The sequence below is a fragment of the Balaenoptera ricei genome, chromosome X, assembly GCF_028023285.1.
Source record: "Balaenoptera ricei isolate mBalRic1 chromosome X, mBalRic1.hap2, whole genome shotgun sequence".
Classification (NCBI taxonomy): domain Eukaryota; kingdom Metazoa; phylum Chordata; class Mammalia; order Artiodactyla; family Balaenopteridae; genus Balaenoptera; species Balaenoptera ricei.
In genome coordinates this window covers 20,497,733-20,635,337 of record NC_082660.1, presented here as the reverse complement: position 1 = coordinate 20,635,337, position 137,605 = coordinate 20,497,733, and the positions used below count along the sequence as shown (strand labels likewise).

At 40.1% G+C, this 137,605-nt stretch overlaps 3 protein-coding genes across 5 annotated transcripts; 2 read left to right on the top strand and 1 right to left on the bottom strand.

The window, feature by feature from the left end:
* Positions 1-38,928: 38,928 nt before the first annotated feature.
* Positions 38,929-66,300, bottom strand: CXHXorf58 (chromosome X CXorf58 homolog). Its single transcript, XM_059911724.1, has 9 exons — positions 66,214-66,300; positions 62,509-62,644; positions 61,401-61,500; positions 57,741-57,835; positions 57,216-57,327; positions 46,500-46,631; positions 41,957-42,186; positions 39,660-39,822; positions 38,929-39,105 (listed from the first exon to the last, which is right to left on the bottom strand). The coding sequence occupies exons 2-9, from the start codon at positions 62,622-62,624 to the stop codon at positions 38,929-38,931; spliced, it is 1,125 nt and encodes a 374-aa protein (XP_059767707.1). The 5' UTR covers positions 62,625-62,644; positions 66,214-66,300.
* Positions 66,301-66,483: 183 nt separating this feature from the next.
* Positions 66,484-125,261, top strand: APOO (apolipoprotein O). 3 transcript variants are annotated; one of them, XM_059909924.1, is made up of 9 exons: positions 66,484-66,738; positions 89,673-89,780; positions 91,207-91,326; positions 95,164-95,218; positions 98,240-98,335; positions 105,857-105,948; positions 109,373-109,453; positions 121,526-121,591; positions 125,012-125,260. In XM_059909924.1, exons 1-8 carry the CDS (start codon positions 66,730-66,732, stop codon positions 121,559-121,561), a joined length of 597 nt encoding a protein of 198 aa, XP_059765907.1. In that variant the 5' UTR covers positions 66,484-66,729; the 3' UTR covers positions 121,562-121,591; positions 125,012-125,260. The 3 variants fall into 3 exon arrangements, with proteins under 3 accessions (XP_059765907.1, XP_059765908.1, XP_059765906.1); XM_059909923.1 differs by lacking the exon at positions 66,484-66,738 and adding an exon at positions 74,111-74,194 and having other exon boundaries at positions 125,012-125,261; XM_059909925.1 differs by lacking the exons at positions 66,484-66,738; positions 121,526-121,591 and adding an exon at positions 74,109-74,194 and having other exon boundaries at positions 125,012-125,261.
* Positions 83,162-83,814, top strand: LOC132356832 (peptidyl-prolyl cis-trans isomerase A-like). Its single transcript, XM_059909926.1, has 2 exons — positions 83,162-83,284; positions 83,352-83,814. Exons 1-2 carry the CDS (start codon positions 83,162-83,164, stop codon positions 83,775-83,777), a joined length of 549 nt encoding a protein of 182 aa, XP_059765909.1. The 3' UTR covers positions 83,778-83,814.
* Positions 125,262-137,605: the final 12,344 nt, after the last annotated feature.

Sequence of the window (137,605 nt, the reverse complement as noted above, 5' to 3'; positions counted from 1 at the left end):
AGCTAGGTGTAAATCAAACATTTGACCACGGAGCTCTTTTTTTCATGGCATATATATGATCCATGAATGCTCTTGAAAAAGCCTGGCTAAGGAGTAACTGAAAGAAAACAAGCACAGAGGACCACTGATTCAGGCACTCTGGTTTACAAAGTAGGACTTAACTCCTGCAGCTCCAGTTAGCTTCCAGGCTTGAAGTGAAAATCTTGCCAAGGCAACATTACCCTGGGGATTTCACATCCCAAGGAAGGTCCCACCTCCCCCCAGGAGTAAGATAAGTTTGTGTAATTAATTTGTACAACTTGTATGATTTAAGGAGCAGGACTTCCAGAATGGCCAACTAAGGAGCTCAGCAAATCCTCTCCCTAAAAAACAATGTTAAAAGTGAACAAACTTGTCAAAAAAAGTGTAAAGACTCTGGAAATTGACCAAAGGCATCCAACAACTTGAGAAGCACGTATTCAAGAAAATGTACTGAACCTCAGAACAGTGGGAGTCTGATGTTTTAGCCTGGGGCTGTTCTCATCCTAACTCCTTGTCCCCCAGCTCTGTGGCATGGAAGTTGTACCAGGGCCATTGGAGGGGTCTGCCTTTCTTTGGAATGGAGTGTGGAGAATCCCATGTGTCAGTGTGGCCGACACTGCAGCTAGCCTGAGGTCTCAATAGTGATTGGGTTTAGCAATAGACTAGTGGACAGACCAGGAGATCTTGTGAATGAGATATTTACTTTAACCCTGGTGGTCTAGGAAGCTGTGCTCATGGACAAGGCTGTGTGTAACTAAGGGGAGACCTAAGAGGGCCCTAGCAAGCTACTTGTCCCTGGCTGGATGTGAGGCCTTGCAAACACAGAAAATAAAAGCTGTAATAGACTTGGAAACTGCACAGACTTTGAATGCATTCCCCAGGCCACACACAGATTGCTCAGCAAAGGGCAGAAGCTTTACTGGCTCAAGGTGTTTAAGTGTAACTTCTGACCAATCATTGGCTGACCACAAAGCTGTGATGACTCCGGTGATCCCTGGGCATCCTAGTTTAAAAATAAAAACAAGAGTTAAAAAAAAAAAAAAGTGAGCTGAGACATCAGTGGTTGTACATGGGTGGGGGAGGGGGGCGGGGAATAGGCACCACAATTCCTCCAGGCAAGTCACTAAACAAACACACAGCAAACCAAAAAAACAGCAAAACAACCCCACAGGATCCAGAGTTGCTACAATATATTATCTAAAATGTTTCTAATGAAAAATTGTGAGACATGCTAAGAAACAGGAAATTGACTCATACCCAGGAAAATAAGGAGTCAACAGAAAGCTGTCTCAGGGATCAGAGTGTTATGGAGATGAGTGAGATTAGTTTTGTATCCTGTATTCCACATAAAATTTTATTAGAAACAATTTCACAAGTCATTAAAATTTCTTTGAAAATATTTGTAGTGATTGCTTAGTATTCCATAATATGGCTATACCATAATTTATCTAACCATGCCCCTCTTGTTCCTATACTACATTTAAAAAATTTCTTCATTTGATATGTTCCAGACTTAAAATTGTTTTCTAAATGTAGTTTTGTAAGATGGAATAAAAAAATGAACTGATGTCCCTGACAAATATTGCTAGGTTAAGCTCCAGGAAAGTTGTACAATATTAAACTCACATCAGCAGTGAATATGAGTTCCTCTATTACCATACCCTGTACTTAGAAATAAATAAATTAGCAATTTAATAGATGAAAATTGTATTTTAATTACTATTTCTTTGATGATAGTGAGTGTTGAGTAATTTTCACGTCTGTCATATATGTTCTATGAATTCCTGTTCATGTCATTTATGCATTTTTCAATGATATTTTGGTGTTTTATTATGGATTTTGAAGGATTCTTCATCAATTATGCTTTGTCACTCTTCAGTATAGTATTTCAAATGATGACTAGGTACCTTTAATTATTGGCAATTATTAAAAATCATATCATCACATTTCATTAAATATGGAAAGCAAATAAAACAATTTAGAGAAAACAAAGGGATGGAAAATATACTGATGGAACAAAATGATTAAGAATCAAATATATTTGAGAGATAAAATATTGAGAAAAGCGTGGTATACGTTACAGATTCAAAAGAAACCCTAAACAGCATTCTCCTTAGATCTGGATTATGAGAATTTTCTTTGTAGGGTTCCATCTTCTGTAATGAAAACATACATTCAAACTTTTATTGAATACCTGCTATGTGGGTGCTAGTGGGAGTGAAAGAAAAGATCTACTTTGCTCTCAATCTAATGAGGAAACATAAACACCTAAAAATCACTTAAGGTGCCAAGTAGAAGGAAAAACAGGAATGCTGTGGGAGCTCAGAGTTATAGTTACTATTGATGAGAATCGGTAAAAGGTTCATGGAGGAATTGGCATTTCTACTTGGTCATGGAGATTAAGTTGGATTTCTCTAGGTGGAGAATATGAAAAAGGCTTTTTAAGAAAGGATGTGCAAAAAAGCACAGGATGTCACATGAGGCAGGAGGTCCTGACCCAGGCATGCACCCAGATCCAATCTATCAGTTTTCTATTCAAGTGGATTCTAGTTCTGGTAGAAATAATCAACATAGAATAGCACCTAGTAAAATTTGTTAAGATGAAGAAGTGGCTCATTTTTATTTAGGGGCTCATTTATTTTAACTCATTAAAAATTTTTTTATCTCTGGGAATTAAAAAAAACACCAACCATGAAAAATTTAGACTCCATAAAAATAATCAACACAATATAACTGACAATGGCAGAAACTTTATACAATTATATTTGTAATCTTAGGTTGGACTCCCTGGAAGCTGACTCCATCTGAGACTAGGATGAGAGTATTAGAATGATCTAAGAGGTCATTCCAGAAAGCATCAGTAGGGAGGTGGGAAATAAGACAGGGCTGGGGATGAGCCAGTAAAGGGTATATCAGCAAGCAGTTTTTCACTGGGGGTGACTGGGGGTCAATCCCACCCCCTTCCCCGGGGTACTGGGAAAAACTGTAGAACTCACCTGAGTCATCTCACCAGAGGACAAGGAAGCTCGGGTATTTATCCTCCAACTGCTGTCCGTCATTGGCTCAGGGTTACTCCCAGGCACATTAACTCCCCAGCACTTCTGGCCTGGGGTGTCTGGCTGAGAGAAAGCCCTCAGGTGGGGAGTTGCAGGTGTACTGAAGGGTGAGTGCCAAGGGAGTATGGGGAGGGTCACCACTACTATCTTCTACATTTGTTATTGGCTCAAAACTATCAGAAGATTCACGTCTTGGCAAAATTTACGGCCACAAAATTTGCATCTCAGGAAATTGGTAGACAAAATTGCCATAAAAGTAAACTCACTTGTAAGAGGTTAAATTTTTTTATTGGGACAAATTTTAAAAGAGGTCTCCATGGTGACATTTTTATGAACAAGAATTTTCCAGATGAAAATAATTTCAGTAAAATAAAAGCAAATAAATTTAAATATATACTAGAAACATTTTACCTGCATTATACAGAAAAAATGATATCAAGGAATTAAATTGATTTGAGTTTGCTCAGGAAAGTATGTTCTTCATTAAATTTCATCAATGTTGGCATGATTCTGATTAGAATGTTTGTACTCACAAACATGGAGTCACAGTGTCCTCGGCTCAAAAGAAGAGGAGGATCGAAACATCCTGTTCTTGAATTGCTAGAGGCCAAAAAATGAAGAGGATTTGTGCCAGGGGAAATTGCATGGGTAAATGCAGAGTGGAAAAGCATATGGAATGCTTTGGGAATGATGAATTCCTCACTGACAGAGCTATGGGAGCAGATGTTAAGAAAAAAAAATCATATTCATGAATATTCTGTGGATCTGCAGAGTTCTTTGTTGAAAGCGGATAAGAGAAAAATTGGATATTACAGTCCTCCAGTGAAACTCCTCACAACTTTTCACTAATATCCCATGACCTTACAGAAAAGAATAAAAACCCATTAAAATAATGAAAGATTGACAGGCAACATAATATAAAATTGTGAGCAGCCCTGAAAATAATTTTAAGGCAGATGGAGTTAGACTGAGAAAAATAGATCCATACTTCACATTATGGAATACTCAGGCTTCCCTTCATGAAAGAGAGCAAGTGGAGAAATATATATATTTTTAAGGTATATTGTTATTGCTCCACCAACTGTGTCCTGACTCAGAGATTCGGGCCTTTACTAGCCAGAGAACTGGGCATTCAATTCTCTTGATTCCAAGAAGCTACACTGTAAGTGAGGCAGTTTTGTTCCTGAGTTTTGCCCCTTGCCTTGAAACCCCTCACCCCCACCAGCTCCCTCTGACCCCTCCGTCCCCCATCCCCACCCCTCAGTCTACCCAACTGTCTTTTTACATTTTCACGTTGAGACAGAACAAGCCCAGCAATCAACTAGGCAGGAAGTAAGGACCAAGTGGCCGTGGTATAAAGCATATCCTCCCCCATTACTCACTCAGTGTAGGCGACCACAGACATAGGAAGAACAGTTTCACTTACTGCCATTGGCTTCCAGTACCAGAGAAGGAGACAATGAGAGGAGGGCAATAACCACCAGAATTCAACAGGTGCAATGAGAGAAAGCCTATTAGAAGCTGAAATGTGGACCGGAAGCTGTGCTCATCAACTCACCCACTTTCCAACGACAGATGTATCAAAGGGATGGAACCGCTACCCAAACGGATAGGAGTTGAGACTAAAGGCAACCCATGCATTCTGTTGACACACTGAGTCTGGAAGGGTCTTCCCCTTATCTGTGTATGACTTAAGTGAAAAAACAAGTTGGGGTTTACAAACAAAGACTATGGGATAAAAGAAGTAGTTGGAAGACTCAGAGAAAGGAAATATTTGTGGAACGTTATTTGCTTTCAGGTCCAGAAGAAAAAAGTCACACTACTTGGCATCTTCCAAAGATTGCAAGTAATCATAACCTCTGTGCGTGAGGAGCAAAAGATCACAGGAAGATGAAGAGCAAAAGACGAAAAGGTAGTTGACTCAAAGACTAAGAAAATTCCAAAGGCAACAAGAGAATTAAAATCCATATGAAGTCAGTAAAGAATAGAAAGGATGTGGTAGAAAATTCACCTGCTCATGTGAAAGACATCTTTGAGATGCTTTCCCAGAGTGCAGAAGAAAATGACAAGGAGATTCAGTTCTTCACCACATGCTTCATGAACACCTATTATGTGCCAGTCACTGTGCTAGGTGCTAGGATCTAAAGGCTTTCATATTCTCTATCTTCAGAGTACGAGAGGCAGCCATTAAACCCTTAAACACAAATTAACATGTAATTGCAAATTGTGATGGCTACCACAATTGGCACTATAAAGATTACTCAGGAGAAGCCAGTTCTGATTGGGTAGTTAGGAAAGGTCTCTCTAAAGAAGGAATATATAGCTGGAGATATAAAGGATGAGTAAGAGAAGATCGAAAAATAGAGAGTGGGCAGGGGTGTGTAGCTCTGCAGCAAAAAAGCAGGTGGGGCAGCAGAGAGACTAAAAGAGGACTGAGGAGAGGAAGGTGGGAAATGTGGTGCAAGATGTGATGGGAGAGGTACTAGGGCCAGATCACACAAGGCCACCTAAGGCTGGGTGAGGAGTTTGTATTTTATTCTAAGGGAAATGGGAAGTCATTGAAGGGTTCTAAATAAGTGGCCGATGTGATTTATATTTTAAAGGGTCATCTGGTCCCCAGATGGCAATAAGGATGGAGTTGGGAATCTCACTGAGTGGGTCAGGGAAGTGTGAAGGGTGATGATGACTTGGAAAACAGTGGTGACTGACACTGCAGACAGAGAAGCGAATGGTTAGGACATGCTCTGGAGGTTACAACCGGCAGAACTTGGTGATGGGTTGGGTAAAAGAGGTGCTGGAGAGGGGACCATCTTGAGTACAGGACATATGATGATGCCATAAATTACAATGGGAAGGATGGGTAGAAGAGCGATTTGGGGAGGAAGTAGGGGGAGTGCAGGTTCAGTCCCATCAGGTCTCAAATGCTTGTGAGGTGTTCACAAGTGTAAAGGTCAAAAAAGTCCCTAGATATAAATCTAGATGAAGTTTAGAAGAGAGGTCGGAGCTGGAGAGATACATTGGACAGTCATCCACTATTACAGACAGTACTTACTTATTTTGCTTTTACGTACCTTTTCCTGATGGAAATATGCAAAGGTACACAAAAGTAGACAAAATTGTATATTGAATTTCTATATACCCATTATAGTACACATAATATTTTGTCATGAGAATGGAAGTATCCTAAAGAGAGAAAGATCCCAATTCCAACTCATCCAAAAAATGGGAATATTTGAACCTACCTGATGGAGTTACAATGAGATTAACCATGTCAACGGTGTGTGGTAACCAATGTTAGCCATTAATATTTTGTTATTGTTGGGTGGGCAATATTGATCCAGTACTGGAGAAAGAAAATATATCAGGGTTAGTGAGTGGAAACAAATTAGTTAAGTTTCTAAACTCCAGGAGAAAGTATTCAAATCATTGAGCTCTTATGGAGAGAAGAACAAAACAGAAGCTGCTGACACAACTATGGCAAGGTGAGGCGAGCCAAGGACACAGCAGGAATCTGACCTAGTAAAGTTAAAGTTTCAGTGAAGTGTGGACTGTGCATGTAAGACTCCTAGTCTCTGGCAATGGAGCCCCCACTTTATGATAATAACGTTACATTAAGGGAAAATTCACATGAAGCTGAACTAAGCAATAAAGAGGACATGACATGATCTGGTCTGGTGATAAAGTCTGGGAAGGTTTTTGCTGTAAAGAATGACTTTGTGAGTAGACCAAAAAAAAAAAAAAAAAAAGGATTATGAACAAAAGGGTTAAAGTGGCCTGTGCTCTGGAGCAGAGCTTCTCAAAGGTTAACGGGCACACAAATCGCCTGGGGATGGTTGTGAGAAACGCTCCTTGTGATGCAGTGGGTCCTGAATGGGGCCTGAGATTCTGCATTTCCTCTGAGCGCCCAGGCTAGGCCTGTGCAACAGTGGTCTGTGGGATCCTGCAGAGCTGCCGCTCTTCCCCCGACTCTGCCTGAAGTCTGTCACTGAGAAGTCGTGTATGGCAGGTACCTGCCAGCACTGCTGCTAGAAAGACAGAGGCCCTGGCCCGGGAAATGGCCGAAGCCCATCCCCCCGGGACCCCTCCGGATAAAGGGGCTGCCTCATGGCAGCCAGGGGCTTCGTCCTCCCAGGCCTTCTGTGGCCCAGGAGGGTTGGGGGTAGAACAAGGAAGGAGTCAAGCGCTATTGGGATTCACACTGTCACCCACGTGCACGCCCCCAGGAACTCATCAGGCACAGGTGGAGGAGAGAACGACGAGAGAGACGGTCGATGGATACGGAGAACAGAGAGGGAGCACCAGCACCCAGGTACTCGCTGTTCCCAGACAAGACATGCAATGAAAGATCTTTGAGAAAAAGGGCTTCCTAAGCTTGAGGAAGATCTGTATCTGCAGACTGCAGGAACTTGCCACACTTCAGGGAAAATGAACTACCTACACACAGACACATTTGGCGACAACTTTTAACAAGGGGGAAAAAACCCTGCGATCATTACGGCAGGAGAAAACAAGTCATCATTAATTGAGGGCTTACCTTGAGTTCCACACGCCACTTGGTGCTTTCCGTGAACGCTCTCGTTTAACCCTCATAGCGTTCCAGTAAAGTGGCGGTGCTGGCCTTTAAGGGGACTGGGTTCAGAAACTCGGACGATCTTGTCAGGACCCCTGTGCTCTCCAGCTGCCTCAGCTCTCTCATTCCGCGTGGGGGCAGGCAGGCTTCCCCCAGAGCGGCACACGCAGCTCCGGGCTCACGTTGTCCCAGCTCAGTTACCCCAGAAGAAAGGCAGGGTCCCTCTTCTGGTTTCACCACAGAAGGACACCGGTTGTCTTTATGTTCTGTGCTTGCCCTTGGATCCACCACGGTGGCCAAGAGGAGGGAGGAAGATACTTGGCCAGGGGCTGAGGGCACTCTGATTAGAAGTCCCAGAACTAACAGGTTAGGGTGAGAAAAAATAGACAAATAAAAGAGAGGAAGGATGGTTTGGCTAACAAATCCAACGGGTCCACGACAGGGAGGTCTAGGAGCTGCCCCACTTTACAGATGACGACAGTAAGGATGAGAGAGGTCGAGTAACTTGCCCAAGGTCGCACATCCAGGGTAAGTTGAAGAGCCAGGACACAAACCGAGGCAGTCTGACCAGAGCTCTTAACCACTCTGCTATAAGGCAACAACACCAGTTTGGTTTCAGGCTTCTCTGCAACATCAGCTTTCAGAAGAAAATGGAGCAACAGCTAGACTTTGTGGAGAAAAAGATTGTAACCAAAGATTTGCGTGCTCTGCCAAATTGTCTTTCACAATAATACGGAACAGATATTAAACACACCCTGTGTGGACTTCCCCGGTGGTCCAGTGGTTAAGAGTCCATGCTTCCACTGCAGGGGGCACGGGTTTGATCCCTGGTCCGCATGCCACGCGGGGCGGCCCCCCCAAAAAAAGAAAACCACACCCTGTGTGACAAGCACTGTTCTAAGTGCTTTATATATATTGACTCATCCACTCCATGGACAACCCTGTAAGACAGAAATTCTTATTATCCTCATTTTACAGATGAGGAAACTGAAGCCCAGAGAGATTGAGTACCTTATCTAAGAGCCAGGATGGTGCCTAGGCAATCTGATCTTCCACACTGTCAGGGTTCAAAAGCATATCATCAACACACACTTTTTATTTTATTATATTTGTTTTGGCCATGCTGTGTGGCATGTGGGATCTTAGTTCCCCAACCAGGGATTGAACCTACGCCCTCTGCAGTGGAAGTGCGGAGTCTTAACCACTGGACCACCAGGGAAGTCCCAACACATACTTCTTGAAAAAAAATTTAATAAAAATATATGCCACAATAACGAGAGTAAAGAAACAGAGTTCAAAAAAATTACAAAATCGTGTAAAAACGACAAAATTTTTAAAAGTCTAAATGATTAATCTGCATCTAAATGTAAGATTTTATTAACAAAGAGAAGAGGGAGGAAAGTAAAAGTGAGCTCAACTTGGCTGAATCAGGAGAAACTAAAAGATTACTATTTCATTTTAAAAATTCTGATAATTTAAGAAATACAGGCCACAGAATGCTTTTTTTAAAAATTGTTGTTCTGCTTGAATATTTTATTTAGCAGTTTTCCAAATACAGCTGGGGCCAGAAACATCTCTTAAAAAAAAAAACAGTAAGTTTTTTTAAAAAGGTAAACAGTAAAGGTTTTTTGGTAATATGAACTCATGGATTCAAACATATTTGATGTGTTTCACACCACTGCAATTATCTTTATTGATGCTAAAATTATCCCCACTTTAGCTAAAATTATCCCCACTTTGGCTCCTGAATCCTTTTGACATGATCTAGTAGTCTCTGATAGTTTTATTGCTATCAAAACACCTTGTATGTGTCCTTCCCCAGATCCACAGAATGCTTAAAGGTCATACTTACTAGTCCTAAAAGGAGTATATATGCCTTCCAAAGCATGAAGAAGTTAAAGCAAAGGAAATACTCATAAAAGAAAAATCATAAACCAAAGGAAATGGCAAAAGAGCCCACTAAAAATAGCATAGAAAAAGATGAAACATAATAAACTAAATGTATTAGCGATAATGATAAATATAAATGGAATCTGCTCCCATATTTAAAAATAAAATTTCCCAGACTGGATTTTAAAAAATCATTTCTATGTTATTTAAAAGAATCACACAATGGCACGAAAGGAGAATTGGAAAAATATGCAAAACAGATACAAATGAAGGGAAACCAAGATCAAGATACTTGAATTAGTAGAATTTGAGACCAAAAACTGAATGAAATTGCTTGGAAATGTATAAAACTAAAATATGAAGGATAGAGCCTCAATAATAACAGTAAGTCTTATTTAATAGCTTCCTGGAAAGAAACATGTATACCAAACAATTCATCTTTTTTCCTAGTTCCCATGGAACACTTACAAAAATTGAATATATGCTGCACTAACAGTGACACTTAAACAGGGTTCAATTGCTGAAGAAGACTCACAGGACCCAAAACGGCAAAGATTACAAATGTACAGTTTATTACAGGGAAAGGACACAGTATAGCAAGAGCGTGAAAGTCAGAACATACATCAGAGCATATGACTCACAGCAGGGGTCTGGAGAGGCCAGGTGCAGGCTCCTATTGTCCTCTTGCTGGAAAGGCCAGGCCAGATGTCTTGTGGATCGGGAACCACTGATGTATGCACAGAACACTTCAGAACCAGGGAGACTAAAATGAAGTCTTTGCTGAGGTTGTTTACATTTTGCTCACCACCTAGGCATAGCCCTGCTGCAGAACAAGCAGAACCCTGGGGCGGGGGCTGGGGAGAATCACACCAAACCAGGTGCAACTCTTCAATCTCACTGTTAATAAACAAGGCAGACAAGCTGGGCCAAACTACCCTGAAACTCTTTGGATTCATGGTTACATAGAGACACTACACATCAATGTTTCGTGCTTTGACCAGGAGTCAGTGTCAATCAGGAGGTTTAATTTTACCAAACAGCTCAGGTTAATTGCAGATCTGCTGTGATTAACCTTTATAGTGCAATAGCAAAACACAAAGTATAAGTCAATAATTTCCAAAATGCTGAAACCATACAAACCCTATTTTTGGACCATAATTCAAAAAATGAATAAATACGATGAGTACAAAGTTATCAAAAATGCAAATTATAATAAGGTACATTTTTGAGAATATAAGTCTGATGAAAATTCACAAGAATGTTAACATCTAGCGTTAGTAAGGATCCAGGGGAACTAGGCTTCTACATTAACTGCTCCTGGAAACATAAATCTGTAGACCCTTTCTCAGGTACATCTTGGTATCTATACCAAAATCCTTAAAAAGGATTCTCTTGGCCCAGAAGTTACATATTTGGCATTTCGAGTAAATAACTGAGGATATGGGCAGCCAAGGATGTTTACTGCAGTGCAGTGTATAATAGCAAAATATTGGAAATAATCAAAATGTCCAGCAATATGGGGACTGCTTCACTAAGTTATATACATGTCTAATAATTCAAAATAATTTTGTCGAGGTCTATTGTGGCAGGCTTTGTTAATTGCATGTCTAAAATCCTTTCCCGTCTTCCTCTATAGTGACAGAACCCAGATATTTTTCAGGGCAGCAATGCTCACTTCGAAGGCAGAAAATCATGACAATCCTGTTCCCACTTTCCCAGCTTCCCTTGCACCTAGGAGTGGACATGTGATCCGGTTCTGGTCAATGAAATCTAAGGAGAAGTCTACTGGGGGCTTTGAGGAAGTTTTTTGCTTTCCTAATCAAAGGGAAAGATTCTGTTGATGCCAATAGTCATCTACTGCAGACCTTATATTAAGGGAGAAAATTTTAACTATTTGTTAAGCAAGAGTTGCTTGGGTTTTCTGTTTTTTTGGAGCCCAAAGTGTCTCTAACTTTATGGATGTTGTGATGTGCTTCCTCAGATCTCCCTTCAGGGCTCCCAGATACTAGGAGTGCTCCAGGCTGCCAGTCTTCACCTGCCAGCTATCTCCAGGAATTGCACTCAGTTGAAGTTGGCTGCCTTGCTCAATGTCACATTCCCCCTCCTGGGAGGCAGCCCACATCAACCTATCCACAGAAGTGTAAAGACCCAGTCTTCTTTCTTCCATTTGCAGGGCCCTCCCAGCTCCAGAGCTGGAGCCCTTGCGACTACTGCACCATTGGTTAACTTCTCCTTCTGCCTAGTCCTACTTTATTCCCTTTCCCCATGGTGTTGATCTTAAGAGTTGTCCCAGATAAACTTCCTGCGCTCAAATCTCTTCAGAGTCTGTTTCCTGGGGAACCCCGCCCACAGCACAGCTGACACATTTATTCACGTGAAAAAGATGTTCAAAATATATTGCTAAATGACACAACAACAAGTTATAAAGCAGTATGCATGGTGTTTTCTTATTATACAGATGACATATCTGCATGGAAAAAATTTCCATAAAGGAAAACACTAATAATTTAACAGCAGAACTTGTGTTTTCCAGCAATATGCTGAACTAGATATTTAGAGAAACTCCTAGTTCAGAAGACATTAAATGCCAAAAAAAGAACTTTTAACATTTTATTTTTCAGCTGTGTAGCGTGTGGGATCTCAGTTCCCTGACCAGGGATCGAACCCGCACCCCCTGCATTGGAAGCGTGGAGTCTTAACCACTGGACCACCAGGGAAGTCCCCTAGTTTTAATATTTTAATACATAGGGTTGTGGTGGGAAAGTAAGGGAATTCCTGGGGTGGGGGCAGGAATGATAAGAAAGCACAAATCCACAAGAGTTAGAGATCATATTACTCTGGAGGTATCTGCTGATTCCTGATGGCCTAGAGCCAGCTTTTAATGAGCCATTGCTGTGGGGGACAGGAGACAAATCCTAGAGCCCAAGCAGTGTGAGAGGTCAGCATGGAGACGCTTGCATAAAGGCCGGAGAGCCAAAGAGCAACAGCCTCAAGAAGTTCAGCTGGAAAAAGCCCACCCTGCAGATGGAACTGGGGGAAGTAAACTTCATGGGGACAGCCACGCACAAGCGAACTCACATGAGTGTGGGCCAGATCTAAACCTGAATCGCTGTGACCAAAATAAACCCCATGCCCAAAACAGAGTTCAAACTAGTCCTTGGTAGTGTCCTCAGAAAACTGCCAGAAGAAAACAAAAATTTTTCTTTGAAGGAACACGTTTACCAGCTTTAAAGAATTACCATAAAGTTACTAATTCAGAATAATAAGTAAATCAATAAATCCATGAGAGTCAGTATGAACATCAAAATTCAGACTCAGCTACATACACACACAAAACAATAGATATGGGATATTCATGTACCAATTATAAAATAGCAATGTTTGTTGTATATAAAGAATTAGGGACTTCCCTGGTGGCGCAGTGGTTAAGAATCCGCCTGCCAATGCGGCGGACACGGGTTCGAGCCCTGGTCTGGGAAGATCCCACATGCCGTGGAGCAACTAAGCCCGTGCGCCAAAACTACTGAGCCTGCGCTCTAGAGCCCGCGAGCCACAACTACTGAACCCCAAGCACCTAGAGCCCGTGCTCCGCAACAAGAGAAGCCACCACAATGAGAAGCCCGCGTACCACAACGAAGAGCAGCCCCTGCTCGCCGCCAACTAGAGAAAGCCTGCGTGCAGCAACGAAGACCCAACACAGCCAAAAATAAATACATAAATATATTTTTTAAAAAATTAAAAATAGGCTTGACAATTAAGGGCAAAGAGACTATCAAAACTGACTAGGGTAAGTTTGAAAGAAAATCAAATAGGAGTTTATACAATAAAAAAGTAATAAGTTAAATTAGAAACTCAAAGGATGTTATAAACAGCAGATAGAACTAAAGATAAAATCAGAGAATTAGAAGATAGATCTAAATAAATTACCAATATAGGAAAAAAGACAATGATAGAAAATATTAATTAGAGGTTAAGAGAAATAGAGCGTGGAAAAGGTCCAATATATGTTCCAAGTGGAATTCCAGAAGGAGAGAAGAATGATAATAGAGGAAAACGCAATATATAAAGAGATAAGTTTTCAGTTATTATGAAGGACACCAATCTTCAGATGCAGAAACCTAAGAATTCTAAGCAGGATCATTAAAATAAATTCACACTTAAACACGTAGTAATAAAACTTCAGTATACCAAAGACAAGCAGAAGACTTTCCAGTAATGGTAGCCAGAAGACAATAAAATAGTATATTTGAAGCGGCAAGAGAAATAACTGTGAACCTAGAATTTTATACCAGCAAATAAACTTTTTTAAAAATTAATTAATTTATTTTTGGCTGCGTTGGGTCTTCGTTGCTGTGCGCGGGCTTTCTCTAGTTGCAGCGAGCAGGGGGCCACTTCTCATTGAGGTGCGTGGGCTTCTCCTGTTGCGTAGCACAGGTTCCAGGTGCACGTGAGCTTCAGTAGTTGTGACACACGGGCTTAGTTGCTCCGCGGCATGTGGGATCTTCCCTGACCGGGGGTGGAACCCATGTCCCCTGCATTGGCAGGCGGATTCTTAACCACTGCGCCACCAGGGAAGTCCCACCAGCAAATAAACTTTTATGAATTATGGTGAAATAGAGATATTTTCAGACATAAACAGACATCATTAAAAGAACTTTTAAAGAATATATCCCAGAAGGATAAAAATGATTCTAAGAGGAACATCTGGGACATTGCCAGTGAAAAAAGGCAAGAAAAAGAAATAAACAGCATACATATCAGAAAAGAAATAAAATCATTTATATTGACAAACAACCCTTCCATGTATAAAAACCCAAAGAGTCTACGAAAAAACTACTAGAAACAATAAGTGAGTTTATCAAGGTCATAGCACAGGAGGTCAATGTGTGAAAATCAACTATATTTCTATATACTAGTAATAAACATTTGGAAATTGAGAATTGAAAATAGTCCTATTTACAAGAGCACCAGAAACATGAAATCCTTAGGTATGATTCTTATAAAATATGTGCAAGATCAGTATGCTGAAAATTACAAAATATCAGTGAAAGAAATCAAAGAAGACCTCAATACATAATGATATATTATCTTCATAAACTGGAAGACTCATTGTTAAGATGTCTGTGGTAGGCAGCCTTTAAGATGGCCCTTAAGAAACAGCTGCATAGCACAGGGAGATCAGTTCGGTGCTTTGTGACCACCTAGAGGGGTGGGATAGGGAGGGTGGGAGGGAGACGCAAGAGGGAGGAGATATGGGGATATATGTGTATGTATAGCTGATTCACTTTGTTATAAAGCAGAAACTAACACACCGTTGTAAAGCAATTATTCTCCAATAAAGATGTTAAAAAAAAAAAAAAGATGGCCCTTAATGATCCCTGCCTTCTGGTACTCATGCCCTTGCACTAACTCCTCCCCTTGAAGGTGGACTACATAGGGTCATGCACATCTAATGAACAGAATAGGGCAAAAATGATGTTGCTTCCTAGATTAGGTTGCAAAGATTCTGTGGTTTTGTCTTGAGCACTCTCTCACCCTGTTGCTCAGAGGAAAACGAGCTACCATGTTGTGAGCTGCTCTTCAGAAAGGCCCATGGGTAAAGGAACTGAGGGAGGCTTCCAGCCAACACCCCAAAAGGAGCTGAATCTTGCCAACAACCACATGAGTGAGTTTGGAAGGAGAACCTCCACAAGTTGAGCCTTCAACCAAGCCCTGGCTGACAACTTATTGCAGGATGGTGAAAAGACATGAGGCAGAGGCACGCTGCTAAGCTGAGACACCTAATCCACAGAATCTGTGAGGTAATAAATATTTGATGGTGTAGACCAGTTAATTTTAGGCTAGTCTGTTATATAGTAATAGATAATACTATGTCAATTTTCCCCAAATTATGGATAGATTCCATGCAATCCCAACCAAAAATCTCAGAAAGACTTTTTGTAGAAATTGTCAGTCTGCCTCTAAAATTGATATGGTAAAGCAAAGGAACTAGAATAGTCAAAATAATTTTGAAAAACAAGAGCAGAGCTGGAGGGCTCACAGTGCCTGATTTCAAGATGTGATATAAAGCTAGAGTAATTAAGTGTGGTATTGGCAAAAAGACCCATAGACGCATGAGAATCCAGAAATAAACCCACACATATATGGTCAATTGATTTTTAACATAGGCACAAAGGCAATTTTTAAATAGATAATTTCTTCAACAAATGTTGCTGGAACCACTGAACAGTCACAGGGAAAACAAACAAGAGAACTTCATTGTATACCTCACGTCATATACACAAATGAATTAAGCATAGATCACAGACCTAGATGTAAAATCTAAAGCAGAAAACTTTTAGAATGAAATCTTTGTGACTTTTGTTAGACAAGGCATCCTTATCTCTGACACTAAAAGGACAGTCTATAAAAAATTGATGTTGGACTTCACTAAAATTCTGCTCTTTGAAAAACATTTTTAAGAAAAGGAAACAGGGCTTCCCTGGTGGCGCAGTGGTTGAGAATCTGCCTGCCAAGGCAGGGGACGCGGGTTCGATCCCTGGGCTGGGAGGATCCCAGATGCCGCGGAGTAACTAGGCCCGTGAGCCACAACTGCTGAGCCTGCGCGTCCGGAGCTTGTGCTCCGCAACAGGAGAGGCCGCGACAGTGAGAGGCCCGCGCACCGCGATGAAGAGTGGCCCCCTCTCGCCGCAACTAGAGAAAGCCCTCGCACAGAAAAGAAGACCCAACACAGCCAAAACTAAATAAATAAATAAAGAAGCTTTCATTTAAAAAAAGAAAAGAAAAGGAAACAGACAAACCACAGTCTGAGAAAAATATTTGCAAAATACATATCTGATAAAGGAATTGTAGGCAGAATACATAATGAACTCTGAAAACTCACTAAGAACACAAACAACCTAACTAAAAAATGGTCAAAATATTTAAACAGATACCTCACTAAAGAAGACGTATGCATGACGAAAAGCTGCTTGACATCATTAGTTATTAGGGAAACACAAATTAAAACCATAATGAAATACCACTCCACTCCCTCTACAATGGCTAAGATTAAGACAACTAATAATATCAAGCGCAAAGCAAGGCTGTGGCGCCATTAGAACTCTTATACATTGCCGGTGAGAATGCAAAATATCATGGCCACTTTGGAAAAGAGTTTGGCAGTTTCTTATAAAGTTAAACATACACTTACAAAGTTAAACACACATAGGCTGAATAATGACCTTCCAAATGTGTCCACATCCTAATCCTTGGAATTTGTGAAAGTTACTTTACATGGTAAAAGGAACAAGTTGCGGATGTGATTAAGTTAAGGCTATTGGGATGAGGGAATAATCCTGGATTATCTGGGTGGGCCTCACGTAATCACAGAGGTACTTGTAAGAGGGACGCAAGAGAAGTCAGTAAGAGGAGAAGGTAACGTGATGATGGAAGCAGAGAATTGGAGTGATGAGCTTTGAAGATGGAAGAAGAGACCTTCATCCATCCTTCTGTATTCTACCTGAAGAAAGAATACAAGTGGCCACTAGAAACTGAAAAAGGCAAGGAAAAGGATCTCTCCTCATAGCCTCCAGAAGGAATCAGCCCTACTGACATCTTGATTTTAGCCACTTAAGACTCATTTTGGGGACTTCCCTGGTGGTCCAGTGGCTAAAACTCCACGCTCCCAATGCAGGGTCCCGGGTTCAATCCCTGGTCAGGGAACTAGATCCCACATGCCGCAACTAAAGATCCTGCATGCCGCAACTAAGACCCGGCACAGCCAAATAAATAAATACTAAAAAAAAAAAAAAGACTCATTTTGGACTTCTGACCTCCAGAACTGTAGGAGAATAAATATGTGTTGTTTTAAGCCAGTGAGTTTTTGGTAATTTGTTACAACAGCAATAGGAAACTAATACAACTTGCCATACCCCTCAGCAATCCCACTCCTAGATATTTACTTAAGAGAAATGAAAACATATGTTTAGACAAAACCCTGCACGCAAATGTGTATGGTAGCATTATTCACAGTTGTCAAAAACTGGATGCAACCCAGATATCATTCTACTGCTGAGTGGATAAACAAAGTATGGTACATCAATAAAATGGAATAATATTCAGCATTAAAAAGGAACTACTGATGCATGCAACATTATGGAAGAATCTCAAATGCATTATGGTAAGTGAAAGAATCTAGGTTCAAAAAGCTACACGCTGTGTAATTCCATCTATATGGCATTCTGGAAAAAGGCAAAACCATGAAGACAGAATAGAGATCAGTGGTTTCCAGTGGTAAGGGGTAAAAGTTGTACACAAATATTCATAGCAGCATTATTCTTAATATCGAAAAGTGAAAAGTATCCAAAAGTCCATCAACTGATGAATGGATAAAAAAATGTGGTACATATATCCATGCACTGTAATATTATTCAGCAATAAAAGGAATGAAATACTATACTGACGTATGCTACATGGATGAATCTTGAGGATAGACACTTTGTGTAATAGGTAAGAACCTTTGTATTCTATTACAAGTTAATCACTAAAGGGATGCTGCCTATAAACTTAAATTATACATAATGGCCCATTATCTGGGAACCCTGCCGCCCAGGTAATGAGCCTTAAGCTAAAATACCTTTGTTTAGCTCACAGGAAACATCGTGGCCAGGCCCACCTGTGAATGGCTGCAGGAAGGACGAAATTAACACAACCCCTCTGGAGTCTGGCTGGAACCAAGACTTTACCCTTCTCCCTTGACTATAAAAGAAGGCTGAGGGGCTTCCCTGGTGGCGCAGTGGTTGCGAGTCTGCCTGCCAGTGCAGGGGACACGGGTTCGAGCCCTGGTCTGGGAAGATCCCACATGCCGCGGAGCAACTAGGCCCGTGAGCCACAACTACTGAGCCTGCGCGTCTGGAGCCTGTGCTCCGCAACGGGAGAGGCCGCGACAGTGAGAGGCCCGCGCACCGCGATGAAGAGTGGCCCCCCCTTGCGGCAACTAGAGAAAGCCCTCACGGAGAAACGAAGACCCAACACAGCCAAAAAATAAATTAAATAAATAAGTTAATAAAAGAAGGCTGAATTCTAACTTGGGGAAGATGGCTCTTTGGAACACTAGTCCACTGTCTTCTTGGTCTGCTGGCTTTCAGAATAAAGTCGCTATTCCTTGCCCTGACAACTCCTCTCTCGATTTATCGGCCTGTCACGCAGCAAGCTGTATGAGCTCGGACTCGGTAATGTATGTTTAGTGAAATAAGCCAGTCACAGAAAGAAAAATACTGTATGATACCACTTATATGAAATACTTGGAGTTGTCAAAATCATAGAGACAGAAAATAGAATGGTGGTTGCCAGGGACTTGGCAGGGGGTGGGGCGGGAGGGGGAATTGAGGAATGAGGAGATATTGCTTAATGGGTATAGAGCTTCAGTTCTACAAGAAGAGAAGCGTTCTGGAGATGGATGGTGGTGATGGTAGCATAATATGAATGTATTTAATACCACTGAACTGTACTTTACCATCAAAGTAGCTAAGATGGCAAATTTATCTTATGTGTATTTTACCACAATAAAAAAAATGGGGAAAAAAAGGAATGAAGTACTGATACATGCTACAACATGATTAACCTTGAAAACATGATGCTAAGTAAAAGAAGTCAGACATAAAAGGTCACATATTGTATGATTCCATTTATATGAAATGCCCAGAATAGGCAAATCTATAGAGACATAAAGTAGACTGGTGGTTGCCTAGGGCTGGGGGTGGGGGCAGTGGTAGGGGGTAAATGCAGAGTGACTGATAACGGGTATGAGGTTTCCTTTTGCTGTATGAAAATGTTCTAGAATTGACTGCAGTGATGGTTTCACAACTCTGTGAATATACTAATAACCATAAAATTGTACACTTTAAATAGGTGAATTGTATGGTATGTGAATTGTATTTCAATTAAGCTGTTTTAAAAAGGCATCCAGATTGGAAAAAGGAAGTAAAATTGTCTTGTACAAGGTTATCTATGTAGAAAATCTGATGGAATCTACAAAAAAGCTACTAGAACTAATGAGTTTAGCTAGGTAGTAGGCTACAAGAACACAAACATCAATTTTACTTCTATATATTCACAATAAACAGTTGAAAATTGAAATTTTGAAAAAATTTTATTTATAATAGCATAAAACATTAAATACTTGGGGATTAACTTGCCAAAAGATGTGAAACACCTATACTCTGAAAACTACAAAATATTGCTGAGAGAGATTTAAAAAGACTAAATTAATGACAAGATATACTTAGTTTAAATGGGTGAATTGGGGCTTCCCTGGTTGGCGCAGTGGTTAAGAATCCGCCTGCCAATGCAAGGGACACGGGTTCGAGCCCTGGTCCCGGAAGATCCCACATGCCGCGGAGCAACTAAGCCCGTGCGCCACAACTACTGAAGCCCTTGTGCCTAGCGCCCGTGCTCCACAACAAGAGAAGCCACCGCAATGAGAAGCCCGCGCACTGCAACGAAGAGTAGCCCCCGCTCGCTGCAACTAGAGAAAGCCCATGCACAGCGAAGACACAGTGCAGCCAAAAACAAATAAATTAATTAATTTAAAAAAAATAAATGGGTGAATTGTATGGTATGTGTCTTCTTAATATTGAAGACTCAATATTAAGATGTTAATTCTCTCCCACATTGATCAAAAATTGAATGCAATCCCAAAGTCCTAGCAGGATTTTTTTTAGGTAAAATATTGACAAATAGATTAATGGAATAAAATAGAGAGTTCAGGAATAAATTCACACATATATGAACAACTTATTTTTTACAATGGTGCAAAGGCAATGCAGTGGAGAAAGAATAGCCTTTTCAACAAATGGTACCATAACAGTTGGTTATCCACATGCAAAAAACCCCAAAAAACAAAAGGAACTTGGATACGTGCCTCACACTATATACTCACCATATACCAAAATTAATTCAAAATGCATCATATACCTAAATGTAAAACCTGTAACTATAAAACTATAAGGAAACATACCAGAAAATCTTTGTGACCTTGAGTTAGGTGAAGATTTCTTAGATAGGACAACAAAAGCATAATCCGTTAAAAACCAAACTGATAAATTAGACTTCATCAAAATTAAGAACTGGTCTTCAGGAGACTTCCCTGGTGGCCCAGTGGTTAAGAATCTGCCTTCCAATGCAGGGGACGTAGGTTCAATTCCTGGTCATGGAACTAAGATCCCACACCTGCGGGGCAACTAAGCCTGAGCGCCACAACTAGAGAGAAGCCCATGCGCCGCAATGAAAGATCCCGCGTGCCACAACTAAGACCCCATGCAGCCAAATAAATAAATATTAAAAAAAAAAGAACTGGTCTTCAAAAGACACTTATGATGAAAAGACAAGCCACAGACTGGGAGAAAATCTCTTCAGAGAATATATCTGATAAAGGATTAGTATCCAGAGTATATAAAAACTCTCAATATCCAATAATAAGAAAACAACCCAATAAAAATATGGGCAAAAGATTTGGCAAGATACTTCACCAAAGAAGATATATGAATGGCAAATAAGCACATGAAAAGATGTTCAACATCATTAGTCCTTGAGGAAATACATATTAAACTACAGTAAGATATCACTTCACACTTATCAGAATGGCTAAAATTAAAAAGACTGATGATGTCAAGAGAAATGAAAGTCTATGTCCACACAAAGACTGTACATAAATGTTCAAAGCAGTAGTTTTATTTGTAATAGCCCAAAACTGGATACAACTCAAATGTCCATTTACAGGTGAACTACCCAACATGGATAAACAAATTGTGGTCTATCTAAACAATGAAATACTACTCAGATGAGTACGTGCAACAACACAGATGAATCTCAAGATAATTATGTTGAGTGAAAGAAGCTGGGCAAAAAAAAGCACATGTCATTTGATTCCGCTTATATAGAACGCTAGAAAATGCAAACGAATTTATACTGACAGAAAGCACATCAGTGGTTGCTTGGAGATGGGGGCTGGGAAAGGCATAAGGGAGGGACTAAAGTGGCGTGAAGAAACTTACGGGGATGGAGGACATGTTCACTACTTTGACTGTGGTGATGGTTTTATGGGTATATACATAGGTCAAAACTTCTCAAATTGTCCTTTCAATATGTATGATTTATTGTATGTCTAGTACACCTCAACAAAGCAGTTGCAATTTTTTTTTTTTTTTTTTTTTAGTTTTCCCATTTTATAGGCCCATGAGTGGAAGTGCCCTATGCTCTCCAGCTGTGTTTTTAAAGCTATTTTTTTAAAATTTATTTATTTATGGCTGTGTTGGGTCTTCGTTTCTGTGCGAGGGCTTTCTCTAGTTGTGGCAAGCGGGGGCCACTCTTCATCGCGGTGCGCGGGCCTCTCACTATCACGGCCTCTCTTCTTGCGGAGCACAGGCTCCAGACGCGCAGGCTCAGTAATTGTGGCTCACGGGCCCGGTTGCTCCGTGGCATGTGGGATCTTCCCAGACCAGGGCTCGAACCCGTGTCCCCTGCATTAGCAGGCAGACCCTCAACCACTGCGCCACCAGGGAAGCCCAGTTGCAATTTTTAAAAATTAAGATTTGTGTATTGTGTCGTTTTTTAAAATTAATTAATTAATTAATTAATATTTTTGGCTGCGTTGGGTCTTCGTTGCTGCTCGCGGGCTTTCTCTAGTTGCGGCGAGCGGGGACTACTCATCCTTGCGGTGCGCAGGCTTCTCATTGCGGTGGCTTCTCTTGTTGCAGAGCACGGGCTCTAGGCGCGTGGGCTTCAGTAGTTGTGGCGCGTGGGCTCAGTAGCTGTGGCTCGCGGGCTCTAGAGCGCAGGCTCAGTAGTTGTGGTGCACAGGCTTAGTTGCTCCATGGCATGTGGGATCTTCCTGGACCAGGGCTCGAACCTGTGTCCCCTGCACTGGCAGGCGGATTCTTAACCACTGCGCCACCAGGGAAGTCCCTGTACTGTGTATTGAGAATATTTTTCCCTGGCCCAATTTTCTATGTGAGGATTATAACCATAGTCATGCTTGACCAGGCACTCGCCATTTATTAGTTATCAGAGGCAGAAAAACAGGGATTCAAAGGCTAAGATATTTTTCTCCTCTTTGAAAATTATTCATCTTTTATTTGCAGAATTAAACTTCTTCAATCAATGCACTTCAACATTTGGCTAAAATGTGAAACATTTTAGTAAAGTCAGGAAGGAAATAAATGAAAGATAAAACTTAAATTTGAAATATTTTACCATACTGCTTTGTCCATTATCATTGTTGATCGCTCATCTCAATCTGACCAAAATACTATTAAAGTATTATTAATTTCACTAGCATGGAGCTTCAAGTCTAGAATCAAATGATAGAAAAAAATGGAGTTCTGTCAGAAAAGGAATGTGACTCTGTAATTCAGCCCCTGTTCCAGCTATTCTTCATGGTGCAAAGGCAAACATTTCAGACATTTAAGGAGTCATGTCCCTTTCTGAAAAGACAACTGGAAGCAATAATAATGGCATATGAAAAATTAATCAGAGTGAAGCAAGCTCGAAATATGGGAAACATTGATGTGAGGTTCAAGTTAACGTTCTTCTATTTTTGCTTATGGATGTCCAATTGTTCAAGCACCATTTGTTGAGATGACTATTCTTCCTCTATTGAATTGCTTTTGCATGTTTGTAAAAAATCAATTTGGTGTATTTATTTTGGTTTATTTCTGGGTTCTATTTTGTTCTATTGATCTATATGTCTTTTCCTTCACCAATATCACACTGCCTTGATTACTGTAGCTAGATAGTATGTTAACATCAGGTAGAGTGATTATTGCCACTTTATACCTGTTTTTCAAAATGTTGTAGCTATTTCAGTTCCTTTGCCTTTCCATATAACTTTTATTTATTTATTTTTAAAATAAATTTATTTATTTATTTTTGGCTGCATTGGGTCTTCGTTGCTGCGCGCAGGCTTTCTCTAGTTGTGGCGAGCGGGGGCTACTCTTCGTTGGGGTGCGCGGGCTTCTCGGGCTTAGTTGCTCCGAGGCATGTGGGATCTTCCCGGACCAGGGCTCGAACCTACATCCCCTGCGTTGGCAGGCGGATTCTTAACCACTGCGCCACCAGGGAAGTCCCATATAACTTTTAGGATAAGCTTTTCCATATCTACAAAAAAGTCTTACTGGGAGTTTGACAGGAATTGTGTTAAATCTGTATATCAATTTAGAGATAATTAACACCTTTACTATATTGTCTGCCCATTCATGAACACAGTATGTCTCCCCATTTATTTAAATCTTTGGTTTCTTTCATCCATATTTTAAAATTTTCAGCATACATATGTTTTACATGATTGTTTAGATTTGCACATAGGTGGGGGTGTTTTCAGTAATGATGTGAGACGGTATTCTTTTTCAGTTTCCACATGTTTCTTGCTAGTATATAGGAATAGATTGATTTCGGGGTATTTATCTTGTACTCTGCAACCTTGTTGAACTCATTAGTTCTATAAGTTTTTGTGGTAGATTCCTTGGGATTTTTTATGCAGACAATCAAGCCATCTGCAAATAGGAATAGTTTTCAGTCTTTCTTTCTGATATGTATGCATCTTATTTCCTTTTATCGTTTTATTGCACTGGCTGGGAGTCACAGTGCTGCATTGAGTAAGAGTGGTGAGAGTGGACATCCTTGCCTTGTTCCTGATCCTAGGGAGCAAGCATTCAGCTTTTTACCGTTATGTATGATGTTAGCTATAGGGGTTTTTTTCAATGCTCTTTATCAGGTGAGGAAGTTCCCCTATATTCCTAATTTGCTGAGTGTTTATTATGAATGAGTGTTTAATTTTGTTAAATGCTTTTTCTGCATCAATTATATTATCATGTGATTATTCTACTTTAGCCTGTTCATATGATTTTTAAATATTTTACCTTTACATCCTGGAATAAACCCCACTTGATTATGGTGTATATACTTCTTTTTATATATTGCAGGATTTGATTTGCTAAAAAATTTTTTTGAGGATTTTTGTGTCTAAGTTCATGCGTGATATTATTCTATAGTTTTCTTTTTGCGCTGCTTTCATCTGGTTTGGGTATTATTACATTGTCCTCAAAATGAGTTAGGAAGCATTCCCTCCTCTTCAACTTTGTGGAGGAGTTTCTGTAGAATTGGTGCTAAAACTCATAGAATTTTAAAGCTGGAAGGCACCTTTGAAATCGAGTACTGACTAGGACCTTGATTTGACTATAGGGACACCAGAGACCCCATTTTTTCTCTCCAGGTAGCCAAATTTAATTGTAGATTTCTATACTTTGGAGGATTAGCAAAGGAATTAAAATGACTGTTCTTGACACAGAATAGAAAGAAGATAGTATGTTCAGAAGGAGCTGAAAAGTCATTTCCTAACAAAGGTGATATTTGTTCTCTTCATTGCACTATAAAACCAGGAAATGACAAATAAATTCAAATGTTGAGGAAAGAATGAACCAAAGCAGTAAGGGCTGGTCTTTGGTTGGTTTTCCCCAGAAGCTGACTCTGAGGCAAGGATTCCAGCGCAGGTAGCTTATTTAGAAGGAAGAAAAACAAACAAACAAACACCTCAGTAGGAGAATGAGGAAGTTATTGGGAAAGTAAGACAAGGAAGGCAGGGCAGCCAATAGAGTGAATTATTAAGTCCATTGTCACTATGGGTGACTGGAACTTAATCGTGCTGGTGAAATTCTGAGAACCAGTGTAAGGCACACACACACCTCAGTTACTCCACCAACGACAGAAGGAGCTGGGATATTTATATACCAAGTTCTTTCAGGCATTGCATTAGAGTCACTCTTGAGAGGCATTAATTCCCTGGCACTTCTGGCCTGCTATGTAAAAACCAGCAGCAGAAAGCCCTAAACAAAGATCAGTCTGCTTACCAAACAAAAAGCCAAGCACACACAAAACAAAAACAGAAGCAACGGTTTTACCTGTTGGTCCCAATATTTTTGTTCCAGGTTTTGCATTCCTTTCTTAATCCACTCTTCTCTTCTTTTTGTGGTTCTTCATCTCTCTATACTGACAATTCTCAAATACATTCTCCCAGGTTTAAATTTAAAAAGTTGTTTACCATTAGTACATTGCAGTGGTCTTCCTAATGATGATATAAATATGAATACAGAATTTTATGAATAAGAGGAAAAAAGGTGGTCAGGGGTTGGTTAAGTTGGAAGTTAGGCTGTGTGCACGGAAGTGGTAAAGGGGAAGGGATACACACAGCACATCTACAGCATCTGCCATAGCTGGGAAGGGGAATCGCATTTTGGAGACAGTGAAATTACCTTGCAGAGAAAGATTTGTGTGATTTTAGAAGGAAAATATGAATATCATGATTTAATTTATTCCAAAATTACTCAAACTATAGGAACATATTCCTGGGAGTGACACTATAAAATTTTTGTCAAAAATAATAGCCCTTTGATGCTATGCCTTCAGAAATAATCTGTGAAGGCAATAAGGGACTGGCAATGCATAGTCTTTGCATAGAGCATTTTTATTCACTTAAAATTAATGCAAAGCTGAATATCATCATCTGATCCTATTTAGCATGTTTAAAGAATTACATCAACTTATGTGCACTAAATGAGAAAGTACTCTGAATGAGGAAAAAACGTAATGGATTCCATGCTGAGAATAACCTATGGATTAATATTTAAAGTTTCTCAAGAGATGATGTCATAATAAAACTCCCTGGGACAGATAGTATAATGGCATTAGTCATAGATTTCCGGAAATGCTGATCCAACGTCTTTTAACACTGGAGGATTTTTATTTATAGAAACTCGCAATAATTATTGATCCAAAATAAGCTCAGGTTGTGTTTGATTCTTTCTTAATATTTCATGACGGAATGGTATAATTTTTGGTATTTATTTTTTTAGTCTGGTCTATAACCATCATTGATATTTTCACTTTTAAAAGTTTCTCATATCTCTGCAAATGTTGGAGAGTATAATTTGACAGGTTAATTTTAATGCCAAAGATTGTCAAAATTTAATATTACCAGGGAGAAATGAATATTCACTTTTCCAAAAATACAGAAGGAAATGACTTACTCTTGAAGAACTTTAAAAAATGATACACATGAATATTTTAAACTTAATGTCATTCCTATGAATCATAGCTGAATATAATACTGTAAATTTAGAGAATAGGGTTGAAATTTTTAGGTATTTGGGCAATCTTCATTCTTTCTTATCTTTCTGGTCCACAAATCTGAGCATCTCACCTTACTTCCAAGCAAAGATTGAATAGTAGAGGTGAAGTAAATTCTTCTTACTAAAACTTCATTAATTTTATCAGCATAATATACATATGTAAAACATTCACTAGTACACTATGAAAATAAGCCACAAAACTATTCTAAATTAAACCACACTTTAAATAATTTAGCCTAGTACTGTTTATGAACAGGAAGCCTTGATGTTTGATTTAAAGCAAATCAACAGTTCTTCAAGTTTCAATATTATTCTAGAAATAATTAGTATTAGTTAAGGAGACTGTATTATTGGCTCATCATGGGAAAAAGTTACAGAGAGCATCAAGTTATAGAATCTTACTGTTCTGCGTCCTATTTTAAACTTAAGTTTCTGATTTTTTTTTTTTTTGGCCACGCCGCACGGCTTGCGGGGTCTTATTTCCCCGACCAGTGATCGAACCTGGGCCCTGGCAGTGAAAGCGCCGAGTCCTAACCACTGGACCGCCAGGGAATTCCCAGGTTCTGATTACTTAGAACTATGTAATCAAATTTCCTCCTTTTCTTTTAAAAAGTCCTTTACTGCTGAGTTCCTACAAACTGTTTCTATAAAATTTGCAATCATTGTCAGTGGTGTCTGGTAAATGTACTAGCCTTGAAAAAACAGACAGAGGTTTCTATACAAGTGGTTATGCAGTTAATAATTTCTTCAGGAAGGCACTGTTGCACTACTGCTATGCTATTATCAGGAGTCCCTCTGTCAGTTAATATACATTTCACATATAAAACCTCACACTTTTGGAGATGCATCCTGAGCTGGCGACCAAGCTAATGCTATATAGAGTGAAGTATAACAATTTGTCCCTCAAGAAGATTCTGTCAGTTACCTGAAAATAATGAAAGTCCTTAAAAATTACTTCGTATTTTTATAGCATCCCATTAAGGCATGTAATAAATGTTCAATATATATTTACTGAATTACTATTTTTGTTGTTGTCATTGTTGTTAATAATAAAGAGCGAGTCTCTAGATCCACCTACCAATTTATAGGAAATACACAGAACAGAAGAACATGTTAAGCTACCCCATGGGAATTCAATAAGCAAAATCCAGATCATGGGAGATGCTAGAGATAAATGATCCAGTTTTGTCAACACATTGGAAGGGGGAGAAAAAGAGGTGGATGGGGAACCTACAGATTAAAAAGAGGTAAAAGCCATATAAAAATAATAGGTGAAACTAAACCGTAGTGTTTATGGATGCATGCTTAGGTGATGAAACTATAAAGTAATGAAGTGATTACCATAAAAGTCAGAAGTATGGTTACTCTTAGAAGGGGAGCAGCTGGAGAGCTTCTGGGGTGGTTAGCCATGGTTCTTTTTCTGACATGGATCGTAGTTACAAAGGTGTTTTGGCTTCCAACAATTCATTAAACTATATATTAGTCTTATATAGTTTTCTATAGATGTGTTATATTTAACAATAAATAAGTTTAAGAAGTAAACAAGAAATACATATATTTTCAAGTTACTTTCCAACATGATACCACAACACGGAGTTCAGAAGAGATGTCCAGTAGCACAACATTATATATCATTTCTACCAGACAAATAAAATAGATATAAATAACAGCAAGGTCATAGATCATAGTAAAATGTAGTAAGATAAATAGGAAGTGATGAGTTTTGAGTAACTAACTGTGCTTTTAATATAATAGTTTATTTAATTGTAAGCATATATAATTTAATTTTTAATAATGGCTATATTTAACAACTGGCTTATGAAATTCCTGGAAATTTAACAACCAGCTTGAGCAAGCTAAGTATGAGCTGCTCTGACACACTACTGTCTGCATCCCAACAATTCTCTTGCTTTCTTGTATTTTTCAAAAAATTTAGTTTTTAAAATCAAATGCATACTTGCACAGAGTTTTAAAAGTCAAATAGTTCTACAATGATTGCTCTAAAATCCACTAGACTGCTCCTCTTTCTCCCATTTTCTGATCCTTACAGGCAATCATTTCAATTCTTTTAACTGATTCTGTCTTCACATGGCTGTCTTCCTATAAAGACACCAGTCTTATTGGATTAGGGGCCCACCCTATTCTAGGATGACCTCATCTTAAATAATTACATCTGCAACAACTCTGTTTCCAAATAAGGTCACATTCTGAGGTACTAGGGGTTAGGACTTCAACATATATTTTCTGTGGAAGAGGATGGGACACAATTCAACCCATAACAGTGGGAAAGGGATTTGGTGTTTTAATTGCTTCTTTAACAGATTTTCAGCCAGTTCTTTCTCCTTCACTTCACCTCTCACTTCCAAAAATAACCTGTTAGTTGTTGCCAATTCCTGAGTCTTCTGGGGGTCACACGGTGTAAATTGGTTTGCTTCTTAGCTTTCCTTAGCCAGTTTCAGATACAGTTTTCTCAGACATGCTACATCAACTATGTCAAAAACTTGTAAGTTTTCCAACTGACAAAATTTTGCCACTGTTTCCTCTGATCTCTCTTTATCATTGAAAGTTTATGCTTAAAAAAAATCTTTTTACTGTTATTTTAGTGGGTTTTGGCGGGGGAGAAGAGACTACGATAGATATTCAAGCCAGCAGTTTTAGTCAGAAGTTCTTCTACACGTATATTAATTCCCTCCTTTTCAAAGGGAAGAATTAATTAATTCTTTCTTAATTCTCTTGCATCTCAAACCCCAACAAAAGTTTTTAGGGAAAGAGTTTCTCTAATCTGTATATGTATGAATAGTGGCAGAATAGAGAGAGATGGGGTAGGGAGAGAGAAGCAGATTTGGGTGATTTAAACCCATACTCTATGATACTACTCTGCCTCCATGAAGTGGATAAACAAACATCAATATAGTACTCACCACTCAAAATATGAACAGCTATAAAAATGTTTAAAATCTCTGATGCAGTAAGTAGTGCCACTCTCAACATTTTATCCTAAGGATGTAATTCAACAGAATTAAATGACAATGTGAACTTTCACTTATGAGAAAATGGTAGACTAAATATTCTGAAAAACCATCCCACTGCAAAAACCACAGAAACCCTAGATAAAATAAAATTTAAAATCTTTTAAAAGGTATAGTTGAGGAACTTCCCTGGTGGTCCAGTGGTTAAGACTCTGAGCTTCCACTGCAGGGGTGGGGGGCGCAGGTTCGATCCCTGATGGAGGAACTAAGATCCCACATGCCGCGCGGTACGGCCAAAAAAAAAAAGAAAAGAAAGAAAAAAAAGGTATAGTTGAGCTTGTAGGAATGAAAATCCTCAGGAGTGAAAAATAAAGAGGGAGCTACACACTAGCACATTTGTCACTCCCTGGAACCTAAAGTCTCAGGTTTTAATTTTATTTGTTTACTTATTTGTTTTTCGCCATGTCACATGGCATGCGGGATCAAACCCCCTGCAGTGGAAGTGGGGAGTCTTAACCACTGGACCACCGGGGAAGTCCCTGAAGTCTCAGGTTTTAATGACCTCATGTATGTGGGAGACAAAATCTTGGGCTCAGGTAAGGTTGGAACTGAGACCTCCGCATAAAGCCAGACTCTCAAAGGACAGTGAGGTGAAACAAAACGGAGATGGAAGAGAGAGAATGTGGGACAATCTTCTTCAGTACAACTGAAGAGCACAAAATACAAAGAGAAAAGAGAGAGCATCTAAAAGGCACAACAACTAGACTGGCAGCAACAGGGGAACAATAACTTCAGATTGCTGAGAGAAAACCATTGTCAATGCAGAATTTGCTACCTACTGAAATTATGTATTTAAGAATAAGGGTGAAATAAAGACATTTTCAGAAAACCAAAAACAGAGTTCTCACCAAATGATGCTCATTAAAGAAGTTTTCAAGATTATTCATCAGGATAAAGAAAAATAATCTTAGAAAAAAGTCTGAGATTTATAAAACAACAATAATGTCTAATTTGGAGGTTGAAAACAAGGTGGTGCTAAAATATTGGATAACAATAACTTTTAAGACAAGGGGATGGTGATTAGCATTCTAAGACCCTTGGATAAATTTGGAGAGGGGGTGGAACTATTGATTTAGATTTCAAGTACACATGCTAAACTTTAAGAGTAATCACTAAGAAAAAAATAGAGTTATAACTTCCAAAATAATAGAGGGGAAAATGTGGAATCAAAAGAACAATCTGAAAGAAAACAGGAAATGGGAGAAAAGACAGAAAAAATCAGGACAGACAGCACAAAATAAAATGGTAAAGACAATTCCACACATCAACAATTAATTAAAATCACAATAAAGTGTAAATGGTCTAAACTCACCAGTTAAAAGGAAGATATCCTCAGCCTGGACTAAAACAAAACAAAACAAAACAATCCAGATATTTGCTGTTATCCTAGAGAAAACCTAAAACACAAAGACATGGTATATCAGAATAATTAATGTTAGCTGCTGTAACAAACCACCCCTAAGATCCCTGGGGCTTAACACAACAAAGTTTATTTCTTGCTCACATCACAATTCATCAGGTCAGGGTGCTGCTTTGACTGTTGCGCCTTCAATCAGTGACATAGGAATCTAAGATCTTTCAATCCTAGTTCTACCATTTTGGAGTTTTTTTGCCTTGAGCCATGTGAGCAGCTGAAAGAGTACATCGAAGACCATGTATAACATTTTAGGGGCCAAGCCTAGAAGGGGTATACATCACTTCTGCCCACATTCCTCTGGTGGTCCCAACATAACTGCAAAAAGAGCTGGGAAATGTAGTCTTGTGTTCCCAGGAAGAGGAAATGGAATTAGTGAACATCTAGCCAGTCTCTGGCACACAAAAATGTTGAAAATAAGAAAAGATGCAAAAGGATATGCCAGGCAGACACTAACCAGAAGAATACTAGAGTAGCTCTGTTCATAATGGACAAGTCTTCAAAGAAAAATGTATTATTAGGAATAAAGATAGTAACTATAATACATAATGATAACAGATTCAATTCACCGGGAAGAGATGCAGTTTCTGAAATTATATATGTACCTAATGATATTTTCAAATAACATAAAGCAAAAATTCACAGACTTATGAGGAGAAACCAACAAGTCCACCACCATCGTAGGATATAACATATATCTTTCTCAGTAACTGATATCATACAGACCAAAAATTAGTAGCATAGTATAGAAAATATAAATAATAAAATTAACAAGCTTGATCTAAAGGACATGTATAGAATGTTGGACCTAACTATAGAGAATGTACATTTTTCTTAAGAGTACAAGAAAGACTTATAAAAACTGACCATATACTTGGCTATAACGCCAGTCTCAACAAGTTTCCCAGGATTAGTATCATACAAATCATGTTCTCTGATTACAGTGCAATTGGGTTAAAAATAAATAACAGAAAGATAACCAAAAGGAAGAAGACTGTGTATGAAGATGTTCACTCTAGTGTTAATTACCTACAATAGTGAAAAATTAGAATCACTGAAATATCCAATGATATGGGTATGGTTAAGTAAACTATGCCTCATCAACCCAATGGGGTATCATGTGGCTATTAAAAATTATTTTATTAAAATAGACTATGTTCAAGATGTAATATTAAGTGAAAATTTAGAATCTATATGTAACTTATGATTACAACCATGTGAAAATGTGTGTATTTAGACACATTAGAACGATATGAGCAAATGAAATCAGTTGTTATATTATAGTAATGAGATTATATGTAATTCTACTTTCTAATTTTTTTTTCCATGTGGCTTGCAGAATCATAGTTCCCCGAGAAGGGATTGAACCCGTGCCCTCGGCAGTGAAAGCACGGAGTCCTAACCACTGGACCACCAGGGAATTCCCAAATTTTTTTTATTTTTTGTGTTAGTTTCAGGTGTACAGCAAAGTGATTCAGTTATCCGTTATAGGTTATTACAAGATATTGAATATAGTTTCCTGTGCTATACAGTAGGTCCTTGTTGTTTATTTTATATATAGTAGTGTGTATATGTTAATTCCAAACTCCTAATTTATTTTAAAATAGACTATGTTTAAGATAGATTCTAAATTTTCACTTAATATTATATGTGTTACTTATGATTACAACTACAGTAAGTTCCCTACATACGAACGAGTTCCGTTCCGAGAGCACGTCCATAAGTTCAATTTGTTTATAAGTCCAACAAAGTTAGCCTAGGTGCCTAACTAACACAATCGGCTATACAGTGCTGTACTGTAACAGGTTTATAATACTTTTCACACAAATAATACATAAAAAACAAACACACAGAATAAAGAAAACATTTTTAATCTTACAGCACAGTACCTTGAAAAGTACAGTAGTACAAGTACAACAACTGGTATACAGGGGCTGGCATCGAGTGAACAGGCAAGAAGAATTACTGACTGGAGGAGGGAGAGGAGGTGGGAGATGGTAGAACTGAAGGATCGTCAGTAATAGAAGATGAAGGGCAAGCTGCAATTTCACGCATGCCTGACGTTGATGGCACAGGTTCTGGTTCCTTGCTGGACTCAATTCTATCTACCCTCTTGAAAAAACGATCCAGTGATGTCTGGGTAGTAGCTCTTTTTTTCTCATCACAGATGACATGGTAGCACTGGATTGCATTCTGAATGGCTGCTGCAACCTTCATGTACTGTTCTACATTCAGGTCCTGTGCCTCAAAAACTAACAGTGCCTCCTCAGATAAAGAGAATCCCCTTGCCATTTCCTGTGTTGTGAATATCTTCGGTTCTTCAGTTACTTCTTCTTCCTCTTGTCTCTCTTCGTCCTTTCTCTGGGCCTTCAATTCCATCAGGTCTTCATTAGTAAGCTCCTCATGTTGCACAGCCAGGAGTTCAATGAAGTTGTCTTCTTGCAGATCTAGTTCCAGCTTCTTGCTGAGGGTCACTAAGTTGTTGAAGACCTCTTTGGACTTCTCATCCACCTTCTCAAATCCACGAAAATCATGAACAAACTTCGGGCAAAGGTTCCTCCAAACCCCATTCATGGTGACAGCCGTAACCTCACGCCAAGGAAAGTCAATATTTTTTATGGCCTTGTAGATGTTATAGTCCTTCCAAAATTGTCTCAAGGTTGTTCTTGATTCGTCACTTGCCTTTACTGCCTGACGAAAAGTGTGATGTAAATAATATTTCTTGACAGTCGCTATAACTCCCTGGTCCATATGTAAAGGATGCACACACGTGACAAGGTACGCCAGACACGTGAACTAACTTATGTGATTGGACATCTGAATGCACATTTGCATCTTTGAAAGTTCATAACTTGGAGGTTCATATGTAGAGGACTTACTGTATGTGAAAATATGTGTGCATTTAGACAGATCAGAAAGATATGAGGGACTTCCCTGGTGGTGCAGTGGTTAAGAATCCACCTGCCAATGCAGGGGACACGGGTTCGAGCCCTGGTCCAGGAAGATCCCACATGCCGTGGAACAACAAAGTCCGTGCACCACAACTACTGAAGCCTGCGTGCCTAGAGCCCGTGCTCCAAAACAAGAGAAGCCACTGCAATGAGAAGCCCACGCACCACAATGAAGAGTAGCCCCTGATCACTGCAACTAGAGAAAGCCCACGCGCAGCAACGAAGACCCAACGCAGCCAAAAAAAAGAAAAAAAGAAAGAAAGAAAAATATGAGCAAATGAAAACAGTTGTTACATTATAGTGATGGGATTATATGTAATTCTTTTTTTAAAATATTTATTTATTTATTTTTGGCTGCGTTGGGTCTTCCTTGCGCACATGGTTTCTCTAGTTGCGGCGAGCGGGGGCTACTCTTCGTTGCTGTGCACAGGCTTCTCATTGTGTTGGCTTTTCTTGTTGTGGAACACGGGCTCTAGTCACGTGGGCTTCAGTAGTTGTGGCTCGCGGGCTCTAGAGCGCAGGCTCAGTAGTTGTGGCACATGGGCTTAGTTGCTCCGCGGCATGTGGGATCTTCCTGGACCAGGGCTCGAACCCGTGTCCCCTGCATTGGCAGGCGGATTCTTAACCACTGAGCCACCACGAAAATCCTGTAATTCTACTTTTAAAAGGGTTTTTTGTGATGTGGCTTCATTGTTTAATGTGAGTTAAAAGAATAATAGAAGACACATCTCTGGTAGCTGATGCTAGTTATGCCTTTTTTAAAAAAAATTATTTATTTTATTTATTGATTTTTGGCTGCATCAGGTCTTCGGTGCTGTGCGCAGGCTTTCTCTAGTTGCGGTGAGCGGGGGCTACTCTTCATTGCGATGCATGTGCTTCTCATTGCGGTGGCTTCTCTTGTTGCAGAGCACGGGCTCTAGCACTCGGGCTTCAGTAGTTGTAGCATGCGGGCTCAGTAGTTGTGGCTCATGGGCTCTAGAGCACAGGCTCAGTAGTTGTGGTGCACGGGCTTAGTTGCTCTGCAGCATGTGGGATCTTCCTGGACCAGGGCTCGAACCTGCGTCCCCTGCATTGGCAGGCGGATTCTTAACCACTGCGCCACCAGGGAAGCCCCTAGTTATGCCTTAATATCCATTATCCCTTTCTTTTATAACAACAGAATTTTAGTTGGGTACATAACTGCCCAAAACAAGAGTACATTTCTCAGCCTCCCCTGTAGTCAGGCATTATGATGGGACAAAGTCATAGCTAATAAAATATGAGAAGTGTGTGCCCTTAAACGTAAAGAGTCTGTCCTTCCTTTGACCTTTTCCTTCATCTCGTTATCTGAAATCTTCCTTAGTTTTGTTATTGCACATACTATGGGTGGACTAGATCTGATATGCATTTGATTAGATGAGGGACTGCTTCCCAACTTAATGAATGAGAATATGTGTGACTCATGAGGACAAATACGTGTTTTCTATTCAACCAGTGTCCAGTACAAGCTCTGAAAACAACAGAATTATCCATCCTATTTTTGGAAATCGAATGAGGATATATTAATATTGAAGAGTACACATTTATGTAAAACATATTCTAGTGGGAATTATATACATTTACTCCAATATTCTTTATCATTTAAGAGAATGTTTTATCAGAGGATGAGATCCATTTATAGGCTGCTTTGCCTGAGTTAAATCGGGAATCAACCTCTACATTTTAAATGTTAAGCAAAATCAAAAAAAGAAAGCCCAGAGATAAATCCACGCACCTATGGTCAACTAATCTATGACAAAGGAGGCAAGGATATACAATGGAGAAAAGACTGTCTCTTCAATAAGTGGTGCTGGGAAAACTGGACAGCTACATGTAAAAGAATGAAATTAGAACACTCCCTAACACCATACACAAAAATAAACTCAAAATGGGTTAAAGACCTAAATGTAAGGCCAGACACTATAAAACTCTTAGAGGAAAACATAGGAAGAATACTCTTTGACATAAATCACAGCAAGATCTTTTTTGATCCACCTCCTAGAGTAATGGAAATAAAAACAAAAATAAACAAATGGAACCTAATGAAACTTAAAAGCTTTTGCACAGCAAAGGAAACTACAAACAAGACGAAAAGACAGGGCTTCCCTGGTGGCGCAGTGGTTGAGAATCTGCCTGCCAATGCAGGGGACACGGGTTCGAGCCCTGGTCTGGGAAGATCCCACATGCCGCGGAGCAACTGGGCCCGTGAGCCACAACTACTGAGCCTGCGCGTCTGGAGCCTGTGCGCCACAACAAGAGAGGCCGCGACAGTGAGAGGCCCGCGCACCGTGATGAAGAGTGGCCCCCGCTTGCCACAACTAGAGAAAGCCCTCGCACAGAAACGAAGACCTAACACAGCCATAAAGAAAGAAAGAAAGAAAGAAAGAAACGAAGACCTAACACAGCCATAAATAAATAAATAAATTAATAAATTAATTAAATAAATAATGGAACAACAACAACAAAAAAAGACGAAAAGACAACCCTCAGAATGGGAGAAAATATTTGCAAACGAATCAACGGACAAAGGATTAATTTCCAAAATATATAAACAGCTCATGCAGCTCAATATTAAAAAAACAAACAACCCAATCCAAAAATGGGCAGAAGACCTAAATAGACATTTCTCCAAAGAAGACATACAGATGGCCAACAGGCACATGAAAAGATGCTCAACATCTCTAATCATTAGGGAAATGCACATCAAAACTACAATGAGGTATCACTTTACACCGGTCAGAATGGCCATCATCAAAAATCTACAAACAACGAATGCTGGAGAGGGTGTGGAGAAAAGGGAACACTCTTGCACTGTTGGTGGGGTAAATTGATACAGCCACTATGGAGAACAGTATGGAGGTTCCTTAAAAAACTAAAAATAGAACTGCCATACGACCCAGCAATCCCACTACTGGGCATATACCCTGAGAAAACCATAATTCAAAAAGAGTCATGTACCAAAATGTTCATTGCAGCTCTATTTACAATAGCCAGGACATGGAAGCAACCTAAGTGTCCATCGACAGATGAATGGATAAAGAAGATGTGGCACATGTATACAATGGAATGTTACCCAGCCATAAAAAGAAACGAAATTGAGGTATTTGTAATGAGGTGGATGGAGTTAGAGTCTGTCATACAGAGTGAAGTAAGTCAGAAAGAGAAAAACAAACACCGTATGCTAACGCATACATATGGAATCTAAAAAAAAAAAAAAAAGTTCTGAAGAACCTAGGGGCAGGACAGGAATAAAGACTCAGATGTAGAGAATGGACTTGAGGACACAGAGAGGGGGAGGGGTAAGCTGGGACGAAGTGAGAGAGTGGCATGGACATATATACACGACCAAATGTAAAATAGATAGGTAGTGGGAAGCAGCCGCATAGCACAGGGAGATCAGCTCGGTGCTTTGTGACCACCTAGAGGGGTGGGATAGGGAGGGTGGGTGGGAGGGAGACGCAAGAGGGAGGAGATATGGGAACATATGTATATGTATAAGTGATTCACTTTGTTATAAAGCAGAAACTAACACACCATTGTAAAGCAATTATACTCCAATAAAGATGTTAAAAAAAAAAAAAAAGACACATGCACCCCAATGTTCACTACAGCACTGCTTACAATAGCCAGGTCATGGAAGCAACCTAAATGCCCATCGACAGACGAATGGATAAAGAAGATGCAGTACATATATACAATGGAATATTACTCAGCCATGAAATTGGGTCATTTGTAGAGACGTGGATGGATCTAGAGACTGTCATACAGAGTGAAGTAAGTCAGAAAGAGAAAAACAAATATCGTATATTAACACATATATGTGGAATCTAGAAAAATGGTACAGATGAACTGGTTTGCAAGGCAGAAATAGAGACACAGATGTAGAGGACAAACGCATGGACACCAAGGGGGGAAAGTGGCAGGGGCAGGTGGTGGTGGTGAGATGAATTGGGAGATTGGGATCGACATATATACACTAATATGCATAAAATAGACAACTAATAAGAACCTGCTGTATAAAAATTAAATAAAATTCAAAAATTCAAAAAAAATTGTATTTTTAAAGTTCAATAAATAATGCACTTTGTTTAATTATCGCAGCCTCAAGTAAGGTTTGATATAATCTAATAGCCTGGATCAAAAAAAATATCAATAATTTGTACTACATCAGGAATGAGAATTTATCAATTTAAAAGGAAATTGATAAATATTACTCAAAACAGTCTTTATACTTAAAAAAATACAAAGTACAACATTGAAGCAGATGCAGCATTCTGCCCCAGGTGCTTACAATGCTCAGTAATGACTAGGTATGCTATGTCATGCCTACTGTAGCAACAAATTCATTATTATTTTTATTATAATTCAGAATAGGTCAATCACAAGCTGTTCTGTAAAAACAACATGCTACAAAAAAAAAAAGACACTGGAGGCTGACTCAAGAGCAGCCTTTTATTCTCTGAATTCTAATATTTATGCTAAGCATGGCCTGTTCGATATTTTTTTTAAATGAAGGAAAATCACAATTGAATAAAAGTTCCAGGGACGAAATACCACTTCTTGAACAAAACCATATACAGCTAGTTTGAGGGCATCTAGTTGATTCAATTTAATTTATTTAGATTAAAATTCTGTTAGTAAAAAATACCTGTACCTACAGTAATACAAAAAGGGCTTTAAAATCTGTCACACATTTGGTTAAGAGAGCATACTGAGGGCTTGTTTATATTTTGTTTTCCTTTAACGCACATACTCATCATTTATAGATAGACAAGCAGATTGTTGAATAACTTGGTTTTCTGTCAATTAGCTGTGCTTTAACGTGATGGAGAATTATTAATATACAAGTCTTGACACCAGGCAAATAATTCCTTTTCCTCTTTTTCCAATTCGTCATCTGACATGAGTTCATTAACTTTTACAATGTCAAAGAATGGGGTGGAGAAGACCATCGTCTCTTTTTGCTTTGTACCTGGTGTGTCCATTTTCGGTTCCTAGGTAGAATTATAAATAAAAGCGGGAAGTGTTTTATATTTGGTTTTTACTATTTTATGTTTTTTATATTTGACTGTTCACACTTAGCCTCATCTCAAAAAAAATATATAGCAGATTTTTTAAAAATTACAAAGTAAAACATGAATACATGTTCATTGTAAATATTCCTGCAATGTACTATACTGAAGCCGACTTTCCACACTACAGCTCTTAATAAGTGTAAATAGAAATGACTTCCACTTTGAGAAAAGCACCATTAGTGATGTGCTGAATCAACAGTGCCAATATACAGAAACAATAGGGTTTTTGCCAACTCATGCTGATGTGGAGTCAAAATGGCTGGTATTTATCAGACTAGCTACTCATATTGTTTAAGAATTTTTAAAATATGCGTTACCAAGAGGAATGTAGCTTTATACTACCCAAGGTATATACCAAATGTATGTGTTTCATCCTTGAACTTGTAGATTAGGAAAATTCTACTTAAGGAAGTAGAATTACTTACAGTTTGAATATTGTCCAAAACAATGAATTCAGTACAAGTTAAACTTACAGTCCCTGCAGAAGCAATTTTTTCTTTAGCCATCTTATAAGCTTTTTTCATTTTTTCAACTTTCATTTGAGCTTGCTGGGATCGACGACCCAGATGTTTAATTTGACTTTGCTGTTGGTAGGGCCGATATAAAGGTTGAAGACTTGATAAGGATGAAGGGCACCTAGAAAATATTTGTAGTATAGACAGAAAAATTGTACAAAATAAGCAAGTTCCAAATTTTATTAAAGCATCCTCTGGTAAATATATCCTAAACCTGTGCTTGGAGCAATACTGCACATAAGTTTTTAGGCCAAAGTTGTCATTTCTGCTTGAGTTACATAGCATAGTTCTTTGCCACTTATGAAGGTGTATAGATGATGTTTACAACAATAATAATGAAAATTATAAAATGTTATATCAATTTAAAATCAGTCTTCCTGGAAAATACTGTGTAGTAGCCATTTGAATCTTTTGAAAAGATATACTATATACTAACACCAAAAAGTATTAAATTTCATAATGGCTGAGACAAGTTGTTTTGATCAGTGTTGGGACCAGACACAGTTGGTGCCATGCTCATAGTCCCCTTGGCCATAGTGCACACTGGCCTCACTTAGCCTGAGAGCTTTCTTATGAAAACAAGAGCCCATGTGCAGGGAAAGGGCCCCAGAATTAATACCTCCCCTCCTAAGCTACCCTTAACCAGTGACTGATGGGTGTTGGTGTATAAATATCCCAACTCCCTTCCCCTCTGTGGGGTAACTTGAGTTGTGTGTTCTACACTGGCTAGGACATTCCCAGGAGAGATTAAGCTCCAGTTACCCACAGTGACAACCTGCTTGCTAACATACACTGTTTTGGCTGCCTGCTCTTCCCTGTTTCACTTCTCTACCCCCTCTCATCAGTGGTTCCTGAGATCACCTCCCAAATAAACTACTCATACTCAATTACTTACCTCAGGGTTTGCTTCTGGGAGATCACAAACTTTGAACTGCCTTCAAAGGAGCCTTTAAGAAAGTACTTTTCCCTCTTCAGTTGATTTAGAATTTGGCTACTTATTTGGTTCTTTAAGTGACTCATTCTAGGATAATCAGTAGCATGAGTCTAAATAGCAGGGAGCCTACAGTTATATATGGTGGCAGAGAAAATTACATCATTTATTTGACCTTGGTGGTAACAGGGTTAAGTTCCATATTCAGTGCTTAGACGGATGAGTTAGAGAAAATCTATTTCATGATGACAGACTGCGCCCTACACTAGGCCATCTGTCTGGCAAATGTATAGCCTTGATCATAAAATAAATGGGCTAAATTATGTTATTGGGTCAGCACCCACTCATCTCTACTCCTGAAAAAAAAACAACCAGTGTGTTTGCCTGACAGTGGGTCACCAGTGTCTTTTCATGTACTAAAGGAGTATTTTTCATTTCAAATATGACTGTGTGAAATAGACTACGAACAGGTCCTCTTCAGTCTTATAATCTCTTTTTTTTTCTTAAGAAAAAAGCTTAATTTGTAAATAAGGTGGGCTAGGTGAGACTTGGTAATGGAAAGAAAAAAGAAAGATAATTGGTGCAGTCATGGTCTGTCCATGTTGTTTCAAATCATAACACAGTCTATTTTGCTACAACATGTTCTTTTATAATGTGAAATGGCGCACATGTTATTGGTAAAGAAGGGAATAATGTCACTGTAATTTATATGCAATTTATCCTCTGCAAAGGGAGCCAGAATATCAAGACTAGAATTATAACCTTCAGGGGAAAAGGAAAAAGTTCTCCTCTGTGCAGCATGGGCAAAGGGAGCCCTTTTGGCTGCATTCATGAAAACAAGAATGAGCACCGGCACCTAGGGCTCTCTCCCCAGAGAGGCACTCCCCCGCACACACACGCAATCCACCCTTACTGCCCTCTTCCCTACTCCCTGCCTTGAGTGGTTCATGGTTCTTGGCAGGTCACACTGCCTCTCATGTCCACTTAAAAGGCCACCACATTGGCCCAGGGCTCCACTTCCATCTGCACTGTCTTCGGTGCCCACTACCTGCTCTAATGAAAGAGTCGCCAGCATTTTCACTCTATTGTACATTTTTTATATTTGCTGTGGTGGCCTGTCTGGTGGTACAAGGTATCTTCCCAGGTACCAATTGTCCTTTTTGTTAGTGCTCTGTTTGCAAAGTTGCATAAGTCTTGAGCAATCTGCCCCAACCCCTTTTTCTCCATATGCTCTGTTATTATTTTTCGTGAGCTATTTGGCAGAATGTGAACATTTCCAGAAATGCCCCTAGTATTGTAACCCCAGTGAAGGATCACTTTTTACCTAACTTGAGAAACAATCCGTAGCTGGTGCTGACGCATCTCTTCTGTCTTTGGTCTTTGTACTAGATACTTCATTTCTTTTTTTAGACGGTTTGAGATTATTCCAGACTCTGCATAATCAACTATGTCATACATTATCATTGTCCTGGGAATGTTTTCGAGATTTAATCTTCGCCAATAGTTATTTCTGCCACCAGAAGATGCAGGGATCTCATCCAGAAGACTGGAATACTATATGGAAAAAACAACTAAGCATGATTGGCTGTGGTGCTCTCGAATGTTTTTAGACACATTTCCCAAGGATCCACTCAAATGTTACTTCATGCAAAAGCATTCCTTGATCCCGTCTCTGAACTGTATTGGTATCTCTCTTCTATGACTCTTATTACTGACTACTTGATGTTCTAGCTATCTGTGTATGTTTTAGCTCCCCTACTGTGACAAGGCAGGATCCTTGTCACACAGTATCATGCACATAGTACCACGCTCATTAAATATTTATTTAATGCATAAACACTAAATCTTTAAGGCAAATATAACTCAGATAAATTAAACTCAGGATGGGCCTGAAAGTTGAAAATAGCTATGTGATCTACACACCTGGCAATGCTTGTTCATGACATGCTTGCATTGAAAGGACATTTGTACAAACCTTTTTAGAAATAATTAGTTCACCTCTGGGGCTAAGTGGCAAATTTCACTATTTTCATTTGGAGTATCTGTAGAAATCCCACTTTTGTTTTTTAAATTTAAAATATCAAATTAGGAATTTAAAAATGTAAATATATATAATCAATTCAACCTTATAAATGTTCATTTAAGAGATAGGAATAGGGCAGGAGGAGCTACAATCCTGGCATTTAGGGTATAACACACGTACACTCTCTCTCTCCCTCTTGCGCTCTCGCACTCACACACGTACAGGCAGTGCTCCCTTTGTATCATTTAGGCACGCACGAATTTCAGTCAATCACCACCATTTCGTCAAATAAGCTCAGTCCTTCAATAACACAGTTCAAATTTCAGTTACCACAGTATAACTGAGTTAAATGCATAAAGTACAAACTCTGCTGCTAGCTCTTCAGTCCATAGATTACTACATAAATAACAGATGTGCATGGTGGTAGATGACAAATCACATCAGTTCTTTCGAAGTGTGTCAGTGATTGGTCACTGTAGATCTGCTTTTTAGTTCACTCACAGACAGCAAAGAGTGTAATTGTGTTACCTCTTTGTCTCCCAGTGATAAATCCATGTGACATTTTACAAATAAAGATAATCAAAAGAGGGAAAGGTCAAACAAAGAAACAAAAAGTGGTAAAGCTGGAAGTGAAATTCAAATCAAATGTAAACAGAGTTCTAGAAGAAATAGGTGACCATGGGGATGCTGACACTGCCATCATTCAAGACACTGCAGAGAGGCTGCTAGAGGAATTCGGTGAAGGTGAACTTACCAACATAAATGGGGAAAATGGCACTGCTGAAAAGGGTAAAGTTTTCTCAGAGGAAGTAATGTTGGCAAAAAAGAAACTTCATAATAAAGGAGCTCTGAAACATTTCATAACATTCAAAGTACAAAGGATAGGGAATTCCTTGGCGGTCCGATGGTTATGACTCGGTGCCCTTACTCCCAGGGGCCTGGGTTTGATCCCTGGTGAGGGAACTAAGATCCTGCAAGCTGCGTGGTGCGGCCAATAAAAGTACAAGGATAAAATGTTGGCGGGTGATCCAAACTTAGAAAAGAGTATGACAATTTGCCAGGGCATAGAGAAGATGCTCACTCCTTGTTGTAAATTATATGAGAACAAGAAGGTAAGCACTGTTTAAACGACTCTTGATAAAACGATTTTTTTACAGATTTATTGAGATTCACATCTCATATAATTCACCCATTTAAAGTATATAATTCAATAGTTTCTAGTATATTCACAGTTGATAAGCTTTTTACAAAGAAATAAAACATTTTAAATTCTGAATGTTTCTAATGTTTTAAATTATAGTGTACTAAATAAATGTTTTGCTTTTTCCATTTTCCTATATATTTATAACAGAGAGTAAGAGAGTTTTTAATGTTTTGATAAGATTTTTTAAAGGCACGGAACAATCACGATTTTTCCCATTGATGATTAAGTTTGCTCTGCATGGTTTCAGCTTGCACGGTCCTTTTTATGGCCCTGCACTACCATGCAAAGTGAGGACTGCCTGTATATTTTTTTTCCCGACAGTGGAATGGTAAAATGGGTAAACATCTCAGAACTGTCAATGATCTGCTCTGCACCTATTAGCTATACGACCTTGAGTAAGTTTTTAAAAATCTCATTAAGCTCCATTTTTCTCATCTCTTAAAGGGTCACATAATTTACAAACTTGGAGATAAAAGGAGATAATATGCATTTAAAGAGCTAAAAACAATGCTGTGTCCATAAAGGGCCCAATAAACGTCAGCAATCATCAGATCTCTCTCTTCCAATATGTCTATCTGGGAACTTCTTTCTATGACACCAATCCTTGGCATAGGGACAATCTGGAAGTATGCCACCCATGTCCTTAGCAAAGATAGCTGACATCCCCAAGCTCTACTTATTTCTTGGTTCAGTCCCTGAATCTTCTAGGTTAATGCTCCAAAAGAAAGATAACACAATTGGGAGTCTCTAAAGCACCATGTTAATTTCATGTTTCACATGCAAGCAACTAGGTGAACAGTTAAGGCCATATATTATTATTATTATTATGAGCTAGAATTTTGGGATACCTTGTTTCTTTAGAACTTATAAAGCAGGGGTAATAATAGTACCTACTTCTTAGGGTTGTTATGAGAATAAAAGGAGTTGTTATTACACCAGCATTTGCTATTATTACTATTCAGGTATCTAGTTTAAGTTCCCTGATTCAGCACTGCTGTCCAACCAGTTATGCAAACCAGAAACCTAGAAGCCATGTTGGACACTTTCCTTTAGCTTACCTCTCTGTCCCGAAGGCCCACTGCTTTTATTCTCTAGTTACCTCTTGCATCTCCAGCCTCACAGCCCTAAACCAAGATACCACCATCTCTCCTAAAATATTGCAGGAATCTCCAAACTAGAAGGAGGCTCTTGCTGTCTTCTAATCCCTTATCTATAATACACTGCAGCCAGACGGATCTCTTCACATATTAGATTAGGTCACCTCATTTCCCGAAACACTGCACCAGCTTCTCATTGCACACAGAATCAAGGAAAAAAATAAACACCTTACTATGGTCAAAAGCCCTGCATCATGATCTCTCACCAGCCCTCTAGCCTGACTGCATACCACACCTTCCGTGCTCTCCCTTCAGGCCCACAAACCTGCTTTCATGCCCTGCAGTTTGTCCTGCCACAGAGCCTTTGCCTGAGGTGCACCACCCGTTCAGCCGCAGACCGAGGCTGTGACACATTGTTGATTGCCTGCCTATCACCCACTTCCCTCTTCTCCCTTACTTATGGAGCCCCGATTTTTTTTTCACATATGGAACAGACATATGCTCTGGGAAGGAAGGCCCCAGCACATGAACCATGATTGTTCTAAGTCACATGGGAAACGATCCCATTTCCCTTTACAGTGATTGGTTTAGGGGGAGCATGTGATCCAGTTCTGACAAATGGGACCTGAGAGGAAGTCTGTTGGGGGCTTCTGGGAAAGATTTTTTTTCTTGAGATTTAGAGAAAATGATGCTGAGTCCTCTTCTTCCTGCCTTTGAATGTAGTTGAGAATGTGATAGTCATCTTGTTACTATGTGAAGGAAGCTGAGAGGACTGTAGAGAAGCTGACAAACAACCCTGATGTCCTTGAGCTGCGACACTAGCTATCCCAGGACGGACCTGTCCAGGGGCTCCCTAACATGGGACAATGTCCTTTATTGTTTAAGCCTCTTGTGGTTGGGGATATTCTGTTCCTTGTAGCAGAAAGCATCGAAACAATAATAGACCCCTTCATTACTAGGTCAAATCCCCGTCATGTACTCTTTTTAGCACCATGTATTTATTTTTGATTTTTTTATTGAGATAAAGTTCACATAATATAAAATTTACCATTTTAAAGTATAAAATTCAGTGTTTTGGTTTTTTTTTAGTAAATTCACAATATCTATCACTACTAATTCCAAAACGTTTCCATCACCCCCGAAAAACACCCTACATTCCTTACCTATCACTCCCCAGACACAAAAAGCCACATATTATATGATTACATTAATATGAAACATCCAGAACAGGCAAATTCAGAGAGACAGAAAGCAGATTAGTGGCTGATAGGGGCTGGAGTGACAGAGGAATGGGGAGTGACTGCTTAATGGATGTGAGGTTTCCTTCGGGGTGACAAAAATGTTCTTAAACTAGACGGTAGTGATGTTTGCACAACACTGTGAAGGTACTTAATGCCACTGAATTGTACACTTTAAAATGGTACATTTTATATTGTGTGTATTTCACCACAGTAAACTGATACATGATTCTTTCTTCCTGGAGGATAGGGTCACAAGGCTTATTTTGTTGTTTGTTTTCAATATCCAAATCTAAATTCCTTACTTGCATGTAATCTTTCAGGGTGACAATATCTATTTCATCAGTTATTCTGAACTTCTGGAAAAGACGTTCATCTTCCATAATTTGATGATAAAATTTCTTTTTCCCTATTATTTTGCAAGCATCAACCACAGCCTATAAAGAGGAAAAAAATACTTTTAAAATAGTAGTATAATAGCAATAACTATCAGCACACACTTTACATATTTTTTGAGACAAATACATCAAATATTGTTCCTTTCTTCTAGTAGCTTGCTATTCAATAAAAGACTGTATTTACAAAGAAAAGATTATATAGATTTTTAAACCACTTAAAATTTGTTTCCATAACCATATCTAAATAGTTTTAAAATGTAGCTAGAGGAGTAGCTGAGTCCACAATCCTCAGAGGACAACAGGTTTTAAAAAAAAAAAAAAAGTTTTTCCCCCTGAAAAAACATTATTTTCCTTTAAAAAACAAAACAAACCTCTAAGGTTATTCATGCTGTGAATGCAGAGAAAGCTTATCTGGTTATTAAACAGGTTGCCCTAGGAACCGCAATGAAAGGTACTAGGGCCAGCTCTCTTTTATGTGGTTGTTAATATCTCGCCCTCAAACGAAAACATGTACATTTCAGAGGGCTGAGACCTCCCTCTCCTTTAGGCTTTTCTCAGTAGCAAAAGAGTAGCAAACAAAGGTTTTTTTTTCTCTCACAAATGTCAACATTTTCTACTCAAGGAAAGCACCTGAGAGGGCAGAGACAGAAGAATCACAGAAAACATGGAGGCTCGAATCCAGTCTGGCTGTATTTGCACCATACCCTTCCACGTATACCTATCCTTGTGCTAAGAGCTATACATAGACTGTGAATAGAGAATTAAGTGCTTCCCCACCCTCCTTCCCACCCCCCGTAAATATGTGCTGACTATTCTAATACATATTTGTATTACATATCTGTGCTTCTGGCCACAAAGGTTATGCTTATGTGAAGGGAGACTGGCATAGATGAAAATTCAAGCATCATTTGATTCCAGATCAGTTTCTTTTTTCCTTTGTATCTCAGAATGTGATACTGTGAAAGTATGGGAACTCTGTGTTTTAATGCTGATATAAGACCATAGAATAGTGGTCTTAGACATAGACAGGACTAAAACTCGGATTCTCTGTTTTTACTTAACACGCAAAATAATAGCAAGCCTTAATGTACTTCTTATTCCAATTCTCACTTTTGTTATCCAGAATATTTCCTATTTATTTCTTTATTTAAATTCCAAAGCTTAGAACACAGACACATAGGGAAAGTGAAAGAAAATATTCAAATGGTTGTAGTTTGATTCCTAATGCACTAAATCGAAGGGACAGAAACAGTTTACTAAAAATGTGATGGAACCTTCCTTTAGGCAGATCATTTTGGCTTTCCGTTTCATTAGTTTCTTTAAACACTATGCATCTAAAGAAAAGGCAGTATTGGCACATATCTCCATTATGCTTTCTTGCAATTTATTTCCTGTGGGTTCTAATTAACCATCCCCACAGTGACACTAAAGGTAAAAGCAAATAGTTGTAGGCTGAACAGGTCTGAAAACCATATAATTTCTGCCTTGAGAATTTCTTTAGATATATTTTACTAGCTCAAGTTACTTAGAAAAGGTATTTCTTGTCAGTTCCTACTCTACTCCACTCAGCCACCACCACCAATCTCTCCAAGCCCCAGTTTCCTTATGCATACAGTGCCTCAGCTGTGTGGCTCAGGTGTGTCAAGCCCATCCCAGGCTCTCAGCCAAAAAAACCCCACGCCTGGCAGTACAGGGCAGGCTTGTTGCCCACTTGTGACAGGGGTTTGAAAAAAGTTTGCCCTCCAGTGGTCAAGATGTTCTTTCTCAGACATTTGCCGTGTATGGCCAGATTCAGGAAAGTCTTTCTGGATAGGAAGGGATTGGAATAAAGAGCCCAGCCCCAGGAGAAAGGGAAGGGTGAAAACTAGGCAACGATTCCAGGAGAGCAGCCAATCAGACTAGGATTCAAGAGGCAGGTTCCATTCTTGGTGGGCAACTCAAAGGGTCAGAGGGGGGCATCTCTAAACTTGACTCCTCCCCTGATAGCCAGCATCAGTCCCCCACAGCCCTGCGGCTACCTGCTGGCCAAGATCTACAGTTAGGCTTGTCAAGCGGAAATATGGAGAAGTGAAGTCTCAGTTCTGGCCCGGACGAGCCTCTCCAAGTTCCAGCTTCCACACAGGCAAAATGGGAATGACATGTACCTCATCAGAGTTATCAGGGGGCCATATAAGAGAATGTATTTAGCAGGGTTCCTGACACAGAAGTGGTTAAGAGCATGGGCTCTGGAGTCACGCTCACTGGGTCTTGATGTCAGTTCCTTCACTTTGTAGTTGTGAGACCTTAGGCAAGTTACTTAGTCTTTTTAAAATGAAGACAATAACAGAATCTACATTCTAGAGTTTATGAGAATTAAATGATAATGCACATTAAATGTTTAACATCATACTTGATAGTGCTCAATAAGGGCAGCTATTATTAATAATAATGTTTTTCCTTTTTACATAAATGCCCAATCCTCAAAAAGAACAGGGATCTTCAATTTAAAATAACAATTACTGGATGTTAATGTTTAAGAATTGTCAATTACCCAGAGGTGTCCAGGTCATGGGGGAGGGCACCTTTAGGACAGTGCTTGTCAGACTATATTGTGCCTAGGATCATCTGGGGGTCTGGTTAAAATGCATAGGCTAATTTAGTGGGTGTGAGGTGGGGCCTGAGAGCCTGCATTTCTAATAAGCTCCAGGGGATGCCATTGCTGCAGGTCTGCAGACTACACTTTATTTTATTTTTTATTTATTTAAAAAAATTTTTTGTTTTAGAAAGATTTTTTTTATTTTTATCTTTGCAGACCACACTTTCAGTAGCAAGGCTTTAGAATATTCTAAGTATAGTTGGTGGACTACGATAGTGACAACCCTCCTTAAATGAGCATAGCTCTGAAAATAGATCATCGAAGTAGGTAACTGAATTGAGATCTCTTTTTTATACACATGGCTATCCAATTGTTCTAGCACCATTTAGACTGCCTTCACACCTTTGATGAAAAGCAACTGATCATATATGTGTGGGTCTATTTCTGAACTGTCTGTTCTATTTCATTGATCTACATGTTTGCCTTTTTGCCATCACTACACCTTTGGGATTACTATAGCGTTTTTTTTTTCTTTATATTTCCACTCAACTTTTATGTATTTTTTTTCTTATTAGTCATCAATTTTATACATATTAGTGTATCTATGTCAATCCCAATCTCCCAATTCACCCCACCACCCCCACCCCCAGCCGCTTTCCCCCCTTGGTGTCCATACGTTTTTTCTCTACTTCTGTGTCTCAATTTCTGCTCTGCAAACTGGTTCATCTGTACCATTCTCTAGGTTCCACATATATGCGTTAATATACAATATTTGTTTTTCTCTTTCTGACTTATCTCACTCTGTATGACAGTCTCTAGATGCATCCTCATCTCTACAAATGACCCAATTTCATTCCTTTTTATGGCTAATATTCCACTGTATATATGTACCACATCTTTATCCATTCGTCTGTCGATGGGACGAAGCAACTTAGGTTGCTTCCATGACCTGACTATTGTAAATAGTGCTGCAGTGGACATTGGGGTGCATGTGTCTTTTTGAATTACGGTTTTCTCTGGGTATATGCCCAGTAGTGGGATTGTTGGGTCATATGGTAATTCTATTTTTAGTTTTTTAAGGAACCTCCATACTGTTTTCCATAGTGGCTGTATCAATGTACATTCCCACCAACAGTGCAAGAGGGTTCCCTTTTCTCCACACCCTCTCCAGCATTTATTGTTTGTAGATTTTCTGATGATGGCCATTCTAACTGGTGTGAGGTGATACCTCATTGTAGTTTTGATTTGCATTTCTCTAATAATTAGTGATGTTGAGCAGCTTTTCATGTGCTTCTTGGCCATCTGTATGTCTTCTTTGGAGAAATGTCTGTTTAGGTCTTCTGCCCATTTTTGGATTGGGTTGTTTATTTTTATAAGACTGAGCTGCATGAGCTGTTTATATATTTTGGAGATTAATCCTTTGTCCGTTGATTCGTTTGCAAATATTTTCTCCCATTCTGAGGGTTGTCTTTTCGTCTTGTTTATGGTTTCCTTTGCTGTGCAAAAGCTTTTAAGTTTCATTAGGTCCCATTTGTTTATTTTTGTTTTTATTTCCATTACTGTAGGAGGTGGATCAAAAAATATCTTGGGCTTCCCTGGTGGCGCAGTGGTTGAGAGTCTGCCTGCCAACGCAGGAGACACGGGTTTGAGCCCTGGTCTGGGAAGGTCCCACATGCCGCGGAGCAACTGGGCCCGTGAGCCACAACTACTGAGCCTGCGCGTCTGGAGCCTGTGCTCTGCAACAAGAGAGGCCGCGATAGTGAGAGGCCCGTGCACCGTGATGAAGAGTGGCCCCCAGTTGCCGCAACTAGAGAAAGCCCTCGCACAGAAACAAAGACCCAACACAGTCAAAAATAAATAAATAAATAAATAAAATTAAAAAAAAAAATCTTGCTGTGATTTATGTCAGAGTGTTCTTCCTGTGTTTTCCTCTAAGAGTTTTATAGTGCCCGGTCTTACATTTAGGTCTCTAATCCATTTTGAGTTTATTTTTGTGTATGGTGTTAGGGAGTGTTCTAATTTCATTCTTTTACATGTAGCTGTCCAGTTTTCCCAGCACCACTTATTGAAGAGACTGTCTTTTTTTCCATTGTATATCCTTGCCTCCTTTGTCATAGATTAGTTGACCATAGGTGCGTGGGTTTATCTCTGGGCTTTCTATCCTGTTCCATTGATCTATATTTCTGTTTTTGTGCCAGTACAATATTGTCTTGATTACTGTAGCTTTCTAGTATACTCTGAAGTCAGGCAGTCTGATTCCTCCAGCTCCGTTTTTTTTCCTTCAAGACTGCTTTGGCTATTCGGGGTCTTTTGTGTCTCCATACAAATTTTAAGATTCTTTGTTCTAGTTCTGCAATAAATGTCATTGGTAATTTGATAGGGATTGCATTGAATCTGTAGATTGCTTTGGGTAGTATAGCCATTTTCACAGTATTGATTCTTCCAATCCAAGAACGTGGTAAATATCTCTCCATCTGTTGGTATCATCTTTAATTTCTTTCATCAGTGTCTTATAGTTTTCTGCATACAGGTCTTTTGTCTCCCTAGGTAGGTTTATTCCTAGGTATTTTATTCTTTTTGTTGCAATGGTATATGGGAGTGTTTTCTTAATTTCACTTTCAGATTTTTCATCATTAGTGTATAGGAATGCAAGGGATTTCTGTGCATTAATTTTGTATCCTGCAACTTTACCAAATTCATTGATTAGCTCTAGTAGTTTTCTGGTGGCATCGTTAGGATTTTCTACATATAGTATCATGTCATCTGCAAACAGTGACAGTTTTACTTCTTCTTTTCCAATTTGGATTCCTTTTATTTCTTTTTCTTCTCTGATTGCCATGGCTAGGACTTCCAAAACTATGTTGAATAATAGTGGTGAGAGTGGACATCCTTGTCTTGTTCCTCATCTTAGAGGAAATGCTTTCAGTTTTTCACCATTGAGAATGATGTTTGCTGTGGGTTTGTCATATATGGCCTTTATTATGTTGAGGTAGGTTCCCTCTATGCCCACTCTCTGGAGAGTTTTTATCATAAATGGGTGTTGAATTTTGTCAGAAGCTTTTTCTGCATCTATTGAGTTGATCATATGGTTTTTCTTCTTCAGTTTGTTAATATGATGTATCACATTGATTGATTTGTGTATATTGAAGAATCCTTGCATCCCTGGGATAAATCCCACTTGATCATGGTGTATGATCCTTTTAATGTGTTGTTGGATTCTGTTTGCTAGTATTTTGTTGAGGATATTTGCATCTATATTCATCAGTGATATTGGTCTGTAATTTTCTTTTATTGTAGTATCTTTGTCTGGTTTTGGTATCAGGGTGATGGTGGCTTCATAGAATGAGTTTGGGAGTGTTCCTTCCTCTGCAATTTTCTGGAAGAGTTTGAGAAGGATGGGTGTTAGCTCTTCTCTAAATGTTTGATAGAATTCACCTGTGAAGCCAACTGGTCCTGGACTTTTGTTTGTTGGAAGATTTTTAACCACAGTTTCAATCTCATTATTTGTGATTGGTCTGTTCATATTTTCTATTTCTTCCTGGTTCAGTCTTGGAAGGTTATACCTGTCTAAGAATTTGTCCATTTCTTCCAGGTTGTCCATTTTATTGGCATAAAGTTGCTTGTAGTAGTCTCTTAGGATGCTTTGTATTTCTGCGGTGTCTGTTGTAACTTCTCCTTTTTCATTTCTAATTTTATTGATTTGAGTCCTCTCCCTCTTTTTCTTGATGAGTCTGGCTAAAGGTTTATCAATTTTGTTTATCTTCTCAAAGAACCAGCTCTTAGTTTTATTGATCTTTGCTATTGATTTCTTTGTTTCTGTTTCATTTATTTCTGCTCTGATCTTTATGATTTCTTTCCTTCTGCTAACTTTGGGTTTTGTTTGTTCTTCTTTCTCTAGTTCCTTTAGGTGTAAGGTTAGATTGTTTATTTGAGACTTTTCTTCTTTCTTGAGGTAGGCTTGTATAGCTATAAACTTCCCTCTTAGAACTGCTTTTGCTGCATCTCATAGGTTTTGGATCGTCGTGTTTTCATTGTCATTTGTCTCTAGGTATTTTTTGATTTCCTCTTTGATTTCTTCAGTGATCTCTTGGTTATTTAGTAACATATTATTTAGTCTCCATGTGTTTGTGTTTTCTATGGTTTTTTCCCTGTAATTGATTTCTAATCTCATAGCGTTTTGGTCAGAAAAGATGCTTGATATGATTTCAATTTTCTTAAATTTACTGAGGCTTGATTTGTGACCCAAGATGTGATCTGTCCTGGGGAATGTTCTGTGCACACTGAGAAGAAAGTGTAATCTGCTGTTTTTGGATGGAATGTCCTATAAATATCAATTAAATCTATCTGGTCTATTGTGTCATTTAAAGCTTGTGTTTCCTTATTAATTTTCTGTTTGGATGATCTGTCCATTGGTGTAAGTGAGGTGTTAAAGCCCCCTACTGTTATTGTGTTACTGTCGATTTCCTGTTTTATAGCTGTTAGCAGTTGCCTTATGTATTGAGGTGTTCCTATGTTGGGTGCATATATATTTATAATTGTTATATCTTCTTCTTGGATTGATCCCTTGATCATTATGTAGTGTCCCTCCTTATCTCTTGTAGCAGTCTTTATTTTAAAGTCTATTTTATCTGATACGAGTATTGCTACTCCAGCTTTCTTTTGATTTCCATTTGCATGGAATATCTTTTTCCATCCCCTCACTTTCAGTCTGTATGTGTCCCTAGGTCTGAAGTGGGTCTCTTGTAGACAGCATATATATGGGTCTTGTTTTCGTACCCATTCAGCAAGCCTGTGTCTTTTGGTTGGAGTATTTAATCCATTCACCTTTAAGGTAATTATCGATATGTATGTTCCTATGACCATTTTCTTAATTGTTATGGGTTTGTTTTTGTAGGTCCTTTTCTTCTCTTGTGTTTCCCACTTAGAGAAGTTCCTTTAGCATTTGTTGTAGAGCTGGTTTGGTGGTGCTGAATTCTCTTAGCTTTTGCTTGTCTGTAAAGCTTTTGATTTCTCCATCGAATCTGAATGAGATCCTTGCCGGGTAGAGTAATCTTGGTTGTAGGTTCTTCCCTTTCATCACTTGAAGTATATATCATGCCACTCCCTTCTGGCTTGTAGAGTTTCTGCTGAGAAATCAGCTGTTAACCTTATGGGAGTTCCCTTGTATGTTATTTGTCGTTTTTCCCTTGCTGCTTTCAATAATTTTTCTTTGTCTCTAATTTTTGCCAATTTGATTACTACGTGTCTCGGCGTGTTTCTCCTTGGGTTTATCCTGTATGGGACTCTCTGAGCTTCCTGGACTTGGGTGGCTATTTCTTTTCCCATGTTACGGAAGTTTTCAACTATAATCTCTTCAAATATTTTCTCGGGTCCTTTCTTTCTCTCTTCTCCTTCTGGGATCCCTATAATGCGAATGTTGTTGTGTTCAATGTTGTCCCTGATGTCTCTTAGGCTGTCTTCATTTCTTTTCATTCTTTTTTCTTTATTCTGTTCCGCAGCAGTGAATTCCACCATTCTGTCTTCCAGGTCACTTATCCGTTCTTCTGCCTCAGTTATTCTGCTATTGATTCTTTCTAGTGTAGTTTTCATTTCAGGTATTGTATTGTTCATCTCTGGTTGTTTGTTCTTTAATTCTTCTAGATCTTTGTTAAACATTTCTTGCATCTTCTCGATCTTTGCCTCCACTCTTTTTCGTAGGTCCTGGATCGTCTTCACTATCATTATTCTGAATTCTTTTTCCAGAAGATTGCCTATCTCCATTTCATTTAGTTGTTTTTCTGGGTTTTTATCTTGTTCCTTCATCTGGTACATAGCCCTCTGCCTTTTCATCTTGTCTATCTTTCTGTGAATGTGGTTTTTGTTCCACAGGCTGCAGGATTGTAGTTCTTCTTGCTTCTGCTGTCTGCCCTCTACTATAGCATTTTAAGTCTTGGAATCAGGTAGTGTAAATAGCCTAATTTCGTTCTTCTTCTCCAAAGTTGTTCAGGCTATTCTACATCCTTTCACTTGTTTTTGCTTCTGTGTGTGTGTGTGTGTGTGTGTGTTTGTAAATACACGAGAAATTCTGTTGGAAAATGATAAGGAAATGAAACTAGAATTGGATATAAGAACGAGGGAAAAGATGGAACAAAAAAGAATTGGTGAAACTCCCCTCCTTCATAAATGAACTTAGATTAAACATCTGAATGGACTACAACTGACTTATTTCTTTCACATGGAGAAATAAATAAACTTAGTAAAGTTGTATCAGTTTGCTAAAGACACAGTGTCTACATTCAAAGAGCAAAAAAGTTGAGTGAACTTAAAGTGAGAAAATTTCCATTTCTACAGGCTTTCTATAACTATGAATCCAAGTATTGCCAGAGTTTGTTTTGAACCTGAACTAAAGGAAAAAGGAATCCTAAACTGTTCTCTCCAAGTTGGGTATGTTCTGATCATTTAAAACCCCTTATAATGTTTAGTGAAAAACTCAAGCTGAATAGTATAATCACATTTTAAAAATAAGAATGAAAAATTTAAAAATATATTTAAATAAAAAAATATTTTTATGGAAAAATATGTGCAATAATATGTGTATTTTTATGGAAAAAAATGAAGGATACACAAGAAACTATTAACAGTGATCACCCAAGGTGAATGAAAGTTGCAGCACAAAGAAGAAAGGCATAAAGGCATATTTTCCTTTTAAAAAAAATCTCTGTGCTATTTCCCTTTTTTAACAGTTACTTTGTAATTAAAATAAAATTTAAGTTATTATACAGCATTTTAATGCATTGGATATATACACAGTGCTTTTCAGTCATGGCCTCTAAGGTTCTCATTTGCTCCAGCCTGGGCATAGCAGGGTCTGCCATTAGCTGTCTTGGGAAAATTTCAGTTCCTAAAAAAGCCCCATTATATAACCTCAGAAAAACAAAAGTTGATGATATTTTATAGGGACAACTATAAGCTTACTCTGTAGATAAATGTGGCATGAATTTATCTCTGGAATGGAGAATAAACATCTACTTTCCCATTTGAAGTCATTCTATATAAATGAACAAATATTAATGTTTCTGAAACACCATATTCCACATGAAACCACTAGTCCTTTTGATACATTTCTGAAACCAAGCTAAATTTTCTCTGATATTGCCTGAGAAGACATAGAAAAGCAGTCTTTTTTCCTTTTCTAATATTCTTCAGAGAATAAATGCTGCACATGCTGGATCTGGTCAGAAACTGCCAGGTTGTGTGGTCTTCTATCCTGAATACATGCCATTACTGATGATTTCAGGTGGGTCATACTTTTCATGTAAGATATTTCCAGAAGGCTACAAGAAAACAACCTTTGATATGTGGTTTATAAAAGGCTAAATATGAGAATGTACACATTTTTCTCAACTATAGTCATATATAAGGGTCAAAGGAATAAAACCTATGCTGTAGATCCTCACTATTAAAAATGTGGTACATGCATCAGCAGCAGTGGCAGCTGCTGGAAGCTGGGTAGAAATGCAGAATCTCAGGACCCGTCCCAGATTTACTGAATCAAAAACTGCATTTTAATAAGATCCTCAGGTGAGTCCTATGCTGTAGACACAATTATGATGAATATTCATGAAAGTTAAAAGTATGAGAACTCATGTAAAAAAGGATAAACATTTTAAAAGTTCCTTTTCAATACTCTAGCACACTTTTTCTAAACATGCTACCAGAATCAAAGAAACAATGATAAAATACCATTAAAACAAAATTGCATCAAATGTTCTGCATAATTAAAAAGCCCTGACCAATAGGCCACTGTAATTCATTATTAACAAACCAAAATTTTCATACAAAGAAAACTGATGGGTATTTTTTAGGGCCTTATATAAGAAATTCATTCCAAATATTTTTTTAGCTAATAAGCAGAGACACTTTGAAACATGATGCTTAAAAAAATACTACCTGCCTGCTGGGCTGTTTAATGGTGAAATAACGTAGTCTGTACACTTTGAATGCAATTCAGATACCGCATAGATGTTAAGAAGCTAAATTAACACAAACTTTACATCATGAAACATCACCTCACTTGATGGCTTTAATAAACTTTTTCCACTGAAATACTTGTAACCAAGGCCTTCAGTATGAAGAAAAATTTTAAACACGATGAAAGGTGGAAATGTTTCGCCACTAAATCTGAAATAAAGACCAAAATTAGTCATTTGGCATCAGGTTTGGGGCTGTTACTTCTCCTCCTTGTACTTAAGATCATTCACATAGTTTTTTGCATGCAGGGTAAAGGCTATACCAGAGCATAAAAAGAACTGATAATGAAACGGATCACAGAGTATGAAAGAGCCACACTTTGGCATGTGTGCTCACAGTTATTCTCATATGTGTGTCAGACTGAACACATCATGAGAGATGAGAGCTACTCTCAAGGCAACTTTTGGCCCAAGAGTCATGCCTCAGTTTCTTCACATAATAAATGTAAATAAGAACAACACATTTACTTTGTAATTACATATGAGGACTTAAGAAAATAAATTTCTAAGATTCCTTCACATTAACGAAGTACTGCTTGAAATAAATCAGCATAAAAACATTACCTGAATCTAACTTTACACTTCATGCAAGGATCTTTAACAAGCTCAGCCTCTAAAGGGCTCACTTTCTTCAAAATTTCATGTGTCACATGATGTTCCTGAAATAGATGATGGGGCTATAAATGGAATGCGGTACCCTGCCCAGGCACAATCTATTGAAAATAACAGAGGGGGCATGGCAAAGTGACAGTACACCAGAAAAACGGAGCTGGAGGAATCAGGCTCCCTGACTTCAGGCTATACTACAAAGCTACAGTAATCAAGAAAGTATGGTACTGGCACAAAAACAGAAATATAGATCAATGGAACAGGATAGAAAGCCCAGAGATAAACCCACGCACATGTGGTCACCTTATCTTTGATAAAGGAGGCAAGAATATACAATGGAGAAAAGACAGTCTCTTCAATAAGTGGTGCTGGGAAAACTGGACAGCTACATGTAAAAGAATGAAATTAGAACACTGCCTAACACCATACACAAAAATAAACTCAAAATGGATTAAAGACCTAAATGTAAGGCCAGACACTATAAAACTCTTAGAGGAAAACATAGGCAGAACACTCTATGACATACATCACAGCAAGATCCTTTTTGACCCACCTCCTAGAGAGATGGAAATAAAAACAAAAATAAACAAATGGGACCTAATGAAACTTCAAAGCTTTTGCACAGCAAAGGAAACCATAAACAAGACGAAAAGACAACCCTCAGAATGGGAGAAAATATTTGCAAATGAAGTAACTGACAAAGGATTAATCTCCAAATTTACAAGCAGCTCATGCAGCTCAATATCAAAAAAACAAACAACCCAATCCAAAAATGGGCAGAAGACCTAAATAGACATTTCTCCAAAGAAGACATACAGATTGCCAACAGACACATGAAAGAATGCTCAACATCATTAATCATTAGAGAAATGCAAATCAAAACTACAATGAGGTATCATCTCACACTGGGCAGAATGGCCATCATCAAAAAATCTGCAAACAATAAATGCTGGAGAGGGTGTGGAGAAAAGGGAACCCTCTTGCACTGTTGGTGGGGTAAATTGATACAGCCACTATGGAGAACAGTATGGAGGTTCCTTAAAAAACTAAAAATAGAACTGCCATACGACCCAGCAATCCCACTACTGGGCATATACCCTGAGAAAACCATAATTCAAAAAGAGTCATGTCCGGACACTATAAAACTCTTAGAGGAAAACATAGGAAGAACACTCTTTGACATAAATCACAGCAAGATCTTTTTTGATCCACCTCCTAGAGTAATGGAAAGAAAAACAAAAATAAACAGATGGGACCTAATGAAACTTCAAAGCTTTTGCACAGCAAACGAAACCATAAACAAGACGAAAAGACAACCCTCAGAATGGGAGAAAATATTTGCAAACGAATCAACAGACAAAGGATTAATCTCCAAAATATATAAACAGCTCATGCAGCTCAATATTAAAGAAACAAACAACCCAATCCAAAAATGGGCAGAAGACCTAAATAGACATTTCTCCAAAGAAGACATACAGATGGCCAAGAAGCACATGAAAAGATGCTCAACATCACTAATTATTAGAGAAATGCAAATCAAAACTACAATGAGGTATCACCTCACACCAGTTAGAATGGGCATCATCAGAAAATCTACAAACAACAAATGCTGGAGAGGGTGTGGAGAAAAGGGAACCCTCTCACACTGTTGGTGGGAATGTAAATTGATACAGCCACTATGGAGAACAATATGGAGGTTCCTTAAAAAATTAAAAGTAGAATTACCATATGATCCAGCAATCTCACTACTGGGCATATACCCAGAGAAAACCGTAATTCAAAAAGACACATGCACCCCAATGTTCATTGCAGCACTATTTACAATAGCCAGGTCATGGAAGCAACCTAAATGCCCATCGACAGACGAATGGATAAAGAAGGTGTGGTACATATATCCAATGGACTATTACTCAGCCATGAAAAGGAACGAAATTGAGTCATTTGTTGAGACGTGGATGGATCTAGAGACTGTCATACAGAGTGAAGTAAGTCAGAAAGAGAAAAACAAATATTGTATATTAACGCATGTATGTGGAACCTAGAAAAATGGTACAGATGAACCGGTTTGCAGGGCAGCAGTTGAGACACAGATGTAGAGAACAAACGTATGGACACCAAGGGGCGAAAACCACAGTGGGGTGGGGATGGTGGTGTGCTGAACTGGGCGATTGGTATTGACATGTATACACTGATGTGTATAAAATTGATGACTGATTAAAAAAAGAGTCATGTACCACAATGTTCATTGCAGCTCTATTTACAATAGCCAGGACATGGAAGCAACCTAAATGTCCATCAACAGATGAATGGATAAAGAAGATGTGGCACATATATACAATAGAATATTACTCAGCCATAAAAGGGAACAAAATTGAATTATTTGTAGTGAGGTGGATGGACCTAGAGTCTGTCATACAGAGTGAAGTAAGTCAGAAAGAGAAAAACAAATACCATATGCTAACACATATATATGGAATCTAAAAAAAAAAAAGAAAATGGTCATGAAGAACCTAGGGGCAAGATGGGAATAAAGACGCAGACCTACTAGAGAATGGACTTGAGGACACGGGGAGGGGGAAGGGTAAGCTGGGACAAAGTGAGAGAGTGGTAGTGTATATATAGACATATATACGCTACCTAATGTAAAATAGCTGGCTAGTGGGAAGCAGTTGCATAGCACAGGGAGATCAGCTCGGTGGTTTGTGACCAGCTAGAAGGGTGGGATAGGGAGGGTGGGAGGGAGGGAGACGCAAGAGGGAAAAAAAATTTAAAAAAATAAATAAATTTTAAAAATAAATAAAGCAATGGGTCTGTGGGTCAGACGGTGAAAAAGTGTACACATTTCTCAGAGTTTATCATTTTTTTCAGAGCTGCTAAAATTCGCTTAATGTGACTATTACTAATTATAGATTACTGTAATCACAGGTGATTTTATTAGGAGAATATTTAGTACTATATGAAAGAAGGCTTAATACCCTGCCAGCGTTGCCAGAGTTGTTTCTTTGGGGAGTGGGGGATGTGCACCTTTTTGTTCGTTTGTTTGTTTTTATTCAAATAGGACTATATTATTCATAATGTTCTGCACTTGCCTTTTCACTAATGAGATATTTTAGCTATCTTTCTATTGCAGAATCATATGCAAGGCTGCAAGCCTTAACAGTATGAAAGCACCAACATTTATTTAACCAGTATCCTATCGATGGACATTATAAGGTTTACTTTCTTTGCTGTTACAAACAATACTGCAATGAAACTGTACATAGATTGTAGAATGGATTCCTACAAGTGAAATTGCTGGGTGGAAGGCAAAGGCACTTTTAATTCAGAGATTTTTAGTGCTGGAAGATCACTGTCTCACATCTTCAAATAAGAAATAGATTTTTTAAAAAATCATATTGGTTTCAGAAAAAGACACAGTAGTTACCCGTGTTAAAAGTAAATCCAGAAATATTCATTTAGGGTCAACCAAAGAAGAAATCCCATAATTCCATGCAATATTATTATATTCAAATAGAAGAGATTTTAAAAGGTTATATATTCTTTCTTTATTTAACACACCTTTTACCTTGATAAGTAATTATATCTGTCAGAGCAAACAAAAAGCAAAATACATACCGCTGCACAAATTGTACGCTTAAGGAGTTGAAACATTGATTTGTCGAGATGAGATAACCACACTCTCTGTATCGTGTGAGCTGAAATATCTTTATTATTTCTGAGAGGAAAAAAAAGAGCTTAAGATTTGTGAAGTAGTTTTCATTTTCCTAAAGTCTTGGGGAACTCTGAATTTATGCTTCCTCCTCTTGCATCTCCCCATCCTCCACCCTAAGACTGACCTAATGAGGAACATTTGGATGTGGTAATTAGAACTGGTCATCTGCAGAATCTAGTCAGAATGAGGATATGAAATGCTTGAGAATATTTCCCTTGAGATTAAAAAAAATCCTGGCTAAAACTTTATCGTCAAAAAAATGTGCTTTCTAAAAACATCCATGACCTAAAATGATTCCATTATAGTTCTTAAAAACACTGTCCAACTAGTTCAAGTGCTAAGAAAATAGAATGTAGAATAGTTGAAGTTACAGTAGGCCCAATTTTCTTCTGGGAGCAGATGACCATGCCCTAGAAAAAGAAACTCCCTTCTCTGATCTTTGTTTGAACCAGGCTCATCCCAGTCAGGTCACAGCATTATTCTACTTTGGATCATGTCCCAGCACTGGCAGATAATAGGGATCTCACTCTCCAAGAACTGCCCCCCCCAACCCCATCATTACCCCTCATAGGGCTACAAAGAGAGGTAGGTACTCCTGTATAATGCCACTGTTGACTGGCAAAGTGCAGACTACAAGATGTAGAGTAGAAAAGGCCTGAAGTATGGAAACAAACCCTTGAATACTAGCTGATGCCATTTATTAGCTGTTTAACCTTCTGCAAATCATTTACCTTCTTCCAGTTGCTACTTCCTCACTTATAAAATGTAATAACAAGACTGCATCACAGGGTTGTGTCAGGATCAAAGAGATGTGTGTTAACATGCTTTGTCAATTATGAAATACTATAATTATAATAATTATTATTCAATTCACAAGTAATTTTAAAACACACAAAAAACCTCTAATTTACAAATTCTTCAAACAAGAAGTGTTTGATGTTAGCTGGGTAAATACCATACGGAAACTGTTCAGTTGTGGAAGATGATACAAGGCGAAAGATGGCTACTTACTGTTGTTTTCCCTTTGTCTTTACAGTATTTGACAAATGTACTTTGTGACCTTTTCCCAAGTGTGGACTATCTGATTTTGGGACACCAGTAACTGATGTCTTTGGGGAATGACTCATTTTCCTCACAATGAAGTACTCTGAAATACATAAATTAAACATTTGAGGTCACAATCTATGTTATTACACTGTTTGGATGAGACTCAAGTGCCATTATGATTGTTGTGCTAATTCCAGAACCCCTGAAAAAGGAAGGTTTCATAGATCTCTTTTTTTTTTTTTTGAGTCATGAGTAACACTTTTTTTTCTTTTTTTTTTTTAACATCTTTATTGGAGTATAATTGCTTTACAATGGTGTGTTAGTTTCTGCTTTAGAACAAAGTGAATCAGCTATACATATACGTATGTCCCCATATCTCCTCTCTCTTGCGTCTCCCTCCCACCCTCCCTATCCCACCCCTCTAGGTGGACACAAAGCACCGAGCTGATCTCCCTGTGCTATGCGGCTGCTTCCCACTAGTTATCTATTTTACATTTGGTAGTGTATATATGTCCATGCCACTCTCTCACTTCCTCCCAGCTTACCCTTCCCCCTCCCCGTGTCCTCAAGTCCATTCTCTACGTCTGCGTCTTTATTCCTAGATCTCTTAATGTTGCTTACATTCTTTGTGTACTACAAATATTATGAGGTATATGGGAAAGACAAGTGGATCTATCCATAGCCTTCTAACTGGTCTCCCTGTCTGCAGTCTCTTCCATCCTCCACACTGCAGCTGGAGTTAACTTTTCAGAGCAATAATCCAACCTTATCACTCTTCAACTTAAAATCTTTCAGGGACACCTCATTTCCTCCAAGCTAAAGTCCAGACTCCTTAGAATTGCGTTCAACTCTTTTCACAATCTAGTTCCATTCTTTCTCAAATCTCAAAATATCAACTTTCCACTAGCATTCCTCTCTATACTCTGTGAGAACAAGAACTTCTTGCCAAAATCAATGTTTTACGACTCTGTGCTGCTGATCATGCCATTTCCTCTACCTGGAATGACTTCCCTACCACCAGCAAACATCAATTCATCTTTCAAGACCCCAGCTAATTGATGCCTCTTCTCTGAAGTTTTCCACTGTCTTTTTTCCAGAACTACTGACTACTGTCTCCAAGGTCCCATAATACTGTATATGTTTTTCTTTTACAGTACTTCTCGTATTGCATCATAATTTGGTTTCTTGGCCGTCACCCCAACAAGCTTGTTGAAGGCAGGAGGCATGTTGCTAACTATGGAATCCCCAGTGCCTATCAGAGTGGAGGGTTTTTACATGCTTTCTAAAAACTTTTCATCCTGGTTTTTACCATGGAATAGCTGTGACACTTTGGGCAAGTCCCTTAACCTTTCAGTAGCTCAGTTCCCTCCCTGGTAAAGTGAGAGGACGTGTAGTAAGTGATCTGATTCCATCTCTGGTTTTCTATCCTTTGATACATTACTCCAATTTGGAAGCAGCTGCCAAATTCTTAGTCGCTGCTTAGTATCTTGTACTAAACCAGGTCCTCTTTATGTTTTCTTTTGGTGCCATGGATCCCTATGGACAAACTCCTTCTACCAACTATGTTTTTTAAGACGCATAACATAAACTATATGGGATTACAAAAGACTCCAATTCTATTGAAATCATTGTCAAAACATTTTCAAAAACAAAATTATAGAAATGTGTCTTCTTTATGCATTAAATAATACGAGAGTGCTAATAATCACTGTACTTGTGAAGTGGTAATGAGCAGAAACGATATTTCAAGAAATCTGCCGTGACTGTAACATGATATGAAAATACTGTGCTTTCTATGGATGACAAAGTCACAGGTGCTGCTGATACTACTGTGGTTTGTTACTTACACTATAATTGAAAGAAATGCTAAAGTTCAGTTAGACGTTAGTGAAAATAAAGTTGCAATTTTTCCCCAAGTTCATGTACCCCCAAATTAAGAATTCCTGCCCTAATTTATCACTTATAAGTCACACTTTTATATACATATGACATTCCATTACTGATGCAGAGCCTTCAGAGTCTCCTTAATATTTCTCCTTAGGGATGAGGATGTGGATGGCTTGGAATACACTATTCTCTCGAGAAAGAGAAAAGCATGCCTTGATATCCAGGAGCTGGGGCTTCCCTGGTGGCGCAGTGGTTAAGAATCCACCTGCCAGTGCAGGGGACACGGGTTCAAGCCCTGGTCCAGGAAGATCCCACATGCCACAGAGCAACTAAGCCCATGCACCACAACTACTGAGCCTACGCTCTAGAGCCCGCAAGCCACAACTACTGAACCTGAGAGCCACAACTACTGAAGCCCGTGTGCCTAGAGCCCGTGCTCCTCAACAAGACAAGCCACTGCAATGAGAAGCCTGCGCACCACAACGAGGAGTAGCCCCTGCTCACCGCAACTAGAGAAGAGCCCGCACGCAGCAATGAAGACCCAATGCAGCCATAAATAAAAAAATAAATAAATCTATATTAAAAAAATATATATCCAGGAGCTGGCCCGGCACTCACAGCTGGGCTTTAGTGTTAACCCTGGCTTCCTAACACCACCGAACCCAGAGCAAAGCCCTGCTTCCTTGAACCCGCCCCCAAATCACCCAACCAAAGCCCAATCCTAGAATAAATCTTTCTAACACCCTCTTACTGAGATGCCCCACTGTTTCCCAAGGTGTGCATTTTCCTAGCAGCAACAAGAAAAAAACCCAACTTGTTCAACTACAGATGTGTTCCTAGTGGTCTTTGGCTGGAGGGCAGTGACACTGCATCACAAAAATCCCCCAAATCTTCTGGATACCTGCCTGGATGGGCTTACACTTGCTATAGGTTTAGAATATAAAATACAGAATGAAATATGAAACACAACCCCATTATGAGCCACTGTAACAATTGTTTAGGTGAGATCACAGGGTTTAAAGGCTGACAACTTAGATTTGGATCCAGACTTCCCACTTTCCTTCTGTGTGGCCTTGCACATATTACTTGTCTGTGCCTCAGTTTCTTCATCTATTAGATGGGAAGTAATAATCGTGCCCACCTACTTGGGTTGTTGGAAAGAGAAGACGACTATGTATAAGGAGTTTAGGTCAGAGCCTGGCATATAGTAAACGCTATTGGTGGTTGCTATTCTTGTTAATAAGATAATTATTGTCAGGGCTTCCCTGGTGGCGCAGTGGTTGAGAATCCGCCTGCCAATGCAGGGGACACGGGTTCGAGCCCTGGTCTGGGAAGATCCCACATGCCGCGGAGCCACTGGGCCCGTGAGCCACAACTACTGAGCCTGCGCGTCTGGAGCCTGTGCTCCCAACAAGAGAGGCCGCGGTAGTGAGAGGCCCGTGCACCACGATGAAGAGTGGCCCCCTCTCGCCGCAACTAGAGAAAGCCCTCGCACAGAAACGAAGACCCAACACAGCCAAAAATTAATTAATTAATTAATTTTTTAAAAAAAGATAATTATTGTCATTATTACTTATTTCTACTAGTATTAAGGGACATTTGATTCCCAGTGAGGGACAGAAGCTTAAGTATTTTCAAGAGGAAAAATAAAATGTCAGGTCTTTCGAGATTAAAGGACGTGGCAAATTAGTTTAAATTTAAAATCTTAGAAATGTCCAGCCCAGAGTAAAACAACAACAACAACAACAACAACAACAACAAAATCCCCACAAAACTAAAAACCTTTTGTGAGGTAAATCCAGGCCCCAGAGGTCGGCAGCTGCGGCTGCTAGGCTTTCGAAGCCGCCCGAGGCCTGCCGAGCGCCCCCGCCCGGCGGCCTCCGCACACACGATTCTCAGCCCACACCACTGGGCGCCCAATCGCAACGGCGAAGGCCGATTCCCAGCGGGGCGCGGGGCCGGTACCTCCCTCCTCTCACCCCCGCGTGCCGCCCACACTGAGGTGGCGCTTTCCCGCCGCCTAGCAACCGTCGGCTCAGGGGTGGAGCCTCTGGAAGGCGGGGCTTGCGTTCGCTCGCCGCTCGAGGCGCGACGCGCTGCAGCTCAACGTCGCGGTTTCCCCCCGAGGCTTCCGAGCTAAGCCTTTGGTCGGATCGAATTGGCTGTACGGCCGTCACCCGCACCGCGGCCCATTTGCGGTCGGAGGAATCGGGCCCTAGCCGGCCGCCGTAGCCACCTCTCTGTAGTGGGCGGGGTCAAGGCCGGGTGACCCCCGCCGGAGCCGCCGCTGCCAGCGACATGTTCAAGGTGAGAGAGTGGAGCCGGGTCACAGCTGTCACCGCCCCTTCCCGGCCTCCCGGAGCCCTCCCCGCGCTCTCGTAGGCCTCTCCGGGGATCAGGCCCGGCTCGCCCCGAGGTTTTTCCCGCCTCCGGGCCGGCTGCGTCCCGGCCCCGCAGTTCATTCACCGGTCCGCGTGGAGCGAGGCGCTGCCGGGCGGAGGCGTGAGACCCAGGGGTGGGTGGGTGGGGCCCTTTGGGTTGTGCTCTCGTGAATAAAACACTTAAAAAATTAAAGTACAAAGTATCCACCCTTCGTCTGGTGCCCTCTTGGGTTCGTGAGTAGGGTTAGGCCACCTCAGGGCACTGCGGGGTTCGGTTCTGGTTGCCTGGTAAGGTCAGGTTTCAGAACCTGGTGTATGATTGGGGGAGGGTCACTTTCGGAGAAGCTGCTGCAGGAAGTCGGGGAGGCTGGCATGGGAATGGCTGGGTGAGAGGGAGAAGCTGGAACTTCTCTGCCATTTCCAGTGAACAGTATATAGTATGGATAGGTCAACTCCATTTACATTCTGTGAACTCATGTCCTTTGAAAGAAATACACTTTTACAGGGAAGACTGTTTCGAAAATCTGTACACATGAAGGTGTTATTCTCCTAGTTTAAAAAAAAGTAAATGATATTTTCTATCATGAAAAACAAATCACAGGCTACTAGAAAGGAGTCTGCAAAATCGAGTCTTGAAGAAGCAGTGCACCCATAAAATATTGCTAATGAAATATCAGAATTGCACTACTCATTTAAAAGTCTTATTGAGCTTCTGCAATGTGCTTTGGGTGCATTAGGACAGACAATAAAATCAGAACATGGATTTGGCCATCCAATCTTGGCATTGCCACTTTCTAGCTGTGTCACCTTGGACAAGTCACTTAACCTCTCTGAGCCTGTTTTCCTATTGGTGAAATTGGGGAAATAACGTCTACCTCATAGGGTTGTTATAAGGAATAAATAAGTTAGTATGTGTTAAGCACTTGGAAGAGGTCCTGGCACATAGAAGTGACATGCAAGTATTTGCTTTTATTTTGTTTTCAGGCAGCTCACAGTTTAGTTAGGACAACAGATCCCATAAGAAACTTGGTTCATTTGATAAATTTATGTTGAACATCTATTATGTGCTAGGAGCTCGGCTCAGTTTTAAGGTTGGAACAACAAAGGATATGCTGTGATCAGTTTATATGGTTATCAATGTACTGTGGTAGTAAAAAGAGCAGGATCTGTCTTACCAGGGGTTTGTGGTTATTGGCCCTTCAGAGGTTCTGCGAATAGCATTCAGGGGGTCCCTGAGCTCTGAGGGGAAAAAAATACTCTTTTTCACTAATCTTTCACTGCAGTTTAGCATTTCCTTCAGTTATGAATGTAGGTAACTGTTTGTTATCTATTTCCGGATAACGACCTTAAAACAACAATGATTTATTTCTCACCATCTATAGGTTGGCTGGGCAGTTCTGCTGGCATCTCCCAGTGGCTGAATTCAGCTGGTGGCTAGACTATGAGGTGGACTTATTCCCATATCTGTGGGCCTAGGGCCCCTCAGTGTGGCTATCTTGGGCTTCCTAACATGGTTACTGGGTTCCAAGAAGGCTAGTCCTGATGCTAAACACCTGCTTGCATCACATTTGTTGATGTCAAAATGAGTTATATGGCCAAGCCCAGAGTCAATATGGTGGGGGACTACACAGAGCATGGATATGAGGACATGTGATTGATTGGGAGCAATTCATTTAATAAGCTACTACAGCAACAAACTACAGTAGTATTGGCAGTACCTGTCACCAGTCGAAGTTAACAGGACCAGTGCATGTCACAGACATTTTCATGTCATATTACAGTTCTTGCAGATCTCCAAATATCATTGATGCTCATCACTACATCAAAGTTACAGTAGTTATGACTCAGTACTAGATCTTTTTAGTATTAATGAGCTAATAAAGAAGCACATATTACTGTATCAGATTTTGGGTCTTAAAAAACAATTATATTGCACTATAATTGGCATTTATGCAATTAGAAGCATTATTTTGAGAAGGGGTCCATAGCGCTCACCAGACTGCCAAAGAGGTCAGTGGCACAAAAAAGGCAAGGAACCCCTGGGGGCTTCAGGGGAGGCAAGTTTTGAGAGACAGGAGTTCCTCAGGTGGATGAGCTGGGAAACAGCAGCAGGGGTACTCCATTGAGGAAGTGCCAGTAGCTCAGCTGTGCTGTGTCAAGGGAAAGATAAAGGGAGCTGAAATTGTTGAAATATGTGCTTTGAGTAGAAAAACTCACGACAAACCTTGGTGGATACCAAAATGTAAGGAGGAGAAAGAGGAAGAGGGAAGGCCAGAGATTTTCGAGAAGCAACTTTTGATAAGTAGAAGTAGGAGCACAAGAGTGATGTTTAGAAAATTAAGGGAGGGAAGTTTCAAGGACAGGCTATGTTAGGGTGCTTCCAGTTGGGAAAACCCAATTGCTTAAATAGTAAGGAAAATTATTTCACAAAGTCCAGAGAAAGGGTGGACTCCAGCGGGTCAACGATGTCCTCAAGGTCCCCATCTCTTTTCTTGGCTTTCCGAAGTAAGATTGGTTCCCCTTATGGTTGCAAGATGACTGCCAGTAACACATGCTTTCCCATCCACTAGAGCAAGAGAAAGAAGAGGACAAAACTCCCAGACTTGGATTACACTCTTCAGTCTGATTGGACCAGTGCCCCTGACCCAATAGCCAGTGCCAGGGGAATGCCATGCCCTGATTGGCTTAGACTAAACAGGATCAGCTCAGGATGGGATCACTACATTAATCACCTGGGAGAGAAATGAATCCATGAACACAGTGGGGGAATGGAGACTGGATGTGCAACGGCAATGTCTGTTACAGAAAGATGAGTTAGATGGGTTTGGAGAAGTGTTCACTGTTTTGGGCAATTTGGTTGGAAGGCTTTCACAATGTTTATACATGTAGGTTTACTGATGGAAGTGAAAGCTAGATTAATATGGGTTGGTGGCTGAAAGATGAGTAAATGGGGTTTATAAGCTTGACTGTCAAGGGAAGGAGGGAGAATATAGTAACTTGAGGGACATGTTTGGTCAAGATTCTAGAGTTGTTTTGTGGTTGTTCCAGTATTCAAGATTTGGCAATGTTTATGGCCTCGGGAGGAATGTAGGGAGGGAACTTTTATAAAAGAGAATCCCTTAGCTTCGAAAAGGAGGAGAGATAGTCCCTTCCACCTGTGAGATGGAAGGGAACGAAGGATGGCAGTAATTGTAGACTAGTGGTTCTCATCTGGATGGTACCACCTGCCTCGAGCGTGTTTTAGAAACTTGGTTGGTTCTTCACATCTTTCATTTAGTTGTGTTGAACATTCGTATGCTGAAATATAATGCTTATAAGTCTTTCCTTTTCTCCATTGTGTTACCATCAAATTGATATACGGGTCTCTCTTTTTTTTTGGACTTATGTATGTAGGTGGGTGATGAATTTTACTTCAAGATAGCAAGAGTTACTTAGAAAATTATTTGTCATAAAATGGCGGTGTCAGGTCTAGTAGGTGAGGACCAGTGCTTCTCAAGCTTTCATGTGCATGCGACTCTTATTAAAATGCAGATTCTGATCCAGGAGGTCTGGGTGGGGGCCTCAGAGTCTTCATTTTTTAACAAGCTCCTGGGTGATGTAGATGCTGCTCGTCTCCTGTCATACTTTGAATAGTAAGAACTGAGGCAAACTGGTAGATGAATGGTTTCTTGTATTTTCCAGGTGAGTGATTTTATGAGTGTGGTGGGATTTGGAAGAGGCATTGACCAAAGAACAAAAAAGATAAGTGAGAGTCTTTGAGGGCGCTCCTGAGAACTGCTACTGGCCGTCTTTCATGATTGCAGCCTGGGAGTGGGGCTGAGCACATGGTAGGGCTTGATCAGGTTTGAGACTTATCAGCTTGGGTCAACTAGGACTGGAGGGCAGAAGAGTTGATAGTATAGGTGTTGGTGGAAAAAGTACAGTTTGTGTGGCTAGTTATGTGCATATACAATGAAAATATTTGTGTTTTAACCGTTGTTTTGATTTAGCTATCCATCTTCAAGTCAGTAGGGGGCACTGGTGGATCACAAAACACATTTGAAAAGCTGCCCAGTGTTTGCATTCTATTGCAGGAAGCAGCTTTTCCAGGTGCTGCTGCAAGAAGCTTGAATACTGACTACATACACCCAGTCTTCAGATTCATGTTACTAGATTTCATTTGTTGCACAAATGTTTATCACAGTTCATCTATGGGCTGGGCACTCTGCGGTACCTTGGCAGGTATAAATGAAAAGACCCATTTTTTACCTAGGAGAGAGTCCCCCAGTGTGGCCACATATCAGAATTATTTGTGAGACAGTTTCCAAGGCCTGCCCATGGGTCGGATTTAGTTTTTAAGTGAGGTCCAGGAATCTCTAGTTTTGAAAAAGCCCCCCAGGTGACTGTGAAACTTGGGTTTCAGGACCTCACAATGTAATTAGTGGCACAGACAGGAACAGTTCATTCAGATGCAGTGGGATAAGTGCTCTGATGTAAAAGGGTTGGGGAAACATAGAGCAGTAGGTCTCAACCTTGACTGCATATTAGACCCACCTGGGTTGCTTTTATAAGTCCCTATGCCCAGACTGCACCGAGACCAGTGCTATCAGAATCTCTGGGGTTGAGATTTAGGGATCTAGTTTATAGGGCATATAGGGCATGTAGCCAACCTTGAGAACTACTGACTTAGAGGAACAGGCACCAGCAGGGGGCATAAGGAGACTTGATAGAGGAGAACATGCCTTTGAAGCTGAGCAGACATGGTTGAAAGGGCCTTCCAAGCAGAGCAGAAAAGCTCATGCAAGGACACAGAACTGAGAGTTCAGTGCCAAGTTAAAACCTTGGTACCTAGGGTGAGACACTAAAGTTCTCTGTAGCTGTGTCCTCATCTATAAAACAAGGATAAGACTAGTACCAACCTTAAATTGTTGCGTGGATTAAATTAACTCAGACCCAAAGTTTAGCACAGTGTTTGGTACAAAGTAAGTTCTCTGTAAACGTGAGTTATTAATAACTTTTAGTTGGCGTCTTGTAGGAGGCTGCTATGGTAGTGTTATGGTGGTGCACAGTCTTGGGACTTTCCAGAAGTATTTTTTAGTGTCAAATCTTGGTAGTTCATTGGATGTGGCAGAGTTGGGAGAAGGAGAATTTAAGGATGCTGCCCAGGCTTTTGGCTTGGAAAATTGAGTGGCTCTTAGAACTGTTGATTGAGATGGGAGAGTGGAAGAAGGCTGAGTTCGGTTTGCGGGGAGGTGATAACTTGCTTTTGAATAGGTTGGACTTGGAGAAGTATCTGTGGACAGTAAGAGGTGGTAATCAGTTGACATGGAATCCAGGAGTGAGGAGTTTTCCTGAGAGAGATGTGGGCTGGAGATGGAGGAATCATCAGATGCTTCAAGGGCCAGAAGATGGCCTAGTGAAAGCTGGTCTGCATCACTTCCTTCCTGAAGGACGGAGATGTGAGCTCCACTCAGAGCTCACTGCTCATAGGAGCCTGAGGTGACCGTATCCTTGGCTATAAGGCATTATTACCTGTTGTGGCTGTTTGGTCTTGATGTAATGCCTTTATTGCCTATCTTTCTGAAATAAATTTCCTTTTTTTTTTTTTTTGGCTGCGTTGGGTCTTCCTTGCTGTGCACAGGCTTTCTCTAGTTGCGTCAAGCGGGGGCTGCTCTTTGTTGCGGTGCGCGGGCTTCTCATTGCAGTGGCTTGATGGCTTCTTGTGGCGGAGCACGGGCTCTAGGTGTGCAGGCTTCAGTAGTTGCAGCACACAGGCTCGGTAGTTGTGGCACGTGGGCCCTAGAGCACACGGGCTTTAGTAGTTGTGGCACACGGGCTCTAGAGCACACGGGCTTTAGTAGTTGCGGCGCACGGGCTCAGTAGTTGTGGCTTGCGGGCTTTAGAGTGCAGGCTTCAGTAGTTGTGGTGCACGGGTTTAGTTGCTCCACGACACGTGGGATCTTCCCGGACCAGGGCTCGAACCCATGTCCCCTGCATTGGCGGGCAGATTTTAACCACCGTGCCATCAGGGAAGTCCTGAAATAAATTTTCTTATCGTGAATAGTATGTTACTATTACAAACTAAGGGGAGAATTACACTGATAACTGGAAAAGGAAAATCATCTGTAAATTGGAAAAGTACTGTAAGTTTATTTTACTTGAATATTATTTTAAATGTCACATATTTTGAAAGATAATAAAGATTTTTTGCCCTTACAGTTAAAACATCTCCGAGGGAATTCTCCTTGAGGAATTATAGTTTGTATCAGTTAGTTTTCCCCAGTAATGCTTAAGCGGAAATTTATGGTTAGTGCATACAGCATGAAAGTTTATGTGGATATTTTCAGGGGAAAAAAAACTCAGTCTAGAGGTATATTGTAGAATTTGGAAGCTATTTGTTTTTCACTTTTGCTGAGTTTTTCCTGATTTTTGCATGGCCTTATGCCAGTTTTATTAGAAAACTGGAACAGTGCCAGTTTCTTAATTTAGTGGGTTTTAAAACTTGTGTTCAGGGCTTCCCTGGTGACGCAGTGGTTGAGAGTCTGCCTGCCAATGCAGGGGACACGGGTTCGAGCCCTGGTCTGGGAAGATCCCACATGCCGCGGAGCAACTGGGCCCGTGAGCCACAACTACTGAGCCTGCGCGTCTGGAGCCTGTGCTCCGCAACAAGGGAGGCCGCGATAGTGAGAGGCCCGCGCACCGCGATGAGGTGTGGCCCCCGCTCGCCGCAACTAGGGGAAGCCCTCGCACAGAAACGAGGACCCAACACAGCCAAAAAAATAAATAAATAAATAAATTTAAAAAAACAAACAAACAAAAAAAAACTTGTGTTCATTGTACACTAAAACTTGTAGAAGGAGGAATTTAGAGCAAGGGTTGTAGAGTTTTCATTATACCGAGAGCCTATAACTTTGAATATTAAGCTATATTTTCATGATAATACCATTATAGACAGTAAGTTGTATTTTGAATGAATATTGTTTTAAAGGCACTTTAAATACAGTCACCCTTTGTCTTCCTACTTCTTTCTAAGTCTTTGAAGCAATGCAGCGTGTTTTGTTCAAAGCCCACACTGGCTCCAACTTAAGGACGTCTTTGTTTGGTTGGGTGAGGATGAGGAGCCCTCTGTGGGAGCTAGAGATAGGTTCACAAGTGCATGTTCATTGCTTTAGTTGGGAGGGATACCCAGTGGTTTCTTTTTTTCAGATGTTCCTGTTCATTCCTTTGAACAGTCTTTAAATAGGATATATGAAAATAATAAACGTTCATTTTTGTTTTTTCCCCCATTCCATAGATGTCAGTCCTTGTGAAATAACAGCCTGCTTTTCTTTGTGCTTGCTGAAATGAATCTCTCCCATTAGAGGTGCTGCTTCATGTGTCGTATTATGACATGGGTTAAACTGGTGAGTAAGTAAGAACCAAGTGATACAGGGACTCCAACAAGTTTCCTAAATCGTTTGTTGATGGCTTACCTCACTTGGCAAATATTGACTGAGCCTCTTTGTGGAGTCACATCTTTCGGGAGCACTGTTAAAAATTGCTGTGTTTAGTCCAAATATTGACTTCTCTTGTTTTTGTTCCTTATTTTCACAGAGATTTTCATTATGAATCCAGATTGTCATCAGCTGAATTGAGCCTTGCCCATGATATTTTTTCCAAAAGAATGTTGTAGTTTCCTTTTCCTTAAAGAAGGAAGAGCCTGTGAATAACTGAGATGAGGTTGAAGGCAGTTGTTGTCAGTGAGTTCGGCATTCTCTGTGCACACAGCGGTCTATTAGGAAACGAAACTTGGGTCTAGATAGACTTTACTTTGACAGAATACCTCTTCCTCTTAGAAAATGGAATTTTTTTTAGTTGTTTGAAAATGTAGAAGCATTTGAAAGGCAAATTTTGAAGTAAATGTTCCTCTGTGATTTTTTTTTCCTGCCTCTATTTTCTTAACTCATTAAAGACTGAATGGATCTTGGGATGCCATTCCAAGAGAGAAAAGAAATATATTTATATTTTGGAGTTTTAGGTAAGCACTGTTAAGTTTCTGTCTGAATGAGGAAGTTCAAAATAAATTTGCAACATGGTAAATTATGTGTCATCTGTGTTCCAAGACTGTGAAACCAGTACAGCCCAACCAGATGACTCAAAACCTGCCTGAACGAACAATTATCTCACTCTTTGGCTCTGAGGTTTCCTTCCTGTTTATCAGACAAGTTTATTATTTTTTGTGTGTGAATTTAACAAAATCCAATGATTATTTTTAAAGGTGAAACAATTGCAAATGAAACATACTTGCTTTGCTTTGCTGACCTAATTTTGGGTGAATTCTGCCCTCCAAAGATAAAATAGAAGCTGGTTTTCTCTTTAAAAAAAAAAAAAAAGTTGATGTTAATCTTGAAAACAGCCTTGGTTTTTTTTCTTCACTTGGTTTTTTTTCTTCACTTATCTCTTTAGACCACAGCGTGTTTGTAGTGGATGAGGAAGAACTAGAAAATATCAGTTACCCCAGTACAGAATTACAGAATTGAAAGTTTATCATAAGATAGTTCTATGTTTGTCATAGTTGGAAGACAGTTTTTCTTTTTGTTGGTTAAAGTCTGAACTCTTTTTTTTTTTTTTTTTTTAATTAATTAATTAATTTATTTATTTATTTTTATATTTATTTTTGGCTGTGTTGGGTCTTCGTTTCTGTGCGAGGGCTTTCTCTAGTTGTGGCGAGTGGGGGCCACTCTTCATCGCGGTGCGCGGGCCTCTCACTATCGCGGCCTCTCTTGTCGCAGAGCACAGGCTCCAGACGCGCAGGCTCAGTAGTTGTGGCTCACGGGCCCAGTTGCTCCGCGGCATGTGGGATCTTCCCAGACCAGGGCTCGAACCCGTGTCCCCTGCATTGGCAGGCAGATTCTCAACCACTGCGCCACCAGGGAAGCCCATTCTGAACTCTTAAAATATTGGCTTCATAATCCATTCACTATGAAACAGATTGAAATGATTGTGGTTTGTCTTGTTGTTGTTGAAGTGTAAGTGCTCCCAGATTTATACATCCAAATGAGTGCCTGTCAAAACAGTCGTTATTGAGAGGACAGATTTAATTATCTTGTCAATACATCTCTTCCAAACACGCCGTCACTGATCAATATATTTGTTCCAGAAATATCATCCCTGATCAAAACATTTTGTCTCTTTTCATTTGGAGTTATGGTCATACTCTCTGACAGATTCTTTAGAATATCCTCAGTAGCCAGCTATTTTTGTTTCTTGCATGTTACAAAACAAATTAATATTCATTGCAAAAACTTCAGGAAATTCAGTTAATACTGAAGAATCACCCTTAATCCTACCACCTGTAGATAACCATTGTTAACATCGTTTTCAGACTCATTTCTGGGCATACTTAAATAGACCTCCTCAGTCTAACATTTTCAAAAACCTCACAAATCCTTCCCCCTCTTTTTAAAACAATCTAATTTATTTCATTTTCTAATATGCTTTTATTTCAAATATATTGAGACTGATTTTCTTATAGGCTTAAAATTTGATGTGAAGGCATTTAGAAATGGAAGCTGTATGATCACATATTAAAAGTAAATTTCCAAAAAAAAAAAAAAGTAAATTTCCTTTATTAATTTGTTATATAAATAGTTACAGTGAGTTCTGATATGATCCATCAAGGTTACTGCTTTGGAGAGAAAATACTTATTTTTGAGGAGGAGGAGGCATACTGTTTATTTTTTTTTTTTCTGGTTGCATTTTTCTTAAGTTCCATAGTTTTTAATTATGCTGATAAAACCCACATAACATAAAATTTACCATCTTAACCATTTTTAAGTGTACAGTTCAGTTCTGTTACATATATTCACATTGTTGTGGAAAAGATCTCCAGAACTTTTTCTTGTTGCCAAACTGAAACTCTGTACCCATTAAACAAAAACTCCCCATTTTCTCCTCCCCCACAGCTTCTGGTAACCACCAGTCTACTTTCTGTTTCTATGAACTTGACTACTTTAGACACTTCATATAGATGAAATCATACAGTATTTGTCTTTTGTGACTGACTTATTTCTCTTAACATAATATCCTCGAGGTTCTATATAATATTTCATTATATGTATATACATTTTATTTATCCATGCATCTGTCCACGGGCACTTGGGTGACTTTTCACCTTTTGGCTGTTGTGAATAATGCTGCTATGAACGTGGGTGTGCAGGTACATCCTTGAGACCCTGTTTTCAATTCTTCTGGATGTATACCCAAAAGGGGAGTTGCTGAATCATATGGTAATTCTATTTTTAATTTTTTGCAGAACCTACATATTGTTTTCCTTAGTGATTGCACCATTTTATAATACCACCAACAGTGCACAAGGGTTCCAGTTTCTCTATATCTTCTCCAACACTTGTTATTTTCTGTTTTTTTGATAGTGGCCATCCTGAGGGGTATGAGGTGAGAAAATACCTATTTTAAAAATTGTATAAGTAATGCTGAAATAACTTGTAAAAAGTCAAACAGTACAGTTAACGGTAATTATATGGTTCCCATCATCTGCTTCCCTCTAATTCTCTTTTCAGAGAAAGCCTCTGTTGCCAGTTTGGTATATGGCCCTCCAGATTAGAAAGGATTGCTGTATAAAATGTAGGAACTGTACTGAATGCTCACTATGGGGGGAGGCATATTCTTTTGATCTTTGGAGGTTATGGACTCATTTAGTTTCTCTTTATTAATTCAGTTTATGACACATTACTAAGGACAGCAATGCAGCCTGATGTGGGCAAAATTGTTGATTGTTTTCATCATTTTGTTTTACCCTAAATTCTTTTACATAATTTATTTTTTGTTTTATGTTCTTTTTTTAGAACAAGAATAACCTCAAAAGTATTGTCACTTTTCATAGACCTTTAAAAATCCCTATCACATTTTTACCTCTTAAACAACTGCAAAGAATCAGATTAAAAGCATTTTGTTTTTAAATGAAAAATGCTTTCAGATGGAAATTTTTGCAGAAAAGATTGATTGAAGATCAAAGAAGCAGTGTAACAGTTAGGGAAAAAACACATAACTGTGTCTCATTTCCTGTAAATAGAGGACTATCTAATTTTATTTATTTTTTCATAATTAAAAATTTTATTTTGTTTATTTATTTTTGGCTACATCAGGTCTTCGTTGCTGCACACGGGCTTTCTCTAGTTGTGGCGAGTGGGGGCCACTCTTCGTTGCGGTGCGCGGGCTTCTCATTGCGGTGGCTTCTCTTGTTGCAGAGCATGGGCTCTAGGCGCTCGGGCTTCAGTAGTTGTAGCACGTGGGCCCAGTAGTTGTGGCTCGCGGGCTCTAGAGCACAGTCTCAGTAGTTGTGGCACACGGGCTTAGTTGCTCCACAGCATGTGTGATCTTCCCAGACCAGGGCTCGAACCCGTGTCCCCTGCATTGGCAGGTGGATTCTTAACCATTGTGCCACCAGGGAAGTCCCACCTCATCTGATCTTGATATTAAAAGGGAACTTGTGGATTGAGAATGTTGATATGTAGCAGTCATGGTTTATGGTTGCCTATATTTGCTCCATCTAGAGATTGTACCTACTTATGAGTATAGCTGAAAAGATTGTAGTGTGTCAGAAATCATCCTCATGTTCCAAACCTTTGTTTCTTTTGTTACTGCTCTTTACGGAGGCTGTTCCTAGTGACGCTGAGTCTTTACATCAATCTGTTGGGTGACTTTGCTTAAAAAAGAAAGGAAGGAAGGCAGGCAGAAAGGCATAAACTTTGTTGATTCTGCCTTCTCTCTGCAGTTGTTTCCCAGAATTTCCAGTCGTGGTACATTATTCCTTTTTCTGTGTTACTCCTGTCCTTTTTCTGGTAATGTACTTACCACAAGTGGTGTAATTATTCGTTTATCTGCTTTATTAGATTGTGGAGGCAGCGACCACATTTTATTGTCTTTGAAGTCTATTTTCGTTGTTTCATTAAAGAGTTGCTTTGATGTTGTCCTTTGTGTGGCTTGTAAGGCTATTAAATGAGGTAGGGAAACCCAGAGAAAAAGAGGTTTTTGGAGAAAGAGAATTCGTTATGAGGTAGCAATTGAGAAACCTGGTGAAGATGTCCATGGGGAGTTAGACACACAAGCCTGAGCCTTAGGGAGTGGCCAGGCCTGGGAATACTGATTTGGGTATCAATAGCATAGGGCGGGAGTTGAAGAGTTAGATTTAAGTGAAATTGCTCTGGAGTGAGAAGAGGGTTGGTTAAGTACTACTCTGACTTGTCAGCCTTGAAGAGATGGGAAGACAGAGGAAGAGAAGGCCCAAAGAGAGATGGAAGGAGTGCCCTACAAAGCTTATAGAATGGAGCTAGAGTAGAAACTTGGAAACCAAAGGAAGAGAGAGTTTGAAGATGGTGGAGTGGTCACCAGTTTCAGGGTACAACTGAGGTGCCAGATGTCCATTGGAGTTTAGTTACTGGGAGGCCATTGGTGGCTTTGGGAAGGCCAGTTTTAGATATCTTGAGTAGTGAGGGGAGGAGGGAATAAAGCAGAGAAAGCAGGCAGAATCTATCTTTCTAACTTTGTGTTGACATATAACATACATACAGGAAGGTGCACAGATTACAAGGAATTTTTGCAAACTGACCATACTGGTATATCTTGCACTCGAGAAGCCTTCAGGGCCCTTCTAGTCACTCCCCAGCTTGCTAAGGATATCCATTATTCTGCCTTCTAACCAGTCTTTTTTTTTAAAATAATTTTGTCAGTGGAGGGAGATAGAAGAATAGGGTGGTAGTTAGAAAGGGGATTAGGGGTGGAGGGTATTGTTTGTGTTGTGTTTAAGATGGGAAAGATTTTCTTGAATGTAAATAAATCCCATAACTTCTCTAGACTGGTTGACCAGTCACTGTTTCTTTTTATGTTTAGGACAGTTTTCATTTCATTCTTTTTTTTTTTTTTTTAATTTTTACTTTATTATTTATTTATTTATGGCTGTGTTGGGTCTTCGTTTCTGTGCGAGGGCTCTCTCTAGTTGTGGCAAGCGGGGGCCACTCTTCATCGCGGTGCGCGGGCCTCTCACTATCACGGCCTCTCTTGTTGCGGAGCACAGGCTCCAGACGCGCAGGCTCAGCAGTTGTGGCTCACGGGCCCGGTTGCTCCACGGCATGCAGGATCTTCCCAGACCAGGGCTCGAACCCGTGTCCCCTGCATTGGCAGGCAGATTCTCAACCACTGCGCCACCAGGGAAGCCCTTCATTTCATTGTTTCAGATGTTTTTAAAAGTAAGTACGATTGAGTGTTTATACAAACTTAAGTTGAATAACTGTTCCCCAAGCATCTGCTTTTAGAATAGTGGTTTTCTAAACTTGGCTGATTGTGGGAATAGATTCTTGGGACTCTCTTAGGTTTACTGAGTCAGATACTCTGGGGGAAGGCAATGGAATCTGTGATTCTAAAAAACTCCCCAGGTGATTCTGAAACTTTTTATGTTACACAGTCCTGGAAAGTGAGGCTTACGTTTTATCGAAAAGGAAACTGGTGTATGTATGTATATATTTTAAATTTATTTTACTGAAGTATAGTTGATTTAAAATGTTGTGTTAGGAAACTGGTATATATTTTTAGTGGAAGGTCTAATAAAATAATAGATCTGTAATTGTGGGGGAATAAAAGTATACCCTTTTTTTTGTTGTTTATTTATTTTTGGCTGTGTTGGGTCTTCGTTGCTGTGCACGGGCTTTCTCTAGTTGCAGCAAGCGGGGGCTACTCTTCCTTGCGGTGTGCGGGCTTCTCACTGCAGTGGCTTCTCTTGTTGCGGAGCACGGGCTCTAGGCACGCGGGCTTCAGTAGTTGTGACTCGCGGGCTCTAGAGCGCAGGCTCAGTAGTTGTGGCGCACGGGCTTAGGTGCTCCGTGGCATGTGGGATCTTCCCGGACCAGGGCTCGAACCCGTGTCCCCTGCATTGGCAGGCGGATTCTTAACCACTGCGCCACCAGGGAAGCCCAAAAGCATACCCTTCTTAATAATGAGAGAGACTATATACTGGGTTTTCCGTAAAGTTGACAGAGAAAGCAAACTGTCAGGGTTTTGAGCCCCACCATTCCTGAGCATCCTTGAATAATTCTGAGGGTGGCTTATTCAGTTTGAGAGTTTTATTTGTCCTTGAAGCAGTTTTACTGGGACACAATCAGGAAGTGGTTCTGGAGCTAGAATTCTGGGCAGTACACTTTTATTTGCAAAACAAGGATAGTTTAGCCTTCTGGGTACCCATTATGATCTGAGTGTAACCTCACCCGATTCATATCTTAGTTAACTGTGTACAAGAATCTGCCCTTGCTGCTAGAGCTGAAGGCTAAACTCAATCTTATGCCTCAGTCTTAAAAAACATTTTTTTTTAAAGTTGTAACCTGAGTTTTTCTGAGTAAACTCATAAGCTTCCTGGAAACTCTGTAAGGGCAGGGACCATGTCTGCTTAAGTGTTGTGTCCTGTTTAGCATGGTACCTGATGTGGAATAGATATGTAATAAATATTTGTTTTTGAAATAAAATTCTAGTTGACCACTTCTAATTGTTATATCATACATAACCCTGCTTCCCTAGCCAGATTTGTTTTGTTCTCATCAGTCCTTGATGAGCTCCAGTGGAGAGAGTAAGAAGCAAAAGCCTTTTAGACAGTGGTGACCTACTCCTTTACAACACTTCTTGTTAGGGACCCATCCAACCAACTGCCAATCCTGGTGCTCAGTTTCCGTTGACAATTAAGCACTCTGAGGACTCAACAAAAGTTGAGAGCAAAGAGAGTCCAAAGGTCTAAGATGGAGAATATACCTTGATAAGCAGAGTATATAAGATATCTTGCTGGGGAATATAATCAGACAGAAAGAAAGAGTGTTTAACCACATGAGCCAGGGAACTCGGTGACACTCCCTCTGAGGTTTGCAAAGCTCAGGGTCACCAACTCACCTGTTTCCCCTATTGACTGTGGGTCTCTTACAGCTATATTTAAAACCTCAAACAAGCCAATACGTTGGGTCCTTAATTTGAGACCCTCAACTAGCTGAATTCCAGGAGGGGCATCTAGTGACTGAAGGGCACACTCCAGAGGATAGGCTGGATGTAAAGCAATGCAGCCTTTGGATCTAATTAGTCTGTAGCTGTAGCTTAGCACTCATTGAACATACAGCTCTTAACAGAGTGGGCTTGACTTTGATCTAGCAAGCCAAACTCATCTAATCCAAAGTAGAGAATGTTTAATCAGCTCTTGGAAGGTGCATGTGTACCCAGTTTCTGAGCCAAGCCATCTGCCCTGGGTGGAGAGTGAGCCTGGCAAACAAGGATTCTCAAGGACTGTCACTTGGGACAGTGAGTGCTCAGGCCATGGGTACACACAGTCTAGAGGTTCCAGCCCCTCATCAGAAGAGGTCCAGGGGAGATCTCACTTCCCAGGAGGTATTTTCATTCTGGTTGTACCATAATGGGTCAGGACCCCTCATGGAGAGAGAAAGCCTTTGTGTTCGTGTCTCACAAGGCAACCCAACAGGAGTACCCATGGGAGAAAAGGTGATAAAGCTAGAGCTTTAGTGATTATGACCCAGTTGGTTAAATCTTTCTTCAGGAGATCTAACTTCCAGATTCATATTCTTTTTCTTCCTTGGGTAGACAAAAGGTTGAAGAAGAAGATTCTTTGCCCCCTTTATTGCCCTCACACTTTCTTGGGGTGATCTCTGCCTATTTTAACAGACTTTCCTTCTTAAATTCTGATGTTGAATGGGTTAGCCTGTATAATCAATATGAGCTCTAACATTATGATAGCCACCCAGTAGGGACTCAGCATTGAGAATCCCCATTTGTGATAACATCTGGTCAAGGCAGGATGGGGTAGTCTCTCATGATGAGGAGCCCTCTTTGATGCCAAAAAAGAAAGTGAACCGCCCAAGATGCTGGGTAGTGCATCCGTGTCAGGCTTGTCTGCCTGTGGATCTTTTACCCAGGCTCTTCCTGTGAGTTTCCATTGCACAGGTCAGTACCACCTAGATCCTTACCATGGTCAGGTGTATGGCTGACTCCTTCCTAAGAATGACCCTTGACCTGCAGTTCCCACCCATATTTTGGCATAAACTTGACATGGTTTAGGTCTGTGTGGATTTTTTTTGACATGTAATTTACATACAGTGAGATGCACAGATTGTACGTTGTACAGATCGTGCAACAATTTGAGTTTTGACAAGTGTATACACCTTCTGTAACTCACACCCAATGAAGATATAGATCATTTCTGTCACTGCAGAAAGTTCCCTTGTGCCCCTTCTTAGTAAGTCTACCCCATGCAAGCTTCACCTCCCAGGCATCGACTATTCTGATTTCTATCACTGTGTATTAGGTTTAAGGCCACAGATCTTAAAATCTAGATGGTGGCTGCTTTGCAGACGCCGCCACCCCGGAACCTCCCATGCTGCCCAACCATGGTCGGCCCTTCTGTGTTCTTTGACATCGCCATCGACGGTGAGCCCTTGGGCCGTGTCTCCTTCGAGGTAAGGGACCTGGAAACCAAGAAGTGACTGCTCATCCAATCCATAAAGCTATGTTAACAGATTGGAGCTGTTTGCAGACAAAGTTCCAAAGACAGCAGAAAACTTTCATGCTCTGAGCACTGGGGAGAAAGGCTTTGGTTATAAAGATTCCTGCTGTCACAGAATAATTCCGGGATTTATGTGCCAGGGTGGTGACTTCACACGCCATAATGGCACTGGTGGCAAGTCCATCTATGGGGAGAAATTTGATGATGAGAATTTCCTCCTGAAGCATACAGGTCCTGGCATCTTGTCCATGGCAAATGCTGGCCTCAACACAAACAGTTCCCAGTTTTTCATCTGCACTGCCAAGACTGAGTGGTTGGAGGGCAAGCACGTGGTCTTTGGCAAGGTGGAAGAGGGCATGAATATTGTGGAAGCCATGGAGCGCTTTCGGTCCAGGAATGGCAAGACCAGCAAGAACATCACCACTGCTGACTGTGGACAAATCTAACAATAAATTTGACTTGTGTTTTATCTTAAAAAAAAAATCTAGATGGTGAGAGATATCAGAAAATATTTATTCATGTAGATTGGTGCTTCTCAAGGCGGGAGGATGCCCCCCAGGAGACTTTTGTCAATGTCTAGACACATTTTTGACTTATGGCTGGGAGTGGTTGGCAGTGGCATCTAGTGGGTAGAGGCCAGGGATGCTGCTAAGCCTCCTACAGTGCACAGGACAGCCTCCCAACAAAGGATGATCCAGCTCAAAATGTCAACAGTGCTGAGATTGATAAACCCTGAAGTAAACCTCTGCAGAGAGAATTGTGGCCCTGGGGAGTGTTAATCTCTGTATCTCCCAAGTCTCTGGGGATGAGGTTTGTTTTTTGTTTGTTTTGTTTTGTTTGTTGAGAGCTTGCAGGAAATGGAAAGGGCAACTGCAAGAGGGACCTTTCTTGAGTGCTACCACCCTTGTGGCCACAGTTCTTGCTGTGGAATGGGAGTGACTAACAGGAGAAGAGGGAGATGAAGAAAACAACTTGGGCAATAAAAGGGCAGGCTTAGCATAATATTAAAACTAGAAAAATGGACAAGAGGGAAAAATAAAGTAGAAATTAATGACACCTAAAGTACAAGCAGCAAAATAAAAAATAAACAGGTGAGACTACATCAAACTGAAAAACCTCTGCACAGCAAAAGAAACCATCAACAAAGCGAAAAAACCTACAGAACAGAAGAAAAAATATTTGCACACCATATATCTGATAAGGGGTTAATATCTAAAGTATAGGGCTTCCCTGGTGGTGCAGTGGTTGAGAATCTGCCTGCTAATGCAGGGGACACGGGTTCGAGCCCTGGTCTGGGAAGATCCCACATGCCGTGGAGCAACTAGGCCCGTGAGCCACAACTACTGAGCCTGCGTGTTTGGAGCTTGTGCTCCGCAACAAGAGAGGCCGCGACAGTGAGAGGCCCGCGCACCGCGATGAAGAGTGGCCCCCGCTCGCCGCAACTGGAGAAAGCCCTCGCACAGAAACGAAGACCCAACACGGCCAAAACTAACTAACTAACTAAATAAATAAATAATAAAAATAAAGGAATTCCTTAAAAATAAAATTAAAAAAAAATAAAGTATATAAAGAACACATACAACTCAATAGCAAAAAACAAACAAATAACCCAATTAAAAAATGGGCAAAGGACCTGAGTAGACATTTCTCCAAATAAGATATACAAAAGGCCAGAAGGTACATGAAAAGATGCTCAACATCACAAGTCTTTTGGAAAATGCAAATTAAAACCACCATGAGATACCACCTCACCTCTGTTACAATGGCCATCATCAAAAAGACAAGAGATGAGGGACTTCCCTGGTGGTCCAGTGGTTAAGAACCCGCCTTCCAACGCAGGGGACGCGGGTTCGATCCCTGGTCAGAGAACTAAGATCCCTCATGCTGTGGGGCAACTGAGCCCATGCGCCGCAACTACTGTGCATGCGTGCTGCAAACTACAGAGCCCACACACTCTGGAGCCTGAGCGCCACAACTAGAGAGAGAAAACCTGCACGCCACAACTAGAGAGAAGCCCACTCCCCACAACGAAGATCCTGCGCGCCGCAACGAAGATCCTGCATGCTGCAGCTGAGACCCGACACAGCCAAAAATAAATAATAAAATAAGTAAATAAATATATATGTTAAAAAAAAAAGACGAGATGAATGCTGGCATGGATGTGGAGAAAAGGGAACCCTTGTGCGCTGCTGATGGAATTGTAAATTGGTGCGGCTACCATGGAAAACAGTATGGAGGTTCTTCAAAAAAAATTAAAAATAGACCTACCATATGATCCAGCAATTCCACTTCCAGGAATATATCAAAAGGAAACAAAAACACTAACTCAAAAAGGTATCTGGGGACTTCCCTGGTGGCGCAGTGGTTAGGAATCCGCCTGCCAGTGCAGGGGACACGGATTCGAGCCCTGGTCTGGGAAGATCCCACATGCAATGGAGCAACTAAGCCCATGCATCACAACTACTGAGCCTGCACTCTGGAGCCTACGAGCCACAACTACTGAAGCTCATATGCATAGAGCCCGTGCTCCATAACAAGAGAAGCTACTGCAATGAGAAACCCGTGCACCGCAACGATGAGTAGCCCCCGCTCGTGACAACTAGAGAGCTCTCGCATGCAGCAACGAAGACCCAACGCAGCCAAAAATAAATAAGTAAATTTATTAAAAAAAAGAAAAGACTTTAAAAGGTCAACACAAGGCATTATATCAAATGAGGATGAAAAAGGGGACAACATGAACCCAAAATGCTTGGATGAGGAAGTGGGAAAAGGGGTGGGGCACCAGCCATTGATGGTAAGAAAGGGAATCTGAAACAAAGTTGGGGCGGTGCCTGCCAGCTGGCTCAGTGGAAAGTCCCCAGGTTAAGCAGTGTTGTCAGTAAGTTGTGGACAAACCCAGAAGGCAGAGAGCAGTGAGTTGGCACCTGCAGATACCAGCAGCCTAATAGGCCCTCTCCTGGGAAGTAGGGAGGGACCACACTGACTGTCAGCAGTGGCTCACTAACCTTTATCTTGGAAGCAAAAAAAATTAGTGGCAATATTGCCTGGAAATAAATATCTTTTAAGTATTCCACTTAATGCTTTAGGGTGTGTTAATTATTTTTAAACCAGTTTAAGTAATAACCACTCCTTTTAAAAATAGCTTCTAGCTCTTTATTTGCTTCTGAAATACGGGTATTTCCTTTTTTGTGTGCAACTTCAGGCATACATTTTTTAAAACATTTTTATTTTATTTATTCATTTTTTTTTGGCTGCGTTGGGTCTTCGTTGCTGCGTGCAGGCTTTCTTTAGTTGAGGCGAGCAGGGGCTACTCTTCATTGCAGTGCACGGGCTTCTCACTGCAGTGGCTTCTCTTGTCGCGGAGCACGGGCTCTAGGCGTGCAGGCTTCAGTAGTTGTGGTGCGTGGGCTTAGTAGTTGTGGCTCGTGGGCTCTAGAGCGCAGGCTCAGTAGTTGTGGCACACGGGCTTAGTTGCTCCGTGGCATGTGGGATCTTCCCGGACCAGGGCTCGAACCCGTGTGCCCTGCATTGGCAGGTGGATTCTTAACCACTGCACCACCAGGGAAGCCCAAGGCATACATTTCAACAGACCTTTTTAGGTTTTTTTTTTTTTTTTTTTTTTTTTTAAACGTTTCTTTAATTAATTTATTTTATATTTATTTTTGGCTGTGTTGGGTCTTCGTTTCTGTGCAAGGGCCTTCTCTAGTTGTGGTGAGCGGGGGCCACTCTTCATCGCGGTGCGCGGGCCTCTCACTATCGCGGCCTCTCTTGTTGCGGAGCACAGGCTCCAGACGCGCAGGCTCAGTAGTTGTGGCTCACGGGCCTAGTTGCTCCGCGGCATGTGGGATCTTCCCAGACCAGGGCTCGAACCCGTGTCCCCTGCATTGGCAGGCAGATTCTTAACCACTGCGCCACCAGGGAAGCCCCACCTTTTTAGGTTTTATCTAGCATTACATGTTTTGTGAGTATTACAGAGTAGCATAGTCTTTCACATTACGGGCACTGCAGATCTCAGGAATATGATTTCCGTGATGCCAAATCATGCCTAAGTAGTTAGAACAAGTCAACCGGTCATTTATTTTTTGCCTCTCTTCTGTCCATTCATGCAGGCATTAAACAGTTCTTGAGCATTTCTTATGTGTTAGGCACAGTTATAGACATGAGGAATACAGGGTAAGACACAGCCCCATCCTGAAAGGGCTTCCAGTTTGGGAGGGAGAACTTGATAGACATAAATAAATGGATAAATAAGAAAAGAAAAGCAATAAGTCTCCATGCTCTTAGGCAATTGTACAGAAAGGCAAAGCAAATATAGAACATTCTAGGCAGAGGAACCAGCATGTGTGAACCCATGAGGCTGGGAAGCAGCATGGGAGAAATATAGGGAGTTCAAGTTTTGTGGGAAAAGGCAGAGTGACAGATGAAGTTAAGAAGTTGGTTGGGGTCAGATCATAAATGGGCCTTGTTTGGCTCACATAAAAGTCCTAGGTAATGAATACCAAAGGATCTCAAATAAGGATAGAAGATATTCGGGTTTGCAGTTCAGAAAGATCGTTCTTTTGCAGTGTGGTGGTTTGAGTCATCAGAGGGCCAGGTGAACATTTAGAATTAAGCTGTTGAAACAATCCAGGAAAGAAACAAGGGCCCAAGGGTAGATTGTACAGGAGAAGATAAAGAGGAGAGAGTGAATTAAGTTCATTTAATAGGCAGAATTAACAGGACTTAATGACCAGTAGGATGGCGGGGTGGGGGGCAGTGGAGATGACCTCAGAGTTTCCGATTGGGTTGTCTAGTTGGATGGTGGCACCATTCCTGAGAGAAGAAGTAGAGGAAGAGGGGGCATTTCTGGGGTAAAGATGCAAGATGGTCAAGTGCTGTGTATTAATTTTTAAAATGTATCACTTTTGAAAAAGCTTTCTAGATTCCACAGCACACATTCACCTGTCAGGCCTAGTATAGACTTGGAGGCACAGACAGGATCCTGATGAGTTGGTTTTGGGTGTTCTTGGTGTAGGGAGCTTGTGTCCCATCCAAGTGGAAATGTCCAGAAGCAATAGGATAAGGGAGTTGGGAATTCAGGAGAGAGCTCTGGGCTGGAGCTGCATATCTCGGGGTCACTGGCTTCATGTTGAAGCCATGGGCATGAGTGACCCAGTCAGGGAGAGCAAGGCACAGAAAGAGACTGAGTTTGGGAACTGAGGTTGGGGGAGAGCGGTTCTGGGTGGGAATGGAAAGGGAGAGCTGCTCAAAGTTTGATTATTGGAATTATCGAAAGAATCTTCACTCTGTTCAATGAATCACTAGGTGAGATCATTAAAAACTCCTTCCCGGGCTTCCCTGGTGGCGCAGTGGTTAAAGAATCCGCCTGCTAATGCGGGGGACACAGGTTCAAGCCTTGGTCCGGGAAGACCCCACATGCCGCGGAGCACCTAAGCCCGTATGCCACAACTGCTGAGCCTGCGCTCTAGAGCCCAAGAGCCACAACTACTGAGCCCGTGTGCCACAACTACTGAAGCCTGCACGCCTAGAGCCCATGCTCCACAACAAGAGAAGCCACCGCAATGGGTAGCCCATGCACCACAACCAAGAGTAACCCCCGCTCGCTGCAACTAGTGAAAGCCCGTGCATGGCAACGAAGACCCAATGCAGCCAAAAAAAAAAAAAAAAAAAAAAAAAAACTCCTTCCCCTCTTGTTATTGGGGAGAGTAGGGGAGGTGTATCTTTTATTTTCCTTGAAAGGCTAAGTAGAAAACTCAGGAACTGCTGTTTTGGAAATGAAGATAAAGGTGACCTGGAATTTTAAGTCCACGAGAACATGTTTTTTTGTTGTTCTGTTTTTTTGTTTTTTGTTTTGTTTAAGCAGAGGTTCTTCTTTTTTTTTTTAATTAATTAATTTATTTATTTATTTTTGGCTGTGTTGGGTCTTCGTTTCTGTGCGAGGGCTTTCTCTAGTTGCGGCAAACGGGGGCCACTCTTCATCGCGGTGCGCGGGCCTCTCACTGTCGCGGCCTCTCTTGTTGCGGAGCACAGGCTCCAGACGCGCAGGCTCAGTAGTTCTGGCTCACGGGCTTAGTTGCTCCACGGCATGTGGGATCCTCCCAGACCAGGGCTCGAACCCGTGTCCCCTGCATTGGCAGGCAGACTCTCAACCACTGTGCCACCAGGGAAGCCCGAGAACATGTTTTTTAGTTTCTGACTTCCGTAAAACTTCGGGAATACATTTCTCATAATGCTCAATAAGCCTCTCAGGGCAGGAGTGGCTGAGGTTGCAAATGTGCCCACGTTATGTACCTTCAGTTTGTAGAATTGAGAGAAAGCTTAAGATTGTTTCTGTGTTTCAGGTAATTCAGAGGTCTGTGGGGCCGGCCAGCCTGAGCCTGCTCACCTTCAAAGTCTATGCATCAGCAAAAAAGGACTCATCTCACAAAGCTGCTGTGAAGGTTAATGAGGTAACATGTTGTGATATATTTTGAACATGTGATTTAGTTACTATGGGAAGCATACAAATTGAATATCAGGAAGATAGGACAATTCAGAAGATATTTAAAAGGAGGAAATAGTTTTTCCTTGTGGGAAGCTGCTAGACTATGGCTTTTTCAACTTTAATTAATGGCACTTAGCTAAGGGCATAGTTAAGGAATATCTCCTAGATTTTTAGTGGGGAATCTGCTCTGTCCCAGTAGATTGTAAGCCCAAGTCACTTCTAAGTGATCTGTCTGCTTGCAGACTGCTTATCAAGCCAGGAAAACATTCACATTTTTCCCTCTCCTAAGAAATTAAAGACCAGGGCTCATCCTGCTTCTTGGCTGGATTAGAGGCTCATAAGTAGATGCTTAATAAATACTAAATAAATAAAACAGGAAATCATCTCTCCATTGTTTACATTCCTTTTTGTCTATACTTCCCACTGATTATTTTAGATATTTGGTTTCTTTTGACTTTGAGTAAAGTGTTATAAAGATCTACCTTCGGGCTTCCCTGGTGGCGCAGTGGTTGAGAATCTGCCTGCCAATGCAGAGGACATGGGTTCGAGCCCTGGTCCGGGAAGATCCCACATGCTGTGGAGCAGCTAGGCCCGTGAGCCACAACTGCTGAGCCTGCGTGTCTGGAGCCTGTGCTCCGCAACAAGAGAGGCCGCGACAGTGAGAGGCTCGCGCACCGCGATGAAGAGTGGCCCCCGCTCGCCACAACTAGAGAAAGCCCTCGCACAGAAACGAAGACCCAACACAGCCAAAAATAATAAATAAATAAATAAATAAATAAATTAAAAAAAAAAAAAAAAGATCTACCTTCAGTTATGGTTAGGGTTACTTGAATGGTGTTTACCTAAAGCTAAATAGCTTGTTTTTTTGCCCTTTACTCTCTTCTTCTCAGGCCTTGGGACAGTGGCATTTTTGAGGGTGAAGAAGGCAGCCAGTGGTGGCTGTGAAACGTTTCCTCTCTGGTGGGGAACAAACCTGCTATTCTGCTTTGATTAGCACTAGACTGATCACTAGAACTAAGTCATATGCTATTCAGTTATTCTCAAGCTTTTTTTTCCTATCCCACCTTCAACCCACCATTTAGAGTAATAGAATCCTTTTTCCAAACTAAATCTAAGATGAAATAACGAATACTAATATATAAAATGGGTAAAAGGGGACTGCTTTGTCTGCTATGAGTAGGGTTGGGGGAGGCTAGGACACCTCATAGCCCTGCTCTCTTGGCCTTGTCCTTATTGATTAAGGTGCAAAGATCGTCTGAAGCAAGGTTCAGGGTGCACATAACCCTTATTCACTGTAGTTTGTGAGTTATTACAAATTTAATAATTGATTGTTATTTCATTACTGTATACACTTCTTAATTTCTTTTTATTTTGTTTTTCAATCTTTGCAGCTTTCACTCTACTCTGTTCCTGAGGGTCAGTCTAAATATGTGGAAGAGCCAAGGACCCAACTTGAAGAAAGCATCTCCCATCTCCGACATTATTGCGAACCATATACAAGTTGGTGTCAGGTACAGACAGCTGTTCTGAAAATGGAATGAATGCATTTCTGTTTAGAGTCAGTAGTAAAAAGTCTATACTGGCTGCATGTTTTCAGAAAAAGGCAGAATAAAGGGCCCCAACTTAAGAGTGCCTGACTTAAAAATGTTCGTCAGTGCCATCTCTGGAGGGGAGCAGAGAGCCCTACCTTCCTGGTGGCAGCTGTCGCCATAGCTGCAGAGAGAGTTTCCCTCCCACTGGGCAGCCTGTGTCATGTTGACTAGAGAGCAGAGGCCCATGGTACCTCTCTTTTTTTTTTTTGGCCAGGCCGCTCGGCTTGTGGGATCTCAGTTACCCGACCAGGACTTGAACCTGGGCCACAGCAGTGAAAGCGCCGAGTCCTAACTACTGGACTGCCAGGGAATTCCCCCATGGTGCCTATCTTGTTGGTTGCGGCTATGAAAACATTATTGTCCACCAGGGGAGGATATGGGGCTGGAACTTCAGAAGAAGGAAAAGGGTACAATGTAAACATTTATATCAAAATTAGGAAGTTTCTCTCCCCACAGAGATTCTACAAGTCAGTACCACTTTATTTTATTTTATTTTTAAATTTATTTATTTATTTTTGGCTGTGTTGGGTCTTCGTTGCTGCGTGCAGGCATTCTCTAGTTGCAGCGAGCCGGGGCTACTATTTGTTGCGGTGCGCGGGCTTCTCATTGAGGTGGCTTCTCTTGTTGCAGAGAACGGTCTCTAGGTGCGTGGGCTTCAGTAGTTGTGGCACACAGGCTCAATAGTTGTGGCTTGCGGGCTCAATAGTTGTGGCTCACGGGCTCTGGACCGCAGGCTCAGTAGTTGTGGCATACGGGCTTAGTTGCCCTGCGGCATGTGGGATCCTCCTGGACCAGGGCTCAAACCCGTGTCCCCTGCGTTGGCAGGCAGATTCTTAACAAGTGTGCCGCCAGGGGAATCCCAGTACCACTTTAAACAGGAATGGGTACAGAGGATTTTGAATGCTATAATAGGAGTGTAGATAACTAAAAGAGGGTGGAATTACATACTTGAGTACTTAACTGTTTCCCTTCGTGACCAAAGATCTGCATATACAAATTGACTTTTACTGCTCAGGTTTTAAATCAGGCATTTGTCATTATGTTCATGAAAGCATGTGTGCAATTTTTAACATTGAAAACTGAAGTTTACAGTCTACAGAATGTTTTCGTGGGCTTTGATATGTATATTTGCCACACTTGATCTTGATTTTGAAAACTGATGACAAAGTAAAAGAATGTAGATGTGTGTGACGTGGTCTAGATTTACTTTGCTTGAGATGATAAACTCAATTTTCATCCAGAACTTGTTTTAAAATTTTTAATTTCCACTGTCTGTGCCAGTGCTGAACTTTTGTTCACCAATTTAGAAAGAAAATAGCATAAATTAGGCCATTATACTAAAGTACCGTAACCATATTATTGAGTTATGAAATACCTAAAGACTTTATACATAATGTGTTGTAACACACTTAAACTTTATTCTCTTGTTCTAGAAGATTTTTTAATTTTAACATCTTTATTGGAGTATACTTGCTTTACAGTTGTGTGTTAGTTTCTGCTTTATAACAAAGCGAATCAGCTATACATATACATATATCCCCATATCTCCTCCCTCTTGTGTCTTCTTCCCACCCTCCCTATCCCACCCCTCTACGTGGTCACAAAGCACCGAGCTGATCTCCCTGTGCTATGTGGCTGCTTCCCACTAGCTATCTATTTTACATTTGGTAGTATATATATGTCCATGCCACTCTCTCACTTCGTCCCAGCTTACCCTTCCCCCTCCCCGTGTCCTCAAGCCACTATGGAGAACAGTATGGAGGTTCCTTAAAAAACTAAAAATAGAACTACCATACGACCCAGCAATCCCACTACTGGGCATATACCCTGAGAAAACCATAATTCAAAAAGAGTCATGTACCACAAGGTTCATTGCAGCTCTGTTTACAATAGCCAGGACATAGTGTCCATCAACAGATGAATGGATAAAGAAGGTGTGGCACATATATACAATGGAATATTACTCAGCCATAAAAAGAAATGAAATTGAGTTATTAGTAGTGAGGTGGATGGACCTAGAGTCTGTCATACAGAGTGAAGTAAGTCAGAAAGAGAAAAACAAATACCATATGCTAACATATATATGGAATATAAAAAAAAAAAAGGTTCTGAAGAACCTAGGGGCAGGACAGGAATAAAAACTAAGACGTAGAGAATGGACTAGAAGATTTTTAAACCATCTGCTGGTGGTTAAGATAAGGTCAGCACATTTGCAAATATTTCTGTATCATGTAGGCATGGCTACTGTTATTTCTCTCTTGCTCTTTTTTTTTTTTTTTTTAAAGATTGATTGATTGATTGATTGCTATGTTGGGTCTTCGTTTCTGTGCGAGGGCTTTCTCTTGTTGCGGCAAGCGGGGGCCACTCTTCATCGCGGTGCGCGGGCCTCTCACTATCGCGGCCTCTCTTGTTGCAGAGCACAGGCTCCAGACACGCAGGCTCAGTAGTTGTGGCTCACGGGCCTAGTTGCTCCGCGGCGTGTGGGATCTTCCCAGACCAGGGCACGAACCCGTGTCCCCTGCATTAGCAGGCAGATTCTCAGCCACTGCGCCACCAGGGAAGCCCTCTTCCTCTTTTTTTTTTTGTGGTTATAAAAGTACTTTGTCTCTACCCTTCAACTCAAGGTTGCTTTTTGTTTTTTACGTTTTCGTCTGTGCATGATGCCTAGTGCAACAAAATGCCTCAGAATAGTTATCAACATGTTTATTTGTACTAGTTATATGTAAAAAAGCTTTTTTTTGTGATTACACTGGGTTTTTTTCCTATAGATTGAAGTCTTCATGAATGAAAATTTTTCTCATTCCTGGCTCCATTTTCAGGCCTACAAGTTCTAGTCCCTTTCTTTAAGAACTGATTTAATTTTTCTTCATAGTAAACAGATTATGCTAGCAAAAGAAGTGGGCAGTCAGTCTAGACATTGATCTGTAGTTTTTCTCTTTTCATGTGCAGAAAAAAAACTAATAATGGATTTTAATGAAGCAGTACTCAGGTTTTTTTAATGTTCTTTATGTCCTCACCCAAATTCAGCACTTATTATTTAAGGCCATTTAACAGTATTAGGGTAACTTGCTCTGACTTGAACTGAATTAAAATAAACAAATCCTTTTCCAAGTGGCAACTGGTTCTGATATCTTCTGATACCCACATATCTCTTTTCCCATCTTTACTGTACACTTTTTGAAGTAGTCCCTTGCTTTCTTTAGGATCATCTGATGTTCATGTACAAAGCCTTTTTATTGTTGTCGTTAAGAGAATGTTAATACTTCATTTGCTCATTTGAGGTAAATGTTTCTCCAAACCTGGATATAGACTCCTTTGTCCCATTACAGCTGGTCATTCCTGCTTCAAATGGGCAGTTTTCAGATACAGGCTCTAAAATCATGGCAAATCAGGAAATAGACTTAATATGAATGATTTAATCTCACAGGGAAAGAATATCCACTTTAATTATCAAGGGGATTGATTTTTTTTCGTCCTCTTCAATTTCAATAGAAGAATGAAAAGGCTGGGTTGTTGAAACCACCCTACTTGAAATCTTTGCTTCCTGTGGCAATAATAAGCCATTCTGCTGAGCAATTTGTGGTGAAGGGGAAATTAGAAAAGGAAAAACAACACAAAAAACCCAGATAGACAGTGTATCCCTTTGTTCAAAAAGTGCTAATAACATGATAATTTATTCAGTAAAGACAAATATATTTATTGCTACATCCTAATCAGCAAATCCTATTGATTCTTTTTTTTTTCTCATCTTTTTAGGAAATGTACTCCCAAACTAAGCCCAAGATGCAAAGTTTGGTTCAGTGGGGGTTAGGTAAGTTGATTTTTAATTAGGCATAATCAGTTTGTTTGACATTGGATTCTTTAACTGGGAGTCCATGGAAGGGCTCCAGGAGATCTGTGAATTCCTTAAAATTGTGTGTAGAATTTTAGAGCTATTTGGATTTTTCTGGAAAGAGGATCTATGTTTTTCATCAGATTTCAGAGAACTAGTGTCCCCAAACACTCAGGTAAGTTTCTTCAAGATCATTAGGATTGTTGGCCTAGCAGGTGCAGATACACTGGATTTTCTTTCTTTAAATCTATTTCCAGGTGCAATGTCCTAACTCATCTATAGGTTTTCAGAATCAGGATAGCTCATTGGCACAGCTATTAACACATTTTATAGAAGTTTAGAGGCAGGAAGGAACTGGGCTGGTGTGCCTAGGAAAGGCTTTATTGCATAATTCGTAGTGTTCTTACATGTTTTCATTTGTTTTTTATCACCTTTGATTGTTTTTCACATTCACTTAACATATACACTCATAAACTGGTTTCACAGACTGTGTTCTAACTAATATCAGGAACTTATAAATTAATAGACATTGATCATATTTCATTCCCTTTATTGGACATCTCAGCCAGTCATCCTCTTGTTTTTACAAGTGTTTCCATGACAGAATAAAATAAGCATGAGTACAATTTGTTTCTTTGTGAAGATTATCATAGTATTGATGCACTGATACCCCTGAGACTACTATATAAGTAAATTCTTCATTTGAAGACAGACATATCAGTAGCTTACCACTTCTTTAAATTATTCATGTATGTTAATTAATATCTTAATTTTATAAACACTTATTTAGTGCTTATTATGTGTCAGGAACTAGTCTAAGTGCTTTGAAAGTATTAATTTATGTACAATCCTCATAACAACCTTGGCAGTTAGGTACTTTGTTACCTTCATTTTTTACCTGAGAAAGCTAAAGAACTCCTGATCTTTTATCTATATGGGTGACTGAGGTGTCTCTTCATTGTTGCCTATCATTTCCCATTGATTCACAGCAGTAGGCAGTATTTGCAATATGAGTCTTTTTTTTCTTCTCCTGGACTCATAGTTACTGCAAAGACTTAAGAAACGTTCCATTATGAGTTGCATTGTTGTCTGCCAAGGCAACCAGTCCATTTCCCAGGAATCGTAGCCAAGACATGTTGCTAGAAGCTGGGCTTCATATTTAGTGTAGTCTTACAGCATACCTTCTTTCCCATTTCTTTGTGATTTTCCCACTTTGGCTCAGCTCACCAAGGCATCTGGGTGTCCTTCTATCACCTGCTCTGTGTGCCTGTCTAGAATTGAAAATACCATGCTGGTAGGCAAAAATAAAGGGAAGCAGAAAATTGCCTCAAATGACCCAGACAAGAGGATGAAAAGTTAAAACCAGGTTAAAGGCAAAATAAGTAAAAGGCCAGACAGGAATTGGTGCAAAGAACACAAGCTGTATAGTAGTATTTAAAATGATCACCACATTTCCCAAAGAAACCAAGAAAAGGATAACTGGCACATGCCTAGTATTATCTAGACGAGAGAATTATTGAGTATTCCAATTAGTTCAGTTCCATGTATGTCTGTTAAGTCACCATCGTGGCAGGCATTGAAGAGAGAGGCTGATTGAGACAGTGGTCACAGCCAGTGAGGTGCATATAATAAAGTGTTCAATACTAGCACAAATACAGAGAGAGTCGTAGACCACCATTGAAGGTACAGAGGAAAGAGACTAGTTTAACAGAGATTGGGGAGATGGGAGCAGTCAGGGAAGGAGTTCTGAGATGAGTCTTGAAGGAACAGTTAGCCACACCAAAACATGGGGGTGGGAGTTGGGAGGCATTCCACACAGAGGGCACAGCATGACCAAGGCTTGGAGTGGTGACTTAGTGTTGCGTGTGCCGGGAACTGGAAGCAGGTCGGGAGTGCTGAAGATGAGATTGAGAGACCTGCAGGCTTTTCAAGTCATGACCTAGCTGAAATCCCTTTGTTAATTCATTCAGTATCCATTAACTCCTAGCAGGGCTTCAAATAAGTATCTGTTGAGTGAACATCCACTATTTACCACTGGGGGAAAATGACATAGAAGTCTAAGCAGTCCACCATTAAGGAGCAGATATTCTCTTTGAGGAGACATAAAATACACCCTGAATAATTAAAAACAAGGGCCATACAATTAGGCATCAGATGACGGTAGAGAAAATAAATATGGTGGGACTTTAGAGGAGAAAGAGAGGTGTGGGCTGATGAGTATAGGAAAGGCTTTTCTGAGGAGGTAGGACTTAAGCTGGCTTTTATTTGGTGGCATTGGCTCAGGGGAGAAGAGAGGCGGCATCATGTGAATGAGGTCATAATGCATGGTCAGGTGTGGCAAGTAGACTCACGTGTTGCATTTATTTGTATTTATTTTATCTATCAACAGTGACTATTTCCTGCATATACTTGCACTACAAGTTTCCTTCATTATCCAGATTTATTCTTATCTTGAGTTTAAATAATGAATTCAGATGGCAAAAGATACATTTTTTTTCCAGAGTCTAATGTATTTGGTTCCTGAATTTTAGAGAGCAAGCAGCAAAGCTTCTGATAGCGACAGATCTATCCAAAGATTTATCCAAATTTATTCTGTTTCTGTGTTTGGATAGCAAGGGATTCCTATATTTGTCTTTCTGCCCTTATGAATAATTGATTCAGATCTGTTGCCTTCAGGAGTATGAAGGTAATCTAACATTACTTTATTGTCAGAATGTCATCAGGCTAAAAAGTTGTTTGAAAATTGGATACTTGCGATGTAACTAGTAAATCATGTTTATCTCTTACATAAAAAGAACTTGTTGAAAAGAAGCATATTAACAGAAAGCAAAGAATACATTATTTGAAAAGCATTTGCTACTACATATGCTGCTTATATTTGACTTTTTTGTTTTGTTCTTTTTGTTTATGTTTATTTTTAATTGAAATATAGTTGATGTACATGTTTTGTTTTTTAATGAGCAATTTATAAAACTGTTTCCTGGTCTTATTCTATTGTAGACAGCTATGAATATCTCCAAAATGCACCTCCTGGATTTTTTCCAAGACTTGGTGTTATTGGTTTTGCTGGAGTTGTTGGACTCCTTTTGGCTAGAGGTAGGTACAATTTTGTAGTTTTTTTTTTTTTAAACAGTTCATAAGGGAGACATAACATATACATTTGATTCTTTCTTTTCACTTACCAGTTTTTGGAGTAATGAGTTAGTTCCTGAATATGGCCTTCTTGATGTATAATTGGTATGGTTGTTTTCTCCAGTATATTTGATTTTAAACATATATAGAAATTGTAAAAAAATAAAATGAAAGAAATTATATACTTTTGGTTACAAAAAGAAAACTAAAAATGGATTAAAGACCTAAATGTAAGGCCAGACACTATCAAACTCTTAGAGGAAAACATAGGCAGAACACTCTATGACATACATCACAGCAAGATCCTTTTTGACCCACCTCCTAGAGAAATGGAAATAAAAACAAAAATAAACAAATGGGACCTAATGAAACTTAAAAGCTTTTGCACAGCAAAGGAAACCATAAACAAGACGAAAAGACAACCCTCAGAATGGGAAAAAATATTTGCAAATGAAGCAGCTGACAAAGGATTAATCTTCAAAATTTACAAGCAGCTCATGCAGCTCAATATCAAAAAAACAAACAACCCAATCCAAAAATGGGCAGAAGACCTAAACAGACATTTCTCCAAAGAAGATATACAGATTGCCAACAAACACATGAAAGAATGCTCAACATCATTAATCATTAGAGAAATGCAAATCAAAACTACAATGAGATATCATCTCACACCGGTCAGAATGGCCATCATCAAAAAATCTAGAAACAATAAATGCTGGAGAGGGTGTGGAGAAAAGGGAACACTCTTGCACTGTTGGTGGGAATGTAAACTGATACAGCCACTATGGAGAACAGTATGGAGGTTCCTTAAAAAACTAAAAATAGAACTACCATACAACCCAGCGATCCCACTACTGGGCATATACCCTGAGAACACCATAATTCAAAAAGAGTCATGTACCAAAATGTTCATTGCAGCTCTATTTACAATAGCCAGGACATGGAAGCAACCTAAGTGTCCATCGAGAGATGAATGGATAAAGAAGATGTGGCACACATATACAATGGAATGTTACCCAGCCATAAAAAGAAACGAAATCGAGTTATTTGTAGTGAGATGGGTGGACCTAGAGTCTGTCATACAGAGTGAAGTAAGTCAGAAAGAGAAAAACAAATACCGTATGCTAACACATATATATGGAATCTAAGAAAAAAAAAAGGTCATGAAAAACCTAGGGGCAAGACGGGAATAAAGACACAGACCTACTAGAGAATGGACTTGAGGATATGGGGAGGGGAAAGGGTAAGCTGGGACAAAGTGAGAGAGTTGCATGGACATATATACACTACCAAACGTAAAATAGATAGCTAGTGGGAAGCAGCCGCATAGCACAGGGAGATCAGCTCGGTGCTTTGTGACCACCTAGAGGGGTGGGATAGGGAGGGAGGGAGGGAGGGAGACGCAAGAGGGAAGAGATATGGGAACATATGTATATGTATAACTGATTCACTTTGTTATAAAGCAGAAACTAACATACCATTGTAAAGCAATTATACTCCAATAAAGATGTTTAAAAAAAAAAGATAATTTTCCCTAATAAGAACCTACTGAATATCACAGGGAACTCTATTCAATACTCTGTGATGACCTATATGGGAATAGAGTATAGAAAAGAGTAGATATATGTATATGTATCACTGACTCACTTTGCTGTACAGCAGAAACTAACACAGCATTGTAAATCAACTATACTCCAATAAAAAAATTAATTAGAATAAAAAAAAAGAAATTAGTTATCCTTTATAGGTACACTTACTTGGTCAAATTCCTGTTGCTCTTTGATACAGAAAGAGTGAACTTTCATTAATGAAGATCTGTCACACCTGAGAAACTGTAAATGTTTCACTATTAAGATTAGGCTATTAAGGCTTCCCTGTTGGTGCAGTGGTTAAAAATCCGCCTGCCAATGCAGGGGACGTGGGTTTGAGCCCTGGCCTGGGAAGATCCCACATGCCACAGAGCAACTGGACCCGTGCACCACACCTACTGAGCCCGCGAGCCACAACTACTGAAGCCCACGTGCCACAACTACTGAAGCCCACACACCTAGAGCCCATGCTCCACAATAAGAGAAGCCACCTCAATGAGAAGCCCGCACACCACAACGAAGAGTGGCCCCCACTCCCTGCAACTAGAGAAAGCCCGTGCACAGCAATAAAGACCCAATGCAGCCAAAAATAAATAAAATAAATTTATATTAAAATAAAAGATCAGGCTATTATTCCTAGTAACAGTGATTTCATGGAGAGTTTATTAATTTCTCGATGTCTTGTACCTTCAGTCAGTGATGATAAAAACTTCTAAAAATACTTAAAATTAGGGACTTCCCTGGGGTCCAGTGGTTAAGAATCCACCTTCCAGTGCAGGGGACGCGGGTTCCATTCCTGGTCGGGGAACTAGGATCCCACATGCCATAGGGCAACTAAGCCTGCGTGCCACAACTACTGAGCCCGCACGCTCTGGAGCCTTTGCACCACAACTAGAGAGCCCGTGCACCACAACTACTGAGCCCCTGTGCTCTAGAGCCCACGCGCTACAACTAGAAAGAAGCCCGTGCACTGCAACGAAGAGCCTGCATGCTACAAGGATCCCGCGTGCCGCAACTAAGACCTAATGCAGCGAAATAAATAAATATTTTTTAAAAATATACTTAAAATTAAAAGCTAACAAATATCAACTTAAAGATATTACTACACCTTACTGCTGGATTACAAAACATTTATAGGAAATACAGGATGGTAATATACGTCATTATAATGAGATGAATTTGTTATGAACTACTTGAAGTTTCACTGATTGTAAAATTCAGACTTCACAAAAATTCCTAAATTATAAAGATTATGAACCCTGTAATCAGTCCCCATAAAAGATAACTATAGAGACTGGTCTTATAACCATTTCTCAATATTAAAAACCTTCCTATACATGCCTTAACCGCTCTTTTAGAATCTGGAAGAATGCTGCCCTGGTGCCACTCCCCCAGTGTGTGGAGTGAACTCCTGTTGTAGTTTTTGTGTCCTCCTCCCGTCTTGTGCAGGATATATAAGAATTAAATGCAGAGTTTATTTTTACTAATCAGCTTGGGCAATAGTTGAACCAGCTTTTTGTCCCAAACTTCTTTCCCCTCCTTCTGTAAAGCTGTCTAGGAAAGCATTCCTATCTTATTTAGATAGTGTTTAGAATTTATGAAGATCCCAAGGCCAAGGTGTTGGAATTTGACTGGGTGTTAGGGAGCCAGGAACGTGGAATCAAGTGAGATTAGCTTCCTCCTTCCCTCTCCATGGGTAGAGCATGTGGAGCAGTTTTACAGCCCTAAAGAGAGCTCCCTGTGCCATGTGTGCTCTTTACACCGTGTTTATCTCCTGCATATCCACTGTGGTGACTGTCCTGAGGACAACTGGGGGCTGTGCTCTCCTGGGCAGAACAGCAGCAGAAGGACACCACTACTGCGGGTCCTTTGTCTTTGCTTTTGTTTTCTTGCTTGTTTGTATGTTCCTCTCTCTCCTTCCTTTTCCTGAGAGGGCTCGGTTGTATTAAAATAATTTAAAACCTTAATTCTTTTTCAGAAAAGTACACACGCACACATACTCATGCGCACATACCAAACAACAGATCTTTTCCTGTGGGTGCTGGGGTACAAGGGCCTGAGGTAAACAATGTTGGGGTGGGGGATCCCTAAGCAAGATGAGTGGGGAGTGGGAGGGTAGGTGTGTTCATGGGTGGTCAGAGTGATTTTCAGGCCCCTCCAGGTCCCCTATGCTGGAAGCAGTACGATGGACTCAGAAGGTCCCTCCTGGTGGAGTTTCATTTCTTCTTTGTTTTCAGTCTAACATTTTATTTATTTTAATTTTATTTTTTAATAAAAGTTATATGTATTTAAGGTGTACAACATGATGTTTTGATACACGTATGCATAGTGAAATTATTACTAGAGTCGAGCTAATTAATATATCTTCTCATATAGTTACCTTTTTTGTGATGAGAGCACCTGAAATCTCCTCTTAGTAAATGTCCAGGGTTCAGTATTATTAACTGTAGTCATCATGCCGTACATTAGATCTCTAGACTTATTCATCCTACATAGCTGCACCTTTGTACCCTTTGACCAATATCTCCCCATTTCTCCCACCTCCCCACTCCTGATAACCACCCTTCTACTCTCTGCTTCTATGTATTTGACTTTTTTAGATTCTACTTATCAGTGAGATCTTGCACTGTTTTTTCTTTCTCTGTCTGGCTTATTTCACTTAGCATAATGTCCTCCAGGTTCATCCATATTTTTGCACATGGTAGAATGTCCTTCCTTTTAAAGGCTGAATAATATTCCATTGCAAATATATACCACAATTTCTTTATCCATTCTTCCACTGATAGACACTTAGTTTGGTTTCATGTCTTGGCTATTGTGAATAATGCTGCAGTGAACATGGGATACTTCAAGATACTGATTTCATTTCCTTTGGGTATATACCCAGAAGAGGGATTGCTGGATCATATGGATAGGTTTCTTGAGCATTCGGCAGATAATGGTGGTGAGGGTGGCCAGGACTGTGGTGAGGACAAGAGGTACTTCTCTGGAAGAGAGATGAGTGGATGATCATTCAGAGGAAGTGGGCCCAGCCAGGACACCCAAGGGTGGCAGGTGGTCGTTGCCCACCGTTGTTGCCTTCTGGTGGCTCCCTCCAGCACTGGCAGCCAGTGGTTCCCCTCTGGCAATGCTGACGGTTACAGTGTAGACCACTGGCTTCTTGGGAGGTGTGGGTGTGGAGATAGGCAGGGAGACAGGGGATTGCACTTTCTTCCAGAAGTTCTGGGGCCCCCAGCTCATTGTGTGAACCACTAGGAGCTAGAAGCTCAAGAGCTGCTGCCTGTCAGCTTTCCCTAGAGGAGTGAAAAATGGCTGGTTGGAGGGTTTGCTGTCCTTCACCTGGTCCTCACCTTCATGAGCTGCCCAGGTGCTTAAAGCTTCAAGTGTACAGGTGGGCTTCCAGAGGTGTAAAAGGCTTTTCTCTTCTAGAGTAATTATAGCCTTTCAGTCAAGGCAGTAGGACAGGGAGAGAAACATAATATTAAGAGTCTAGATTGATAGTATTTGTGTTCTCTTCTGTAACCCCAGTTCCATTTTGGGGGATTTGTCTGTTTAAAGTTTAAGACCGATAAACAGCACTTACATTCTTCTTTGTAAATGTGAGTAACATACATTGCACTAGCATCTATATGCGTCCCATCTCAAAAACCCCATGCCTCTGAGTGGAGACTGTTTCTTGTGTCAAGTCCATTTCTAGTGTATTCTCCAGTTTTACCCTCTACCAGTTTTCTTAATCTCATTCTCATTTCTCCCAGCTCTCCATCCTTCTGTCTGTTCATTTCCCCTTTCCCAGGGCTCTACGTATTCTCACAGTCTAGACTGATACTCAGTCAACACAGCTGTTGTCTTGGGACATGGCTCCACGCTTTCTTGGGTTTGACCCCCTTTGCCTGGGGTCCATGTTGTCTTCTCCTAGGTTTGCTGCCTGTTGTTGAACTACATGCTTAAGTCACTTTCGAAAAAGCCTATGTTGGAGGTAAGCTTTCCAAGTTTTTGCAAGTCTGAAAGGACTCATACCTGGTGATCGTTTGGTTGGTCATAGAATTTGTTCTCCATCAAAACTTTGAAGGCTGCATCTTCTAGCACCCAGCGTTGCAGGTGTGAGAGTCAGCAACCAGTCTGCATGATTGTTCCGTATGAAGTGATTCATTTTTTTCTTTTTTTCTGGAAGCTTTGAGGATCTTCTCTTAGTCTTCAGTGTTCTGAACTTCCATGGTGCTGTGACTACATATAGATGTTTTTCATTCTTTGGTTGGGCATTTTGGTGGCTTGCAGCCCTCAGCTGTAGGCAAATATATATCTTGTATTTATTTGAAAATTTCCTCTCATTCTTTTTCTTTCCTGAACACGAATTCATTTGTGATTGAGCTATTTAAACTGACCCCATATGTCTCTTGTATTTTCTTGACTATTTTATTCTTTTTGCATTAGTTTACTTTGGTCATTTCCAAGAGCTCTTTTCTGCTCTCTTTTCACAGAACTCATTTTTCTTTTAATGCAGTAGCTTCTTGAATTTATTGATGATACTTAATAACAGGTTTAGTTTTGTTTTTAAGTTCTTCTCTTTCCTTTAGGGTCATTTTTCCTTCTTGCTTGTCTTGATCTTCTCTTTTATGTTGCAGGCTTTCCTCAACTTTCCTCAGTTGTACAGTCATGTTTAAGAACAAGGCAAAAAACAAAACAAGAAAGAACAAAGCAATTGAAACTCTACTAAGAACTTTTTGCGTATAGATGGGGCTTGCTGGCAAGCAGGTTCTCCCTCAGGGTGAGCCAAAAGGGGACTGCCCTTAGGTGGGGGGGTGACAGTGCCCACCTGGGGAAGGCTGGACCCTCAGCACTAACACGCACATGCACTCACACCAGCTGTCTCGGTTCTCAGCAGCAAATCCATGGCATTTCTTCCACGATACCCTGCCCCCCTTTTAAGATTTTGTCTGGCAAGATGGCATGACCACAGGCAGTTTTGCACTGGCATGGCATGGAGGAAGGAGAGGCTCACCTGGTCCATGCACAGGACTTGTATTTCTCCCTCTATCTTGATCCCTGGTTGCCCTCTCCACCCTGCATGGTACCTGACATCTCTGGGCTGCCAGGGACATTCTGCTCCCTCCTCTGCTGTGGGCCCTGCTCAGGATTTAAAGGCTGTCTGTCCTCTTGCTCCCATCCACTCTCTGTTTTCTGAAACTTGCTTGAGACTTCTTAATAGCCAATAGCCCCTCCATACATTTTCTCTTCGTTTTGGGTTTATTATCTGTATTTTATTCTTTTACTGTTATTTTTATGGGGTATTGGAAAGGAGAGGAGAGGAATGCTTGCATTCAGTATTTAAATAGGAAGCCCGTTTACTATGAAAGAATGTAAACCTTAGAAACCAAAATAATGTCTGGTTTTCTTTTTAAAACAATCTTTTTTTCTGTTTCCTTAGAAATGGTAGTTCTCTTGAAAACATTGTATTGATGAAAAAAGCCAGGTGCAAAGGACTACATATTATATAATTCCATTTATACGAAATGTCCAGAGTAGGCAAATCCATAGAGCTAGAAAGTAGATTAATGGTTTCCTAGGGCTGGAGGTGATGGAGGAATTGGGGGGTGACTGCTCACGGATGTGGGGATTCTTTTTGGGTGATCACTTCTAAAATTAATTGTGGTGATGGCCGTGTACCTCTGTGAATACACTAAAAGCCGTTGAATGGTACAATTTAAGTGGGTGAGTTGTGTGAATTGTATCTTCCTAAAGCTATGAAAATGTGGTGGTCCTTTTTGGTTCATATATTAGACACATTCTCTGTCAGTCTAAGACCAAAGAAGTCTTACTCAATGTTAGATATATGACGGAAACTGTAATGGTGAAGATAATGAATACTCTGATGGTGTCCATAACCTTTTTTTAATAGGTTCAAAAATAAAGAAGCTGGTGTATCCACCTGGTTTCATGGGATTAGCTGCCTCTCTTTATTATCCACAACAAGCCATCGTATTTGTCCAGGTAAGTTAGATCCAGTAAGCTTGCATGTCCTTTGTTCTTGCTTATGTATGTATGGGTTTACTGCTTAATTTAATTTAATTTTGCAGCCTTTCTAACACCAGACTAAAATTTGTTTGCACATATAAATGAACTACAACAAATTTAAATGTTTTTCTGCACTATGTACCTCAGTTCTGGCCCTCCGTCCAATGTCAGTATTCAGAGAATGCATGCTAATTTGAATATTAATCAAAGAAAATTTGCTATGCCTTTTTTTTTGCATAATTACATGGCAATCTAGAGACTCAAATTCCAAAGCTGATAGTTACAGGTCATTCTCAGTTTGGGCTTATCTGGTCACAACCTGCCCTCCTTGGAGTTGCAGGCACGGGCCTGCGCCCTGGCCCTCTGCGCCTTCTCCCTCATCCCGGTGCTAGCCTTGCTTTCCTTGCTGGGGACTGCAGGGAGTGCAGTCCCTTCTGCTGGGAACGCCTTTCTCAGCGCTGTCAGTTGGCTGCTCCTTTCCTACCCTTCAGGCCTCAGTTTGATGGCATCCTGGCAAGTAGAACACAGTGGCAAGAACACGGATAAAGCTGATGCCTTAGTCAGCTTGAGCTGCCGTAACAAAATACCACAGACTGTGAGGCTTAAATAACAGAAATTTATTTTCTCACAGTTCTGGAGGCTGGAAGTCCAAGATCAAGGTGTCAGCAAGGTTGGTTTCTCCTGAGGCCTCTCTCCGGGACTTGCAGATGGCCACCTTCTCCCTGTGTCCTCACATGGCCTTGTCATTGTGCGTGCACTCCCCTGGTTTATCATCCTTGCCTTATAATGACACTAGTTAGATTAGAGCTCTACCCTTATGACGAACTTGACCTTAATTACCTCTCTAAAGGCCCTGTCTCCAAATACAGTCTACTGTATTAACACTGTGGGTTAGGGCTTCAATATATGAATTTTGGGGGGTACAATTCAGTCCATAACAGCTGGACCAGCAGTTCTCAGAGTGTAGTCCCCGGCCCAGCAGCATCAGGATCACCTGGGAACTTGTCAGGAATGCACATTTTCAGGCCCCAACCCGGGCCTACTGACTCAGACACTCTGAGGGTTAGGGCCAGCAATATGTGGTTTAGCAAGCCCTCCGGGGGATTTTTAGCAAGCCCATAATATTTGAGAACCACTGATAAAGACTAGACTCTCTCCGGGCAGTGGTATGTGGACTTAGTGCGACTCTACATGTAGAGTCCCTTGGAAAACTGGCAAGAGCAAGGCAGACTCGAGGTTTTGAGGTCCTAGACAGCTTATGGAGACAAGGACTCATTTGCCAGAATTGCCATCTCACACTGAGACTTGGTCCTAGGAGGAATAGCAGTGCCATCACCAGATTTGGGCCCTGAGGGCTCTGAGCCAAACTGACCTGAAACTGTGCCCCCTGGAGTCCTTGTGACAGTATCGAATCTAGATTCCTAGACGGTGCTGCAGTTGAAGGTGGGAGCCCAGTGGCTCCAGCTGCGGGAAATTGTTGCCTTTGGTGGCAAATACCAGTAAGATCTTCGTGGCATGGCCTTAACATTGTTTACAGCAGTCCTGGAGGCAGACAGTTACTGATCCTCTGCCTGCTTCAGCCCCACCTCTGGAACAGTGAATCGTGTCTGCCTGCCCTAGATCATAAAAATGATCAAACATCATCTCAGTCTGTTATGGTGTAAATAGTAAATTGGCTGCTGGTTGAGAAGCATATGTGGCTGCCCTCTGAGTAGAGGTCTTTTTTTATCTTATATGCCACAGCATATGTTGCAAAAGATTTTTTGTATTCACAACCAAGATAGTAGCATGCAAATCTGAGTTGTATTCTAATTTATTTTTAAAGTCAGTGGGAAGGAGTTTTGTCTTTTATTTTGTACCTAGGGTAAGCCAGAGCAAAGCAATTAACTAGTTTCACTAGATATAAAACATTAGTGATCTGTTTGGGATGATGAAAACGTTTTGAAAATGGATAGTGGTGATGGCTGCATAGCATTGTGAATGTAATTAATGCCACTGAATTGTACACCTAAAAGTGGTTAAAATGGTAAATGTTATATTATGTGTATTTGCCACAGTAAAACAAAACAACATCAGCGACTGAAAGAGAATTTCTGATACCGTTTTAGTGTCATTTAGTTCCTATTTCACAGTTTCTTTTCTACTTCCTCTTCTTTTTTATTCTTTTTTTTAATGAATGCCATGACCTTGGACAAGCCACTTAATCACTTATATTCTGTTTTCTGTTCAGTAGTGTTTGGAGAAAAGTACTGTAAGAAAACCCTTAAAGTGATGGCAAATATTATTTTTCTCTCAAATTTAAAGCACTGAAAACAGTGCCATACTCATGATAAATGCCTGATATGTCTACCAGTGGGTCTGAGAATCATATCATATTCTAAGAACAGTTGGAGCAACTGGAAGAATGTAACTTGTAAGAAACCAGCATGTTGCAGCAACCCCTGGATTTACTAGCACTGTGATCTTGGATGAGTCACTTGGCCTCTGAATATTTCCTTACAGTCTTTGCCTACTTACCACATAGGGTTGTTATATAGAATAGAGATAAATCATGTGAATGTGCTTTGTAAAGTAAAATGCTATACATTGACAAATTATTATAAAAATTAGGAAGAGAATAATAACTGCTTTCAGAAAATTGAAGTACTGTCATTTAGAAGAATAATCAATATGGTCATAAGTAGGACCAACGAATGCAAATTATTGGAAGCATTTTTTTTAAGAAAGCTCAATACTTAAAAAAAATAGTTTCCAACAATTAAAGCCAGCAGGCCAAAGTTGGACAAGTGCATTTTAAGGTAGTGAGCTCACTGACCCCAAAATATTCTCTGACCCTGGGGCCTACCTCTCAGGATGCTGTAGAAAGGATTTTGAAACAGGAGGCAAAATCGCTGTAGAAACTCAAAGACTTTATGTTTTGAGGGATCTGGGAAGACTGAGAGCATCTTTACTGAGCTCACCTATTTTTTTACGTAGCCCCTAAAACGAATGATTGATTTTAAGCTTGATTTTCAGACTTGTTTGGCTGTTACGTGCTAGATGTGATAGGTAGTAGCCTTCCTTCTTGTCTGATCTTCAGGCATTTCCCATATCAGCAATGATCCACATTTTTTTTTCCTTGAAATTGTGAAAGTTTGAAATATACACCTATAATTTATGGCAAATTATTTTAAACAGTAACTGTACACGGGCAAGCTATTTTTTCTTTTTATGCTATCATTCTTACTATCTTTTATTTGCTTACATTGCACAGTTTTAAATGTGTATGTCCCAAGATTCCTGTGTTTGTCGTATGCTTAAATACAGTTCTTTTGGAAACAGGACAAAAGAAAACAGAAAATTCTCTTCCTTACCACTTCATGTATGGAATAGCAATGGATCTTTTATATTTTGTTTCAAGGTCAGTGGGGAGAAATTATATGACTGGGGTTTACGAGGATACATAGTCGTTGAAGATTTGTGGAAGGAGAATATTCAAAAGGTGAGAAAGATCTTTTTCATTATCTTCCTTTTGGTTTAAATATGTGGTTTCTCTCGGGTTTTATAAAATTCTTGATGCCCTGTTGCTTGCTCTTGCTTTTTCTGTTTGTATTTCCTTATGCTTCTAGCTCAGATTCTCTGGTGGCCTTTATTGGAGGAGCAATAGAACCTCTGTGCATTTGATTATTTTCAGCAGGGCTGAATAAGTGGGGACCATAAAATACATTCCACCCCAGTCTTAGACCATAATTTCCACTGTATTGTATTTACAGTTGGCTCAAAGTGTTGCATATTATCTGAAAGTTTTTTCAAAACTAGATTCAAAGGGAACATGCTATGCTCCCAGCAAAAGACAAATAACGGAGACTCCTCCTCTTGCTATTTCATTCATCATAAGCTTCATTCTTCACTTTATCAGTACTGTAACTGCTCATCCCCTAGCCTATGGGCCCAGTTAAGGGCATATACAGGACCAGCCACCAGTTACAGGCCACTGTGCTGATTGGTGGGCGAACAGCAGAGGGGAAAAGGTTGTGGAATTATAAGGACAGGTCATTTTTTTGTCTCTTCTCACAGCCACTTAGCTGATTAAATGTTGCCCATGTTTGCTGGGACATTCTCTCTTTCCTCTGATAAGGATTAGTGAATATAGAACAAGGCATCATGTCTCCTCCAAGCACTCAGAGGCACAGCTCGATAAGGAAGAATTAGGGTTCTTATTATTAACATACCTTCTGTATCATAGAATACTTTTGACTCCTGTCACCTCAAATCAGAATACCCTTTTTAAAAATATAAATACCTAGGGACTTCCCTGGTGGTCCAGTGGTTAGGCTCCGAGCTTCCACTGCAGGGGGCATGGGTTCGATCCCTGGTCGGGGAACTAAAATCCCGCATGCTATGCGGCATGGCCCATAAATAAATAGCTAGATAGATAAATAGATACATACATACATACCTATCTCAAAACCCAGGATTTCGAACTGGAATTTGGAAGTAACATTAACGGAATAAATTATAAGCCCTCCTCATTAGTTACATAAATAATCTTCCAGTGAAATCGTAAGACTAATTATTGTACTGGTGATTTGTAAATGAATTAGTCTCTGTTGAGCCTGTTTATACTAGCTCTTGAGTAGGAAGTTCTGTATTAATATCAAGTGCCCTTTGGCAATCCCTTTTAAAGAATAAACGCTCATAGTTTTATTTTCATTTCTCTGACATTTTCTTTGGAAGCTTTCTTTCCTGTTTAAAAAATTCCTTAAGTCCACACTGAGTTTAATATGGGAAAGGAAACAGAATGTCAGGAAAGCTATACACAGCCTTAGAAAGAAATGTGGAAAATGAAACTCCTCCTCAGCTCTGAGTGCTCACTGTGGTGTCAGTGCAGAACCGATGCACACGAAAGCTATGGTGGGGGGGATCCCCTGGGAGCCTCTGAGCGCTCACTGTGGTGTTAGGCAGACACGTGCACACCAATGGGACTGTAGTTGGAATGCAAGCTAAGCAGAACAGCATTTTATGGTAATTTGAAAACGTTGCCTATTACAACTACTCGTATTTACATGCAAGTCTTTGGGGAGTGAGATAGTAAAGATGCCTAATTAGCCTGGGGTTGGTCTGCATGTCTCCTCTGGTCTTCTTTCTATGCTCTTGCCCTCTTGAGCGTCACTGAGAGCTTAGTGTTCTTCCATTCATTTACTCTCAAAGCACAGTTGTCCTGACGGCTATCTGTTGTGAATAGAAGATAATAAAATGCATGTTGACTACTTAAACATTTAGCACAAGTTTTTGTGTTTTTTTAAATTAATTAATTAATTTATTTATTTTTGGCTGTGTTGGATCTTCGTTTCTGTGCGAGGGCTTTCTCTAGTTGCGGCGAGAGGGGGCCACTCTTCATCGCGGTGCGCGGGCCTCTCACTGTCGCGGCCTCTCCCGTTGCGGAGCACAGGCTCCAGACGCGCAGGCTCAGTAGTTATGCCTCACAGGCCTAGTAGCTCCGCGGCATGTGGGATCTTCCCAGACCAGGGCTCGAACCCGTGTCCCCTGCATTGGCAGGCAGATTCTCAACCACTGCGCCACCAGGGAAGCCCTAGCACAAGTTTTAAATGAAAAATATCAGAAGGCCTTATTAATTCAAGATTTGATATAGTTAGATTTTGGGAATTATTTGATATGTACATACTTTTGGTTGTAAATAGTCAAAGAAATTTGTGGACATTGTGTTTAAAATGGGGCCCTGAGGGACTTCCCTGGTGGTCCAGTGGTTAAGGCTCTGTGCTTCCAATGCAGGGGAACTTGATCCCTGCATGCCACAAATTTCTTTGACTATTTACAACCAAAAGTAGGTACATCTGTTACATTATTATAGTACAAACAATTATGAATCAGATTGCACCTAATTGAGACTGGTAATTGAAGCCTAACTTGAAAACCAATTTCCAAACACGCTAAGAAACAAACAAATATCTCCTCCATGAGGTGTTCTTCAGTTCCCTTCAAAGAGTTCCCGGGCCCTAAAAGATTCCTGTTCCAGGGTAGCTTAAGTCTTTGCTCTCGTTAATAAAGCAAAAACAAACAAACAAAAAATACTGAAACCCACAAAGTCCAACAAGTGGGGGGCAGGGAAATCAATAAAAGACAATGGCATTTCACTATCAAATAATGGGGCCCTGAAATTTTAAGTGGTATGAATGATGGTTCAGTTCTCAATTATATTATTTCCCATGGAGCTGTATTACTCTCAGAAACCCTCAGTCTGTGGCATTGTTTGCTCTGCCATATCCCTTTTCCCTTTTAGGAATTAATTCTAAATGTTTGCACTGAGTCTTCTATCAACGAAGTTTGGATGAGGTGGTCTTTCAGTCCTGTCATTGGTCAGTGAAGAGGAATTTATCTGCTTCAGCTAAAATGAATTCTTTGTCAGAACTGTGAAGCAAAGATGGGTGTGTCCAGAAATATTGTCATCATAATGGGTCTAGGTTTTTTTTTTCTTTTTTTGAGATAAAAGAACATATAAAATATGTCATAAAATACAACATATATAATATAAAATAACTGCATATATATGTATATTTACAGTTTAAAATCCAACAATATAATGACCATACATATACCAACAAACCATCCATCTTTAAAAATAGGAAATTACCAATGTCTTCCAAGTTCTTCCTGGGCCCTTCCATCTCCCCAGAGAGAACCACTATCCAGAATTTTGTGCTTTTCATTCCATTGTTTTTCTTTAAACTTTTTCTTTTAGTTGAACCACATAACGTATTTATTCTAAAACACTGTAGTTGAGCTTGCCTGTTTTTTGCCTTTATAAAATAAATAACTATCAAATATACATGTAAATAAATATATAGTTTAGATGGGGTCTTACTATATGTGTTATTTTGCAAGTTGTTTTATTCCCTAAACATTATGTTTATGGGTTGTGTGCCCGTAATTTATTAATTTACACTGCTATGGAATATTTCTTTGTGGGAAAATATCCATGTTGATGGCTAGCTAGATGGCTTTCAGTATATTGTTGTTGCACACACAGCTTTGAGCATATTTTTGTATGTGTCATGGTTTATTAAGAGTTTTTTAGGCCAGGGACTTCCCTGGTGGCACAGTGGTTAAGAATCCGCCTGCCAATGCAGGGGACACGGGTTCGATCCCTGGTCTGGGAAGATCCCACATGCTGCGGAGCAACTAAGCCCGTGCACCACAACTACTGAGCCTGCACTCTAGAGCCCACGAGCCACAACTACTGAGCCCACATGCTGCAACTACTGGAGCCTGCGCGCCTAGGGCCCATGCTCCACAACAAGAGAAGCCACCGCAATGAGAAGCCCGCGCACTGCAACGAAGAGTAGCCCCTGCTTGCCATGACTAGAGAAATCCCGCGCTCAGCAACGAAGACCCAACACAGCCAAAAATTAAATTAAATTTAATTTAATTTAAAAAAGAGTTTTTCTAGGCCAAGATTCCTAGTTCATAGGGTCTGCACATCAATTTTACTAGATGACAAGTTTTCCATTTTTGCCAGTCTGGTGCCTTTAAAATAGTTTTTCACTGTGGGGTGTGTTTGTGTGTTTGTGTGTGTGTGTGTGTGTGTGTGTGTGTGTGCGTGTGTGTGTCTTTACTTTGTTCCCCAATTTTTTTTCTTTTTTATAAATTTATTTATTTATTTTTGGCTGTGTTGGGTCTTCGTTTCTGTGCGAGGGCTTTCTCTAGTTGCAGCGAGCGGGGGCCACTCTTCATCGCGGTGCGCGGGCCTCTCATTGTCGCGGCCTCTCTTGTTGCAGAGCACGGGCTCCAGACACACAGGCTCAGTAGTTGTGGCTCACGGGCCCAGTTGCTCCGCGGCATGTGGGATCTTCCCAGACCAGGGCTCAAACCCGCATCCCCTGCATTGGCAGGCAGATTCTCAACAACTGCGCCACCAGGGAAGCCCCTGTTCCCCAATTTTTATTTTGAAAAAAAATTTCAAAACTACAGAACAGTTGCAGGAATAGTATAATGAATATACCCCTCACTTAGATTCACCAATTAACGTTTTGCTACATTTGCTTTGTCTTTTTACACATGCTTGGGTGCTCACACACATGTGTATTTTATTTTTCTGAACCACTTAGGAGTTAGTTGTAGATATTGCGCTTTCTACCCATATCTAATTCAGCATATATTTCTAAAGAACATGGTCATTTACTGATATAATCACAATACCATTATCATGCTCAGGAAAGTTGACATTTCATTGTTTCCATAATCATTATCTAATATACAGTCCATAGTCAGATTTCTTCAGTTGCCACAATAATGTGCTTTCCTTCAACAATTTTTAAATTGAGTTTTTTATACCTGAGTGAATTCTTATAAGGCACACACCCTTGTAACCATCATCTAGGACAAACACCCGGAATTTTGCCAGCCTCCCCAGAAGCCCTTCCATGTAGCTCACCCCAATCACATTCCTCTCTTTCCATCCAAAACTACCTACTATCCTGACTTCCATAGTAGGAAGTAACTTCCCTGTTTTTCTTAATGGCTTTATCACCTAAGTCTTTATCCCTGTCACTTTAGTCTTGCCCATGATTATTTCTGACTTGATATTCCTTTTAAGTCTTTTTTTCCCTTTTAAGTCACTTTTAATCTACAGGTTCCCCTTCCATCCTCTTATTTTCCTTACACTGTATCTGTTGAAGGAACCTGGCGTGTCGGACCTGTAGAGTTTCCAACAGTTTGGGTTTTGCGGATTGCACGCTTACGGTGCAGTTGAACGTGTTCCTTTCTTCTCTACGTTTCCTGTAGATTGGCCACTGGATCCAGAGGCTGCCTAATCAAGTTCGTGTTTGATCCTATTGGCAAGGCTATAGTTCTATGTAGGCATCTAAGTTTTTGCTTCAGTTTACCATTTTGGCGTTAGTGGCTGTTGAGGCTCAATGCCTAGACCTACTGATTCACTGGGAGTTGGAAAATGGTGATATTCTACTTCTGTCATTTCATTTTCACATAATAGCTAGAACACTTTAATAAGGAACTACTTCCCCTCATATACTATTTAGTTACTCAGTTATAGGAAAGATAGGATAAATGCTCAGTTTTTGCTCTTATTTATCTGGTTTTCAAAATAATAAATTGGTTCCCTCTCATCCTCAGAAGGTCACCAATTAGTGGGGTTTTTTTTAGAATCATTTTGAATTTGTAGACTTAAATATATTTGGGTTTGAATGCTTTGTATTTCTTATCCTTGTTGGAGTTCAGATTGTTCCATTTTGGCTAGTAGAAGTTGGCTCTGCGTCCTTTTGACATGACGCAAGGACTGCAATAGTTTCCTCGCTGTCTGGCATGTCAAAATGGTCTCAGAATCTCTCATTGTTGTTTTATTGTATGTTCCTTTGATTACTAATGAGGTTGAGCATCTTTTCACATGTTTATTGGTTTCTTCTTGAAATGCCTGTTCGTGTCTTTTGGCCATTTTTTATGTGGGTCATTAGTTCCTTTCTTAATGATTTATAAGAGTTCTTTATTTTTTCCTAGATACTAATATTTTTGGTCACATGTTTGCGGATGTCTTCTCCCAGTTTTAGGCTTGTCTCTTCAGTTTTGGTGTCTTTCGATGATCAGAAGTACTTAATGTAGTTGATTCATAGATCTTTTCCATTACAGTTTTCACTCTTTGACTCTAGGTGTTTAATAAAAGCATGAAACTATTGATTGTCCATTGCTAATCTGAAACCCTTTCAGAATAGTCCCAGCTCAAAGCCTGAGTTTCAGAGATGGAGGCTATTTGTGGGTGTCAGGCCCCAGGGTCACAGATAGCTCTTTTGGAGTTGTCTTCTACATTAGCCAAACACAGCAGTGTGTTTCAGTAAAAGTCATGTTTAATTTTCACTAGATTTTTAAAAAATGTGACAAGTTACTATCAAAGAATTGTAGAATGACTGTTAAAGACCAACAGTAACTAAAAAAAATCTTAATAATTCTTTGAAGGTAAGGAAAATATAAAAGAAATATAAACCTGTTACTAACATGAAAACTGAGCAGAACTTCTAAAGCTGAGCTTTTAATAGTTGTATTCAAGCCTTTGCTGGCTCAGCAGGAAAATGAAAGGGAAGCAGCAGCCATCATCCTGAGTAAATGTGTCCTGCTTTCTTTTTCTCCATTCGAAATTCCTTAGCTTTCTAAACACACTCAAGTTTTGCTGTAAGTTATGTGATTTTAAAATGATCATCTTTGAAATAAGGCAGTCACAGAAGGAGAAATACTGTATGATTCCACTTAAATGAAGTATCTAAAATAGTCAAATTTATAGAAGCAGAGAGTAGAGTGGTGGTTGCCAGGGGCTGGGGGGAGGGGAAAATGGAGAGTTGCTAATCAATGGGTATAAAGTTTCAGTTATGCAAGATGAATACATTCTAGAGACCTGCTGTACAATATAGTGCCTGTAGTTAACATTACTGTATTGTACACTTAAAAATTTGTCAGGAGGGCAGATCTCATGTTAAGTGTTCTTACCACAATAAAATAAAAAGGACAATGTGGTGGGTTTTCCATAAAGCTAAATTTCTTCTGAATTTGTGCCCTTTCTAGTTTTTGCTGTTTAAAATTCTAAGAAATAAAGGTACTAGGCAATGATTTTTCTTTTTTTTTTTTCTTGGCTGCGTTGGGTCTTCATTGCTGTGCATGGGCTTTCTCTAGTTGTGGTGAGCAGGGGCTACTCTTCGTTGCAGTGCATGGGCTTCTCATTGCGGTGGCTTCTCTTATTGCAGAGCACGGGCTCTAGGTGCCTGGGCTTCAGTAGTTGTGGCACACAGGCTCAGTATTTGTGGCTCGTGGGCTCTGGAGCGCAGGCTCAGTAGTTGTGGCGCACGGGCTTAGTTGCTCCACGGCATGTGAGATCTTCCTGGACCAGGGATTGAACCCGTGTCCCCTGCATTGGCAGGCAGATTCCTAACCACTGCGCCACCAGGGAAGTCCCTTTCTTTTTTTTTTAAACATCATTACTTAGCAAAATAAAAAGTAAGAAATCTTGAAAAAAAAAGTCTCCTTTTTCGAAAGGCATACACTTTTGGTATGAGGAAAGGTAGACAAGGCAGGATGCAGCATGGCCTGGTGGCCAAGAGAGTGGACTCCAGAGTGGGTGCACTGGGCTCTTCCCCCACTCCCACCCCACCCCCACCTCTAACAAGCCTTGAAACCTTGGGAAATTGCTCTGGTGCTCTTGGGAAATGGGGGTAGTACCTCATGGGGCTGTTTCAAGGATTGAGTTTATCCATGTGAGAAGCTGAGAAAATGGACAGACTTTAGAAATGGTAGCCATGATAGATGTCATGTGACATCTGCATAGGAGAAGGTAGCATTTCCTGATGGAAAATGGAGCCCTAGGGCTTATTATACTCCTTAGTCAAAAGTCCTCCTATCTGTTTTAGTTTCCTATTGCAGCCATAACAAATGACCACAAATTTACTGGCTGAAAGTAATACAAATTTATTATCTTAGACTCTGTAGGTCAGGAGTCCGGTGCTAAATCAAGGTGTCAGCAGGGCTGCGTTCCTTTCTGGAGGTACCAGGGGAGAATCCGCTTCCTGCTCATTGAGGTTGTTGACAGAATTTAGTTTCTTGGCAGTTATAGGACCAAGGTCTGCTTTGCTAGCTGTCAGCTGAGGGTAGTTCCCAGCTTCTAGAGGCTGCAGCATTCCTTGACTCCCAGCCCTCTTCCTTCGTCTTCAAAGCCAGCTGCTGCAGATGAGTCCTTTTCATGTCCCATTTCTTTGACCCTGTCTTCCGTCCTCTTAGACTATAGGAACCCATGTGATTCGATTGGGCCCACCCAGATAATCCAAGATAATCTCCCTATTGTAAGGTCAGCTGGTTAGCAACCTTAACTCCAATGCCACCGTAATTCTCCTTTGCCATGTACGGTAGCACAGTCACAGGTTCCAGGATGAAGGTGCAAACATCTTTGAGGGGGCCGTTATTCTGCCTACCACATCCAGTGAACTGGAATTTCACTGGGGTCTTTAACAGGTCATTTATGTTTACCTTTTATTTCCTCATCAAAAAACTTAAGTGACCTACCACATAGGATAGGTAATTTTTTTTTAACATCTTTATTGGAGTATAATTGCTTTACAATGGTGTGTTAGTTTCTGCTTTATAACAAAGTGAATCAACTATACATATACATATATCCCCATATCTCCTCCCTCTTGCGTCTCCCTCCCACCCTCCCTATCCCACTCCTCTAGGTGGTCACAAAGCACTGAGCTGATCTCCCTGTGCTATGCAGCTGCTTCCCACTAGCTATCTATGTTACATTTGGTAGTGTATATATGTCCATGCCACTCTCTCACTTCGTCCCAGCTTACCCTTCCCCCTCCCCGTGTCCTCAAGTCCATTCTCTATGTCTGCATCTTTATTCCTGTCCTGCCCCTAGGTTCATTAGAACCATTTTTTTTTTAGATTCCATATATATGTGTTAGCATACGGTATTTATTTTTTCTCTTTCTGACTTACTTCACTCTGTATGACCGTCTCTAGGTCCATCCACGTCACTACATATAACTCAATTTCGTTTCTTTTGGGATAGGTCATTTTTATTGAGCACTTGCTGTGAGCTTGGCCCTGGGTGCTAACTGTATGCTCAGGAAGAGTCTGTGAGGCAGGTTCTATTACTATCTCCATGTTATAAACGAGGAAACTGCATTTTGGAGGAGTTAAGTAATTGATCAAAATAATTCAACTGGTGAGGGGATCAGACATTTCAAGTGGATTCCTGTACCTCAAAAGTTTGGCTGGAAATCCCCCTTCATATGGCAGTGCATACTAATTAGAAATAAATATTTTGATTAAAACAAATGTTTCAATTTTGCTAGTAGAAATTATTATTCATGTTCATGGACATGGTAAGAAAATAAAATTTCTACTGTAGCTTAGCCAAGTTGACACATAAAATTAACCATCACAGTGCAGTGCTGTTTAGCTTATTCCTCTAGCCCTTTGCAATCCAATATGGCAGGCACCAGATGTTGACTACATGAAGTGTAGCTAATCTGAACTGAGGTATGCTGTAAGCGCAAATGCACACCAAATTTAGAAGACATGGTACAGATAAAAAGATTGTAAACTATCTCATAATTTTAATGTTGATTGATGTTATATTGATTACATGTTGAAATAATAGTATTTTAGATGTGTTGGGTTAAATAAAATGTATCAATCACTTTTAAAAAACGATGAAACCCAATATGTATTGAAATTAGATTATAAGGAGAATGGTTGCATTGTAAAATATTTTAAATAAAACTGTCCGAAAATGCAAAAAAAATTAATTTCTGGCTTGTGCTAAGTCACAAACTGTCTTTTGAAGTCATAATGTTGTTTTTGCTGAGATGATGATGGTTTCTGCCAAGAGAGATCTGATTTGTAATAGGGTGGGTAGGTTCAGTACTTCACTAGTGAGATATTTGACTGTCATGTTTTGTTATACTATAAGTGATATGTAATCAAACAAGAAAAATTTCCTAGCAACAGAGTTGTTTTCTTCAACCAGAAGAATGTTTTTATGTGCTCATTTTCTTAATGTCCAAAGGATAAAAAAAGCTTATGAATTTAGCATCTTATATTCTTATCTTATTCTAAGATAATATATCTTATCTTATATTTTTGAGATTGAGTTGCTGGCAAATATAGGTAGTAGAATATATAAGAATATCACTAGAAGTATTTGGCAAGCATTATGTTAAGGTAATTCAGACCTAAAATACATTTAACTAAGTAGGGAACCACATGGTTTTTATGACAGACCCAGTTGTTGGACATGGTTATCTCACTTGCCTTCATAAGCCTCTTTTTATCTCTTCTTCATTAATACCCAAACTTTTTTTTAAACACTCATCAGGTCTCTAGGTTCTACCTCATTTCATTTGTTTATTCAACGAATGTTTGAATACTGTGTGCTAGGAGGTTCTAGGAGTATTGTGCCCTCATGAAACTTATATATATTTGTGAAGGATTCAAACATGAATGAAAGAATTACACAAATCAGGAAGTGCATGGGTGCTATCAATGTGAATAAAAGGTTCTTATCTGAATCGAAGGGCAGAGGACAGGGGAAAGCCTTGATCTAAAGGATGAATAGCATTTAGCCAGGCCAAAATTGGAATGGACCAGTCTAGGTCAAGGGATTTATTTTGCAAAGGTTTTATCCCAGGAAAGAGCTTGGCAAGTTGGAAGAGCAACAGCAAGAAGGCCTCTGTGTGTGTGTGTGTGTGTGTGTGTGTGTGTGTGTGTGTGTGTGAAAGTGGCTCTCAAGGAATAGCGTAAGGCATAGGCGCTGAGTCCTGTAGAGCTCTGTTCAGAGCAACAAGTAGACCTGGATATTGTATGATGATCCACCAAGCAATACATATGGCCTTTTTCCCCAGAACTCCATCATCAAGTGAATGTGGTCTGTAGATAGGGTGACCATATAATTTATCATCCAAACCAGGATACTCTGGAGAGTGAAAGGGGGCACTATTAATTATGCTGGGACAATAGGTATAAACCAGTATGTATAACTTGGGCAAGCCAAGATGTATGATCACTATGCTTAGAGACAGGTTCTCAACCACTTCAGTAAGCCTGAAGTTGCCTAGAAACCATGCTCTGAAATTACAGGGTTAGGCATGTGGTCCTGCTTTCTCACATTTCCCCCTCCTTCACCCGTGGATAACTCTGAGAGAAGGCCACCGGCAGAACCTGCACCAAGTCTAGACCACAGAATCACAGCCCTATTGCCCACCCAACTACAGCCTAGTGTTTTTCAGATTGCCATCTCATGAGAGCTCAGATCCTTGACGTACATCAGGTCTTATTAACGTGTTTTCAGAATTAAAGTCTTAAAAACATCTGGGAAAGAAAGTAAGGCCTTAAACATTTAGCACGTGAACTTTTCCCACTAGAACCTTTCCTACCTTACTTCTCATTGATGACGTGACCTAATTATATGTTCCCAGATGGTAGCCAGGCGGAATGGGTGCGGTCTGGTTATAACCTCTTTCAGAGTAAACATGTTTTGTGATTTGGCCCCTATGGTGGATGATATACGGAGTGGAGTACCCACCGGAAACCGTCCCATAGGTGTAAAACCTTTTTTTTTTTTTTAGTTTCAGATCATGATGATTATTCTTTTTTTTTTTTTTAATTGGAGTATAGTTGATTTACAGTGTTGTGTTAGTTTCAGGTGTACAGCAAAGTGATTCAGTAACCTTCTTTAACAATTACAGTGGCATGAAGTAGTAAAGAAATCTTTTCACTATTGATTGGATTTTTTATCAAATCAGCTGTTGGCCGAATCTGTGTAGTGAGGATTAATGGAGCTTTATTTCCTGCTCTCTGTGCCTGAGTCACTTTTTACAGCAGGGCCCTCAGGGAGCCCTAGTAATTCCTTCAGTTTACCGAGACATGGGTCACTTTGTATCAGATAATATTCAGTCACATAGTGAAGATGTGCACTTTGAGATAGTCTACTATTTCTTTAGAAGTTTTACTATTTCTTTTCAAACTACATTAATATTCTTACTTTCTGTTTTACAAGTCGGAAAATGTGAAGAATTCACCCGGAAATAAGTAGAATACTCCATGCTCTGCCCATTTTAGTCAGGTAAAGAACAAGAAAACTCTGTGGTTATTTTTAGCATTATTAGCACCAATTGAAATGACTTGTCTTTAATTAATTTAATTTGATTAATTGTAGCCATTTCAACTTCGTGTGGACACATAAGGGTCAGGATGATATTTCATTCCCTCTTTAATTTCTGGGCTTAAGTGCTATGAGTTTTTAATTGTGTTTGTTCCTGAGAAGTACCTGGGTTTTTTAGACAAGCTAGAACTCGACATTTGGGATTTGTCTATAAACCTATTTCAAACAATTATTTCTTAGGCTTATTTTTTTTTTCAGACAGCATTTCACTATAGTAAGCACAGTTGTATTCATCTAATAATCATTCAATAAACATTTGCTGAATGCATGACTATTGTAGAGAAGCTCAAGATTATATAGAGTAAGTGACATAGGGAATTCATAGGTGTCATCTTTCTCTGCAGATTTGAGTAACTTGAGTCTAGAGAAATTTAGGATGGTATCTGATAAAGTCAATCAGTGTGATTTCTTCTGGTCGTATACTCAATTCACCATTTGTTTTCATTCATATGTTCAATATTTACCCATTGAGTACTTGCTAAGTAGAAAACACTAGTTATGTTAATATTATTTTGTGTATATATTAAAAATTATATAATAGCACTTATGATTTCATGGTAATTAGATTATATTGAATTTGGAAACAATCTGAATATTCAGCTACAGGAAAATGGTTTAATTATGGTATGTCCATAAAGAGGAATGTTATTATGTTTCAATAATATTTAATTGCATGGGAACATATGCACAATTATTAAATTAAAAAAAAAAAAAGCTAGTGTGATACATATTTAGAGAGGATAATGACCAGGAAACACAACAAAAAATTTAAGTATGTATCTTCGGATGGTAGGATTATGGATGATTTTTATATTTTTTCTTCTATGTAGCTTTATGTATTTTTAAATTTTTTGCAATGAATATGCATTTTCTTTATAATAGAAATTTGTTTAAAAAATCAGTGTCACATTTATCATAAGTCATGGCTACTATTTAAAACTCATGAAAGCTCTGGGTTTGAGGTTTTCTTTCTCAAGTTGTCTCCGTGTTTTCAGAGACCTAGAGAGTCATTATAATCTTAGAATTTGAAAAGGATCATCTGGCCCAACCCCCAGCCTCAAGCGTAAATTCTCTGTAGCCCTGTGTGTTCCCACTTTTCACCTCCACTGATAGGAAAAGCACCCCACAGGACAGCCATCTTTGGGCAGTCCTAATTTTTAGGGAGCTGTTTCTTATACTAAGCAAAAATATGTCTCCTTGTAACTCCTACACAATGGTCTGATCTTGCCTTAGCAGTCACAGAAAATAAATCCAGATCCTCTTTCACATCACAGCCTTTCATATAGTAACCCCAAATCAGCATTTCTCAAATTTTGTTATACAAGTTACCTGGGAAGCTTGTTAAAAAGCAGCGGCGTAAGCCCTACCCTAGAACTGGCATCTCTGGAAAGTGGGACCCGATGTGCATCAGATATGCTGTTAGAAAGGCGACTGGTGGGTAAGCAGCCAGGAAGTCACACGTGTCCTTCAGAGACTTTACACTGAATATGGTTATATTTCTTTACAGGGGCAATGAGCCACAGAATAAAGGAAAACTATGTACATATCCACTTCATTCTTTCAAAACTATTCTGGGCCAGAGTTCAGCTTACTATATACACAGCCTTGATTTCATTTTTAATTTTTGTTAGCTCTTTATTGGAGACGTAATTTTTAATTATAAAAGCGATGCATATTTGTTGTAAAGAATTTTTTTTAGATAAATATTTTTAAAGCTTGTCTTGTCCTCCATTCCTTTCCCAGAGGTAATTTCTGTTGATAGTTTGGTACATCATTCCAGACTTTTTTCTTTATGTGTAACATACACATACACACACACACACGCACACATGCACACACACACGCATCCATACATGCTTTTGGGTTTTTGATAGAATGAGATCATATTCCTTGTACTGTTTTGCAAGTACACTGAAAGCTCCATGCAGGCACATATTGCAGTTTTATTATCACACCTAAAGAAATTAACACTAATTCCGTAATATCATCTAATATTCAGATAGTTTGCAGATTTCCCTGATTGTCTCATTAATAACTTTTTTACAGTTATTTTGTTTGAGTCAGGATCCAAACAAGATCTGCCCACTGCATTTGACTGATGAGTCTCTTAAGTCCCTTTTATTTTTTTGTTTTTTAATTTTTTTACAAAGATATAAACTGTCTTTATTTTCAGATGTTTTAAGTCCCTTTTAAACTGTAATAGTTCCTTCTCCCTCATTTTTCTCTTATCATTTATTTGTTGAAAAACTGGGCTTATTTGTCCTTTAAATTTCCCATGCTCTGGCTGTGGCTGAGTGCATCCATTTAGTGTCATTCTGTTTATCTCTTGGTTCCTCTCCTCTCTGCATTTCCCATAAACTGATAGTTGGATCTGAAGGCTAAATCAGATTTTGGTTCAATTTTTTGGTAAGAATACTTTGTAGACAGTGTTATGTTTAGTTATGTTGAATGAATGAATGAACTTGCTTTTTTTTCCCACTTAATATGTTGTGTACATCTTTCCCTGTTGTACTTATAGGTCTATCTCATTCCTCCTTTAGCTGCTTCATAATTTCCTAGTATGGACTACCATGATCTATTGAATCCTTATTAATATAGATTACTGGCAGTTTGTAGGTTTTTTTTAACAGTGCAGTAAATCTATTGAATTCTTAGAGAAGTTCAAAACAGATTAATAAACAGAGATAGAAAAGGTAAGTTAGTGGTTTAGATGTTTAAGAATTTTTAGTTTTATATTAAAAGATCAAGTGAGTAGTCACTGGCCTCTAAAATATTTATAAACCTCTAATTGCTAAGTAGATTCATTACGTATTAGGAAAAAGGCAATCTGGAGAAGAATTGGTTTGTCTTTGGTGTCTTTGGATTTGATGTGTGTTTCATTCCAGAAAAGAATGATGGGGTGATGTGAGGAAAGGTATGCGTCAGACTAGCAATGATATAATCATGCTCTCCTCCAGCAGGTGGATGGAAATGTAGTTGTTTGGTTTTCAGAAGGGGAGCGATGTAGTGTGTCCTGTGCCATTTAAGCGTTTATTTTTAATTTATTCACCCATCCATCTGTTTATCTCAGATACACAGCTAGCTGAGAATCTGCATGTAGTATTGATGTAACACAAAACCTTTCTGGTTTTTAGTGTACCCATTTATAAAATGGGAATAATTACTGTTTTCTCTGGCTCATTGTGATCCTCATGGTCATATAATGGTATTATAAGTATTTGATGTGATTACTTAAACCTAAAGAATTTTCAAAATGCAAAATCTTAGAGCTGTTTTTATTTTGGGAGGAACTGTTTATTTATGTTTTTCTTTTTCTTTTAGTTATAGGTAAACATTGGAAACTCCATATGGTAAACCAGTATTTCTACAGAAAAATGGCAGAGAAGTTAGTATTGAATGTAGTAAATTGGCATTCTTCTTCAGGAGAAACTATACTAGGCCTCTTTGTTATCTTGGGTGATGCCATACTCCAAGTGGACTAATCTGAAGTTCTTTCACCTAGAGATAATGTATAAGCCTTAGAACTCCTCGTTCTCATGTTGCTATTTATGTACATAATTAAAATTCTAAGTTAAAAAAAAAGTTGTCCTGCTTTTTTTTCTCTTATTATTTATTGAGTGACAGTTTAAGTGTATCTGATGTCCCTGTGTGTGTCTCTGAGTGTACATGTATGTGGGGGGGGTATGCGTGTGTGCGTGTGTGCATGGTGTGTGTGTGTGTTAAAACCATTCACTCTGCTTCTTAGCATCAGCTGTCAGGCAGTCTCCAAAGGTCAAGTTGGGAAAAGTGGCTCTGGAGCTGAGAGACGATGCTTCTATTGCCAGCACAAGGAACAAAAGTTGTAAGTAATAGTTTGCCTGACCCTGATGAGAAGACATACAAAAGAAAACAATGACCGTGACCCCTTATTGTGTGCCATTGCCTCCCAGCTTGTACAGATCTTCCAGTTCTTGACTGCCAGCGGGAGATGCTTAATGACGTAGTCTCTGTCCTCTGCCAGTGGAGGAATGGTATGTGGTTGTGTGTGTTGGTTCTCTGTGTGTAGGCCTTGTATTTGCCTTTGTGGCCTCTAAATGCACAGCTCATTGAACTCCGTCTTCCCAGTGCTGGTGGGAACAGCAGGAGTTTCTTTTGACTTGTCAGCCAGCCAGGAAGGATGGGTGGGGAAACTATATGAAAGAGGGTTGAGAATTTCCAAATTTCAATCAAGCTTAGAAATTATAAGTCATCTTTGTATTCTTATAGTGTCAATTTAATTCCTAAATTGTTGACCTTCCAGAACTGATAGCAGTTGGTAAGATAGCAATACACAAATGGAACATGCACATGTTAATGTTAAATACATTTGACAGAGCCAAGATGACAGGAATGGTGCCAGCATTGTTACTGGATTAATGAGCCGAAGCATGTTTGTCTCTAGAATAATCCCCCTAGTGACCCAGAAATCTTTTATTTCCTGCTATACTGAAATACTTTCGTGTTACTGTACCAGTCAACCAAATACATTAAAGCTGTGCCTAAATTATAATATCTCACTATAAATATACTTTTATTGTTTCAGGCTTTTCCCATTGGCTTGGCTTCCTCTGTCGCCTCCAGAAAGTAGAGAATCCACAGGTTTCCTCACTGTTGATCTAGAGAAGATGAAGGAATGGCCCCCACCACAGCGTGCTCTGGAGATCATCGATCAAAAGGTGTTTCAGAGTCTCCTAATTGGAAGGTATTACTTCCATTTTTAACACTTTAGTCGTGTTGAAACATTGCCTTAAAATCTCTTAACTCCTCCAAGGAGGGTGGGTCTCACAGAGCTGGCACCCGGTAGTATCTGGCCCATATTTAGGATAACAAGAGAATCACCTCCCACCCAGGGCAACTCAGTTGCTTTTATACTATGATCTTTTCCTTTCATGGCTGTTTGTATCCAGTGCTGCCTTTTTTTTATTTAATACTTTTTGCGTGCCTTCCATGAACTTTGAACTGCAGGGAATATAAATTTTGCATATTATAGTATCTTGCATTTCCCTAGCCGTTTATACTTTTCTAAGTGCTATTTTATATCTTTCCTTTTTGGCTTATTTCCTGACCTCAGTGCATTTGTACTCTGTTTTTCTCTGTCCTGAGGTAATACTCTCTACTTACATTTACACTCTTTATTCTGTTTCTTATGACCATTTTTTATTATAAGACTGACTCTCAATCCAGTTTATCTCTAACTTAATCAGGATGGATCTATTTGAATAACTTTAGGGCTTTGGAGAGAACGTTCTTTACCATATGGAGTGATTTAAGCTTCTCTGAAGAGACAGATGTGGCATGTTTTGTTCTGTAATAATGTGTCCTGAGAAAGATTGCTTTGTCAAAAATCAAGATTTAAAAGCAATTGTTTCAGTGGGGAAGAAAGGGACTAGTGGCGCTAAAGAATGCCTTCATCAATCTTATCACCTATGTCACGCCTTGGGACAGAGTCACAATAATAGTAGTAGATAGAAGAATCGAGCCCCGCTGAGGGACCACCCACCCAGGCAGTGGAGTAGCAGGTGCCTGGGCCGCTAGGTCAGCAACTTTTGTGCTAAGTGCAGTGCTGGATCCCAGCCCAGTAGAGGCCTGTGTGATGCAAGGCACTTCCCTAATGGATCAATGACATTATATCTAAATGGCTCAAAGAAAATTCAGAATATATGTAAAATGCCTGTGTTCACATATAGAGATAGAAAAATGCAACTAGCTTGTGGTTAAATAGCAAATCTGTGACAGTTAAAATTAGGCCAAGTAATGAGTAATGATGATTTTCATTAGTTTAAAGATAAAATTCAGAATGCTTGAGCTCAGCAAAAAAAAGAGACAGATTATGTTTTCCTCATTCTCCTATCTTGATGAACACACTTGGCACAATCTTTTGGAAAAGGCTGGGTATTTAGAGGATCATTTTCGTCTGTGACCAGCACTATTCATGATTATTTATAGGAGCTGAGGAATTTACCGTGAGTGTAAGTTTTCACTTTTTAATTCATTGCACCCACCCAAGTTAATGCAAAAACCACTGTCAGAGGGACCAGCAGTATATTTGTGGGACTACACCCTCATCCGAGGCTTAATTTTAATTAAAAGTAAATATTTGCAATAATGGTTTTGTTCACCACTGGTTGAAAGAAACTTGCCTGAGGTTTTGGTTTTCACCCTGTCCACCTCCTGTCTGATGTTTTGTTTCCCTTCTGAGAGATTCAGATTTCAAGTCAATAATTAGCCAGCACATAGTTCTAAAGGTACAATTAGGTCAAACTCCAGATATAACCGAAGTTCAGGCTTATTTAAGTTTATGAAATGATAGCCAAGCACATTTCTCAGTGGGAGAAAAGTTTGTTTTCATAAACAAGTGTTTCACTATTTCACATTTTGTTCACATTTTGTTCAGTGCTGAGTCACCTGTATTTCATATTTAAGGGCCTTTATCATCTTAATCAGCTCTAGAACTTAGTTGTTCAACTTTAGCTGTGACTCTTAAAGGCAAAAGAAAAGCGAAGGAAGTGACTCTTCTCCCTGCCCACCCTCCCACCTGTGACGTAGTCTTCAGACTCAGCATTGGCAAAGTCACTCCGTAAACTCTCTCTCCTCTCAGGTACACCCTGAAGGTACACACTGAAGACTCACTTCAGTGCTGGCCTGTTTTGGGAGTGTACGGGACAGGTGGAACAAAAAACAAATGCAAAGATGGAGGAAAATACAGGATGCAAAGACTGCTCCCCACACTCAAAAGTGAAGTCATTAGTGAGTCCTTTAAATGCTTATTTGACACAATACTGGGATTTTGTTAGTGACCCCAAATTTGAGTGTGGTTGGAGGAATGATTTTTTTTTTTAATAAATTTATTTATTTTATTTTTGGCTGCGCTGGGTGTTTGCTGATGTGCGCAGGCTTTCTCTAGTTGCGGTGAGCGGGGGCTACTCTTCATTGCAGTGTACGGGCCTCTCATCATGGTGGCTTCTCTTGTTGTGGAGCAGGGGCTCTAGGCGCGCGGGCTTCAGTAGTTGTGGTTCGCGGGCTCTAGAGTGCAGGCTCAGTAGTTGTGGCGCACGGGCTTACTTGCTCCGCAGCATGTGGGATCTTCCCGGACCAGGGCTCGAACCCGTGTCCCCTGTGTTAGCAGGCGGATTCTTTAACCACTGCACCACCAGGGAAGTCTGGAGGAATGATTTTAAATGCTTTCGTTCACTACAGGGAAAATATCAGCTTTTAAGTGTCAGCCATCTCATTTATCTTCCATATCTCTTCTAAATTGTGAGAAAATGGCTTTCGGGTAATGATAGTGTCTGAACACATACATTACTTTCGCCTGAAACCCCAGGAAGCCAAGAAGAAAGGGATGGCACTAGCACACAAGGAAAGGCTGGGGAGAGGGAGACAATAGGACTCCTGTTTTTTGCAACAGACTTAGTGGAACTGTTTGACTCTTGAAACCCTGAACCCATATAAAATTGACACAAATAGAAATAACAAAAACATTTAAAAACAAGTTCTAAGAAAAGCAAGGAAGTTAATATTAAAAGTGTCATATTTACTTTGTAAACTTTGGTTCCATGTGTCCAATGGGGCCCTTCCTGTAATGAATGCAATATGATACATTTCTCCCCATTTTTTAAAGTTTGAGAAGGTTTTGGTGTGTCTTTGTATCTATGGCATTTTGTGGGTCATATCTCTGATTCATTTTCTGAATCCTCCCTTGGGAAGGCAACTTTCTATTGCAACATTGCTCAAGAGGGAGGCTGTGATGCATTTGGGGGCATGTTCTCTGGAATAGGAAGTCCGTTGTTTCCGTGAAGAAAAGCAGAAAGTGCTTAGTGTATCATTAGCCTGGCTGAGGCTCTTCAGAACCGGAAGTGGCCGTAGTGCTTCCAGGGCCTTCCCCACTTCATGCACCCCACTTGCCTCCTGTTGGTGAGGGTGGAGAGGAGAATGTGTCTCCTTTCCACACCTGCCCTCTATCCTATCAAGCAAACATGGCACTGTTTCCTACCCCTCACTTTGTGTTACTGGCTCTTTGTGGTCCCACTGACCTAAAGAGGCTTAACTTATTACTAATAGATTTCTTTGTGCGATTTCTGTTACCCCTTGGGACATCTTCTGTTCTTGTTACTTGTTTCTAGGCAGGATGTGAGGTTTAGGAAAAACTTGCACCCTTGCAAACCATTTTTAACTTGTTTGTACTCTTATTGAATTCACCATCACTCTTCAGTTCTGAAGAGAATTTCCAGACATTAAAAATCTTCTCTCTCTGAACTCCTGGATCACTTTCTAGATTTCTTATGGCTTTATGCATGTTCTACCCTTGTTAGCTCATACCTGATCTCTAGTGGACTATAATCTCCTTGAGGCCAGGGCAAGTATCTTTCTTCTTTGTGTTCCCAGTGCTGACCTAATGTACTGATGTATACATTGCAAAATGTGTGTTGAGTGAACTCTTTAAAGTTCAAAATTGCATTATGATTTTGTTTTAGTCGAGCCTTTGAGGGTACCCATAGGTATTGGAATTATTTCATTGCCACCAACCTGAGAGTGTGTGTCCCTGTGTTTCTGACTTCCAAATCTATGAACAGAGGAGATTGGGCTAGGTACTCTGTAAAGGCCTTCAGTCCCTGTAACTTTTCCTCCTTAGATTTATTAAGCATCAATTGAGTGCATGGTCTAGATATTTTGTTTTGATAGGCAGAGAGGAGAAATACAGTTTACAATTCAGATGCAAAGACAAAGCAAGTACACAAAACAATCAGAATAATTACAGGGGAGCATCATTGTAACATACAGATTAACTGTCTAATAGATAGTGATTCCGTATATTGGTCTTGTGCAAAGAAGCACCCAAGGATATTTGTCTAAAACATGAACGTAATGTACCTAGGCAGTGGTTATACGTTTTTTGTGTACAGTAAGTTTTTTAGAGAAAGAAGAGTAATCAGAGGAAACAAGCCTGGTAAAACAGATGACATTGAATGCGTGATTTTACTTTTACTGCGTTAGGACCTAACTTGTGCTCTCTTTGTGTAATCACTGTTGCCCCTTGGAACACCTTCCGTAGTAAGTTCAGCAGGAGTTAGCCCAGGTTGGGCTTTTGAGGCTCCCTTGTTTTATTCTTCTAGCTTATTCCTTAATGTTATTGCATATAGACAAGATTTTTTTTTTTTTTGGCTGCGTGCAGGCTTTCTCTAGTTGCGGCGAGCAGGGGCTACTCTTCGTTGCAGTACGCGGGTTTCTCATTGCGGTGGCATTTCTTGTTTCGGAGCATGGGCTCTAGGCGCGTGGACTTCAGTAGTTGCAGCATGCGGGCTCAGTAGTTGTGGTGCGCGGGCTCTAGAGTGCGGGCTAAGTAGTTGTGGCACACGGGCTTAGTTACTCCAAGGCATGTGGCATCTTCCCGGACCAGGGATCGAACCCATGTCCCCTGCATTGGCAGGCCGATACTTAACCACTGCACCACCAGGGAAGTCCTAGACAAGAGTTAACGTCTTATTACTTTCAGTATGAATAGGAATTTAAATGTCTGGCTAAGAGTAGTACCATTTGAGATCCTGCAGGTCGTGCTTTAATGGATAGATATGTTTAATTTAAAATTAATATCTGGGCTTCCCTGGTGGCGCAGTGGTTGAGAATCTGCCTGCTCATGCGGGGGACACGGGTTCGAGCCCTGGTCTGGGAAGATCCCACATGCCACGGAGCAACTGGGCCCGTGAGCCACAACTACTGAGCCTGCGCGTCTGGAGCCTGTGCCCCGCAACGGGAGGGGCCGCGATAGTGAAAGGCCCGCGCACCACGATGAAGAGTGGCCCCCACTTGCCGCAACTAGAGAAAGCCCTCGCACGAAACGAAGACCCAACACAGCCAAATAAATAAATAAATAAATAAATAAATAAATAAAGTAGCTATAAAATTAATATCTGTTTGCATAGTAAGGTATGCCACTGTCCTTTAAAAATCTCTTAGCTTAAACATGTACCATACAATATCTACTGTTGTAATATACTTTTTAAAATTCATTGATAGTATAAACTTCATCTCACTAAAATGATGACAAAATCAGAATATTATTAGACACCAAATTTGAATGTTTCCTTAAGTAAATTTCAAATTAGAGCTTAAGTGAATGCGATGGCCTCTGTGCAGAAGAGAGTTAACATAGCAGGCCTGAGACTGCCATCTTTAGAAAGACTTGCTTGCAGGGTTGGCCCTTAGGAAACTCAGCTTCTCAGAAGTTCCCCAAGCTGATAAAGGCTGGGGCACCAGACTCTGCTCTATCAGGTCACATAGATTGTTTGTGCAAATGATGTGATTTATGGCAAGCACTTGATTTCCTTCTGGGGATCGTGAATTTTGGTAGTTGCTAGGCAGGGGCTGCCTCTGCGACCAGCCCCCAGTAAAAACCTTGGGTGCTGAGTCTCTATAATGGGCTTCCCTGTGGCAGAAGCATTGCACCTGTGTGGCTGCAGGTTTTCTGCTGGAGAAAGGAAGACACTCATGTATCCCTGCTAGGCTGGGAGGGAGAGAGCCTCTGAAGCTTATGCGTGCATTTCTCCAGATTCTGCCCTTGTCTTTTTCTCTTGCTGGTCTTGTTGTGTACCCTTTGCCGTGATAAACCTAAGCCACGAGGACAACTGTATGCTGTCCTGTGAGTCATCTCAGCGAATTGCCGAATGTGTGGGTAATCTTGGGGACACGCAAAACAGCATGTTGAGATGCTATTTGTTTAACTTATGTTGTGCCATCTTCCCCTCTGCTTTAGAGGAAAAACATAAATATAAAAGGACTATTATATTTACATTAAATATTTCCAGGTCACAAAACATTAAAAAACAGTTTTTATTCGTCTTCCTCAAGCAAAGAGAAAGTAGTTTTTGAAAGCCACCAAAAACTCTAAGCTCCCTTATTTAGACCAAATTAGTGATTGGATTTTTTTTTCTGATTCTTACAATAGAGTCTTTCTTCCTTCCCTCACGCTATGGAGGCAAGCTGTTTGGGCTAGTTCATAAGTAAATAGGTCATAAACTGCACTCCATTCAAAAGTGACGTACTTATGAAAGCATTTATTTGTCCTACAGAGAGAGCACTAGCTCATTTCAAATATTGTTCTCAGCCTAGATCAGAATGCTAAAGAGCACACATTGCACATTTTGTTTTAAACACAATAGTTTGTTTGTTTTTTGATGGTGCCATAAATATTTCCCTGGGAAAGCGCTACCAAATAGGTAAGACTTTTAGACTGTGTGGGATCATAGACCTAAATGTAAGAGCTAAAACCAGAACTCTGAGAAGATGACATAGGAGTAAATCTTGGTAAAGGAGTAAATCATGACCTTGGGTTGGGCAATGTTTCCTTTGATACAACACCAAAAGTACAAGTGACAGGATAGATAAATTGGGCTATCTCAAAATTTAAAAAATTTAGTGCTATAAACAATACTATCAAGAAAATTAAAAGACAACCCATTGAGTGCAGAAAATATTTGTATAATAAGACGTATATCTGATAAGAGTCGGTGTCCAGATATATGAAGAACTTTTTTTTTTTTAATTATTTATTTTATTTATTTATTTATTTATGGCTGTGTTGGGTCTTCGTTTCTGTGCGAGGGCTTTCTCCAGTTGCGGCAAGCGGGGGCCACTCTTCATCGCGGTGCGCGGGCCTCTCACTGTCGCGGCCTCTACTGTTGCGGAGCACAGGCTCCAGACGCGCAGGCTCAGTAGTTGTGGCTCATGGGCCTAGTTGCTCCGCGGCATGTGGGATCCTCCCAGACCAGGGCTCGAACCCGTGTCCCCTGCATTGGCAGGCGGATTCCCAACCACTGCGCCACCAGGGAAGCCCATGAAGAACTTTTACAACTCAGCAATAGAAAGACAAATAACCCAGTTAAAACTGGGCAAAGGATTTGAACAGACATTTTTCCAAAGAAGGTATGCAAATGGCCAATAAATACATGAAAAAGATGTTCAACATCCTTAGTCATTAGGGCAATACAAATGAAGACCACAGTGAGATACCACATCACATCTACTAGGATGGCTATAATAAAAAAGGCAGACAATAACAAGCATTGATGAGAATGTGGAGAAAACAGTCCAGCAGTTCCTCAAAATATTGAGCCTGGAGTATTCATATGACCCAGAAATTCCATTCCTAGGTGTATACCCAAGAGAAATGAAAACATGGTCCTCATGAAAACTGGTACACACATGTCCATAGCATCATTATTCATAACAGCCAAACAGTGGAAACAACTGAATGTCCATCAACAGATGAATAGGTAAACAAAATGTATTTTCACACAATGGAATATTATTCAGCCATGGAAAGGAATGACGTACTGATAAATGCTACATCGATGACACTTTAAAACGTTACGCTAAGTGAAAGAAACCAGTCACATATTGTATTGTAAGACCACATATGGTATGATTCCATTTACTTGAGATGTCTAGAATAGGCAAATCCATAGAGACAGAAAGTAGATTAGTGGTTGCTTAGGGCTGTGTAGGGTGGGAGTGGAGTTGAGTGTTATCAATCAGGGTTCAACTAGAGAAACAGAACAAGTAGGAGATATATATTGAGAGGTTTATTGCAAGGAAGTTGCTTAGGTGATTGTGGGGGTTAGCTAGGCAAGTCCAAAATCCATAGGACAGAGTGTCAGGAAGGGCAGGCTCTCAGGTGTGAGCTGAAGCTACAGTCCGTAAGTGGAACTTCTTCTTCAGGGAAACCTCAGTTCTGCTTTTAGGCCTTTCAGCTGATTGAATCAGGCCCACTTAGATTTAAGTCAACTGATTATGGACTTAATCACATCTACAAAATAACTTTCACAGCAGTACCTAGATTAGTGTTTGATTGGACACCTAGGGACTGTAGTCTAGCCAAGTTGATACATAAAGCTGACCATCATGGGCAGGGGCATGGAGGGGAAGTGACTGCTAATGGTTTTCTTTTTGAGGTGATGAGTATGTTCTAAAATTGTGGTGATGGTTGCACAACTCCGAATATATGGAAAACTATTGAATTGTACACTTTAAATGGGTGAATTGTGTGGTTTGTGAATTATATCTCAATAAAGATGTTTTTTAAAAGACTGTGTATGTATTTGCATACCTGTGTTCATAGCAACACTATTCACAATAGCTGGGGGGTGGAAGCAACCCAAATGCCCATCGACAGATAAATAAAATGTAATATATCCATAAATGGAATATTACTCAGCCTTAAAAATGAAGGAAATCTAAAACCAAAAAAATTTTTTTAAAAAGGAAAGAAATCCTGTCAGCATGCTACAATGTGGATGAAACTTGAGGACATTATTCTAATTGAAATAAGTCACAAAAGGACAAATACTGTGTGATTCCACTGATATGGTATCTAAAGTACAGTGGTCCCCCCTTATCCATGGTTTTGCTTTCTGCAGTTTCAGTTACCCAGTTTCAGTTACCCATAGTCAACCAAGTTCCCAATATATTAAATGGAAAATTCCAGAAATAAACAATTTGTAAGTTTGAAGTTACCATTATGAGTAGTGTGATGAAATCTTGCACCATCCCACCTGGGACATATAAAAGTTATGTTTATATTGTATTGTAGTTTATTAAGTGTGCAATAGCATTTTGTCTAAAAAAGCAATGTATGTACCTTAATTAGAAATACTTTATTACTAAAAAAATGCTGACCATCATCAGCCTTCAGCAAGTCATAATCTTTTTGTAATAGTAACATCAAAGATCACAGATCACCATAACAAGTATAATAATAATGAAGAAGTTTAAAATACTGCAAGAATTACCAAAATGTGACACAGAGACCTGAAATGAGCAAATGTTTGGAAAAATCGCACCAAAAGACTTGCTTGACACAGGGTTGCCACAAACCTTCAATTTGTAAAAACTGCGGTATCTACAAGGTACAATAAAGTGAAATGCAATAAAACGAGGTATGCCTGTATGTATACAGGGTTCGGTATTATCTGTGGTTTCAGGCATCCACTGGGGGTCTTGGAACAATGTATCCCCCATGGTTAAGGGGGCATTACTATAGTCAAATTCATAGAAACAGAAAGAATGGTAGTTGCCAGGAATTAGGGTGAGGGGGAAATGGGGAGTTCTTGTTTAATGGGTACAGTTTCAGATTTGCAAAATGAAAAGGTTCTGGAGTTCTGGAGTTTCAGATTTGCAAAATGAAAAAGTTCAAGATGGAAAAGTTCTTTTGCATAGCAATGTAAATATACTTAACACTACTGAACTTAAAAATAGCATACTTAAAAATGGTTAAGATGGTAGGTTTTATGTTGTTTTTTAAAAATCACAATTTTTAAAATGAAAAAAAAAAAAGACTTTGTGTCCTGCATTGCCCAAGCAACACCCCTATTACCTGAACTCTGCCCCAACACCCTGTTCTGTCCCATATCGTGTTATACATAGTCTCTGAAATGAAAATGAGGGAATTTCTCAAAATGTAATAAAAGTATACTTAGGAAGTTCAAGTGATATTAGCTCAGTTATTTCTATTTGTGGCTTATTTCTAGGAAGCTGATGATATTTAGAGATGGTGAGTTTAGACGATAAAATTTGAGGTAGAGTTGTTTACATTTACTTTTTCCAGTTAACTAAGACAACTGCTAAAAGCAACTAAAAATCTGGTCTTGAATGATAGAAATGTGGCTGCCTGGCCCTTCTCTAAGTTTGATGGACTGCTGGGGGGTCCTCTTCAGGGGAGTGATGCAGAACCCAGTCCCATGGTACCCGCCTGACTGTGTACCCTGTGGTATTCTGATACTATCTCACCCCAGTTTCAGGCTGCAAGTGGGGAAGAAGAGCAGCCCACGAAGAAGGGTTGAACCAGGAAGTATTCCCACTTCGTGGTTTACCTCTTTCATCTTCAAGATCTATTGCCAGTTGTCACAGTTGACAGATTCACTGAGAGGGAGGGGCAGCTGGAACTGGTGACGCCAAGCAGGCTGGGCCCAGTGGTTCTCAATCAGGCAGTTCTGCCCCCCAGGTGACACTTGACAATGTCTGGAGACATTTCTGGCTGTCTCAACTTAGGAGAGTGGGTGCCATTGGCATCTTGTGGGCAGAGGCCAGGGATGCTACTGAACTTCTGCCAATGCACAGGACAGTCTCACAATCCATCCCCAAATGTCAGTAGTGCTGGGGGTGAGCAGCCCTGCCCTGGATCTTTGCAAGGCTAGCTCCTTGACATCCAGGTCTTGACCTAAATCGATCTTCAGTTGGGTGGGTTCCAATCAACCAGTGTAAGGTAGTTTTATTTTCCTTCTTGCACTATCGCTATATTTTGTTTGTCTATCTTTTGTCTACACCATCTTTTCCCCACATACAATATACTAATGACTAATATAAATTCCAAAAGTCTGCAAAGATCAGATAGAGACCTTGTTCTTCCTCATTGCTGTATCCCCAGCTTCTTGCATAGTCTTTAGGACCTAGTGAGATGGAATCAATATTTATTTCATCAATGAATGAAATGGATTTAACTTGCTCTAGTAACTGGGCTTCCTCCCTGCTCCCCAAGGCATACCAGCTCCTCTTTCTTATTCCTAAAGCCCCTGGTCCCTTCCTGCCTCCCCAACTCCTCCTCCTATCATGGTGGGAATTGGGCAGGAGTGAAATTCCTGGGGGAACAAGACCGGCAGGGCTCAAGGGAAGTCTCTGGAGCATGCGCCAACAGGGAGAGGAAGGACTCATGGGAAATTAAAAAGCTAACTGGCAAAGGGTAGGATGGGGGAGTCTGAGTCTGCCTGACCATACATTTTTGAGTGGGAAAGAAAGGAACTAATATTTATTGACTGCCTTCTTGGTGCAGGGCAAAATAATCTCATTGAATCCTTTTAATAATTCTGAGATGAGGACCCTTAAGTCCGGCATAATCAAGTCCACACG

Excerpts from the sequence above, each read along its gene's own strand:
- LOC132356832 (XM_059909926.1), top strand. The coding sequence starts at position 83,162 with ATGGTGGCTGCTTTGCAGACGCCGCCACCCCGGAACCTCCCATGCTGC. Across the intron at positions 83,285-83,351 it reads TGGGCCGTGTCTCCTTCGAG|CTGTTTGCAGACAAAGTTCC; the intron begins GTAAGGGACCTG and ends AACAGATTGGAG.
- APOO (XM_059909923.1), top strand. The coding sequence starts at position 74,165 with ATGTGTCGTATTATGACATGGGTTAAACTG. Across the intron at positions 105,949-109,372 it reads AAGCCATCGTATTTGTCCAG|GTCAGTGGGGAGAAATTATA; the intron begins GTAAGTTAGATC and ends TTTTGTTTCAAG. Across the intron at positions 109,454-121,525 it reads GGAAGGAGAATATTCAAAAG|TCGGAAAATGTGAAGAATTC; the intron begins GTGAGAAAGATC and ends CTGTTTTACAAG.
- CXHXorf58 (XM_059911724.1), bottom strand. The coding sequence starts at position 62,624 with ATGAGTCATTCCCCAAAGACATCAGTTACTGGTGTCCCAAAATCAGAT. Across the intron at positions 61,501-62,508 it reads AAGACAAAGGGAAAACAACA|AAATAATAAAGATATTTCAG; the intron begins GTAAGTAGCCAT and ends TTTTCCTCTCAG. Across the intron at positions 46,632-57,215 it reads TATTAAAGCCATCAAGTGAG|GCTGTGGTTGATGCTTGCAA; the intron begins GTGATGTTTCAT and ends TCCTCTTTATAG.